The sequence below is a fragment of the Ziziphus jujuba genome, chromosome 4 (genome assembly GCF_031755915.1).
Source record: "Ziziphus jujuba cultivar Dongzao chromosome 4, ASM3175591v1".
Classification (NCBI taxonomy): Eukaryota; Viridiplantae; Streptophyta; class Magnoliopsida; order Rosales; family Rhamnaceae; genus Ziziphus; species Ziziphus jujuba.
Window position 1 is genome coordinate 23,400,296 of NC_083382.1, and position 144,179 is coordinate 23,544,474.

The 144,179-nt window shown below is 32.6% G+C and overlaps 5 protein-coding genes across 9 annotated transcripts; all 5 read right to left on the minus strand.

The window, feature by feature from the left end:
* Nucleotides 1–31,331: 31,331 nt before the first annotated feature.
* On the minus strand, nucleotides 31,332–35,914 carry LOC107417546 (cellulose synthase-like protein H1). Its single transcript, XM_060816129.1, has 9 exons — nucleotides 35,479–35,914; nucleotides 34,882–35,212; nucleotides 34,644–34,769; nucleotides 34,422–34,538; nucleotides 34,061–34,273; nucleotides 33,720–33,855; nucleotides 33,175–33,356; nucleotides 32,544–32,894; nucleotides 31,332–32,047 (listed from the first exon to the last, which is right to left on the minus strand). The coding sequence occupies exons 1-9, from the start codon at nucleotides 35,736–35,738 to the stop codon at nucleotides 31,484–31,486; spliced, it is 2,280 nt and encodes a 759-aa protein (XP_060672112.1). The 5' UTR covers nucleotides 35,739–35,914; the 3' UTR covers nucleotides 31,332–31,483.
* Nucleotides 35,915–42,417: 6,503 nt separating this feature from the next.
* LOC125421929 (carotenoid 9,10(9',10')-cleavage dioxygenase 1-like) lies at nucleotides 42,418–45,005 on the minus strand. Of its 4 annotated transcripts, none has more exons than XM_060816120.1 (5): nucleotides 44,699–45,000; nucleotides 44,506–44,576; nucleotides 44,277–44,291; nucleotides 43,986–44,097; nucleotides 42,418–43,749 (listed from the first exon to the last, which is right to left on the minus strand). In XM_060816120.1, the coding sequence occupies exons 1-5, from the start codon at nucleotides 44,930–44,932 to the stop codon at nucleotides 43,735–43,737; spliced, it is 447 nt and encodes a 148-aa protein (XP_060672103.1). In that variant the 5' UTR covers nucleotides 44,933–45,000; the 3' UTR covers nucleotides 42,418–43,734. The 4 variants fall into 4 exon arrangements, with proteins under 4 accessions (XP_060672103.1, XP_060672104.1, XP_060672101.1 ...); XM_060816118.1 differs by lacking the exon at nucleotides 42,418–43,749 and adding an exon at nucleotides 43,751–43,904 and having other exon boundaries at nucleotides 44,699–45,002; XM_060816121.1 differs by lacking the exon at nucleotides 44,277–44,291 and having other exon boundaries at nucleotides 44,699–45,004.
* A 13,827-nt stretch (nucleotides 45,006–58,832) lies between these two features.
* Nucleotides 58,833–60,051, minus strand: LOC125421911 (cellulose synthase-like protein B4). The gene is made up of 2 exons (XM_048472020.2): nucleotides 59,733–60,051; nucleotides 58,833–59,452 (listed from the first exon to the last, which is right to left on the minus strand). Exons 1-2 carry the CDS (start codon nucleotides 59,937–59,939, stop codon nucleotides 59,045–59,047), a joined length of 615 nt encoding a protein of 204 aa, XP_048327977.2. The 5' UTR covers nucleotides 59,940–60,051; the 3' UTR covers nucleotides 58,833–59,044.
* Nucleotides 60,052–63,942: 3,891 nt separating this feature from the next.
* Nucleotides 63,943–68,826, minus strand: LOC132803476 (uncharacterized). 2 transcript variants are annotated; one of them, XM_060816622.1, is made up of 2 exons: nucleotides 68,001–68,826; nucleotides 63,943–64,427 (listed from the first exon to the last, which is right to left on the minus strand). In XM_060816622.1, the coding sequence occupies exon 1, from the start codon at nucleotides 68,694–68,696 to the stop codon at nucleotides 68,004–68,006; it is 693 nt and encodes a 230-aa protein (XP_060672605.1). In that variant the 5' UTR covers nucleotides 68,697–68,826; the 3' UTR covers nucleotides 63,943–64,427; nucleotides 68,001–68,003. The 2 variants fall into 2 exon arrangements, with proteins under 2 accessions (XP_060672605.1, XP_060672604.1); XM_060816621.1 differs by lacking the exon at nucleotides 63,943–64,427 and adding an exon at nucleotides 66,772–67,578.
* A 35,690-nt stretch (nucleotides 68,827–104,516) lies between these two features.
* LOC112491832 (carotenoid 9,10(9',10')-cleavage dioxygenase 1) lies at nucleotides 104,517–105,045 on the minus strand. Its single transcript, XM_025074358.3, has 2 exons — nucleotides 104,777–105,045; nucleotides 104,517–104,666 (listed from the first exon to the last, which is right to left on the minus strand). The coding sequence occupies exons 1-2, from the start codon at nucleotides 104,990–104,992 to the stop codon at nucleotides 104,577–104,579; spliced, it is 306 nt and encodes a 101-aa protein (XP_024930126.1). The 5' UTR covers nucleotides 104,993–105,045; the 3' UTR covers nucleotides 104,517–104,576.
* Between the last annotated feature and the right edge of the window lie 39,134 nt (nucleotides 105,046–144,179).

A 144,179-nucleotide genomic window follows, 5' to 3' on the forward strand; every position in this document is an offset into this window, starting at 1 on the left:
ATCAATTAGACATAGAAACATGCTCCTCCGTCAAAGAGAGGAACCTCCAATCTTCATAATAAGCTGTAAATTGCTCAAAACATTTATCTATAATGGCTAAAACTTTAGAAGCATCCAAATGGTTATGATCAAACAAAATTAAATTCTGCACCTCCAAATTTGACCAATAACCAAAGCACCATAGAAAGATATAAAACTTGACGATAAACAAAAGAAACATACGAATTAGGGAGGATTGAGAATAAACCATAATAACTCTTTTACATGAGAGAAAGATGTAACTTTTTTGAGTTAATTGTGTGAATGATTTTCATTAATGGTTTTGGTAATTAAAGGGAATAAATGGGTTTGAATGATTTGTCTTTAATGTGTCATTATGTGATTTTATGGCATGATTTTTTGGTTTTTCTCCTTAACGTATGGCTTTTGAGGCAACAATATTTTTTTGACAAAAATAAGCCTTCGAAAGCAATGTTATTTGATATTTTGCAAGAGTCCCTTTTTGAAACAAAGAGAAAAATTAGATAATTAGTTTCGCATTGTGAGGATAGTAAAGCTTAGGTACTAAAAGTTTGCATAGAAAGATCTTGGTAGTGCCGTGTCCAAAATTTTACCATCCGTTGTATCCTAAGAGATGAAGTCACAAAACCATTTGCACCGCTCAGGCGAAATTCATTTTAAGGATACTGTGATATCACACAGGCCTCAGACAAATCAACAACCTATACGCATATAGGTTCTTAATTTATTTAAAAGTTGTTTTTTTATTTTTTCCCAATTTTTGTTGACAATCTTAAGACGATTTTGGCTAATTGTATATATATATGTTTATATTCATTTTTTATATATATCGGTTATATATTTGTTTCATTTTGGAAAAGAAGGAAAAAAAAAATTATTTTCCCCTACCCATGCCTTTATTTTGTTTTGGTAAAATGGGTGATAATTAGTGAAGCTTTTTAAGTAGCATCTATGATTGAGAAGCTACTGCCTAGTTGGAAAGACTTTAAGAATTATTGTAAGCATAAGAGGAAGGAAATGGATACAGAGACTCTTGTTGGCAAACTTTGTATCGAAGATAATAATAGAAAATATAATAAAAGATTTTTAAAGGCCAAGGTCAAAGTCAATATTATGGAGCATGGTTAAAGCTCCAAGAATAAGAAGAAAACTAGAAAAGATTCCAAGTTGGGGCCTAAAAGAAGGATCTTCAAGAAGGCCAAGTTTCAAGGCAAATGTTTCAACTATGATAAAACAGGTCATAGAGCGGCGAACTGTAGGTTGCCAAGAAAGAAAAAGAAGAATAAAGAGGCACAGATGATGGAGCAAATCACTTAAGAGGTTTACGATATAGATCTCAGTGCTGTTGTCTCTTAAGTGAACTTTGTGGAATCAAACCCTAAAGAGTGGTGGATTGATATTGGTGCGACCCACCACATATGTTCAGACAAGAACTTGTTCACTTCCTTTGAACCAAGTAAAAATAGGGAGAAGTTATTTATGGGAAATTCAACCACATTTGAAATCTAAGGGGAGGGCAATGTAGTCATGAAGATGACTTCTGAAAATAATCTAACTCTGAACAATGTACTGTATGTTTCGGACATTTGTAAAAATTTGGTATCTAGATCGCTTCTAGGCAGGCATGGTTTTCATATGGTGTTCGAGTTTGATAAGGTTACTTTGTCTAAGAATGGAATTTTTGTGGGGAAAGGCTATATAGTCAATAATTTGTTTAAACTGAATATAATGACTATAAAGCCTAATGAAATAAATAAAGCTAGTACTTTTTCTACTTACTTGCTTGAGTTTTCCAATTTGTGGCATAGTAAACAAGGTTATGTTAATTATAATTCTCTGTGGAGGTTAATTAACTTGAATCATATTTGCACATTTGAAATTGATTCCCAAAAACTATGAGGTTATCATATTAAACGATTGAAAGGAGTATCGAACCTTTGGATTTAATCCATATTGATATATGTGACTTGAAATTTGCACCAACTAGAGAAGGTAATAAGTATTTTATCACCTTTATTGATTATTATTATGTATACTTGCTTAAGAGCAAGAATGGGGCAATAAAGAAGTTTATTATCTATAAAACTAAAGTTGGGAATTAACTTAACAAAAAGATTAAAGTAATAAGAAGTGATCGTGGTGGCGAGTCTGCAACTCCATTTGGTGAATATTGTACTTAACATGGTATTAGACATGAAATTACTCATTCATATTCACCACAGTCAAATGATGTGGCCGAACGGAAAAACTGTACCTTAAAAGATATAATAAATGCAATGCTGATAAGTTTTGGATTATCTCAGAACTTGGAGGGGAAAACCATTTTATCGGTGAACTACCTTTTAAATAAGGTTGATGACAACATGACCAGAAGCATCCCAAGATGGAGTATAGAGCCACTTCAAATCTCTACAGGACCAATAACAGGGCAAGAGCAAAGATGTTTAAAGAAGCACTAAATGGTTTAATAGAGGAGGTGTTTACATCTCAAAGAAGGAAGGTTCATTACAGAAGATGAACTAAAATTGGTCCATATGATTGGAACGATGGATGCCAACATGAAAGAGAGCATAATGCAAGAAATCCTACAACATTATGATATGGAAAGTTTTGATGACATGGATGGTGATGTGGCATCCTATTGTGATATGGCACTTTTGCCATGTGGAGGTTGATATGCGCCTACATGGCTTCTAAATAAGCTTGGCTGAATTTTATAATTAGGAAAACATTAATTTTTATTTTTATCTTGATTGGATTTTTGGTATGTTGTCTTTTTACTTTCCTAATTTAGTTTTTATTAGATTTTTAAATTACTTTCCTAATTTTATTAGAGTTAAATTGGTCAAAGAATTAAAGGCCATTCAAATTAGGAAACTAGGAGCCAAATTAGGTTTCCTAAGCCTAACCACATTAGGTTTCCTAAACAAAATTAGGTTTTCTAAACCTAATCACATTATGTTCCCTAAACCTAACTACACTAGGTTTTCTAAACTTAACCAAATTAGGTTTCCTAAACCTAATTTTCATTCATTATTATTTTTAGCCAAGTTAGGAAAGCTTTGTAATTTATTTTGCCTGTTTAAAGGCACAATAGTCATGAATAAAAATCAGATTATAATTTTAATTCAAAGTGAAAGTGGTTCTCTTGGTTCTCTAAGAACTATATGGAACTTTTTAAGCTTTGCTTGTGAAGTTCAAATTTGACTTATCAATAGGTTATTCTGCACCCTATTGTAGCGTCTTCACCATACCAAGGTTCTTACCTCAAATATAGGTAAAAGGTCGAGATTGTCCATTGATAATTTGTAATTAGGCAGTCCAAATCAATCTTTATTACGGGTTTAGAGGCAAGTCGCTCTAGGTTCGTATCAACTTAGTATCAAAGCTAGTCTTTAATCACAAGTTTGATCTATCTATCATTGTTTTCATTGTTTTTCGTTGTTTTTCTTTGTTCTTGGCTTTCTACAATTTTAGCATTAGATTAGAAATTGCATCTTTGATTTCTTTGGTTGTCTTATCCATTTGATCACTTTGTTCTTCTTTGCATCTTTTCTTTTTTTTTTGTTCTTCTTCCTTCATCCGATCATATATTAAAAAAAAAAATTTATCTATTCTTCTTTGCATCCTAACCTTTGTGGTCGACGACTTGGTGTGTTTTCATTGAAGTTTGGTTCAATTGGTACTATTATAGTTTGATAAAGATTGTTATTGTTGCTTGAACGTCAAAAAAAAAAAAAAAAAGAAAAAAAAATTCTTGTTCTTGTAGTTTGTGGCATTGAATTATTAAGATTTCAAGATAATACAGGTAGTGAAATTTTTTTTTTGTTGATTTTAGGAGCACCAAAAACAAGCCAAAATCAATACCAAAAATAAGATTTGTTGAATATTCACTAATTCCATTTTGCAAATCTTATTCCAATTTGTTCTTAACATTCTAGTTTCTTGTGTTTGAGTCAAATTTCTTGTTGAAAATGAAATCTATCATCATTGCCTTTTTCTTGTTACTTTTCATTCTATTTGTCTTCTTAGCCTTATTTTCATAATTGTTTGGTAGGATTATTTGGATTGTTACTTGTTAGTTTGATTTAGTTTGAAATTAGTTTGCAAAGAATCAAATAGAATTACGAAAGTGGTAAAAGGCAAGAAAGGTGAGAATTATAGAGGGTAAAAGCTGAAATATAAATAGAGTACAAACACGAGAGAATTAAGAACTTGATTTTAAGAGAAATACATGAGGGAGTATTTTGAAGTCCTTTTTTTGTACTAACAAATTTTGCAGAAAAATCATATCATAAGGCAAAAGCAAAGGAAGCATAGACGAAACTCCAAGTGTGGCTGATTCGAAGTTATACATTCAAGCCATGGTGGGAGAACTCCAAAGAGCACTATGGTTGGAGATGGGGTAGATCCATGACAGGTTGGATAGGGTGGAATCATCAATTGAAATGCCGCAGCAATGACCACCATAAAAGTTCACTCATGGTCTTAGGAAGGAAGAAATTCTCCAAGAGGGAAAGATTTGGAGCGAGTGAGAGATGACTATTAGGAAGAAGAAGAAGACATTGATTCGGGTACCAATCAATTCCGTGGGAGAGAGAGATTAGATTGAGGCAATGACTATGGAGAAATTAAGATGAAAATACCATCATTCCAAGGTAAAAGTGATCCAGAAGCTTATCTTGAGTGGGAGAAGAGGATTGAGATAGTATTTGATTATCAAAACTATTTGGAGGCTAAAAAGGTAAAATTAACCATTGTTGAATTTACAGACTATGCTATTGGATGGTGGGACAAAGAGATACTTTCTAGGAGGCGAACGAGTCGAAAACCTATAGATACACGGGAAGAGATAAAGCCTTTGATGAAGAAGCATTTTGTACCTAGCCATTACTATAGGAGCATTTTTCAGAAGCTACAAAGCTTGTCTCAAGGAAATAGGAGTGTGAAGGACTATTATAAGGAGATGAAAATCCTTATGATGAGAATTAATGTTGAGGAGGATAGGGAGGCTACAATGGCACATTTCTTGGCTGGTTTGAATGGGAAAATAGCAAATCAAGTAGATTTGCATCATTATGCGGAGATTGAGGAGATGTTGCATATGGAAATCAAATTAGAACAACAACTCAAGAGGAGGGTACCATAAGACCTAATATTACTCAAAACACTTGGAAAGCAAGTCCATCCACATGGAAATCCAATTAGCCCAAGTTTGAAGATAAAGGCACCACATGGCCTAAATTCGAAGCTCAGGTCGAACCATCCTCATCCAAGCAAGTAAGTAAATCAAATTCACCTTCAACTAGAAATTGAGATATCATGTGCTTTAAATGTCAAGGAAGAGGTCATATTGCAAGTCAATGTCCAAATAAGAGGGTCATAGTTATTCGGGAAAGTGGAGAAATTGAATCTGAAGAGGAAGAGCCAGATAATGAATCCATGCCATCATTGGAGGATGTTGGTGATGAAGATGAAGATGATTACAAATATCCAGTTCATGGGGACTTATCATTCGTTGCTAGAAGAGCTCTTACTGTGTACAAAGATTATAAGAAAGTGCAATAGGAAAACATCTTTCATACTAGGTGCAAAGTTAAGGATAAGGTATGTAGTATGATTATTAATGGTGGAAATTGTACTAATGTTGCTAGTATTACTACGGTTGAAAAACTAGGTTTACCCATTATAAAGCATCTAGAACGATATAAGCTACAATGACTTAATGATTATGGAGAGTTAAAGTTGAACAAGCAAGTGAAGGTTGCATTCTTTATTGGTGATTATGAAGATGAGGTTATTTATGATGTGGTGCCAATGCAAGCTGGCCATTTGCTTTTGGGATGACCGTGACAATTTGATAGAGATACTAACCGTCATGGTCGCATTAACAAGATTGTCTTTAACTTCAAAGGTAAACGAGTGGTACTTATACCAATGACTCCTAAACAGGTTTTTTATGATCAGTTAGCTCTACAAAGGAGGAGAGAAGTTGAACAACAATAAAATCAAGCTGTGTCTAACCACAAAGAGAAGAAAAAGATTGGTGAGGTTGAAAGTGTGAAAGAAAAAGAAAAGAAAAATAGTGGAAAGAAAAAAGAGAGTTTTTATGCAAAACAGAGTGAAATAAAGAAGGTTTTTTATTATAAAAAGCCTATGATTGTAATGATGTACAAAGAAGCATATATGAATCATTTAACTAACCCTGATGAATCTATTTTGCCTAGTTCTATTGTTTTTCTTTCCCGAGGAGATTCCAAGTGGGTTACCACCAATTAGAGGGATCGAACATCAAATTGATTTTGTTCCAGGATCAACAATTCCAAATTGTCCGGCTTATAAGAGTAATCTAGAGGCGACAAAGGAACTTCAAAGGCAGGTAAGTGAATTGCTTAAAAAGGGATATGTTAAAGAAAGCATGAGTCCATGTGCTATACCTGTGTTATTAGTCCCTAAGAAAGATAGAACGTGGAGAATGTGTATAGATTGTAGGGCTATTAACAATATAACTGTCAAATATCGTTATCTTATTCCTAGGTTAGATGAGATACTTGATAATTGTATGGTGCATACATGTTTTCAAAAATTGATCTTAAGTGTGGTTATCATCAAATTCATATGAAGGAAGGTGATGAATTGAAAACAGCATTTAAAATAAAGCATGGTTCGTATGAGTGTTTGGTTATGCCATTTGGGTTAACTAATGCCCTTAGTACTTTTACGAGACATATGAATCATGTTTTGCATGCTTACATTGGAAACCTTGTGGTTGTGTACTTTGATGATATCCTTGTCTATAGTAGGAGTCTAGAAGAACATGTAGGGCATCTTAGGTTAGTATTAGATGCTCTTAGGAACGAAAGACTTTATGCCAATCTTAAAAAGTTTGACTTTTGTCAATCTGAGCTTGTTTTTCTAGGCTATATGATTAGTGCTGCAGGTATCAAAGTTGATCAAGAGAAGGTGAAAGCCATTCAAGAGTGGTCCACGCCTACTAGCATCACCCAAGTTAGAAGCTTCCATGGTTTGGCTAGTTTCTAATGAATGTTTGTTAAAGATTTTAGTATTATTGCTACACTTTTAATAGAGGTTATTAAGAAGAGTGTAAGATTTCAATGGGGAGAAGCTCAAGAAAGGTCTTTTAATTTATTAAAAGAAAAACTAACAAATGCTCCTTTATTGGTGTTACCTAATTTTTCCAAAACTTTTGAGATTGAATGTGATGCATTAGGAATAGGTATAGGTACTGTTTTGATGCAGGAGGGAAAACCAATTGCATATTTCAGTGAAAAGCTAAGTGGGGCAGTCGTAAACTATCTAACTTATGACAGAGAGCTATATGCATTGGTTAGAGCATTGGAGACATGGCAGCATTACTTATGGCCCAAAAAGTTTTTGATTCATACAGATCATAAGTCCTTGAAGCATATAAAGGGACAAGGAAAGCTAAATAGGCGCCATGACAAGTGGATGGAATTTCTTGAGATGTTTCCCTATGTTATTCGCTATAAGCAAGGTAAGGAAAATATTGTAGCTGATGTATTATCCCGTAGGTATATGCTAATTTCTACTTTGGATGCTAAATTACTTGGTTTTTATCAAATTAAAGAATTATATGCTTTAGATCATGACTTTGGTGAAATTTATAAACTTTGTGAAAAGCATGTTGAAGGAAAGTTTTATAGATTTGAGGGATTCTTGCTTAGGGACAATAAATTTTGTGTGCCAAGTTGTTCTTTGCATAATTTACTTGTTAGCGAATCTCATGGTGAGGTATTAATAGGATACTTTGGAATAGCTAAAACGTTAGCTGTTCTACAAGAACATTTTTATTGGCCACACATGAAAAGAGATGTAGAAAGAATTTGTGATAAATGCATTAAATGTAAGCAATCTAAATCATGGCTGCAACCACATGGGTTGTACATGCCACTTTCTATACCTAACCATCCTTGGATAGATATTCTATGAATTTTGTTTTAGGGTTTCCTAGAACAAGGAAATGTAGGGATTCAATTTTTGTGATTGTAGATAGGTTCTCTAAAATTGCACATTTTATTGCATGTCATAAAACTGATGGTGCATCTCATTTTGTTGATTTGTTCTTTAAAGAAATTATTAGGTTGCATGGAATACCTAGAACAATTGTTTCTGATAAAAATGTGAAATTCTTGAATTACTTTTGGAAAACAATTTGGGCTAAATTTGGTACTAAATTGTTGTTTTCTACTATTTGTCATTCACAAACTGATGGACAAATAGAGGTAGTAAATAGAACTTTGTCTACTTTGTTGCGTGCTTTGATAAGTAAGAATTTTAAAATTTTGGAAGAATATTTACCTCATGTTGAATTTGCTTATAATCGATCAGTACATTCAGCCACTAAATTTTCACCTTTTGAAATTGTGTATGGTTTTAATCTTTTTAACTCCATTGGATTTAACACCTTTACCTTTGAAAGAGCATGCTAATTTGGATGGGAAAAAGAAAGCTGATTTTGTTAGCCAATTACATGAGAAGGCTAAAGCTAACATTGAGAGGAGAACTGACCAATACATGAAGCAAGCAAACAAAGGGCGCCAACAAGTTGTTTTTGAGCTTGGAGATTGGGTTTGGTTGCATTTGAGAAAGAAAAAATTTTCAGCACAATGAAAGTCTAAACTCATGCCACATGGAGATGGTCCATTTCAAATATTGGAGAGAGTTAATGACAATGCTTATAAATTAGATCTTCTAGGTGAGTGTCATGTCAGTGCTACCTTTAATGTCACTAATTTATCTCATTTTTGTGCAGGTGACGATTTGAGGACAAATCCTTTTCAAGAGGAGGAGAATGATGACAACATGACCCGAAGCACCCCAAGATGGAGTACAGAACAACTTCAAATCTCTACAGGACCAATAACTCAGACAAGAGTAAAGAGGTTCAAAGAAGCACTAAATGTTTTAATCCAGGAATGTTCACATCTCAAAGAAGGAGGTTCATTACTAAAGATGAACCAAAATTGGTCCATATGATTGGAATGGTGGATGCCAACATGAAAGAGAGCATAATGCAAGGAATCCTACAACATGGTGATGTGGCAAGTTTTGATGACATGGATGGTGATGTGGCATCCTATTGTGATATGGCACTTTTGCCACATGGAGGGTGATATGTGCTTACATGGCTTCCAACTAAGCTTGGCTGAATTTTATAATTAGAAAAACATTAATTTTTATTTTGTCTTGATTGGAGTTTTAGCATGTTGCCTATTTACTTTCCTAATTTAGTTTTTTTTATTAGGTTTTTAAATTACGTTCCTAATTTTATTATAGTTGAATGGCTACGTCAATTTTTAGAGAACATTCCAAGGTGGCCTAAACCTATGCCAACGATAAGTATACATTGTAATAGTCAATTTGTGATTGTCAGGGCACAAAATATCATGTACAATGGAAAATCTAAACACATTCATTGTAGATACAATTCCATCAAACAGTTAATCTCAACTGGAGTTACCTCAATTGCCTATGTAAGGTCGAAAGATAACATTACAGATTTGCTAATCAAAGGATTAAATAAAGATTTAGTTGAAAAGTCATTAATGGGAATGGGATTGAAGCCCGTGAGTAAAGTCTATGCGATAGAAACCTAACCTAGTTGACTGGAGATCCCAAGATCTAGGTTCAATGGGAGAACACAATTATAAAGACAGGTAAGGATCACTATGGAGGTTAATCCTCTACCCATTTTTATGATGAAACAATGATAGAGGAAGGTTAAACATAAAGTATCAATGTAATGATTCTTATATGTGTGTGTTTGGTAATCTTTGTATAAACATGTTGATTACATTGGAAATAGGAATCACCTATGTGAGAGAGAAAAGTGGTTGCTTCAAGGAGAGTTGTTAAGGGTGCGATTCTCTATAAACCCTTGCAAAACCAGGAAGGTGTTCAAGGCCAAAATGAACACAACAATGAGAACTAAAATGTACCAGGAAGGAATCATGTGTAAACTATATTATCATTTATACAAACAACAAAATGGTTCAAAGAAATTGTAGCTACCATTAGTCAATAAAGTAAATATAGTCTCACAAGGGAAGGTTTAAAGAGTAACATCTACCTATTCTATACAGGTTCCAACCGTAGAACTTTACCACCAAAGTCCTATATTGTCCCTAGTTGTCAAATCATTCATGTAAGGGATTGTAACATTTTTGAGTTAATTGTGTGAATGATTTTCATTAATGGTTTTGGTCATTAAAGGGAATAAAAGGGTTTGAATGATTTGTTTTTAGTCGGCCATTATGTAATTTTATGGCATGATTTTTTTATTTTTCTCCTTAACGTATGGCTTTTCAGGCAACAAGATTTTTTTGACAAAAAGAAGCCCTTGAAAACAATGTTATTTAATATTCTACAAGAGCCCCTTTTTGAAATAGAGAGAAAAATTAGAGAATTAGTTTTGCATTGTAAGGGTGGTAAAGCTTAGGTACTGAAAGTTCACAGGGAAAGATCTTGGTAGTACTGTGTTCAAGATTTTATCATCCGTTGTATCTTGAGAGACGAATATCATAGAACCATTTTTATTGGTGGGGTAAAATTCATCTTATGGATATTATGGCATCACACAGGCCTCAGACAAATCAACCAACTATACACATACAGGTTCTTAATTTATTTGAAAGTTTTCTTTTATTTTTCCCAATTTTTGTGTACAAAGGAAAGTTGGTCTATTCTCAAAGGCCATATATTTCCAAACCACAAACATGTAGCAAAAGTACAATTAATAAAATGATAATTAATATCTTCTTTAACGTATCCATAAAAAGGACAAACAATAGACTGAATCTCCATAAATTGAGCCAACTTACTCTAGGTAGGAATGCCATCATTAGGCACCTTCCAAAGAAAAATCTTGAGACATTCATGGATCTTGGACTTTCAAAGGACTTTCCATAACTTATCTCTCCTTATAACTTCTTTAGACTCCACCAGCAACCTGAATAAAAGCTGTAGCAATAGAGAAACAATCATTCTTAGAACCCATCCTAGCAATATCATCGTCATGCAAAGAAACAACCCAATGCATTTTAAGAAGTTCACTAAGAGCAATTTCCTTAAATCACTCATAAAGGCGTTGAAAATTCCATTGAATCCCATCATGGGATTTTAAATACTCGAACCATTCTAGGAATAGAAGTGTCAATCCCATCGGGATAGGTTTATAATTAGGATTAGATGGAATCCATGGATCAAACCATATCTTCGTTGATTTTCCTTTCCCAATCCTAAAATAAAAATTCATTCTGACAAATAGAATGTTTGATGCTAAAGAGAGCCTGATTAATATCAAAAAACCTTCACAAACCCAAACCACCCAAAATTTTAGGTTGACAAATAAAATTCCAATTCATGAGATGTAATTTTTTATCCTTTGAATTAAAAGCACCCCACCAAAATCTTTGAACAATTTTATCCAATTCGTTATAAACATTAGCAAGGAACTTAACTGTAGCCATGGAATACAAAGGAATATTAGAAATAACAAATTTAATTAAAGTATTCCTACGTGCAAAGGAAAGCAACTTGGACTGCCAAGACTGAATTCTAGCACCACCTTCTTAATAATAGATTGAAACTCCTCAGCTCTTTGTCTAGGAATGAAGAAGGGATTACCAAGATAAGTAATATTATTTAATACATTTTCGATGCTCCAAAGGTGTTTAATATTAGCTCTTAGTACTTCCATGAACTTTGGCAAAAAAGAAAACTACCGATTTGTTCATATTAATTTTTTTGCTTTGACCAAACACAATACTTTTGAATACAAGAAAACAACGAAGCTGCTTCATCCTTATTGGCCCTATAGAAGATCAATAAATCATCAACAAGTTACAACTGAGAAATAGGAGGAGCTGATCTAGCAGCCTTAGCATGCTAATAGATATAATATATGAAATATATACGTTTCAGAAAGATAAAATATGAATTACTTTCAATAGCTTATTTTTTAATATATCTTTTAGTAAATGTGCAAACTGAGTAAGGAAAATATCCATCAGTTATCCATCAGTGGGACCACGTACCACCAATGGTTTATATGTTAGACTATCTTCAATGACATACTATTTTCCCATATGCCATTCTTGAAAAATAGCACATAATAATATTATTATTATTTTGCTAGTGTAACGGAGAATGAAAAATTTTGCAAATGACATTTTTAGTGTCACATTATGCATAAAAATTAGTTAACGAGTCCAGCTGTAAAAAAACACTATAAGAAAAACAATAACAGGTGATGCAACTAATGCATAGTAAATAAAAACTGACACTTAATAAAGCATCGCTTGATATGGTGTCACTAAAACTATTAAAAAAAATTGATACTTAACAAAGCGTTGCCTAATTTGGTATCTAGCAACACTTTTCTAAAAACCAAAAAAAAAAAAAAAAAAAACATTGCTAAATGTGTTAGAATACCTGACTTTTTTTGAAAAGCTTTGCTAAATGTATAGTAATAGCCGATGCTTTTTCAATAAAGTATTGCTAAAAGTTTAAGAATAGCCAACGTTTTTTTGGAAAAGTATCAGGTATACCTATACATTTAGCGAAACTTTTTGAAAAGCGTTGGCTATTATATATATGAATATAGTAACTCTTTTCAAAAAAGTGTTAGGCATTCTAACACATTTAGCGACGTTTTCTAAAAAGCATTAGTTTTTCCCACAAACATTTAACTACACTTTTTAAAAAAATGTCTGTTATTCTCTTTGCATATAGCGATGCTTTTAGTGGCACTTTTTAATAGGTGTTAGCTATTCTCATATAGCAATACTTTTCCAAAAAAAAGTCGGCTATTCTCTTATATATAGCGATGGTTTACATAAAAGCGTCTTCTTTCCTTTTTTCATTTTAATTTTGAATGGCACTTTTTAATTTTGTCAAATTAGAATTTTGTAATAGCTAACTTCATGTAAATTAATTAATAGATAATAAAATTTAAATAAAAATTTGCATAACAAAATAATATTTTAAATAAATTAAATATTAACTCATATAATAATTTTACTATTTGATCAACTATTTTATATAGTTATGTACAAACAAAAGCAATTAAACTACTATGCTCATTAAGATGAAAAGTTTGGGATCATAGTTGATGCCCGTTCAGTTCTAAATTGGTTGACATCCTTTTGTAACCAAGTGACACCCTCATATTGCACGTGGAAAATTATGTTAAAAAATTATTAAAACTTATACAAAATAAATAAATATTAATTAGTATACAGTAATTAGTTATATAAAAATGTTAAAATTACCTAGGTATATTTCTCCTAATGATATCCCTCATTATCATAATGATATAATAACCATATTCGATGTTCCCCGGCTTTTTAGTAGTCTAAATTTGCAAACATTAATTTAAATATAATATTAGATAAGAAATTCATGTGTAAGATAACAAGCATGTAGATTAACAACTAATAATGCTTACTTCAAATATAATAATTACCTTTGTGTTGATTTGCTAAATATACTATACAAATATAAATATTGTATAATAATTTTAATATTATAAAAAGTTATTATACAATTGATTAAATAAAATATTAGTTAATTAACTTCTCATCGAGTAAAGATCTAAAATTCTTATGAATACGACTCTTCAATGAATCATAAAACCATACTATTGCTTGGTAGAGATCAGCAACATCTAACATTATACCTGGCAATTCGGGTTGGTGGGTCGTGTTCGTGTCAACCCGTTTAATAATCGTGTCAAAAATGCCTAACCCGAACACGACCCATTTATTAATCGTGTCAGGTACCTAAAACACTAACCCGACCTGTTTATAAACAAGTCAACACGACACGACCCGTTTAACACGATTATTTTAACGGGTCGTGTTGACCTATTAACCCGTTAACCTGAAATTGACCTATTAACCCGAAAACTAACCTATTAACCCGTTAACCCGAAAATTAACTTATTAACCCGAAATTTTTTTTTATTTTTTTTTTTATTTTTATGTTTTTGTTTTATTAAAGATGTATTTTTTGTTTTTAAAAAATTAGTAATAGAAAATTATTTTTATAAAATTTTTAATTTATAATATTTTTTAGTTATTAAATATTATATTAGTGATAAAATATTAATTTAAAATTAAATTTAAATGGGTTGTAATAGGTATATAATCATGTCGGGTTGAAACTGACACGTTTAATAAATGGGTCGTAACGGGTCAATTTCGAGTTAAACAGGTCAACCCGAAAATGACACGATTAATAATCGTGTTAAACGGGTTGACTCGATTATGATCCGAACCCATTTATAATAAACCCAAACTCATTTATTCCGTGTCGTTTTCGAGTCGTGTCGCCGTGTCATGATCCAAATTGCCAGGTCTATCTAACATCCAATGATTGCTAAAAACACCTATAAATTATTAGTTAATATGTCATTTGATTAAATTAATTGTGTAACAAAATATATTATAACTCAACACAACATATCTTACACAATATGGAAAGAATCATAGACGATAGTATCTTACATGTTTCCATCTACTCAATATATTTATCATCTTTCATGAGGATTTACAAGACCAACTGGTGCAATGACAGCGAAATAAACAAAATAATAATTTCCTTCAACTTATGTGCCTATCAATCCATTATATAAGTGCCTGCATAATCAAATTACAAGTAAATATAAATTTTTATAATGAGATTTATAAGTAATTGAATTGAAAAGTTAATTATAGACACATTTAAATTTAAGTTATCTTATATAGAATAAGATACACTCGGAATATAATTCATGCATGTAACAAAGCTTAGTTATGTCATTTTTTGATATGCACAAATTAATCTTGTTCGTACCCCACGGTTACTTCAACCTTACAAAATATCCATCAATGATCGCTCTCGACAACCTCGATCCGATATAACAACATGTAGATTGGTGGGGTAATTATTAAGGCATCTGATGTGTAAAACCAACTCACAAGTACACGAATCATTTCAAGTAATAAAATGGAAAAATAGGATAAAGATAATTAGGTTTTGGTAATATTGAACTAACAATTTAGATGCAATTGAAAATTAAATAAACTAAATTAATAAAATCAATTAAAATTAGATCAATTTCAAGTAAGAGAGTGAATTTAATAATTATGAATATTAGAGCATTTGACTTCACCACTAAATATTCCAATTTAATTACTTAAATATGTGAATTTAATTAACTAATAATTTTGTTAACCACACTTAATCACAAGATTAATCAAAAGTAGTTTCTACTCACAATTGATAATATTCATATAACCTAATTTGTTCCCTCCGGCCTATAAATTAAATCATGCAAATTCATTAAGTATATATTAAGCAAATAATAAGGCATATACATAACTATTTTCCTATCAATTATGCATTCATGTAAATTATTGTACATCTTTAATATTATCCTTTTCCAAGCTCAAATATTATTAAATTCATTCATTCTTTCTGGCCTATGAAAACATTAAGCATACCAACGACTTATTAACAAAATATATTACTAATTAAATAAAACTTAACATATATTAAAGTAATTAAACCGTCATAATTAGGACTACATTATAACCCTAGCTATGAAAATTAGTTCATTACAAAAATATATTCAACATCCATAATTATTAAAAACAACAAGAACAAGGTTCACAGTTAAAGAGATAAGAGAAGAGAATAAAACTAGTGAAGAATTCCTCCAAAAGCTCTCCTAATCGTAGTCTTCTTCTCCAAACAAATCCACGTCTCTGTCTTCTCCAAGCTTCTTAAGAGAATTTAAGAAACTCCCAGAATTTTGTTTATTTCTATTCAAACCTCCTAAAAGTTTTTAAATAACTCTGTAAACTTATATATCTTTCTTCAATAAAGTGGAGGTTATATATATATATAACCTTGGAAACTTTTTTCTCTCTTTATTTTCAATGTGGGAGCCTTGTAAGATACATTTTTTAAGCCATCAAAAGGGTTGGACAAATTTAATGTGTAAAAAAAAAAAAAAAAAACTTGATATTACTTTCTCTCCACTACTTTCCTTTTCTGTAAATCCTTCTAGAAAATTTTTCAAATAGTCTAATTTATCCTTAATGAATCATGTGACATGACATGTGTCTCATTAATGATAAATTAACTAATTATCACCACTTATTCTAATCTTGGCACTCAGATTGCCTTGATTCTTTCTCTTAATCAATGGTGGAAATTTAATTAGAACTTTTCTTTTATAAATTCCAAACTTTAAATGATGATATCTTTTTGCTCACACCTCAAAATTCAAAAATAATGTAATATTTGAAATCATCAGATTGTGAGGATTCATATAACATCTACTTCCACTGTGAAATTCCCGACAGAATCTTTATAAAATCTTCAAAGAATTTTCTGGGAATTTTTTTAATGCTTGGTCCATTTAAGTTCAATTCTTGCTTCCCAGCATAATTCGACCCAAGGAATGCATTTTATGCTTATTTTCTTGAAATTCTTCCTCCTTCACCTAGATTAAGAAAAATATATAATTAAGTATGTTTCCATAACAAATTAACACAAACTAAGAAATATGAAGCTATAAATATGCATAAAATCATCAATACTTTAGGCCCAACAAATACCCCCAAACTTAAAAATTGCTAGTCCCTAGCAAGAAAGAAGAATAAGAAAATCAAACTTTTTTTTAAAAAAAATTAAGATATTTTAGTGGGTGCTCCATATATTGCATAAAATATCAATTTCTAAATAGTTTCAAAGTAATTATGTGGCTCAATACCTTATTTTCCATCCAACATATATAATACTTCCAATGTGTGTGTATGGAAACTAATTTATACACTCAATATCATGCATTTGAATAAATTTATAAGAATTAGAGATTGATAATAAAGTATGAACTACCATGAGATTGACTTAATTATCACTCTCCACTAATATAGGCTAATGCACCACCTCGAATCATTAAGACTTCATGGCTTCTATTTATTAAGGTTAAAGGGTATAGCTAAAAGAAAGAAATGATAGAATATAAAAATTCAAAGAAAGAAAGCTAAAATTAAATATCAATAAATAAATTACTTGTTAAAATTTGTTTCTTTCTTAGAGCTTCTTTTCTTCTTTCCGTCTTTTAACTTCATATATCTTTCAATACGCTCACCACTCTTCATTTCTCCTTTTCATTGTATGTTTTTTTCCTTCCAATCATGCATATTCTTTTTTTTTTTTTTTGCACACAATTGTTTTTCTTTTTCTTTTTCCCATTAAACCCCAATTTTTTTTATTTTTTTCTTACACAAAAATACATGCTAAAGCCAATTCACCAAATACTTAGCCTCCAAACTTCACTTTTCATTTTTTTTCCATTTTTTTTAACACTTCAACAAAAGAACAACCATATATTCATATCAATTCAATTAAAGCTCTCTATATAGTATATCCAAGTTAGGAAAAAGAAATTTAAGGCTTATAAAGAGTAAGTAAATGTGGTTTAATGAACAAAAGGCTCTAATATGCATCTTTATGCATTGTAAAGGCTCAAATAAGGTACTATTGGAAAATAATGTTTTAAGTAGGCTTGAAAAGCTCAAACTTAAACAATGTGGCCTAAATCATGTTCTTAGGAACTCATTTACCTAGGATTTCGCCTCAACCAATAATCAAGCAAGTTCTAAAGTTCAATTAATAATAAAGTACTCTAATTCACGCAAACCTTATTAAAAAACACAATCTAAATCATGCATTATTGATTATATGCTCAAAATTTATTGAAAGTAACAATATGTGAATATAACTTTAGGCATTTAAGCATTCACAAAAACAAATTCATTATCTAAAAATCAATTTATTTTCAATCATAGTCGTATCATCGGCACATTAAAGTACTTAAAAAAAACCACAAAAGCAATTTTTTTTTCAATAATAAAAACCAACCAAATAAAACAAACACACACTAAAAATAAAAATATTTTTGGATTTTTCAAAACTTTTATGAAGGAAAATAAAAACTAAAACTAACATGCATGAAAACTAATAAAAACACCTAAAAGACAAGATTTAAAAGATACAAAGCATGTTTTTCACCCCCAAACTTAAAATGAACAATGTCTTCATTGTGAAAAACATAAAATAATGCAAAAGTAAATAAAAGATAAAGAATACTCCCCTTTGAAGACATGGAATGCTCCTCACATTGTGAAAACTTGGGAAAACCCCACATGGTGCATTTTCCCTACACACCATGTGGCCAAAGAGAAGGGCATGTGCCCATGCAAGTTGATGCACTCCAATACATATTCAAGATGATTGTACTCCAAAAACCTAGCTTTAGACTTGAAATTCTCAATATTTATCTTTTGCTCTTTTGTACCTAAACATCTTAAAACCTTGCAAAAACTCAAATAAAACACATCAAAACATCCTAAAAATAAGAAAACCAACTAAAAAAAATTAAATTAAATTTCTAAATAAAAGGTAAAGAAAGAAACTTGGGTTGCCTTCCAATAGCGCTTTTTTAAAGTCATTAGCTTGACTTCCTCTTTTTGGATTCAACCTGAATTAAATATGTAAATAATGTCATCCTCATAATATTGTCCAAGCTTATGATATGGCAATTGTGCATAATAATAATCTTGTAGCCTTGTAAAGCTTTTAACTCCTTGTAGTATATAAGTCTCAATTTAAATTAAAAGTATGAATTGAACTTTCTTTTTGGCATGTTGGATTTCTTTAGGCCAAAAAAAACTTTGTTTGTCTTCTTTTGGGATGCATTCAGTCTCAATTGCATCTTTGGAGCATGTATATACATCTTGGGATCTTGAAAATTCGATATTTGACTTGATAAGTTGAAATTTAGCTGCCGTTGGTAAGCAATTTTCATGAAGTACGACCATAGCTATATCCTCATCAGATTTAGCCAAATTTTGACTTACTTGATTCCTGGACTTGTCATCTTGATGATCCTTAAGCCCTTTTTGCAATAAATTTGACGTAAAATTAGAAAATTCCCATGAACTAGTAATAGTGCATTGAGAAACTACTTCTGACGAGCAATCTTGGTCATATGTGTGTACCTCATTAAAATTCTCCAAAATTGACGATTCTTGTCGTATTTCACTCTTTATAGACTCTTTTTCATGTTCCCCTAACCCTTTGTCATCATTATGTGACTTTTGAAAGAATCCAATTTCATCAACATGCTTATTAAAACTAATCTTCATGTTGTTTTCCAAGTCTTCTTGAGTTCCTTGTGAAAAAGTTGACATTGGTTGCTCCAATTGAATTTGAAAATTTGTACTTGAGGAATATTGATCTGAAGATTGCAAATCACTCCAAGCATAAAATTTTGGAACTATTTCTTTAATCTCTTCAATATATTTGATTAAAGATGTGCTCACTTTATAATTTGAAAGATCCAAATTGTCATGCCATGAATAACTTTGTTGATAACTCCATTCATAATTATATGTATTGGAATAAGAGTTTTATTGCTTTGAAAAGTCTTTGAATGGCTCCTATGGAGCAAAAGGATTGCCCACTTGACAATTTCACTTAGATGATTGCCTCCACACCATTGACATGCTATAGCTTGAACCTTAAAATTTGCAACTCGTTTAAAATTTCCCCACTTGACATTCTACACTTAATTGATTTTATCCACACCATTCACAAGATATAGCTTGAACTCCAAAATTTGTAACTAGTTTAGACATGGTAGCAAGATTCTTTCGTACCTTGATAACATTGTAACTTGGAGAACTAGTTGGCACCCTATAATCCCAATAAGGTTGATGACCATAAGGTTGATATTCCATGATTTTCCTAAAAAAAAAAACACTCACAAAACAAAGGCTCAAATTAATTGCAAGTTGATCAAGCAAACAATTAAAATTAAACTCTAATATGCAAACTAAAATTGAAAATAAGAAAAACAATGTTCAAAGTACTACTAAACCCAATCCGAATTAATATTAATGCTTTAAACGGTGCCAAAAACTTGATATGTAAAATCAACGTGCAAGTGCATGAATCAATTCAATTAACAAAGTGGAAAAATAGGGTTGTCGTACCTAAGAGATTAAAAATTATGTACAAAAGATAATTAGGTTTTGGTAACATTTGAACTAACAATTAAGATGGCAATTGAAAATTAAATAAATTAAATTAAACAAAAGCAATCAATTAAAATTAAAGCAATTTCAAGTAAGAGAGTGAATTTAACAATTATGAATACCATGACATTTGACTTCACCACTAAATGTTCCAATTTATTTACTTAAATATGTAAATTTAATTAACTAATAATTTTGTTAACCACACCCCATCACAAAATTAATCAAAAGTATTTTCCACTCATAATTGATAATATTCAAATAACCTAATTTATTTCGTACGGCCTATAAATTAAATCACGTAATTCATTATGCATAGATTAAGTAAATAATAAAGCATGAGACATAAATATTTTCCAATCAATTATGCATTCATGTAAATCATTGTAGATCCATAATATTATCTTTTTCCAAGCTCAAATATTATTAAATTCATTCATTCCTTCTGATCTATGAAAGCATTAAGCATACTATAATATATTAACAAAATATATTACTAATTAAATAAAATTCAACATATATTAAAGTAATTAAACCTTCATAGTTAAGGCTACATCATAGCTCTAGCTATGAAAATTAGTTCATGACAAAAATATATTCAACATCCATAATTATTAAAAATAATAAGAATAACGTTCACAATTAAATAGATAAGAGAAGAATAAAAACTAGTTAAGAATTCCTCCAAAAGCTCTCAAAGTCGTGGCCTTCTTCTCCAAGTAAACCCACGTTTCTACCTTCTCCAAACTCCTTAAGAGAATTTAAGAAACTCCTAAAATTTGATTTGTTTCTATTCAAACCTTCTCAAAGCTCTTAAATAACTCTCTAAGCTCATATATCCTTTCAATGAAGTGGAGGCTATATATATAGAACCTTGGAAATCTTTCTCTCTCTTTATTTTCAATATGGGAGTATTGTAAGATATCTTTTTTTAACCCTTTAAGAAAGTTGGACGAACTTCATGTATAAAAAGAAAACTAGATATTACTTGCTCTCTGCTACATTCATTTTCTGTAATTCCTTATAGAAAAATTATTAATTAGTCTACTATACCCTTAATGAAGCATGTGACATGACATGTGCCTCATTAATGATCAATAATTAATTGTCACCACTTGTCCTAATCTTGGCCCTCTAATTGCCTTAATTTCCTCTTTTGATCAATGATGAAGATCTAATTAGAATTTTTCTTTTGTAAATTTCAAACTTCAAATGATGATATCTTTTTGCTCGCACCTCAAAATCCAAAAAAATGTGATATTTGAAATTATCAGATCGTGAGGATTCATATAACATCCACTTACTATGAAATTTCCAACAGAATCTTTATGGAATCTTCAAGGAACCTTCTTGGAATCTTTTTAATGCTTGGTCCATTTGAGCTTTATTCTTGTTTAGAACCATAATTCGACCCAAGAAATCCATTTTTATGGTTGTTTTTTTGAAATTCTTCCTCCTTTACCTAGGTTAAGAAAAATATATAATTAAGTATCTTTTCATAACAAATTAATACAAAGCTAACAAAGATTAAGCTATAAATATGGCATATCATTAATATTTTAGGCCTAATAGCATCACCATCACCACATTAATCATCTTTAGCATGTGTTTTCTTTGAACTTCCCTACAAATATCGATAAACAAAATGCTAGTATAACAAAAAATCTATGTATAAATTATTATATACAGTTGCATCAAATGGTACCTCATCTGATGGTGAAATAACAAGATGTCTAAGCCATGTAATAAGTCTTCTTCCGCATCACCATTACGTCTGATTTCAAAAGACAAAATAGGTAAAAGGGCAAATCTCTTAATCACCTCATTGACACTGACTTTCAAATTTTGATTACCTAGCATAACATCATGACACACATCCGTTATGATAGAAGAAACCAAAGTATCACGTGCTACTTTATTTTTCAACACTGCATTGTGTAAGATTGCATTTAATACCATGCATTGCAAATAAAGTTAGAATAACTAATTAATATGGGAAAATATATGAATATATAAATATATATATATATATATTATATACTTCTCATGGCAATAATGATAACAAAATTAAATATAAACATAACAAAATGAATAAAAATATTATTATTTAAACAAATATATTAATGCCAAATATAAATTTCAATTTTTTTTATTATAATATATACCTTTTAAGATGTCAAAGGTGACGAATAAATAGGATGAGCATCAAACCTAACAGTAGATGGTATCTCCAATAATTGAATAAATATAGAGAATTGTAAAAAGCAGGGATATGACTAATTATGTCTGATTTATACCACCTATAATTGCTACCTAACAAATCATAATTCAGCCCCCTACTATTGTAAATAATGCAGAAAAGATTATGAGACTATGAATGAACTTGGCGAATTACCCATCCCATCTTTCTTTTACTTTTTGATGTTGAAATTACATTATTTTACTTTTTATTATATTTTTTTTTATAGAAGGCATTATTTTACTTAAACTTAATTGTCTAGTTTAATAAGTTTGTTAATTCTCAATATAATATATATATATATATGTATAAAAGTAATGAGAAGTAACTTTTTTCTTTTTTTTTTGGTTATTGATATTACAGATACCTAGATTCATTTTAAAATTATTGTTTGGGTGTGTTTGGATAGGATGAGGATCCTCTATGTATGAATATGATCATGGGACAAACTTAGGAAGTGATTAATTATGATGTGATGAAGATATGTCTAATTTATACCACCTATAATTGCTGCCCAACAAATCATAATTAGGCCCTCTATTATTGTAAATAATGCAGGAAAGAACATGAGACTATGAATGAACTTAGCGAATTACTCATCCCATCCTTCTTTTACTTTTTGATGTTGAAATGGCATTTTTTTACTTTTTACTATATATTTTTTTTGTATAGAAGGCATTATTTTACTTAAATTTAATTGTCTAGTTTAATAAGTTCGTTAATTCTCAATATAATATATGTATATATATATATAAAGTAATGAGAAGTAACCTTTTTTTTTTTTTTTTTTGGTTATTGATATTGAAGATATCTAGATTCATTTTAAAATTATTGTTTGGGTGTGTTTGGATAGGATGAGGATCCTCTTTATACGAATATGAACCGGGACAAACTTAAGAAGTGATTGATTATGATGTGATGAAGATGCGATATCACTTTTCTTTTCCCTAAATGTTCTCGGAGTGTTTATCTATGTTGGTTGTATATTCAAGAGTGTGACATAAATGTATATTCATTTTTATAATGATTCTTCAATAGTAATGTACAGAAGAATATTTATAATTATTAATTAATTACATATATTTTATTACGTTTTTTCTTCTTAAAAAATGATTTTTTTTAGCAAAATTTTATTTTTAAAGAAATTTCATAACGTCTAACAAAGTCTATAAAACTAGAATGTCACATTGACTATATTAATTTTTTTGTTTTTGCCACATCTGTTTGACAGAGTGTTTAAACAAATCCATTGGAGACTTTTTTTAATAGTTGTATGCTTTCTAATATAGCAAAAATTATAACAATAGACAGAGTTATTAAAAAATCTCTTACAACCTCTCCAATAGCTCTATGGATTATCAATTTTGTTTGCTATAATAACAATAATTTCTACGACTGAAACATAAGAACAAAAAGAAATATTTGTTATTTTGTTTTTATCATTCATCCATATAAAAAAACAGAGAGAGAGTGAAACACAAAAATTATTCATTGATTTTGGGAATTTGGAGTGCTACTATTCTCAAAAAGTAGTCATTGTATCACATTCGCCATCTATTAAACTGTTGAGCATCTGTACGGGGCAAGAATTATCTTAAGGCCAAAGAATCAAATTCTTGCCTTAACTAAAATTTAACAGGTTTATCTATTATCTTTTTCTCATGTGTTTATATTTGATGTTAAAGTATTTAGCAGTAGAAACCATATTTGAATAACAATCTTAAGACAATTTCCTTAGTTTCTACTGTGATTAATTCGGGTGGACATTCTAGTGACTTTAAATTCCTTTGATCTGTTATTTAATTTCCTATGTTGTTATACTATTTTAGTGGAATATACAATTACGTTTAATCTTTTATTCATATTTAAAACTTTATGGGTCTTGTTTTTATAGCTGTTAGTGAATTGGGTTTTCGTTTTCACAAACAATACACTGAATCAATTCTTTATTTAATGTTTGCCTTTACAAATTGATTAATAAAGTGTGCTCTTTTTTCTTTTTTCTTTTTTTTTTTTTTTTTTTTTTTTTTTTACTTTGCCATTTGAAATGAGTTATGTACTTTGTTTCTTTCAATTGCCAATTGAAACGTATTATATATTTATATTTATCATAAATAGTTATATGGCAATTGGCAATTCGGCTCATTTATCCTAAATAATTATAGTGTTTATTAATCAATTGGCAAGTAGCAATCCGATTCATTTATCATAAACAATTATATATATATATATATATATATTTTTTTTTTTTTTTATTTCGGCTTATTACATAGATATATTTATATGAACTTGGATCTAGTATAAGTAGCATATATATTTTATATATATATTTTAGTATATATTAATATTGTTTGGCATCAGATAGTGTAGTGAATGTGATTATAGATATGCTCTGTTTACTATTCTATATGAATATATTTGGGTTATCTATCATGCACTCATCACTATTGCAATATATATACATTGATCTGTAATTGTAATTTCATTTAGATTTATTTGAAACCTCTACAGATTTTATTTTGGTTGTAGACAAAGGATAAGTATCATTCTATATATATATATATGTACAATATACTTTCTTCGTGTTATAATTAGTTTTATATAATTCATATTAATATATGTAGGTGATTTTGGTCAATTCTTATATTTATATATATATATATATATATATTGATTTGGTCTCTGTTTGGTGCTTATATATAATTATAGTTTCTGGTTACTTGATCCTTATTACATTCAGTTAAATCAATTGTATACGTGGAATGAATTATTTTTCTTGCCTGGCTTTCATATTATCAACGTGAAGATATATATTTAAATTGTTAGAATAATTTCTTTACTTACTCTGGTGTTAATATTTTTATACATGTGTATGATATTTATGCGATATTTTATATATGTCTATTTATGCAAAGAACAATATTAGTTTATATATATATCTACATAAAGTTGTGTAGTTTGTTCTATATATATACTTTGATTATAGGATTTTTACATTCCGCTTAATATATTTTGGATACTTTATTTTATGCAAAGTTTTGAAAGTATACTTTTGAAAGTAACTTAGTCTGTAACCTTTGTTAATAGACAAATGGCAAATACAAGCCAAAATTCTATCCCTGCTCATATACTTTTGAAAGTAACTTGGTCTGTAACCTTTGTTAACAGACAAATGGAAAATACAAGCCAAAATTCTATCCCTGCTCATGTGAATCATGAAGAGAAGCCCTAAAAGTTCAATGGTGCAGAGTTTAAAAGATAGCAATAAGAAATGCTCTTTTATCTCACAACTCTAAATTCGGTAAAATATTTGAATGAAAAGACTCCTATCCTTAATGAGAATGAAATAGATATGACAACTATAACAACCATGGATGCATGGAAACATGGAGATTTTCTATGCAAGAACTACATCCTCAATGGTTTGGACAACATACTATATAATGTGTATAGTCCAATTGAGACTTCCAAAGACTTTGGGAATGCTTGGATAAGAAGTATAGAACTGAGGATGCTGGCATGAAGAAATTTGTGGTTGGAAGGTTTCTAGATTTCAAAATGGTGGATTTTAAAACTGTTATGAACCAAGTACAAGAACTCCAATTGATTCTTCATGAAATACATGCTAAAATGATGACTTTGAGTGAATCTTTTCAAGTTGCTGCTGTTAAAGAAAAGTTAACACCTTGGAAAGATTTCAAGAACTATTTGAAGCATAAACATAAGGAAATGAGTCTTGAAGATCTAATTGTTCATCTTAGAATTGAAGATAATCAAAGCTCTGAAAAGAAGATTAAAACTCATTACCTGGAAGCCAAAGCAAATGTGATTGAGAATGGATAAAAAATGGGAAAAAGAGAAAGTATTCTGGGCAAAAAAATTCAAAGGAAAATGCCTTGTGTGCAATAAGTAAGGTCATCATGCAAATAAATTAGAAATCGGAAAGCACAAAGTAACTACAAAAAAAAAACAAATCTCAAGTACACATGACAGAGGAAGATAAATTGTTAATTGACATAGAATAAATAAACCTTGCTGCTGTGATTTCTGAAGTAAATTTGGTTTGTAATAACAAAGAGTGGTGGGTAGACACAGGTGCTACTAGACACCTATGTTCCAATACGAACATATTTACTACTTATCCTGGTGTGGACATAGGAGAACATCTCTATATGGGAAATTCCTCAACATCCAAGGTTAAAGGCCAAGGAAAAATAGTTCTGAAGATGACATCCGACAAGGAACTTACTTTTAACAATGTTCTTTATGTACCTGAAATAAGAAAGAATCTAATTTCTAAACATTTGCTTAGCAGAAATGGATTTAAGCTAGTCTTTGTGGCTGATATATTTGCACTCATTAAAAATGGGATGTATGTGGGAAAGGGGTATTTGGTTAATGGTCTATTTAAAATGAATGTAATGACTATTGTAACTCCTATTAATAATAATAAAGTTAACTCTTCTACTTATATTGTGGAGTCAGTTAATTTATGGCATGGTAGGTTGGGACATGTAAGTTATGATGCACTATGCAAATTAATGAACATGGGCTTATTACCTAAATTTGGGATTCACTCTAATCATAAATGTGAAACATGTGTAGAAGTTAAATTAACCAGAACTCCATTTCAAAATGTGCAAAAGAGTACAGAACCTCTAGAATTAATCCATACCGATACTTGTGATTTAAAATATATACAAACTAGAGGTGGAAAAAAGTATTTTATTACTTTTATTGATGATTGTACAAGATATCGCTATGTTTATTTATTGCAAAGCAAAGATGAAGCAATTGAAATGTTTAAACATTATAAAAATGAGGTAGAAAACCAACTAAGCAAGAAAATAAAAAATTTGAGGAATGATAGAGAAGGTGAGTATGAATCACCTTTTGAGAAATTCTGTTTAGAATATAGTATTATCCGCCATACGACCGCTCCTTATTTACCACAATAAAATGGTGTAGCTGAATGCAAAAATCGAACTTTAAAAGAAATGATAAATTCTTTATTGCTTATGTCTGGTTTACCAAAAAAATTATGGGGAGAAGCTTTATTGACTTCTAATACAATTCTAAATAAGTTACCTCATAAGAAATTAGATAAAACACCATATGAGTTATGGAAATGTCGAAAACCTACATATAAGTACATGAAAATGTGGGGATGTCTTGCTAAAGTTGTAGTACATTTTCCTAAAAATGTTAAAATAAGACCTAAAACTATTGACTGTATTTTCATTGGATATGCACAAAATAGAAGTGCATATCGATTTTTGGTGTATAAATCTGATACTCCTGACATACATGTCAACACCACTATAGAATCGAGATATGCATCTTTCTTTGAATTACAAAATAGGAAAAATAGATAGTTCAATTAAAAGGTCTCATGAGGATATGATTACTAGCAATCAAACTCAAAGAGACAAAAATGAAGGAAAAGAGGATGAACCAAGACGTAGTAAGAGAACTAAAACATTTAAGTCATTTTGTACTGATTTTATGACTTATTTGTTAGAAAATTAACCTTAAACCTTCAAAGAAGCAATGTCAACTCCTGAAGCTCGATTTTGGAAGGAAACAATTGATAATGAAATTGATTTTGTAATGCAAAATCATACATGGGAGTTGGTAGATCTTTCACCTGGTACTACATCATTGGGTTATAATTGGATTTTTAAAAGGAAATTAAAACCATATGGTACCATTGATAAATACAAAGCTAGACTAGTAGCTAAATGTTACAAGCAAAAGGAAGGCTTGGACTATTTTGATACTTATTCACCATTAGCTAGAATCACATCAATTCGAATTTTGATTGCAATAGCAGCTTTGTATAATCTTGAAATGCATCAAATGGATGTAAAAACTTCCTTTTCAAATGGACATATTGAAGAAGAGATCTATATGAAACAACTAGAAAGGTTTATAGTTCCAAGACAAGAGAAAAAAGTGTGCAAGCTAGTTAAGTCATTGTATGGATTAAAATAAGCACTAAAACAATGGCATGAGAAATTTGATAATGTAATGATGACTAATGGCTTCAAAATTAATAAGTGTGATAGATGTGTCTATTATAAAAGCACTCAAAAACGGTATGTCAGGATTTGCTTATATGTAGATGACATTGTAATAATGGGTAGTAATATGGAAATTATTAAAGCTACTAAAAAGATGTTGACTAATAAGTTTGATATGAAAGATCTAGGTGAAGCTGATGTGATTTTAGGTATTAAAATTACTAAAACATCATATGGAATAGTTCTGTCACAATCTCATTATATTAAAAATGTACTTGAGAAATTTGATAAGTATGGAGGTCCAGCAAAGACTCTTGTTGACATCACTTCACACCTAGCTAAAAATCATGGTCAAAATGTATATCAATTGGAATATTTCATAATTATAGGAAGCCTAATTTATATCTCAATTGCACATGACCAGATATAGCTTATGCTATTACTAAGTTAAGTGGATTTACTAGTAACCCAAATAAAGATCATTGGAAGCGTTAATTAGAGTTTTGAAATACTTAAGATATACAATGATATACGGTTTATACTATACAAGATATCCTACTGTGTTAGAAGGATATTGTGATGCTAATTGGATATCAGATACAAAAGACTCAAAGTCTACTAGTGGATATTTGGATGTGCTGCTGTGTCATGGAAGTCTTCAAAATAGACTTGTATTGCAAGATCAACTATGGAATCTGAACTTATAGCTTTAGATAAAGCTGGAAAGGAAGCCGAATGGCTTAGAAAGTTTTTAGAAGATATTCCAAATTGGTCAAAGCATGTGCCTGCTATATGTATTCATTGTGTTAATCAATCAGCAATTGGTAAGGCACAAAATAATATGTATAATGGTAAATCTCAACATATACGTCGAGGACATAATACCGTTCGACAACTTCTCTCTAATGGAATCATAAATATTGAATATGTAAAATCAAAAGACAACCTGGTCGATCCACTTACAAAAGGTTTGTCTAGAGAGCAAGTTTATAAGTTATTGACGGGAATGGGATTAAAGCCTAAATCAAATGAATCATCATAAACGGAAACCCAACCTAGTTGAATGGAGATCCCAGGGTCTTGGTTCAATGGGAGAATGTAAGTATGTATGATTCACAAGAAATACTATGAAGTATTAAAAGAGAGAAAATATTTGTTCCCATTTCTAAGGTGAAACAGTATTGCCTACAGCATGTTATTAGGATAAGCTATGCTTTTAATGATGTCTATATATTGGAAATCCAAGTGAAATATGGCAGGATATTTCTTATAGATAGTCACCTATATAAGTGTAGAAGTAGGGCTGCTTCTATGAGAATTATAAAAGGCGTAATTCTCTAAAGCACTTATGAAAACCAGATTGTTCAAGGCCAAAATGAATACAACAATGAGAACAAATTTTGTGCAAAAAAGGAATTGTGTGTCGGTTATTATCTCACTTTACATCAAAAGTTAACAATTCAAAGCATTATGCATACTGATCGACTAATAAACTCGATAACTATTACTATGGAAGATTCAATGCTGAAAGCTATCTATCCTGATGCAATTTCTTTTTGTTAAACTCTCTCTAGTGTCTGCGAAGTTATCATGCATTAATTTCTATTCATGTGGGGATTGTAGGAATTTTCTAAATAGAAATTATAAAAATATTATTTATTTATTTAGTTACCATAATATTTAAAATATTGGAATTTTATTTTAAAATAAATAAATAAATAAATAAAATAATAAGAAACAGCGTTTTAGTGAAAGAACATGTCTTCAGAGTGGAAAGTTGCCTATTATTGAAAATAAAGTAACTTTTAACATTTTGTATATTCTTAAGCATTGAGTTTCTTCATATCAGTGTAATCTTTCCTATAATAACAATAATTTCTATGACTGAAACATAAGAACAAAAAGAAATATTTATTATTTTGTTTTCATCATTCATTCATATAAAAAAACAGAGAGAGAGAGAGTGAAATACAAAATTGTTCATTGTTTTTGGGAGTTTGGGGTACTACTATTCTCATAAAGTAGTTGTTGTATCCTGAGAGATATTTGTCATCTATTAAACTGTTGAGCATCAGTGTGGGACGAAAATTGTCTTAAGGTCAAAAAATCAAATTTTTGCCTCGATTAAAATTTGACAGGTTTTTTTTATCATCTTTTTCTCATATGTTGGTATTTGATGTAAATGTATTTAGTAGAATAACAGATAGCTTATAATGTGACTCAACAAAACAATTTTTATTAAGAAAATAATCCTTTCTTTTGAAGAAAAAATAGATAAATAATATTAATTATTATTATTTTATTTAAGAATAAAATAAATATACATGTAATTAATTAATTAGAACTTTAAAAGAATCATTAGAGATCGATTTTACAATTAAATATCTATCAAGTAGACATATATACCATCTACGTTGGAAACGTTTTCAATCTTTGTATCATATATATTGCAATATATATATAACCATTAGAAATTGTCTAAATACAAAAATATGAAAATCTCCTAGCACCGATGACAATATATACAAAAAAGGAAAAAAGTTAAGAAATTTTATCGGTCTATAAGAAGCACGGACGAAGAAACAATATTTTTTTCAAATTCAATTTTATGTATTTATATATTTTCCATTATTCTATATATTTTTTGCTGAATTGCATTATTCTATATATATATATATATATATATATATGTATTTAAATCTCAACAGATTTTTGTTGCCCAAAAAAAAAAAAAAAAGGAACTCAAATCAATTTTCGGATTCATTAGTATAATATGCTTATTAATATTCTCTGAAGTATTTCCCCATACTAAGCAAGCTTTGAATTTTGTATTTACTATTTTGGAATATTATTTTGATTGTATGTATATATATATTCTTCTACATCAACATCCACCGGTGCAGATGCAAGATCTAATATTTCATTCACCAAAGTTCAAACACAAATATTCATTCAAAGTTGATAAGATCAATGATTAATTGGTGTATACAAAACCATATTAATTCCATGTAATTAATGTGAGAAAGCACGCGTACATCAATATATATTATTTCATGACCAATTTATCAACCCATTTGAGTCGACCTTCTACACAAGTATACAAAAGTCAATGCCAAAGCAGAAGACTTGCTCATGGTAGATAAAGGAATCCCATATTTTCCCTTCCCAATCATCCCTTTCAAAAATGGCCAAAGGCATAGCACTAACCACACACTACAAACGATCTCTAGTGGCCCTGACCCTTGCCCGCCATCAGCCGGTGGTCTCAACCCAAGCAATCCTATTGCCAGACTTGTCAACTGCACCAGCAAAATGGTTGTCACCGGCACAAAAATAGGAGACTTATCAAAGGTGAATCTTCCAGCTCTGGCATCGACACCATCATTGTCATCGTCGGTCGCAAATTGGTCCTTTTGTGTGACTTCAAAGACTGTCTCCGATATTCCTAAAAGTTTTAGTATCATCCTAATTACCCCAAAAAGCCATGCACTTGTTGATATTATCCGCCCCATTCTCTGGTTATTCCACCATGCTTTGATGGACTGGGAGGTTGCTATGTACTCTTGCAGATTGTATAGATTGAATATGACAAATAGAGCAATTGGTATGTAACAGGCTGTTTCTTCTAACTACATTAATAAACACAATAAAATAAAAACCCAATTGCATTTAACAAGGATTCAAAAAAAGAAAAAAAAAAAAAAAGAAAAAAACAAACAAACAAACAAACTTCTGTAATGTAATTAGGTGAATTTCATAACACAAAGTTCATACAATACTTTATTAGGATTTATGCTGATATGTCAATTATTAATTTGATTTGTTTAAATTATTGACTTTTCAAAAAAAAAAAAGTATAAAAAAAAAACCCTTAAATGCAGCTGATTAAGAAATGTCACATCAACATAGATTTCTATTAGTAATAAACTAAAAAATATTTTTTATTCAATAGTTGTAATAAATATGATGTTTAGGGTCAACCATATTTAAAAAAAATAGAAAAATAGAAAAAGAAAAAGCGCTTGAAGTAATAGGTAATTATATTGCTTCGAATAATGATTCTTCGAATTATTCATTCCTATAAAATATAATAATAAGTAAATAAACGTAAAGGACTATGCTCACCTTGGGCAGAAAATTAGAGTTTGTGATAAGACAATACGCGGGTAGAATAGCATAGCAGAGTTCAGGAATCGAGCAGAAGCCCCAGAATAGGAGATACAAGTAAGCCAAACACTGTCTGAATTGGAGATTGCCAAAAAGAGTATGAATTATCGGGCAGTTTTTGCTGATTAGGATTTCAAGTAGGCCTGTGGCCCACCTTTTCTGTTGGGTCAAAGAATCTGGCCCACTAGTAGGTGCACATCCTAGAAAGGCCGGTGGTTCCGGAAAATAAATTACTGATTTCCAACCTCTTGCATGGATGCTCAACCCAGTTTGGATATCTTCTGATGTGGATCCGTATATCCAACCCGCCTAATTCCATATCAAATTAACTTTATATTAAAATTTTAATATTTCGAATTTCCGTTGTGTTCGAAAATAAATAAAATTTACCAAACAAAAAATGAAATGAATCCAAGTGGCAAGCTAATAAAATAATACGAAATTATAAAATAATTAGGTCACAGCAATGTTTCTCGTAAGTTCTATATTATATAAAAACTTAATCATGTAACATAGAAATTAAATTGTGAGTTTTGCTAATTTTGGTTTTATAGTCTGTAAACAAACCCTCAATATTTGATAGGTTTACCTTGGAACCCCACCTAGAACCATACTCGTATCTACAGCCGGCAACTTGGTAGGCAGCTTCAATGGATTTCCTAATACCCTGCGCATGATCTGCAGGTTGTTCTTTCAAAGCATCAGCGGCTGTTTCCACGAACTCCTTTGAGCTTCCGAAAACTTGAACTAATTCCTCGCCAGTCATATTTTCTAGGAAAGAAATATTAGGAAACATCCAATGAGAAAATCCAAGTGAAAGTCCTTTGGGCCTTAAAATTAACAATAATAGGAATACCCATTATCAAAGTGCAGAAATCGGCAAGTATTTAATTAACTTGTCCATCCATGTCACAATAATTTTGGTGCGACATATAATTAATATAAACGATCATATCAATTTTGTTGTGATGTAGATTTGCAAGTTATTGTGCATGTCTGCTTCGCGGACTGATATTGATTATTTGTATTACTATTTAGGATATCCGCAATGGATAAAAAATAAATAAATAAATAAAAATAAAAGAGTGATTAGAATATGGAAAAGCAAATTAGGTGGTAAAATAGGTGTAGTACCATTTATAGCTGTAGATTTTGGTCTTCTAGTTTGTTTATCATATGGAGACGCACCATATATGACTTTTCGTCTATGAAAACATCCTGTTCCCGCATAAAATGCTCCTTGAAGTCCTGCTGCTCCCTTTCCCATATACTAACACCATAAATGAAAATCATGAAATTACTCAAAAAAAAAAATTAGTTAATTAAATTATGATCACTCAACAATCCACCAATATATATATATATATATATATGTAAATGTTATTACCACAAATAAGATTTTATTTCAGTTTATTTACTACTATTGTATATGTTTTTATAGTTGTAATTTCACATAGAAATTAAGGAAATTGAACCTCAAATAGAACGACCAACTGGTTGCCAAATGGGTCATCCTTTAGCCCATCGTAGAAGATCTGTGGAAATTGAACAAATGCAAGGTCGTTTTGGCCCTTGGAGTTAAGAAGGAAACACATTGCATGAAGAAAAAGTTTTGGATTGTTGGCATGCATGTCGCAGTCTACGTTCAGCATATATGGAGCATTCGTCATCAACCCAGAGACCCTCGTCTGCATTTTAAAATATATATATATATATATATATATTCCATTCCAAAAAAAATTAATAAAAAAAAGTTAAAAAGAAAGTAATTAAACACAATTAAGGAAATCTAGTACTAAACAAAAGCAATTAAAATTTTAAAAAAAAAAAGTTTACCAAAACATTCATGGCCCCGGCTTTATAGTGGTGTGGATGCTTTGGATGTTTCTCTCGGGAAATATAAATTAGATGTGGAAGCCCACCTGAGAGTCTTTCCTTGTTCTCCCATATTACCTTCAACAATATAATATAATTATAATTATAATATATATAAGTTATTGGCACTAGTTTCAAACACCAAGAAAAAAAATATCCCTTATGATAAATGGGCCAGCCCACCTTGATTATGGTTGGATGATTTCTTCTTTCAATGTCGGCAAAAGCTTCAAATTCACCGCTAAGTTCACATGGCGTTGGTTTTTGGGCAGCATTCTCTATCTTGTGGCGAAGCTTTTCGTACTCATCCTGTAACACATGAGGACCACAAATTTCTTTCGGATCGATTTTAATTATTATTAATTTTAAAAAGAAAAATAATGACAATGTCTTTTTTATGCCGTACTAGAGTACAAATTACCTTCACAAGTTTCCATTCTTGAAGGAACTCTTTTGAATTTTCACGGGATGAGGTGGAATAGTTTCTATTGGAGAAGTATCTAAAAGGAGCTCTAAGTTGAATATTATATTTCTTACAAAATGGAATCCATTGCTTGGCAAAGTTGGACGCTTGGATGAGAGAGTAGAGGATGAGAGGGGAACAACCATCGTCCGAAACGTAGCAAGCTAGCTTGTGAGCTGGATAATCAACTGCTAACAAAGACAGCACCGTGTTTATGGTGATGATCGGTGGTTCCAGAACTGGATCCGCTGTTGTCACAAACACATCCACAGGTGGAAGCTCGGCCACCCTGATATACAATAATTTTATTCAAAAATTTAAAATAGTTACTAAATATATCTCTTTTAATCTTACATGTACATATACAGATATATATATATATATATAAACACACATATATATAACTTTAGCATATTGTGGATAAAGTCGCAAAACGCACACCTTAATTACATTTTATGACCAGAATAATATGTTCTATAAATTATATGTAATTAAATATCGGATATCTATTATAAATTTAAATCAAATTAGCATGATTGATGATAGTGAATTTACCTTTGCAAGAGGCGGTCTTGGTAGGTTTTGTATCTAACACGGCTCCATTTGATGTTCATTATCATGAGCCAGCAGAAAGTAAACCAAAGCTCGCATAGGAAAGCCAGGACCCAAGAAAAACCATGGTTTGTCAGGGAGAGGAGACGATAAAGGAGGATAGAGAGGAGGAGGGTGAGGATTATGATGTCGAAAGCATTTTTTATGCTACTTTTGAGAGAAATTCTTTCATATAGAGGAAGAGAAATTTTTGCGCTTCCCATTTTAAAACTATATTTTGATATATACCACAGAATTGATCAAGGTAATGCTATGTGTGTGTGTATATATGTAGCAATTATGCTATGCTATGGAAGTGGAATTTGTGTTCTTCCTGCTCATTGCACCGTGGACCATTTGTTGTGTGTGGCATAGGATTATTCCAAATATAGTTGGTGACGTCAAATAAAAAACAGAATCATAGAAAGGTTATGGAAGATGAACCATTGTAACATGTATCATTAATTACTGACCCGTGGAAGCCAAAGACGACAAATAATAATAATAATAATAATAAAATTAAAAGAGTTTTTGAATAAATTTTAGTTGAAATATTTAGTTATATTATTTTTATATTAAAATTTTAAAAATAAATTTTTTTTATTAATAATTATTTATATTATTCACACACAAATTTTATAAATAATATTTAATTAATAATAATATAAATTAAATAGAATAAATTAAATTAAATAATATAAATAAATTTTATTTATTAAATATCGATATCTTATTACGTTATCAATGACTCAATTTTGATATGTACATGCAAAGTAGCGTACGGACAAAGCTAATGAGCTGTTTCTGAAGGGAATTTTCTCCACCTATTCTTCGCCTTCATACATCAGGATGAGACAATTTCTTTTCTTTTTTTTTTTCTTTTTTTTTTTTTTTGTGTGGTGGTATTCAATATGAGAAAATTACACACACAGAGAGAGAGAGAGAGAGAGAGAGAGAGAGAGAGAGAGAGAGAGAGAGAGAGAGAGAGAGAGAGATTATATATTTAAAAATTACACAAACAATTAGTTTCTATATCTAGTGGAAAAGACAAAACGTGTAGTCAAAGCTCAAATTATTGATAGATTGTATGGTAATGTATAGTCAAAGCTCATCTTGTTGGAGAAACAGGTTTTCAAACCTGGAAGATTCATAGACTCAACATCGATTTGTGTAAATTATTAATTATGGGCTATTGAATAATATTAAAGTTGTACATAAAAAATAATAATAATATTCAAAGATTCATAAAGATAGATTGAGGAAACCTATTAACATTAGCTGTGATGCTTGACTACATTGACTGCAGTGTTTTTAAACTTGCATTCCCCTAAACTTAAAATTCCTTAGTCAAATTAATTCATTCCAATTCAATATTTTAAAATAGCAACAAAATTAAATTTCTAATTTTACAAGTTGGATTTTTTTGCCCAGACCAATATTTTGGATTATATGTATGGACCTAACTAGTGATGAAAATATTGATATCGATAGTAATATCGAAAATATGATTTTATGAAAATATTGATGGAAATATCGATATCGACAGAAATATCGATAAATTATGGAAACTTTAAATATTTAATTTAGAATATAGATTTTGCATATAAGATAGTTAATATAGTAAAATAATATAAAAAATATAATAATTAAAATACAATGATCATAAAATAATTCATAAATATTAAAAATTATTGTAAATAAGGAAATTACAGTTGTTTATTAACACTAAAATATAGAAAATTTAACAAATAATACTAAGATATATTAAATTCTCAAATATACTTCATAACACGTCATCAACACCAAAAAGAACTTCTAGGTGTTTATAAAATAATTGCATATTTATTTCTAATTAAAATAAAAATATAAATTGTTAATAGATTTATGAACGAAATATAATTTAATAAAAAATATATTGCAGGAATGGAAAATAAGGGAAAATTTTAATAAAAAAAATTAAAGATTCTAACTTAAAAGGAAATAAAATACATAATTGAAATATTTAATTAACTAATAATACATATTTATTGATTTATCAAATTTTATTGATTATTTTAGTTTTTGAATAGTATTAATTTTGTAATTATATTATACAAATTTATTATAGTTTGAGTTCTAAAATAAACAAAAATGGCTTAGTTGAAAAAAAAAAGTGAAATAAAAGTTTTTATTATATTAAACATTTATTTTTGCTTTAGTTAAAGATAAAGAATAAATATCAGTTTTATAATTAAATTGAATGTGTTATATAACATTTAAAAAATACTTGTGAAACAAAAAAATAGAAAATGGAAAATAAAAAAGTGAAAGAAGCTTTTCGTACTGAGATTGATGGTAATATGGTAATAAGTTTCAAAATTAATGGATAGTCTTTTTGTGTGAAATTGATCTAATAGTAATGTGGTAATAATATGCAAAATTATTGGGCAATCCTTTTACGTACATTTGTTTTGGAAAAGTTAAAAAACACGTGTTAGATGAAGAAATGGGTGAGTGAATGGGCGAGTGCTGGTGGCGTTCTCTGGTTCAGGCCATCTTTTCTCCCTTGCTCACAGTCTGAAAAATGCTGATATTTTTTTGTCCTTCGAATCCTTAGAGCAAGAGTTTTAAGCTGAGTTTGGGAAAGAGAAACACCGAAAGAGTTGAGAAAGAGAGAAAGCCAAGATGAGTATGGGGAAGAGAAACTATGACAGAGATGAAAAGGAGAAAGCCGATTCTTCCATCATATTTTCACCTAGACAATCGAAATTTCCATTTGATTTCCATAATTTACCATCCAAAATTCGAAATTTTCACCGATTTTAGTCAACAATGTAGATATTTTGAGACAATGATGATATTTCAGGGACACCTCAGACAAATATTTTTTCTCTTCTCTGTCGGTGTCGCCGGTCACCGAAATCCGACATTGTCATCGAAATTTCAAAATTCTCGATGACTTTTTCTTCCTTGGACCTAACATTTGCAAGCCACTAATCTATACTATGAATAGTATACGCTGAATACATGGCGCTACTTATGCATTTGGCATTTTGTAATTATATGCAGTGAAGAAAATATCGATGTCGATGGAAATGTCGAGGGTATGATTTTACGGAAATATCGATAAAAATATCGATATCGATGGAAATATCGATAAAGTTACGGAAACTGTAAATTTTTAATTTAGAATACAATTTTTTATATATGAGATAATTAATATAATAAAATTATATAAAAATACAATAATTAGAATGCAAAGATATTATTAACATAGTTCATAAATATTAAAAATTATTGTAAGTAAAGAAAATACAATATTTGTTATCACCAAAATATAAAAAATTTAACAAATAATATGAAGATATATAAAATTTTCAAATATAATTTATAATACATCATCAATACCAAAAAGAATTCTTTGGTGTTTTAAATTGATTTGTTAATTCTATATAATCTACAATTTCATATTATAGTAGCAAAAAATTATTTATTAATATCTTTATCATAATCAACTGATTTTAAACTATTTTGAAAAACTAAATTTAAAAAAGATAAAAAAAAGAAGAATCCAATTTTTTTTTCAAAATCAGTTTATTTTTGACAAAAAAAAAATAGAATATAATATTATGATGGTTATTTTGTTAACCAAAGACATCAACAAATGGGAAAATAGAAGAAATATGTAAGCAAAGCACTTACCATTTACAATTCATTTGCCATTTACCATTTACCATTTTTACGTATTGTACAATTTATTATTAAAATATTATTTCTCTGGATAATTAAAATCTGTCAATCCATTAACTATTTATATATATATATATATTTTCTAAATTATTAATATTTTATTATTTTTAATTATTTTAATTTTTAATTTTTTTATTCCTTTTACTGGGGATATTTTTCATTCTTCCACTCTCCTCTTCAATCTTCTTCCCGATCACTCAAAAGAAAATAGAAAGAAACCAGCAACCTTACGACAGCAACTCCCATAAACAATATCTAGAAATTTTTTCATCTTTTTCTCAATTGAATCGGTGAGATTTTGGCTGAGATCGGTTTTTGGACCTTTTTGGTTTTGGGAAAGATCGAAAGAGATGAGAAACAAAGGTAGCCAAGATTTCGTCGATTTCCATTAGTTTTCCATTGGATTTCCACAAATTTTTCGAAATTTCAACCGATTTCTTCCGACAACAACGATATTACACGGAATCGGCGATGTTTCCACGACATCACTGACAGAAATTTCTTCCCCCCTTCTATCGGTGTCGATGCTTGGCGATACCCGAAACTTTCGACGACATTTCGATGATTTCGGCGATATTTTCTTCCTTGATTATATGTTTAAAAGAGTACAAACATTGTATTTACACTTTGAAGCATTCCTTTTTTTTTTTTGGGGGGGGGGGGGGGGGGGGGGAAGTGGGGAACACTCCAATAGCTCTATCTAAATACACTTTGAAGGTAATATGGAAAAAGAGAAAATAATACACTATCAAAGAGACTGTCAATTTTAGATAGTTTATTAGATAATGTGACTTAACAAAACAATATTTATTAAGAAAATAATCTTTTTATTTTCTTTTAAAGAAAAAATAGATAGATAATATTAATTATTATTATTTTATTAAAGAATAAAATAAATATATACATAATTAATTAATTAGAACTTTAAAAAAACCATTAGAGATCGATTTTAGAATTAGATATCTATCAAGTAGATATTTATATCATATACGTTGGAAACTCTTTCAATCTTTGTATCATATAGATTGCAATATATAAAACCATTAGAAATTGTCTAAATACAAAAATATGAAAATCTCCTAGCAATTATGACAATATGTAAAAAAAAAGGAAAATGTAAAAAAATTTGATCAGTCTATAAGAAGCACTGATGAAGAAACAATATTTTTTTTAATATTCAATTCTATATATTTATATATTTTCCATTATTCTATATTTTTTTGCTGAATTGCATTATTCCATATATATATATATATATATATTTAAAGCTCAACAGATTTTTATTGCCAAAAAAACAAAAAAAAAAGGGAACTCAAATCAATTTTCGGATTCATTAGTATAATATGCTTATTAATATTCTCTTATGTATTTCCCCATACTAAGCAAGCTTTGAAGTTTGTATTTAATATTTTGGAATATTCATTACACGAAAATAGAGATCTAGCAACAGTAATTACGCAACGCTATGAAAAAAAAAAGCGTTTGCAAAAACAAATCCGCGACGCTGAAGATAAAGCGTCGGCTAAAATTCAAAAATATACTACGTTTTCAGAAAACGTTGAAGAGAAACCATCAGTTAATAACAAAATAAGTGATGCCAAAGAAAAAATCATTGATAAATAACAAAAATAAGCAATGCTTTTCTTCGGTGTCGCTTCATAAAATATAATAAATATTAACCGACACTTTTGAAAGCAAGGTGTTTTGGTACATTAATTAGCAACTCCAAGTAAAAAATCACAACTTTTCTTTTTTTTTTTAACTGAGAAGGGAAAAATGGACGCTTTTAAGCCAAAAAGCATCGGTTTGCGCCCTCCTTTTTTTTCTTTTTTTTTTTTGGCTTACTACTTTGTTTAAACTTTGTCAAAATTTGATTGTTTAAAATTAAAGGATAATTTTTAAGAAAGACTAAGAAAAAATAAAAAATAATTAAATAAAGGTAAAGCTGACGCTTTTACGCCTAAAAGCGTCGACTTTAATTTTTTAATTTTTTTTATTTGTATGGTGTTTAATTTTTGTCAAAATGAATTGTTAAAAGGTTAAATATTGATTCAATGTATATTTAATGTTATAAGATATATTGATTCAATGTTGTATTTAAAAAGTTAAACATATTGCTTGAACATCTTGATATGCATTCAAATATACTAATTAGCAACTCGAAGTAAAAAATCACAAATTTCTTTTTTCTAAATTGAGAAGGGAAAAGCCAACATTTTTTACTTAAAAAGCATCGGCTTTGCCTCCCCTCCCCCCCCCCCCCGGGGGAAGCTCTTTTGTTTTTTTTTTTTTTTTTGTGGCTAACTGCGCTGTTGAAACTTTATCAAAACTAGACTAAAAGCTAGTTACATGCAAAAGAATTAAAAGATTTTTTTTTTAAGAAAAACTAAGAAAAAATAAAAAATAATTAAATATAGGTAAAACTGAAGCTTTTATGCCTAAAGACATCGACTTTAATATTTTTAATATATTTTACTTTTTTTATTTGTATGGTGTTTAATTTTTTGTTTTTTCTTTTTTTTATTTGAAGGAAAAGTTCACAGTTTTAATGCAAAATTGGATTGTTTAAAAGCCAGCTACATGTGAAAGAATATTAGCGATGCCTGTTCTAACTTTTAGCGACGATTTTGAATATTAAAATTGAATAAATTAATTAGTTTATTTTATATTACTAATTAATATATTTAATATTTATATACATATGAATAAAACATAAAATTAATTAAAATTCTAAAAATTAAGACAATAGGCGATGTTTTGGATATTAAAAGCGTCACCTAATGCTTCTAAGTTATAAAATAAATAATTTTATTATATTTTTATTAATTTACAAAATAATTAATTTTAAATTAAAACACAAATAAATTAAATGAATAGATTAATTATTTTACTTTATATTGGTAATTAATATATTTGATTCATATTTTTATTAACTATCAATTAAAATTTGCAAAATAATTAAATTTATTATATTTTTATTTACTATGTATTAATTTATTAATTTTAAAATAATAAAATTATTATAAGAGTTAATATTTAATTTACTTAAAATATTTGTTTGTTATGTAAATATTTATTTGAATTTTATTGTATATTAATTATTTTGCATGAATCTAGCTATTAAACAATTCTAATTTGACAACATTAAAAGCAACTTTCAAATTAAAAAATATAGAAACAAAAGGCATCTCTTTTTTTTTTATAAAAACATTGCTAAATATATATATAAATGATATTTTTTAAAAAAATTATTGCTAAATACTGGAATAGATGACGCTTTGAAATGTGTCACTAAATATAGATAAAAGGCAATGCCTTTTATTCACAAAGGTGTTGTGTAAAAACATCCTATTCTGTTTAATATCGACAAAGCATTTGGCCTACGGGTATTTGTCTTGGTCTAGTGGTATTTGTCTTCCTTTAGAGTTTGCATGGTCCTGAGTTCGATTCTATCTCTTGTCAATTTTTAAATTTTAAAATATATTTTCAAAAATATAAAAATAATTAAAAAAAAAAAAGGTGAAAATATATGGGATGTTGCGAAGTTTGGCACTCTGTACATACACGAGTGTGAGAGGTCCTGATTTCATTCTGTCCCTAGTCAATTTTTAAATTTTAAAATATTTTTTCAAAAATATAAAAATAAAAAAAAAGGTGAAAATTGATGGGATGTTGCAAAGTTTGGCACTTTGTATATATACACACGTGTTCAACCAAAAATTTAAAAAAAGGGTATTTCAAGTTTGGCTTTGCATATACACACTTGTACAACCAAAAATATAAAATTTAAAAAAGAGAAATACAGTTTTTATATTTTAAAATATTTTTTCAAAAATATAAAAATAGTTAAAAAACAAAAAAAGGTAAAAATTGATGGGATGTTGCAAAGTTTGGCACTTTGCATATACACACATGTACAACCAAGGATATTAAAAAAAAATAATAAAATAAAATAAAATTCAAGTTTGGCACTTTGCATATGCACACGTGTACAACCAAAAATATAAAATAAAAAAAAAAGAAAAATTCCGATTTCACCCATTTTTTGTTTTTCTTATTATTTTTATATTTTTGAAAAATTATTTTAAAATATAAAAACTGACAACCGGACCTCGTCTGCCCCAAAGGAAGATTTATAACACTAGAACCAGATGTTTTGTATCACTAGATGAAATGTTTTGTTTGCGTTCAAGTGAATAGTAAACATTTGATATCATTTTTAGTTAAAAAATTCTAGACGATGGTTTCACTCCAAAAGCATCGCCTTTTATCTCATATTTAGCAATACTAAAGCGTCGCTTATTCCAGCATAAAGCTACGTTTTTTTTAAAGCGTTGCCTAACCCAAATTTATGATAGAAATTATTTTGCATTTTACACTAATTTTAAACGTAAATAAGAGTTTACCAGTTCCAGTTCCATAAGAAACATCCAATACTTTCAATTTTGCTCTCAGCATTTGCATGTTAACCATAAGTAAACCGAAAAACCCCTAAAGGTCTCCAATCTGAAAATGAATATGAAGAAACATTAGATTAGCATCTCCAAACCGAACAATATCTATTATACAAGCATTCAAGATTTTCAATCTTGTTAAGGACTATATAAGATGGCTGGCAGTAACTTTTGTTTATCAGCAACTCCATACATATATGTACAAATCTGGAGAGAGAGAGACATTCATGAATGAATAAGAAGGAAATAGAGACACAAAGACCAAAAGGACATGGGAGCCTTGGTTACCTTCATAAATTTAGCACCTCCAAAATATTCTTCTTGTTTAATACGCGATGTTCGTACATAACGTGAGACATATGTTGCTTTCCCATTTTTAATGCGCAGACCATGAACCATGCTGCAAGATAGTTATTGCAGTAGTTAGGTCCACCACACACATTCATACTTCTCTACACTGAGCACAAATGGGTACCCAAAATGGTTACAATAGGAATTGTTTCTTTCTTCACACATAATCTTGAATAAAAAAATCATGTTGTGTGAAAAATTTGAATAAGGAAGCAGAGAATCACGCACCCATCTCCATCAAACCTGCGAAGAGAGCAAGAAAAATGAAATATAAGGCACAAACGCCATCTGAACCTTAATAGCTAAATTCTTTCACTACAAGAATCAAGTTAGATGGGCTAATACTTAATAGCATTGCATATCAAAATAATTAAAGATAAAGGGACACCAAAATAATTAAACAGAGCTAATATCTGTACAAAGCAGATAAAACAGAATTAAAAGAAGAAATACAAACCAGTGATATCCAGCAACAGGTGAAAATTTTGGGTTAGGACCCACACGGACAAATTCTCCATTTAAGCAATCCTGTAGCACAGAAGATTCCATGCACCAAAAAAAAAAAAAAAAAAGAATCAATCAGCCAAAACTCGTTTACAGGAAATGAAATTGAAATTTTCGAATTAGGAGAAAATTGAGAAAATACAGACGGGAAGGTAACCGATGACGGGAAGGTCCTTGGTAGGAGGAGTTTCGTTAGGAACCGGAGCAAAGTTACCGGAGAGATAATGAAGAGGCTGAGATGGATCATACATGAACTTCACTATCAGCTTCTCTACCCAATCTACCACCTTCGATGTCACTCCCTTATTCGGCTTCGGATTCACCACCACTATTCCTCCTCCATTTTCGTGCTTCTTCTCCTCCACCCCCACCGCTGCCATTGTTAATCCCTCAAGCTCTCTCTCTCTCTCTCTCTCTCTACTGTGGAAGAAGTTGCAGCAGTGGGTGGGTTTTTTCCGATATTTTGTACGTTGCGGATTTATCTGGGCTCTTGAATTGTCGCTTCCGTGGCCATGAATGGCCAGCCCAACCGCCACGTGTTTGCTGCTGAATTAAAAAATAAAGATTAAATTAAATTTTTGATGCTGTTCGTTTTTCATGAAATATCCTCTCCATTACGGTACAAACGTGTGTCGTCCACGTCAGCCACACATTTGGTGGCTGCAGTTTGATTGGCTCAAAATTAATTTTCCAACAGTAACGATTTTTCTGTTTTTTATTTTTATGTTTTTTGGGGCTAGTGTAGCCTCATAGTTTGTCAAAATTCTAATTGGTCCAAAATTTATACCAAAAACAAAGAAAAAAACAGGGGAGTTTGAAACCAACCCAAAAACTATTCAAACCACCCCATACAAAAGCACATTCAATTTCGTGTAAATAGGTGGTAAGAATACTATTCATTTTCAAATCAAGACTAAAAAGGGAAAGCAGCAATTGTTGAAGATATTATTATTATTATTAACCATCATCCACAATTATGTAAACATTGGCAAAAGGTGGTGAAAGTGGTAGCTTGGTGGTCCATTAATATAAGAATTAATTTTCAATCTGTATGACTTGTATTGGCTGATTAAAGATTGGCAAATGCGCATAAGCTTTGCATAATACATGTGGAATTGCAACCAACCACAATTTGACATTGTAAAACAATAAACATTTTGGTGGCTGCAGCTGTCGTCGCTCGATTGTTTGAAAATAAAATGGGGACTTTTTGCATGCTCACCCATATAGATATATATATATATATATATATGTAGACAAACATACAGGCTACCAATTATATATATATATTATAAAAATAAGCTATATCATAAGGCATAATTTTGGTAAAAAATAAAAAATAAAAAATAAAAAAGAATCGTAAAGCATTTTTATTATCTTATAATGTATATCACATGTATAATGATCAATTACATTAATGCTGAACTTAAGTTTCAAAAGAGAAAAAAATAAAAATAAAAATAAAAAATTCAAAGAAGTCCTTTCTCTGCCAGACCCAACGTGGAGATGGCACTCCCGTTCCAAGAAACGTACATTCACGTGGTTTGTCTTCCCGTACCAAGCGAGCAGCTTAAATGTTATGTGGTGGTTTTATGTTCTGTATTGTTGGGTTTCTTCTCCTTATATATAGCGTGTTGTATGTTTCCTTTGTTATGATCTTCCCCAGTTATATGTGTACGGACAATTTTAGTTTTATTTTTGTTTTGATCTTAATTTGTTGGGTTGGATCCAGCCACTTTATTTATATATATATATATATATTAAGGGCAAGAAGTTTAAAAAATATGTAATATTATATTGCACAGCATGCAGTATTAGAGTCCTCTTACGAAAATTTCATCAATAAATAAGCAAATAAATAATGCTCTGCCTTAGGAAAAATAAAAAATAATAAATCTATGCATAAAGCATATTTTCCAGAACTGTGAAACTATGAAATTTCATCTCAAACGAAATAACATTGGGCATCTCCTTTTTATCTTTCCAACCTATTGCCTCATTAGGTGAAGCATATCTTCTCTTTCTAGGTGATTTTCATGGCTTTTTTCCATTTTGTAATGGAAGCAAAATGATGGAAGATATGTGGGAATTTAGTACGAGTCCGTCGTGCGTATACATGTATTTATCATGTATGTATATATATATATATATATATTTATATTCGGGGTTAATTAATATATAATTATAACATACATTGATATTTTGATAAAAAAAATAAAAATGTAAATAAATAACATGCATTGAAACAAATTCTACTAAAATCCTGAATATTGTCAAAAGAAAATTTATAGCTCAATTGAATAAGTTTCCTTTCTTGTTTTGGTTGAAATTTTGGAAATCAAAGAGCATCATCAAATCATTGATGCAGAAAAAAATTCTTAAGTTTCTTATTATTTTTTTTTTCATTTTTTAAGATGAATGGTGAAAATCAATGAAAATTTTTATATAGATAAACCTCTTAATTTCTAAATATATTTCCTTTTTCTATAATTTATTTTCAAATTCTTGCATTCCCATGCCCTGTTTGGGCAAGCTAACTCATGGACTTTAAGTTTGGGCTTTGTTTTGGTTAGTTGGGTTTGGAGCTTAACGAACTTAAACAGGGCGTCAAAGCTCACTTTGCTTTCTTTTCTATTTTATCCTTCACAATTTTTAGTAAGTTTCCAAATTGCCCCTCTGAATCATCATCTATAAACTACTAGTTCAAAAAAAAAAAAAAAAAAAAAATCCATATTTGCAATTAAACTTATTATAATTATTATTGCAAATTGCCCCTCTGAACCATCAACTATAAACTCTTGGTGTGGATGCATCTTATAATTGATGTTTGACTATGCTTCTCCATTTCCTCAGTAGGTTTTCTAGTAAATTAGTGTAGGAAACAACAAATATAAAGCTATAGAATTTATGAGATAGACGAGTTGGCTTTTTAAAGCAAAGTGCATTTATTGATGTTGTCCAATGTAGTTATAATAGGCAAAAGTTTTGTTTATTCGAATCCCATGTAACGGTTCATGTTTATTGTCTGTGCTTATTTTGATGCGGAGTTCTTTCACCTGTGGAAATTGATGATTACTTGGCCGACGTCGAGTAAATCTTCTGCAATTACTAGAGAAAAACCGGGAAGATATTACTATATTTTGTAAGAATAGGATAAATTTGCAGACTGTTGAAGGCTATCTAGTTTGGCAGATCTATAGTAGTTTGCAGGGCTTTGAGACGTTTTACAATTTGATGTTAATCCTTACAAACTAGACACTTGTTTTTTTTTTTTTTTTGTTTTGTTTTGTTTTTTTTTTTTCCAACCAGTCTTGACTGTTGATGAATGACAATATATATATATATATATATATGATGTGTCATATTAAGCCTATAATTTCTCATATGAAGGTTGCAAAATAAATTATAATTTACAAGTTAACTAATATTGTTCCTTAATTCAAACTGAATAAGGTGTTGGAAAAATTTGGATAAAAACCAAATTTAATATTTGTAACAGCCATATCAAATGGCTTGCAGAAGGGAGCTGCTTTTAGAAGATCCTGGCCAGAAGGAAGTGGAACATTCAAGGATGGTAATAGTACCACTTCCAAATGCTCAACCTCACTTAATTCAGGAAAATATTCCCTGAAAAAATACGAATTGAGCAAAAAATACTTGATCATGATTAACCAAATTCAAAGAATTATTACCAATAATAATAATAATAATAATAATAAAAAGAAACTTAATGTACAAGTAGACGTAGAGGATAGTAATTAACCTCTCGCGTGGTATTTCTTGAAGCAAAGTCTCTTGAGTTTGCCAGATAGCTTCCTATAAGGATTAAAATTAGGGAAGCCTTTGTTGAAGCAATGAAATGGGTTTGGTTAAATTAGCTCCAGAGGATTATGATAATCCAAGAAGGAATGGTAGAAGCAAAATGATATCATCATATTAAGATTGGGATTGGAGATGTGGAGGCGCTCAAGATTTTCGCAAGAAGATATGGCCAAAGTATTTCAAATTTGGAGCAAAAGCAACTTTGAATTTCTTAAGGATGTCCTAATGTTCCACACCTAATACGTTCAAGATTGGGAGAGTTGGTGAATATATATATATATATATATACACATATGCATTCAATGTCCTTGTCTCCAACATCTAAGGATTTCATAGACAAATCTTTGATCCAAAACATGGATAAATTAGCAAGGGAAAATAGCAGTGTAAGAAAAATCCAATTTGAAATACTTATCTTAAAATATTCAAACTGTTCCTGATCCTCAAAATCAAATTAAGGTATTGCAGGGACACCGTAAAAGATATGACGAACATTCTGCGATGTGTCTGAATTAGGCCAAATATGCTTGTTCCTACCACTAAGCCTATTACGACTAGTCTCTTGTCTAATCACCAAAATCAAAAAGCTAGAACAGTTGACCCCTCTTGCAATGGAATACAGCCTCTCAATCTGAAAGAAACCAAAATAAATACGGGAAATTTAGTGAACGTATAAATATATATATGTTACAAATTTATCATTTTTATACTATACATTATATCTACATCATGTATATGTATATGTATATGATAGGATTCTTAATTAGACATTATTTTTCCTTCACACTCAATTATAAAATATAATTTGTTTTGGAATAATTGTTGTATTCCAACACAGAACATGCACTATGAATCTTGCTTAATGTGGCGCATTAATCTTTTGTTTAATTTTTTTCTAGCTTTTTAGAAACCCATATGCTCCTCTCTACATTTTTATCCCACTTAATATTATGGGTTGACTGTAAAACTAAATATTGAAACTTATATTTCTATTCTTTTACATTTAGGAGTTGATTGTAAAGCTAAATAGGAAAACAAAAAAAAAAGAAAAAAATAAAAAAAAAAGAGGAAGTTAAGTTGAGCGAGCTAGAATTATAAAAGTGCAGTGGAAAGGTAAAAATTGTGGGCATTATTTAGTAGACTGCATATATATATATATATATATTTAACTGAAAAGTTGATACTTTTTTTGCTTTTGTTTTTTCTTATCATGTGACAGTAATAAAAGCAATCTTCTTCCTCAGTACCAATTGTAAGAGTTACAAAGTTACTAAAAAAAAATTGTGAAAGTTTACAAAACCTCTTGCTTTTGGTTAAGGGAAGCTAAAAAAGCTAATATTATTATTAGGTCAGGTAGCAGTAATAGTAGTAAATATTAATCGAAAATTCAAATGCCTTTTAATTTTAGGACAAATCATGAGAAATACTTTATTGATTATGGAATAAACATTAGCTTAACCACGTTATTTATCTGTTTAAATTAATTTTAAAATGACATTTTTTTAAAGAAACAATCATTTAGAATGAGCATGATTTTTTTTTTTTTCAAAATTTTCAATAAATCGTCCTTTTTAAATTTTTCTATAGAATGGAAGCGGTGGGGGATATTCAATTTATTTCTTTATATGACACGTTAAGTGTAACACCCCGTCCCAAATCGCACCGGAATCCGTGCACGTTGACCGAGGTTGACCGTTGACCAAAGGGTCAAAAGTTGACTTTTTGACTCTGTGGGAATTTCGAGTTGACCAGGGTATCGTGGCGAAGTGCATGACGCCCTGAGTTCGTAGACTAGTAGCACGTCGAAAACGGAGCTACGGTTTGAAAGTTATGGGCAAAACAAGTTGAAGTGTAAACTGGCTAAAAGGTGCCGGGAGTTGACTTTTTCTTGTGATGTAATTGTGAGTTGACTCTTGTATGGTTGTAAAGTACTCGTCGATACGAGTTCATAGACTAGCGGCACGCTTAAATCGGACATCCGGTTAAAAAGTTATGGACGTTTGAAGTTTACCGGATACCGTATTATTTTAATGTTTTTGGGTCGTGAACAGTGAAATGCCACGTGTCAGCTTCTGAGTGGTCCACGTGGCATGAACAGTGTCATGCAGGGTTTTAATTTTGAAAAACTCTCGGGGAAGAGAGAGAAAGAGAGAGAAAGAGAGAGAGGAGAGAGAAAGAGAGAGAGAGCGCCACCGCCGGCCACCGGATTTTGCCACTGTTCCGGCCGAGTTACTGTACACGCGCCGGACAGAAAGCTTGCCCACCTCATTTCCGGCAAAACCTCCAAATTTCACGGCGAACGGCCGCCGGACGCGCCCGGATCGGACGTCCGAAGTTTGGCGGCGATTTTTCCCCCTCCACCGCCGGCCACCGCGAATCGGCACTATTCCGGCCGATATACAGTACACGCGCCATACACCCAGCATCCTCTCCTCAAGTCCGGCCTACCCACCAAAAATCACGGCCATCGGACCACCGACGCGCCGGGATCGGAGCGTTTTCCGGCGAGGGGTCGAAAATCTTCAAACGGTGATTTCTCCGCCGTCCGACCTCCGTTTTGCTCACCGTCGGTCCCGTTGGATTGCTCTCCTCACGATCTACAAATCTGCAAAATTTCACAGCAAACGGCCACCGTCGGAAAATACTGTTCCGGCGACGGTTGCCGGTGACGTGGCGGCCCGCCGGAAATTACTGTTCCGGCGAGTACCCCGAAAATTCCGGCCAGCTCCAGTCCGCAGTGTTCGACCTCCTGAACCCAATTCCGACTTCCGTTTCCACCAATTCGCGACGGTTTGGGAGAATTGCGGAGCCGAAACCCGAAAAGCTTCCCGATAAAATTCCGACCCCGTCGGGTACGATCATCGGAAATTAAGACCGGATCTGTGATTAGCATCACTCGAGCTTCGATTCGGTATATCATTCGACCATTTTGGTTAAAGTTTGTGTTTTGACCCCCCGGGTACCGGGTATTATTTGCCCGAATAAAATATTAATTTATTTGACTGTCTGTGAATTTTGTTCTAGGAGCACCGGTGAGTCGTAGAATTGATCCCGTAGTAGATCATGGGTTAATTGCGTGCTCCAGGTGAGTGACCCACCTTCAAATTAATTTTGGGGAATTTAATTGATGAATATATTATGTGTGAATTAAATATTTGGAATTTAATTTCTATGTGCCAAATATTTATTGGATTTATTGTAGAATTATTTATGAATTTATTGGATTTAAGAAAATGCGAATTCTACAAATTTATGCCATGTGGAATTATTTTATGGTTTTAAGGATTTTGAAATTGGTGTGGTTTTAATGGTAAATTGGGCACGATTTGATTTTCAAATATTTCAAGGAAAATATTTGGTTATATTGGTGATTTCAATTTTTATAAAATATGCCCATGGAATATTATGAGATTTGATTATGATATTTCGAGAAATTATTTATGCTATTGGGAAAATGTGGATATTTGAATTGATGGATTTGGAAGTTGGTGGATTTGAAAATCATGGAATTTATGGTATGGATTATAAGGAAATTGTGGGAAAATTCCCGGTTCAAGCGGATGGATTATGCCCGCTATGTTTATGAAAAATGTGAAATTTGTTTTATAATTTTAATTGTGGATTTTATGATTTTTAGATGCACCGTGCACGTACTGGTGTTCTGATTATGTGATATGGTATATGTGATATGGTTAGTGTGCACACGGTTGTGATTAGCGCACAGGTGGGTGTGATTAGCGCGCAGGTGATGTGATTAGCGCGCAGGTGGGTGTGAGTAGAGCGCGGTTGATATTATGAGGGTGTCCTGTGGATGCCATCGGAGAGGGCGGCCACCCCCCTTTGGCCGGGACACCAGGTTAGCAGCGGCGCTGTGGGACGTCACGCGACCGTATGCCGGTTTCTTTCTATAACCTCCTGTCTGGCGGTACCTTGGGACGCTGGGTACTGTTGGCGCCACTGGTATATAGTGGGTGCATCAAATGATTTTCAGAACTGTGTTTTAAAAATAAAATGTTTGGAAACTGAATTGGAATTAAAAATATAATTGTTACCGCTTCTGGTATTTAATTGATGTCTTGGTTTTCGGGGAATATGAATAAAGGGTTTTGTGAAAATGTTTTAAAAGGGGAACCTTTCCAACTGAGAGAATTGTAAGGGTTTTGAGAGAAAATATTATTTCCAAATAATTATTATTTATACTTATTACTGTGATATTATATGGTATAGTAGTAGGGTCGCTCACTGAGATGATTAGCATCTCACACTCTTAAATTCCGTTCCTCTAGGTACCAGGTTGTCGGCGTTCACTTGGAGCGGACTTGATCTTCCTCGCTGTTTTAGTTCGTACTGTACCCTGTTCTTCTTTATTGCAGTTGTACTATTTCTTTCACTCTTGTTGTATTTATCTTGCACTGGATTACTGTATTTTTGTTTTGAAGTGCTGAAATTTGTGGAACCAATTTGTAGTTTGTGGGAGGAATAAGGGGATATTTTTGAAGTGTGTTTTCAGTGCAGGTAAATTTGTGGTAAGTAAATCCCTTATGGGAGGTGCTGCCGGATTTTCCGTTGGAAGGTTCGGTGGTATTTCCCTGGGATCAGGGCTGTCTAGGGTTCCGGAGGAGGAATTCTGGACGGGTCCTGACAGTTGGTATCAGAGCTCTAGGTTCTAGTATTCCTAAGGGACTGTGCATTGTTGTGCATCCTATCCGTGTTTAAGCTCTCGTTTTACCCGTGTGAAAGCGTTCTTTCTGTTTGTCTCGAAGTAAATTCGTTGCCCGAGTTTGAATAACTCTAATCTTCGAGGGTGTCAATTAGGATCATCTAGCCTAACGGGAAATTCCTATGGCCTAGTCGATGGTCGAGGATGCCTTTTCTTTTTGAAGGTCAAGCTTATCATCGTGAATGGTATCCGTTTCGTTCATGGAAAAGAAGGATGATTGCCTAAGGATGTGTGTCGATCGATTTCAAGGCGTCAAAATATTTTCCCGATCGATTATCAAAATTTAAATACTTTTCAAGGTGTTTTATTCAAGTATTTTTAGTTTGTGTTCATACATGTATCTGTATGTTATATTGTTTGATATTATACTGCACCATATGGAGGCGGCGAACCAATGTGGTCCATGTAGAGCTAGCCCCATGATCATGTTGCCTACGAGCCCGGGGAATTGGACGGCCAATATAGGCAACCACCCTGGTTTGTATTGGTAGCAGAGTGTCGGCGACAGTTGGAATCATGGATTACGTACCATGTAGAAGGTGTTGTACGTACCTCCATTACAAGCGTGCATATTTTATTTTATGCTATGGATTTTAAGATATGATTTTCAATGTGGAGTTTTAACAATTGCCTATGCAAGTTAGGTATATTTGAAAAATATATTTTATTATTTGTTTTATGTTATGGTTTTTCCAAGAGCGACTTAAGGGTTAAGTATCGCCAGTCGAGAATCCAAAGCAGGGTATCGTTGAGTTCAAAAAGCAGATCTTAAAGGAAGCACGTGATTCAAAGTATGCGATACACCCCAAGGGTACCAAGACGTATGGAATGCTCACTGGATGACATGGTGGTTTGGCACGATAAAGGAAGTTGCAAGATCCGAATAAAGGTACTTAGGTCACCGATAAGTAAAAATAGGGAGATGTAAATATGGATTTCATGCTTAAACTATCATTCACAAAGAGAAGGTACGACAGCGTTTAGAGAATCAAGCAAGCTCCGGATAGCGACTAAAGTTCTACTTGGTGGTTGATGAGGTTAATGAGATGAGGATGATTCCTTAGGCATGGTTGGATGTTTAAGCATGGTTATTTTTCATTCTAGAAGCTAAGATCTTGATATCTTATTTCCTTGGAGATTTAAGGTTCGTATTGGTGGTGCTTTATCGATTCAAGGTGGTTGATATTATTGGTGATAATTTACAATGATAAGAAGTATGATTTTTGGGACGTAGTTAGAATTTAAGAAGTGTGGAATACTTTATTGGGTTAAGGATCTAGTGATTTGTTCATAGTATTGGTGGTGATGCTAGAATTAAGATTTAAATTTCTTATTGCTTGAGGTGTGGATTCATGGAATTTATTTGAAATGGGGGAAACTTAGGGTTTTCAAGAATGGTATTTGGATGTTGAGAAATTTTATTCATGACCTTGATGAATTTAGTTAAAAGAAAGATTGATGTTTGTCGAGGTTAAGACTATTGGTTAATCAATGAGGAGCAAGCGTTTTATAATTGTAAGTACTAGGAGGGTAATCGAAGATAAGTGAATTAATCTCAACCTTAACTTGGTGATACCAGTATTTGAGGAAATTAGACTTAAGTTCTAATCTAACCTTTTAAAGTGCTGATCGAGTCACGAGAGTTGGTTGTTGGTTTAAGGATGCATGCTTTAGAAGCACCTTATGGTTAGCGTTCGACTATGACCAAGACTTGTAGATCGTGTTCTCATGGACCAATTTGACTATCCTTAATTAGTGGGCATGAGAAGGAAAGTTGCACAAGAGGGAAGTTAAAGTCACTATTAGGCGAATGTAGTGGCAGATGCTTTGAGTAGGAAGGCTACTGGATCCCTTGCTCACATCCAAGTCATCCAACTACCTCTCATGGTGGAGTTGAAGAAGATGGGGGTGTTAATGCATATGCATCCTTCAGGAGTTCTCATGGCTAGCTTCCAGGTACGACCGGTGTTGGTGGATCGTATAGTAGAGACCCAAATGGAAGATCCTAAGTTGAGGACAATTAAGGGCAAGGTACAAGAAGGTCTTGATCCGGAATTTTCCATAAGGAGGGATGGAGCCCTCGTGTATAAAGGACGACTTTGCGTTCCGGATATCCCAGGACTCAAGAAGGAGATTTTGGAGGAGGCGCATAGCTCGATGTATGCGATGCATCCGGGAAGTACCAAGATGTACCGGACGCTTGTTAAGTATTATTGGTGGATTGGTATGAAGAGAGAAGTGGCAGACTTCGTATTAAAGTGTTTGATTTGTCAACAAGTGAAAGCAGAAAGACAGAAGCCTTCGGGACTACTCCAACCTTTACCGATTCCCGTGTGGAAGTGGGAAGAACTCAACATGGACTTCGTATTCAAGCTTCCTTCCACACCTAGAAGGTACGACGGCATTTGGGTAATCATTGATCATCTCACCAAGTCGGCACACTTCCTACCGGTACGAGAACGTTTATCACCCGAGAAGTTAGCCCAGTTGTTCGTGCAAGGCATACATGGGATCAGTTCAAGATGGCCTTCTCTACTGAGTTTTGTCCTCCTGCCTACCGTGAAGCAAGAAGGAGAGAGTTCGAAGAACTACGACAGGGGAACATGACAGTGACAGAGTACGAGAGGAGATTCCGAGAACTATCAGGATTCTGCATGCACCTGATTCCCGACGATCACACGAAGAAGGTGAGGTTCATAGACGGATTGAAAGAGAGCATCGGCTACACCCTTTCTGGATCAGTACATCCCACCTATCAGTCCGCCAGGGATGCAGCGCTCGAGCTAGAGAGACAGGAGGAGATACACAGACCCTCGAGGCACAGATCATTCGAAGGATCGTATAGCGGAGTACCTCGACAGGGGGCAGCTAAGAAGAGCCATAGCTCAGGCTCAGACAGTGATGGGTTAAGCCCACGAGGCAGATTCCAGAGGAGAGATAGTTATCGCATGCCCCAGCCAGCTCGCCATTCGATCATTGTGGATGCAAGCTCGTATCAGCAGTCACGCATTGGTTCTCCGCGGATTTGTCCACTTTGTAGGGGGAATCATTCTGGGCAGTGTCAGATGGATGGTTTATGCTTTCGGTGTGGGCAGCCAGGTCACATAAGGAGGGATTGCCCTTATGGTAGTGGCAGTGTGCTAGAAGCAGGTCGACGGACACAGCATACAAGGGTATTTCCAGGATAGAGTTCCCAGGGGAGTCAGCCAGTAGGAGTTTCTTCGGGATCAGTACGGCCGTCTGCAGGATCGAGTCGAGGTAGAGGAAGGAGAACCCAGCAGACAAGTCAAGGCCGGGTGTTTGCTATGACGCAGCAGGGAGCCAGGACTACGCCCGACGATTTCACAGATCAAGTGATGGCAGCAGACCTATGATTTCACATATATAAGTAAGCTATGATCATTCTTGTTTTTGGTAAAAACCTATGATTATTTATATATATATATATATATATAATTATCAGGGAGAATGATAATTTATGATATAGTTTTGTTATTGTTTAGGGCATTCAAAGATTATTACAATATTGATGTTTGTAGATCACAAATTCCAACAAGTCTAATTTTCCTATTTTGACTGCTAAATAATACTTTGAAAATATTGCCAACCCCACTTTCAAACGAAACAACCCACTTCATCCAAAAGCTTACCCAAAAAAAGAAAGAAAAAAAAAAAAATCATCCAAAAGGCAAAATTAAACAAACCCCACATTTTACTCTCATTCAAAAAGCCACCACAGCTGGTCTATTCTTACACTATCTCAGTCTGAAGTTTCACCAAAAACTTTTTTTTTCCTGTCATATGTGAAAATGACCTTATCTTTGACCCAAAAAATATAAAGTAAAAACAAAAATAAAAGCCCTTGTCGTATTAAATTAAGGAACTCGGGAAGGATCGAGGACAGTTGGTGCTGACATGTAAACAGACGGTTCTGGGAAAACATGCTCTGGTTAGCTGTAGCCTCTACTGCACTCTGCCCAAATCCGAAAAAGTTTATATGAATTTTTTATGCATGAAAGGTTTGTAAATTTTATGCCACTTTATTCCATGACCTAAAGCTGTAACTGTTCCAAAGAATATTAAATTATGATTCAAACAGAGGAAGACCAAAAAGGAGAACAATTTAATAAGGATATTATATAAATTGTTACAAAATATAAATGAAAATATAAATTTGTTATTACATATATATATATATATATATATATATATATATATATTGTATCTAAGAAAAGTCAGAGTCATTTTTTGCCCCAAAAAAAAAAAAAAATCACATTCAGTCTAGAAATATTGATAAGATGACTATTAGTGTCAAATTTTAGTTAGGATAGTATATTTTATTCATCATTTATTTTTTAAATTTTTATCGCATATATTCATTGAAATAATTATTTCAGTTGCCAATCTATTTTCCACTGTACAATGTAGTTGCTAATATTATGTAAAAATATTCCCGGAAAAAATAGGAATTAAGCAAAAAATACATGATCATGATTAGCCAAATTCAAAGGATTATTACCAAAAAAATAAATAAAATAATAATAATAAAAAGAAACTTAATGAACAAGTAGACGTAGAGGATAGCAATTAACCTCGCATGGTATTTTTGAACCAGTCTCTTGAGTTTGCAAAATAGCTCTCTATAAGGATTAAAATTGAGGAAGCATTTGTTGAAACAATGAAATGGGTTTGGTTGAATTAGCTCCAGAGGATTATGATAATCGAAGAAGGAATGGTAGAAGCAAAACGTTGGATTTAGTTGGGAGAGATGTGGGGATTTCATAGACAAATCTTTGAGCCAAAACATGGATAAATTAGCTAGAAAAGTCGCAGAGCAATTGAGGCTGTTTGGTTTTGGAAAAAAAAAAAAAAAAATTCCAATTTTAGCTTTTTCACTCTTCTTTTTGGCACCTAATTCACACCATCTATTTATATCATCAGAAAAGTCTGGGCCTGATTTTAGAGGAACATGAATTGTCAACTCTTGTGGGTCAGTTTGAAGCCTCTGTATCACAGCTTTATTCACACCCTTTACATACTCGTCCGAATTCGTTTCGTAAGTTTTCAATGACTTTCTGCGAGCAAATTCCAATCTAGGCGTAGAACGTTTCATAGAAATCCGATCACTTATCTCAATAATCAAAACAAATATAAACAAACAAATGTATATATATATATATTCAACACCAAATTAATTAATTAATTATGTATCAACAAGAAGGGACTTAAAAACTATAAAAAAATCCGATCACTCACTAATTAGATATGCTTTAATAATTACCTTGTGGACTTTTGTCTTCTTTTTGGATCGAAAACAATAATCACCGTTGTTAAGAACAGGATGCTCCATTGTTATTAATTAGAAAATACTGAATTTGAGTAGAGAATTGAAGGAAAAAATCTTGAGCAAGAAAACTCTGCTGGAAATTGATTGACTCTAATACATATAAGAAGGAAAGTATTAATTAATAAGAAAATTAAACTGAATAAGGAAAATAAATATATATATATATATATATAAACGGAATGCATACCTCTATCTGGTACTATTACATACCTAATTAGCTAGTCAAACTAGCATTTTAGGTTTAAAGGATAATTAAACAGGACATTGCAATAAAAATAAATAAAAATAAAAACACGTCTACCACTGGCAAATATTTAACATAAAAAAAAATTAAATATTTGTTTATTTTTCTCAAAAACTTTATTTAGAAAAAATATTTACTCTCAATGCAGCTAATTAAGAAATGTCACATCAACATAGATTTCTATTAGTAATAAACTAAATAATATTTTTTATTCAATAGTTGTAATAAATATGATGTTTAGGGTCAACCATATTTAAAAAAAATAGAAAAATAGAAAAAGAAAAAGCGCTTGAAGTAATAGGTTGCGCTAGTTACTCCGGAATAAGTAATTATATTGCTTCGAATAATGATTCTTCGAATTATTCATTCCTATAAAATATAATAATAAGTAAATAAAAGTAAAGGACTATGCTCACCTTGGGCAGAAAATTAGAGTTTGTGATAAGACAATACGCGGGTAGAATAGCATAGCAGAGTTCAGGAATCGAGCAGAAGCCCCAGCACAGGAGATACAAGTAAGCCAAACACTGTCTGAATTGGAGATTACCAAAAAGAGTATGAATTATCGGGCAGTTTTTGCTGATTAGGATTTCATGTAGGCCTGTGGCCCACCTTTTCTGTTGGGTCAAAGAATCTGGCCCACTAGTAGGAGCACATCCTAGAAAGGCCGGTGGATCCGGAAAATAAATTACTGATTTCCAACCTCTTGCATGGATGCTCAACCCAGTTTGGATATCTTCTGATGTGGATCCGTATATCCAACCCGCCTAATTCCATATCAAATTAACTTTATATTAAAATTTTAATATTTCGAATTTCCGTTGTGTTAGAAAATAAATAAAATTTACCAAACAAAAAATATAATGAATCCAAGTGGCATTCTAATAAAATAATACCAAATTATAAAATAATTAGGTCACAGCAATGTTTCTCGTAAGTTCTATATTATATAAAAACTTAATCATGTAACATAGAAATTAAATTGTGAGTTTTGCTAATTTTGGTTTTATAGTCTATAAACAAACCCTCAATATTTGATAGGTTTACCTTGGAACCCCAGCTAGAACCATACTCGTATCTACAGCCGGCAACTTGGTAAGCAGCTTCAATGGATTTCCTAATACCCTGTGCATGATCTGCAGGTTGTTCTTTCAAAGCATCAGCGGCTGTTTCCACGAACTCCTTTGAGCTTCCGAAAACTTGAACTAATTCCTCGCCAGTCATATTTTCTAGGAAAGAAATATTAGGAAACATCCAATGAGAAAATCCAAGTGAAAGTCCTTTGGGCCTTAAAATTAACAATAATAGGAATACCCATTGTCAAAGTGCAGAAATCGGCAGGTATTTAATTAACTTGTCCATCCATGTCACAATAATTTTGGTGCGATATATAATTAATATAAACGATCATATCAATTTTGTTGTGATGTAGATTTGCAAGTCATTGTGCATGTCTGCTTCGCGGACTGATATTGATTATTTGAATAAAATAAACAAATATTTAGATTTTGTTTTTTATTGTTGTTTATGTTAAATATTTGCCACAGTGGTAGACATGTTTTTGTTTTTATTTATTTTTATCACTATGTCCTATGTATGAGAGTTTAATTTCCTTAATCTGTCTCAGAGCTTTCTTGCCCAAAATTCTTCCCTTCAAATCTCTGTTCAAATTCAGTATTCTCTGATTAATGACAATGAAGCATTCTGTTGTTAATGATGGCGATTATTGTTTTCCACCGAAAAAGAAGGCAAAAGTCCACAAGGTAATTAATTACCAAATTATGCAGCTCTAATATTAGATTATTTTTTAAGTCGGAGTTATGTTATAACAATGATAATAACCCTTCTTTTTAGTACTTAATTAATTAATTTGGTGTTAAAATTTCAATATTTGCTTGTTTGTATTCGTTTTGATTATTGAGATTGAAAAAAGTAACTAAAAACCTAATTTGGTTAAAAAAACAATAACAATAATCAGGGGAAGGAGGAGAGCGGCAAGTGTAAATTACCGGAAGAAATAGTGGTGACAATTATGAGTTTCTTATCAGTGGAAAAAGCAGCCAGACTGAGAGTTGTTTGTCGGCGATGGAATGAACTTTGGGAGACTATGATAGGTTTTACGCCTAGGTTGAAATTTACTCGCAGAAAGGCATTGAAAATTTGGAAAACAAATTCACTTGAGTATGTAAAGGGTGTGGATAAAGCTATGAAATTGAATACAAATGCTTCACAAACTGATTTAGAAGAATTGACAATTGAAGTTCCTTTAGATAAATTCTTTTCCGATGATGTAAACAGATGGGTTGAATTTGGTGTCAAAAGAAGGGTGAAAAAGCTCAAACTGGATTTTTCTTACAATGACTGCCTCTGTTACCCTGCGACTTTTCTTGCTAATTTATCCATGTTTTGGCTGAAAGATTTGTCTATGAAATCCTTAGATGTGGGAGACAAGGATATTGAATGCATTTTCACCAACTCTCCCAATCTTGAACGTTTATGTGTGGATAATTCAGACATCCTTGAGAAATTTGAAGTTGCTTGTGCCCCAAATTTGAAATACTTGACCATATCGTTTTGCGAAAATCTTGAGCACCTCCACATCTCTAATCCTAATCATAATATAATGATATCATGTGGAGAATATTGTTGGCCCAAGAAGGTGAAGCTATCTTCCTCGAATCTGTCCCAACTAAATCCAACATTTTGCTTCAACCATTCCTTCTTCAATTATAATAATACTCTGGAGCTAATTCAGCCAAATCCATTTATTTGCTTCGACGAAGGCTTCCCTAATTTTGATCCTTATAGGGAGCTTTTTGGCCAACTCAAGAGACTTCGCTTCCAAATACCACGCGAGGTTAATTACTACTCTCTCCTTCTACTTGTTCATTAATTAATTTTTTTTTTTTTTTTTGGTAATAATTCTTTGAAGCTAATAATATCAGGTATTTTGGCGCAAATCATTTTTTTTCCGAGAATATTTTCCTGAATTGACTAAGGTTGAGCATTTGGAAGTGGAACTGTTACCATCTAAGAATGGTCCACTTCCCTCTGGCTGGGATCTCCTACAAGCAGCTCCTGTCGTGCATGATTTGTCACTTCAGGTATACGCACCTACTCATGTAATTATACAATCATACATATATATATATATATATATATATATATATATAGACATATTTTACATTTGAATTTGTTAGCTTTATAAAATGATGCTGAGTATGTATAAATTTTTTTTGTCTTGCAAATATATTGTAAATTTTAAGAGTAATTCCCTAGTTCAAGTGACCTTATATAAAGAGAACTATTTATAATATGACTTTCCTAATTTTATGGTTGTTGCAGCTACGCCCACATCATGGATATTATGAGATTTCCTTCAGCGACATGGACTTTAAGGTATATTTTTACTCATAATTTTTTATTCTTATTATTATTATATAGTTGACTAATGATTATTCATTTGGCTATCATTTTGGTGTTGCAGTGGGTTGACAAAGATGCCCCTATGAAAGCAAAGGCAAATACGAAGTATTGGGGTTCACATCAAGATCTTGAGGTGGTAACTTTGGTTGGTTTTAGTGGGTGTAAAAAAGAACTTGAGCTTGTTCTGAATTTAGTTAAGATTGCTGCGTCACTTAAGAAAATAATCATTCAGCTTCTTCCATCAGAGTATTGGCGAGATTTGAGCCTTGAACAAGTTAACCAATATTCAAAAATTTGCCAATATTCTGCCCAACTGCTGAAAACCCAAATACCCTCTCATATACTTGTAGTTATAATTTGATATATATGTTGCGGGGGTGCAAAGAATATAAACATATCATCAACTTTAAAATTTCAATTATTATTTTTTTAATTTATATATACAAGTTAATTAGATTATATGTCTAGATGTTCATTTTTGAATGCAAAAAATTCATTTAATTATTTCAATAGCATTGTTTATCTTTTTCATCATTTTCTATTTTGTCTAATTGCCCTAAAATACATAGTTTTTTCTTTTTTTGGGGTGAATAATATAATTTTCTTGGGTAAGAATGGAAAAAGACAGGCATGGTTAATAACTCGCATGTATATACCATGATAACTACTTTCTCAGTCACAGTGGTAGGGCGTTCCAACTTTGAAACAGCCTTTATTATTATTATTATTATTTATCCACATAAATACCATCAGCTGATATTATAATGTATGAGGAATCCTACTCTATCCAACCAAAGTTCACATTTATTAAACTTGATATGTAGTTGATGTTATCTTAGAGTTTGTAGTATCTTTCTTAAATGTCCTGCATGCTCTTCCCTACTTTTTTGGATAGATCAAGATGTCATCTATAAACATGACAACAAATTGATTTAAGTATGGGCTAAATACATGGTTCATCATGCCAATGAAAGTCATTGGAGCATTTGTAAGTTCAAACAACATCATTGAAACTCGTAATTGCCAGTACCAAGTTTCGAAAGTAGTTTTGGGAATATCGAATTCCTTAATTATCAACTGATGATATCTACACCTCGAATCAATCTTGGATAACACCTTTGCATTGTGGAGTCGATGAAATAAGCCATCAATTTGTGGCAATGGGTACTCGTTTAGGATAGTAGTTTTAGTAAGCTGCCTATAGTCAATGCACAACCTTAAGATATTATCCTTCTTCGTTACAAATAGGACTAGTGCTTTCCAATGTGATATACTAGGCCTGACAAAAATTTTATCCACCAATTCTTGCAACTGAGTCCTTAATTCCTTTAATTCTACTGTTGTGCTGATCCGAATGAATCACTTGCAGCTTGGCTTGCTTACTAACTCTAACTTCCGTAATCACTGGCCTGATGAGCTTGCGAGGCCAATCCCAATGCTCTGGTACCTCTATGAAAATAAAGGCAATCCTTCTTCATATATCCTAATTGCCCATACTGGAAACATATGTCATCCCCTTTGCATGACTCATTGTGCGGCTTGATACAAATCTTGCAAGCTATTCTAAAGCTTACTTCAAGATTAGACCTCTTGTAAGGATTGGTACCGTTGCTTATCGAATGTCGTGCTGTTTGTAAAAAACATGACCTCTCCTTATTCTTGGGGGACATGATTTTTTTTTTTATCATACTAATCTTAATCGTTATATGATTTGTTACAATTTCAGCAACACAAACATTCAAAAAATTAAATAATAAACTAGATCAAAACACCACAGAATTTACGAGTTCGATTCAAGATTGAATCTACGTCCTCGGAGCTCCACAAGGAGTTCAAATGCACTATAACTGAATGTGTTTTACAGCTTATCTAGTTCTCTTTCTTTGTTTTAGAAGCTCCACCTAACACCCATATACCAGACCCAAAATCCCCTTTTACAACCTTTCTCACCTCACAACTCTCACCCAAGAGAATACTAAAGAGAAAACCTTAAAGGGAAAGAGAAAGAGAACTTAAATTATATTAACACCAAAGAAAACGGTTGCTGCAGAATTGTTGCTGCTGTAGAACTATTGCTGCATATCTCTATTGCTGTTAGGACTCTTGGAAAGCCTTTACATGACTGCCAGCTTCTCTTTAAACCACCAAGCCAAAACTCACAGTTTTGTTTAATGATATAAGGTTGAAACGACATAGTTTTGATGACAGCAACTATGCAGAAAAAATAACTCAAGCTTTGACTTCTTTGAATCACATAACCAACATGATTATTGGATTCTCCACTCTATTGATGACTTTTGAATATCCAATACCTCCCTGCATTATTATCAAAAAGAAAAAAAATAAAAAATAAAAGAAATAAAAGGAGCCTCCCTGCTTTATCAATCAACATTTTGCTACGTAAATAGTTGGCCAAACATAACTGACTATGCGCTAGAACATTGAGTTCAGTTTTGGGCCAAAAAAAAAAAAAAAAAGTGACCAAAAACAGAGGAAAGTGAATTTAAACATTTCTTATTGGTGGAAATAAAGAAAGAAAAATATTGGTGTGTATAAAGTTGTTGGTTAATCCATGTTTAATAGGTCATGTATAGGTCAGCAGTGAGAAATAATATGTTGGTCAAATAAGTGGTTATGTAAATTTTGGGTCTAATTGATACAAAATATCCAAAGACCAATACATCTTCACCAAATTATTTGATACTTTTTTTTTGTCTCCTAAGATTTTGTTTTGTGGGGATCGAAGGACCACCTACATATGATGCAGCTAAAATAAGCTACATATGCCAAAAAGCCTAAGTATAACATATTATATTAATTAACTCATTGTGAATCATAGTTGGAGAGTTGTTTATGGTTCATTTGCCCAAAAAAAAAAAATGTATAATAATTACATGTCTTGTTTAGAAAAATCTAATTTGTATGTATAAATATACATATATATATATATAATATATATAAATATCTACATTAGCTAAAAAAATGTATATAAACATATATTTATATATATACATATAATATATTAGATCAAAACAAGTAAAATATAATCTCTATTGGTATCTTGGGAAAAGAAAAAATCTAGGCTTTCTCCTTTCGGGAACCAAACTAATATGTTGCTTTATCATCACAAAAACAAATATGTTGCGTAAGAGGCATAGAATTTTTACCTACATTTCTTGTTACCAAAATCCTGATACTTCGTAATTTGTATTTGTTCCAAAAGTTCATTTTGGACAAAGAAGAGGTCCTTAAGAAAAGATCACACAATCCGGACCTCAACAAATTGACAAACAACTTCAAATATTTTGTACAACTGCCCATAAACAAATTAGGACTCATGGAAACTGATCCCCATGAAAATTAAAAAGTCTGTGATTCAATAGTCAAACCAATTAAAACCATCAAATTACTTTATCAGGATTAACAAGTTTCTTGTAAAGGAACATATATATATATATATATTTTTTTTTTTCTTTTGGGTGAATTATATATATATATATATTGATTAAAGCAAGTTTATTGATATAAATATTACCAAAAAATAGTTTAATGATACGATTATTCAATCCAAAAAAAATGGTTTATTGAGAGATATTTTACCAAAAAAAAATGTTTATCTACTATCGAGACATAAGGTTGTTCAATCCATGAAAAATCTTGTGTGCCACCGGAACAAAAAATAATAATAAAAACAAACGCTGATAAGACAACCCAAGTAATTAATAAAATTAACGAGGTGAGGGACTAACCTATCAATTACTTTGGTTGTCTTATCGTTGTCTTCACTTTCGATGCACAGATAACTTGACGTCACGTGACCAAAAAGGATCAGCTTTTTTTATAAGGTAAGGTGTAGTTGGCAATTAACGTGTGCAGGGCAAGGTCTAGGTATTTTTTGATAGCCAAAATTTTCATGGGTATATAATTTTCCTGAATATATTTTTCCGAGAATATTTTCATGTGTATATTACCTAATCAATTACTTTGGTCGTCTTATTGATTTTTTTTTTTTCCGAGAATATTTTCCTGAATTGAGTGAGGTTGTGCATTTCGAAGTGGTGCTCTTGCCATCTAAGAATGATCTACTTCCTTCTGGTCGGGATCTCCTACAAGCGGTTCCTTTCGTGCATAATTTTTCAATTCAGTACATATCTGTGCCATTACCTAACCAATGCTATCTTCTCGAACTTACTTTCCCAAAATCATTCCCTCCTCTCTCTCCTTTGACATCATGCTCATTGAGTTTTCGGTTATCATAGGGTCTTGCAAACCATATTGTATAAAACGCACATGTTCTTGAAATGTAAATTTCAATGTGGCAAATTGCCAATCCGAAAGTTGACCCATATATATTGCATAGCTTTATGCAACATAGAAAACCAATCCACATTTTATTGTTGGAAAACAGAGAAAGGCTTATTCTATATCTATTTAGAGGAAAAGCTTTAATACCACTACACTTAACGAAATGCTTTTTTAAATGCGGACAATCAAGCATTTTATAGTATCAAGGCCAAACTAAAGATTAATCTAGTTGAATCCTGGTTAATTTCCATTAAAATGGGCTATTTCTATAAACATGTTATTCAGTCACAAACTAATGGTATGCTGGTTGAGGGAGCTACTTTCTAGCAAAGAAATGCATGCCATTATAGCTGTCTGATAGCTATCCCTTGAGTGGCTTTCTCTTATGATAAATTCCATGTAAAATTGCTGCTTTTACGCTTAGAATTGAAGATTTTAAAACACATCAAGAAATTAATACTCCTGCAGCCTAAGATATATAATCTTTAAAAGATAGAAATGTAATGGGATATGCCAGAAATTGCTTCGATGGTTACACACTACAAACAAAATCTTCAATTCTCTCAAGTGAATATCAACGATTATTATTTTTTTCTGACTCGTTAGTGTTTTCCTCCCATTAGAATATGGACTTAAATCTGCTCCTCACGGAAGTTTGGGGGGTAGGGTGTGAGGGAGGAGGTACATGTTCTCTATACCTCTTATCTGGTTGTAAAGAAAAGGCAAAATATCCTAAGCACCAGAATATTTGGTAGAAACAGGGAGAAGCAAGAGTGGTACATGACCGCTTTGTGACAAATTCCAAGATTTTTCAGGCTTCACAACAATGGTGGAAAAAGGTCATCCATTTGTGAAGACAATTTATAATCAATCATCCTAAGCACTGGGAAAACAAACCATTTTCTTTTTTTTTTCTTTTTTTTCTTGTTTTTTTAAAAAAAAGTGGAGATCGTATTTAAGCATTGTTGAAAATTCAAGGGAATATGTTGAAAATTTCCATTTCTCCTTGATGATCTGGGGTGATAATTCATTGTTGGTTAGAAAAACAAAATAAAAAATAAAAATAAAACAAACAGACAAACAGAAAGACAACCAACCCGTATCTATTAAATGGACCATCATAACCTCCTGCCTCTTCATTCCCATAACATCATATTTTTCCCTTTTTACCAGCAGCAGAAAAACAATGCATATTATTACCAAAAAAAAAAAATCACCAAAACAATAATAAGAAGAAGAAGAAGAAGAAGAAAAATAAGGCACATAAAAGATCTCCGTCCCAACATTTTTTTTATGTGAACTTTAACCTTTATCATTTTTGGTTTGGTCAGTTCTGAAAAACTTCTATGATATTAAAAGAACAATAGCAGATAAAGAGATAGATATTTATCATAACCAGTGGCATTTCCAAATTAAAGTTCTAATTAGCCGTTAAAAGTTAAAACAAAACACAACCGTTAAACATAATATCTCTGTCTCTACCATTACAGGGGAACAAAAAACAGGGGATAGAAAGCATATCAAAATCCACTGCAGCAATAACCAAAAACCATCAAACGTTTCAAGAAGGAGAGCAAAAACAACCTGCTATGGCTTAGAAGAGGTGTTGGAAGTGCTTGCCGACGCGTTCCAGTCTGGAGCATCTGTTGCTGCCGACGCCGATGCTGATGCCGATGCCGATGCGGACATCCTGGTGGAGAAGGCCGGAGCTGCAGTTGTGCAACCTTCTAACGTTGAAATGCAATTTGGAAGCTGGAGCAACTGCTGCATCACTTGTATGGGGCCTGGCTGGTCGTCATTGGGCCTCCGAACTTCCGAGATGGTCCATTTGGGTTTGAAGTTGACCCACTCTATGAGCTTTCGGAGGACCATTAGCATATCCACCGATGTTACTTTCATATCCACGGTCTCCCTGAATTTCATTTTGTAAGCTCTTAGAAGAAGAACCAGACCTTTTCTAACCTTCTTCTTCTGCTTTTTGATCTTTCCATATTTATCTTTCACAGCGGCAAGCTTAGCAGCATTTTCTTTGTACTCTCTGGTTTTCTTGCTTTCAAACTTCCTCTGGCGTTTTTTATATAAACGGAGCTTCTTTCCCTCTATTGTCTCCTCCAAGAACAGGGCGTCGTACTTGACTGATGGCGCTCGGAGATGCTTCATATGAACCTGTTTCTTCTCTGCCAACGAGGAGTCTTCCCGCAACCTCAAACGGTTTTTAGCGGTGGCTGCTGCCTTGTTAGCAGGAGAAGGCGCAGCTGCAGGTGACTTTCTTTTTGCCATTGAAAGAGGAAACTCAAATTTTCTTTTTGGTTTAGTGAATATGAGAGGGGCTTTCTTTGATTAGAGCAAGACCTTTGCTTTCTCTCTCGCTCTCTATTCTGTCCCATCCCTAGCACTCCGAAGTCTTATTTAAGAGCAGATGGTACTTTTTTCTTTTCTTTTTTGTTTTTTGCCTTTTTTTTTTTATGAGTATGTGTACGAAAATCACTTTTTTAAAATGGCCATTAAAGTGGGGTTGTGCTGGTAATTACCTTCCCAATAAATATATATTCCTTTTTAAGAAAACCAAATAAAAAATGATAGTAATAATTTGGAGGAGAGTTGCACCAAAAAAAGACCAGGGCTTTTATTTTTATTTGATTGCCCTAGACAATTACAAAACTATATCATATATTATCATTCTCCCTGATAATTATATATATATATATATATATAAATAAATATTTGTTCTCTGTTTATACTTATTAATTCAGAATAATTTGACCTTAAATTAGTTATAAGAACGAATTATCATTTTTAAGAACATAAATGAATTTTCTTATAATAAAATTAATAACACTTTAAATAAAAATGGTCTATTAAACTAGTTATAAGAATGCTTTATCATTATTTATACATATTATATATAAGTGATCTCTTTTTGGCGGTAACTTTTCAACTTCTTGTTTTGGTTGATAGGATAGGACACAGGAGTACATACACTACACATATAGGACAAAGTATATATGAATATATATATATATATATATTTTTTTTTTCTCTTTTTTTTTTTCTCTCTCTCTCTCTCTCTCTATATATATAGAGACCTAAATCGGTCTTTCTTCCTTTTTCTCTTTTGTTTTTTTCCTAGGGTTACGTTTAAAATTATTAAAAGAAAAGGGGGTTACGTTTGAAATAGACATTATATAAAAACTTTTAAATTATCCATGGGTTGAGTACGAGAGAATTCTCCTAAATATTTAACTGTTGTTTAGAAAAAAAAAAACCTAATTAGGTCTTTCTTTCTTTTTTCCCCTAAGGTTATGTTTGAAATTATTAAAAAAGGGGGGTTATGTTTGAAGTAGACAATATATAAGAACTTTAAATTTATTATTCATTTGAAAAATCATGAAGAAAAAAACTACTTAATATAAAAACATGTTTATTATTTATTAATGTAGAAATCCAATTTGCAATGTGGATTACTTGCGATGGCGTGGTATGTTTTTCCCGTGTGCACCGTAAATCTGTGAAAACAATTTAAACAGGGGTCGTTTGGCTTGAAAGCTATTAGCTTTATCATTACCTATTTTAAAATAGATAAAGTTCAACAAATAATATGCTTACACGTATAGGAAACTAGATGTAGCTTACATAGCACAGTTGCGGCTGTCCTATGCTAGCTATCTGGTATCACAAAGATAACTTTTTCTTAACTTTCTCTTCTCTCCTATCTGTAGAGTGGAGCATTCCAGGATAGTACTGAGGGATGTGGCATCCTTATTCCCCTGGATGCTGTGCGTTTTGTTGTCTTGTTTAACATGTACTCAGTGATTAGTTTGTAACGTTGTGTCTTATGTTTAAATGTTAGCTGCCTTGTATCAAAATACTCCATCAAGATTAACAAGTTTCATATGATTATATATATATATATATATATATATAAGAGAAAAACTAAGTTAAAAGCAAGTTTATTGACATGACTATTCAATCCCAAAACAAGTTTATTGAGACAATCCTTTCACCGAAAAAAAAAATGTTTATTGAGACAATCCAATAGAAAATATTGTGTGAAAAAGGAATAGGTATATATTTTACAAACTTGGATTTTTTGGAAGCTAAGCGTTCTTCCAAGCAATCTTGAATTTGGCGGCGTGTAATGTGTGGTCAGGAGGTAATTGAATTGTTGGCTCAATGGCATGTTGAGTCTGGAAATGAGATAATAATTTGGGAACATAAGTGGAGCTCATCTTCGATGATTTGCTAGATTATAGAAATAATCCCTTTGACAAGGTGAGTGATCTTGTTGATCCTGTTTCTGCTCAATGGATATTGGTTTGGTTAATTATTTATTCCCGCAAGAGATTGCAAGGAAGATATTGAAATTCCTCTATCCCAATTTGATAATTCAGATTGTTTTATGGAAAATATATGTAGAGAGAGAGAATTATATATTCCTCGCATGCTTTCTTCCATACCGATATATATGAAAAAAAAAAAAATTGTTAAACAATCCAAATTTGTAAAACTAACTTATAATAAACTTTGTCAGCTTGTACAAAATGGGTTTTAATAGTATTTCTGTGCTGAGAGTTTTTATTGTTTATTTTTTCTCGTAATAAATGAGATTTTAATTTTTAGTAAACCTAATGGATGATTTTTTTAATTTTGGGTACATATGTAATAGATGAGGTTGGGTTTATAAAGAATCTAACAAAGAATATTCATCAAACGAAGGAGAGCAATAGTAGTTGGGTATCTTTCAGCAGCTAAAACAAAATTTATTACTGTTGTATTATTTATTATTAAATCTTACTTCTTATTTTGTTTTATTTAAAAGATTGTTCGTGTGGGGACCCAACAAAATCCTTATTTGGATATTTTATATATAATATTGTTTTGAAATGGTGCACCTATATAGTTAACCTAAATCTCATTAATTTTTAGCCTTATAAATGTCCAGAGACATTAATTTCAAAAACCCACAATAAATGGAACACAAAAACTGTAATTAGTTAGTTTTATTCAGGAAAAAAAATATGTAATTGGCGTTTACATAAATTTCTGTCCTTATCTTAAAATATCAGACTCCAAGCAAGAAAGCGTGAGGAAGGTTGTCCTGTAAAAGATGTGACTGACATGCTGTGATATGCTTGAAGATATTCCTTTTTAAGAAAAACAAATAAAAAATGATAGTAATAATTTGCAGGAGAGTTTCACCAAAAACAGACCGGGCTTTTATTTTTATTTGAATGCCCTTGACAATCCTTGCCTTGCGGTAGACTCGAATCCCGATCTGTAGCCGTGGGTGGTGGACAATTACAAAATTATATCATATATTATCATTTTCTCTGATAATTATATATATAAATGATCATAGGTTTTTACCAAAAACAAAAATGATTAATTATATAACTTTGGGAAAAGGCTTAACATGTTATTTAAAGAAATAAATTGAATATCCACAACCACTTCCATTCTATAGAAAAATTAAAAAGAAGAACATTCAGTTTATTGAAAATTTTAAAAAAAAAAAATCATCCTCATTCTAAATGATTGTTTTATTGAAAAAAATTATCTTAAATTAATTTAAACAGATAAATATTGTGATTAAATTAATGTTTATCTCGTAATCAATAAAGTATTTCTTATGATGTGCCTTAAAATTAAGATGCATTTCAATTTCCGATTAATATTAAGATGCATTTCAATTTCCGATTAATATTTACTTCTATTACTGCTAGCTGACCTAAAAATAATATTAGGTTTTTTTAGCTTCCCTCGATCAAAAACAAGAGGTTTTGTAACTTCTATAATTTTTTTAGTAAATTCGGCAAGTCTACCAAATAATGCTTACACTTTTATATCTCCACTCCACTTTTATGGTACTGCCTCGCTAACTTCCTTATTTTTTTTTTCCCTATTGTTTTCCTAATTAGCTTTTCAATCAACTTATAAATGTAAAAAAATTGAAATCCAAGTTTCAATATTTAGTCTTACAGTCAACCCATAATATTAGGTGGGATAAAGATATAGAGAAAAGCATATGGGTTTTTAAAAAGCTAGAAAAAAAAAATGAAACAAAAGATTAATGCACCACATCAAGCAAGATTTATAGAGCATGTTCTGTGTTGGAATTCAAAAATTATTCTAAAGACATATTTAAACAAATTATATTTTATAATTGATTGTGAAGAAAAAATAATGCCTAATTAAGAATCCTATCATATGCATATTAACGATATATATATATATATATATATATATATATATATAATGTCAGGACCCGTCCAAAGTTCCCCACCGGAACCCTAGACAAGCCCTGATCCCAGGGAAACCCTACCGGACCCTTCTGTGGAAGATCCGGCAGAACCTCCCCTAAGGGATGGACTTACCACAAAATTTCCTGCACTGAAAACACACTTCTATAATTGTTCCCTTATTCCTCCCACAGTACGACGAACTGGTTCCACAAATTTCAGCACTCCAAAATAAAAATACAGTAATCCAGTGCAATACAAATACATAAGTGTCCCATACAGTATACAGAGCTTTATGAAGTACTACAAAATACAGAATACAGCAAAAGTGAACGAAATATTACAACTGCAGTAAAAGAAGAACAAGGTACTGCGCGAACAAATACAGCGAGGAAGATCAAGTCCGCTCCGAGTGAACACCGACAACCTGGTACCTAGAGGAACGGAATTTAAGAGTGTGAGATGCTAATCATCTCAGTGAGCGACCCTACTACTCTACACTATCATACCACGGTAATAGGTATATAAATAATAATTATTTGGAAATAATAATGTCTCTCAAAACCCTTACAATTCTCTCAGTTGGAAAGGTTCCCCTTTTAAAACATTTTCACAAAACCCTTTATTCATATTTCCCGAAAACCAAGACATCAATTAAATACCAGAAGCGGTAACAATTATATTTTTAATTCTAATTCAGTTTCCAAACATTTTATTTTTAAAACACAGTTCTGAAAATAATTTGATGCACCCACTATATACCAGTGGCGCCAACAGTACTCAGCGTCCCAAGGTACCGCCAGACAGGAGGTTATAGAAAGAAACCGGCATACGGTCGCGTGGCGTCCCACTGCGCCGCTGCTAACCTGGTGTCCCGGCCAATGGGGGGTGGCCGCCCTCTCCGATGGCATCCACAGGACACCCTCATAATATCAACCGCGCGCTACTCACACCCACCTGCGCGCTAATCACAACCGTGTGCACACTAACCATATCACATATACCATATCACATAATCAGAACACCAGTACGTGCACGGTGCATCTAAAAATCATAACATCCACAATTGAAATTATAAAACAAATTTCACATTTTTCATAAACATAGCGGGCATAATCCATCCGCTTGAACCGGGAAATTCTCCACAATTTCCTTATAATTAATACCATAAATCCCATGATTTTCAAATCCACCAACTCCCAAATCCATCAATTCAAATATCCACATTTTTTCCAAGCATAAATAATTCTCAAAATCTCATAATCAAATCTCATAATATTTCATGGGCATATTTTATAAAAATTGAAATCACCAACATAACCAAATATTTTCCTTGAAATATTTGAAATTCAAATCGTGCCCAATTTACCATTAAAACCACACCAATTTCAAAATCCTCAAAACCATAAAATAATTCCACACGGCATAAATTTGTAGAATTCGCATTTTCTTAAATCCAATAAATTCATAAATAATTCTACAATAAATCCAATAAATATTTGGCACATAGAAATTAAATTCCAAATATTTAATTCACACATAATATATTCATCAATTAAATTCCCCAAAATTAATTTGAAGGTGGGTCACTCACCTTGTGCACGTATCTCAATCAAGATCCTCCGCAGGATCGACTCCGCTACTTGCACGTGCACCTAAAACATCCACAGTACCAAAACCACAAATATTAATATTTTATTCGGGTAATCCCCAAATGGGTACCCGGGGAGCGAACACCAAACGATAACTAAAATTTACGAATTATATACCGAATCGAAGCTCGAGTGATGCTAATCACAGATCCGGTCTTAATTTCCGATGATCGTACCCGACGGGGTCGGAATTTTATCGGGAAGCTTTTCGGGTTTCGGCTCGGCAATTCTCCCAAACCGTCGTGAATTGGTGGAAACGGAAGTCGGATTTGGGTTCAGGAGGTCGAACACTGCGGACTGGAGCTGGCCGGAATTTTCAGGGTACTCGCCGGAACAGTACTTTCCGGCGGCCGCCACGTCACCGGCAACCGTCGCCGGAACAGTAATTTCCAACGGTGGCCGTTTGCTGTGAAATTTTTCAGATTTGTAGATCGTGAGGAGAGCAATCCAACGGGACCGACGGTGAGCAAAACGAAGGTCGGACGGCGGAGAAATCACCGTTTGAAGATTTTCGACCCCTCGCCGGAAAACGCTCCGATCCCGGCGCGTCGGTGGTCCGATGGTCGTGATTTTTGGTGGGTAGGCCGGACTTGAGGAGAGGATCAAGGCTGTCAGGCGCGTGTACTGTTTATCGGCCGGAATAGTGCCGATTCGCGGTGGCCGGCGGTGGAGGGGAAAAATCGCCGCCAAACTTCGGACGTCCGATCCGGGCGCGTCCGGCGGCCGTTCGCCGTGAAATTTGGAGGTTTTGCCGGAAATGAGGTGGGCAATCTGGCTGGCCGGCGCGTGTACAGTAACTAGGCCGGAAAAACGTGAAAATGGCCGGCGGCCGGCGGGTCCTCTTTCTCTCTTTCTCTCTCCTCTCTCTCTTTCTCTCTCTTCTCTCTCTTTCTCTCTCTTCCCCGAGAGTTTTTCAAAATTAAAACCCTGCGTGACACTGTTCATGCCACGTGGACCACTCAGAAGCTGACACGTGGCATTTCACTGTTCACGACCCAAAAACATTAAAATAATACGGTATCCGGTAAACTTCAAACGTCCATAACTTTTTAACCGGATGTCCGATTTAAGCGTGCCGCTAGTCTATGAACTCGTATCGACGAGTACTTTACAACCATACAAGAGTCAACTCACAATTACATCACAAGAAAAAGTCAACTCCCAGCACCTTTTAGATAGTTTACACTTCAACTTGTTTTGCCCATAACTTTCAAACCGTAGCTCCGTTTTCGACGTGCTACTAGTCTACGAACTCAGGGCGTCATGCACTTCGCCACGGTACCCTGGTCAACTCGAAATTCCCACCGAGTCAAAAAGTCAACTTTGACCCCTTCGGTCAACGGTCAACGATCAACCTCGGTCAACGTGCGCGGATTCCGGTGCGATTCGGGACGGGGTGTTACAGCCTTCCCCCCTTACAAAAATTTCGTCCTCGAAATTTCCGCACGTCACTGGAACAGATACGGGTACTGCTCACGCATCTGTGCTTCGGGTTCCCACGTTGCTTCCTCGACCAAGTGGTTCCGCCATAAGACCTTAACTAGAGGAATAGTCTTGTTGCGTAGCGTGCGTTCCTCGCGATCCAAAATCTGTACTGGCTGCTCCACATACGAAAGATCTTCCCTTATCTCTATATCCGGACTCTCGAGTACGTGCGAAGGGTCTGCAATATACTTCCGTAGCATCGACACATGAAACACGTTGTGTACTCGAGCTAGCTCTTCCGGTAACGCCAACCTATACGCCACCGGGCCAATCCTCTCCGTAACCTCGTAAGGCCCAATATAACGAGGACCCAACTTACCTCGTCGTCCAAAACGTACTACTCCTTTCCATGGAGATAGTTTTAGGAATACCCAATCTCCTACCTCGAATTCCAAATCCTTTCTACGCACATCGGCGTAACTCTTCTGTCTATCTTGGGCAACCTTCAATCGATCCCTAATGATCTTCACCTTGTCCAAGGTCATCCTTAAATACTCAGATCCGACCGCATTAGTTGTTGCAAGGAGCCTCTCTTCTCCTACCTCACTCCAACACAAAGGTGTCCGACACTGCCTCCCATATAAAGCTTCATACGGGGACATTCCAGTACTCGCTTGATAACTGTTGTTGTAGACAAACTCTATCAGTGGCAGTTGTTCATCCCAGCTACCGCTAAATTGCATAATGCAAGACCTTAGCATGTCTTCTAATGTCTGGATTGTGCGCTCTGCTTGTCCATCAGATTGTGGGTGAAAAGCGGTGCTGTAGTTAAGTCTTGCTCCTAGTGCATCAGCCAACTTCCGCCATAGTCGTGAAGTAAAGCGCGGATCTCGATCGGAGACGATGGCTAACGGTACTCCATGAAGACTTACAATGCGTTGCACGAACAACTGGGCTAACTTCTCGGGCGAAAAACGTTCTCGTACCGGTAGGAAGTGTGCCGACTTGGTGAGACGATCAATGATTACCCAAATGCCGTCGTACCTTCTAGGTGTGGAAGGAAGCTTGAATACGAAGTCCATGTTGAGTTCTTCCCACTTCCACACGGGAATCGGTAAAGGTTGGAGTAGTCCCGAAGGCTTCTGTCTTTCTGCTTTCACTTGTTGACAAATCAAACATTTTGATACAAAGTCTGCCACTTCTCTCTTCATACCAATCCACCAATAATACTTAACAAGCGTCCGATACATCTTGGTACTCCCAGGATGCATCGCATACATCGAGCTATGCGCCTCCTCCAAAATCTCCTTCTTGAGTCCTGGGATATCCGGAACGCAAAGTCGTCCTTTATACACGAGGGCTCCATCCCTCCTTATGGAAAATTCCGGATCAAGACCTTCTTGTACCTTGCCCTTAATTGTCCTCAACTTAGGATCTTCCATTTGGGTCTCTACTATACGATCCACCAACACCGGTCGTACCTGGAAGCTAGCCATGAGAACTCCTGAAGGATGCATATGCATTAACACCCCCATCTTCTTCAACTCCACCATGAGAGGTAGTTGGATGACTTGGATGTGAGCAAGGGATCCAGTAGCCTTCCTACTCAAAGCATCTGCCACTACATTCGCCTTACCCGGGTGATAGTCAATCACACAGTCATAATCCTTTAACAACTCCATCCATCGCCTTTGCCTCATATTTAACTCCTTCTGAGTGAAAATATACTTGAGGCTCTTGTGGTCGGTATAGATTTGGCACGTGGCCCCATACAAGTAGTGCCTCCACTTCTTTAGAGCAAAGACTACCGCCGCCAATTCTAAGTCGTGCGTAGGGTAATTCTGTTCGTGCTGCTTCAATTGCCGAGATGCATACGCTACCACCCTTTGATTCTGCATTAGCACGCAACCCAACCCTTGATGGGATGCATCACAATAAACTTCAAAACCTTCATTCCCATCAGGTAAAGTTAAAACAGGTGCGGATGTCAACTTTTGCTTCAACTCCTGAAAACTCTGTTCACACCTGTCCGTCCAACTAAATTCAACATTCTTTCGGGTCAATCTATGAAGCGGCCCGGCAATCCTTGAAAACCCTTCAATAAAACGACGGTAGTAACCCGCTAATCCAAGAAAACTTCGTACCTCCCTCACAGTGGTAGGGCGCTCCCAACTCAACACTGCCTTTACCTTATCAGGGTCCACATAGATACCTTCTGCCGACACGATATGTCCGAGAAAACCCACTTGATTCAACCAGAATTCACACTTGTCGAATTTAGCATATAGCTGATGCTGCCTTAGAGTTTGGAGCACTTTCTTCAAATGCCTCACGTGCTCTTCTTGGCTCCTTGAATAGATCAGAATGTCATCGATAAATACAATGACAAAATGATCCAAGTACGGACGAAACACCCTATTCATCAAGTCCATGAAAGCTGCTGGGGCATTGGTGAGTCCGAACGACATCACTAGGAATTCATAATGTCCGTACCTCGTCCTAAAGGCAGTCTTAGGAATGTCCGACTCTCGGATCCTTAACTGATGGTATCCCGACCTCAAGTCGATCTTGGAGAACACCTTGGCACCTTGGAGTTGGTCGAATAGATCATCTATCCTTGGCAACGGATAGCGATTAGGAATGGTGACCTTATTAAGTTGTCGGTAGTCTATACACAGCCTTAGACTACCATCCTTTTTCTTTACAAACAAAACTGGGGCTCCCCACGGCGATATACTTGGTCTAATAAACCCCTTATCTACCAAATCTTGCAACTGGACCTTTAGCTCCCTTAACTCCGCTGGAGCCATCCGATACGGTGGTAGAGAAATAGGCACGGTGCCTGGAATCAATTCAATGGGAAAGTCAACTTCCCTTTCCGGAGGCAATCCTGGTAACTCCTTAGGAAACACGTCCGGGAAATCCCTCACAACGGGCATGTCTTCCAACCTGACCCCACTTACTCGGGTATCTATCACATGAGCCAAATACCCCTGGCAACCTTTATTCAGTAGCTTCTTGGCGGTAAAGGTAGATATCAACCTCGGTAAGGGCCTTCCAACTCCTCCACGGAATACTACTTCTGGCAACCCTGGCCTCCTGAATGTAACTTCCTTGCTGAAACAGTCTACAGATGCATGGTTCCTTGCCAACCAATCCATGCCCAAAATTACATCAAGTCCGGACAGATCCAACAGGATCAAGTCCGCCTCCATCACTTGATCTTCGATGCAGAAGAAACATTCCTTGATTAACTGGCTAGGCCACAAGGATTCTCCTGCAGGAGTGGCTATCTCTACTAGACATTCTAAAGAAGTAGGGGTCATACCGACCCGAGTGACGAATTCCTTGGAGATAAATGAATGTGTTGCTCCCGGGTCTATAAGTACTAATGTGTAACACCCCGTCCCAAATCGCACCGGAATCCGTGCACGTTGACCGAGGTTGACTGTTGACCGTTGACCAAAGGGGTCAAAAGTTGACTTTTTGACTCGGTGGGAATTTCGAGATGACTAGGGCACCGTGGCGAAGTGCACGATGCCACGAGTTCGTAGACTGGTAGCACGTCGAAAACGGAGCTACGGTTTGAAAGTTATGGACGAAACAAGTTGCGGTCCAAACTGTCCAAGGGGTGCCGGAGTTGACTTTTTTTTTATGGGGAATTGAGCTTTGACTCATGCATGGTTGTGAAGTGCTCGTCGATACGAGTTCACAGACTAGCGGCACGCTCAAAACGGACATCCGGTTAAAAAGTTATGGACGTTTGAAGTTTACCGGATACCGTATTATTTTAATGTTTTTGGGTCGTGAACAGTGAAATGCCACGTGTCAGCTTCTGAGTGGTCCACGTGGCATGAACAGTGTCACCCAGGGTTTTAATTTTGAAAAACTCTCGGGGAAGAGAGAGAAAGAGAGAGAAGAGAGAGAAAGAGAGAGAGGAGAGAGAAAGAGGACCCGCCGGCCGCCGGTCATTTTCACGTTTTTCCGGCCTAGTTACTGTACACGCGCCGGCCAGCCAGATTGCCCACCTCATTTCCGGCAAAACCTCCAAATTTCACGGCGAACGGCCGCCGGACGCGCCCGGATCGGACGTCCGAAGTTTGGCGGCGATTTTTCTCCCTCCACCGCCGGCCACCGCGAATCGGCACTATTCCGGCCGATCTACAGTACACGCGCCATACACCCAGCATCCTCTCCTCAAGTCCGGCCTACCCACCAAAAATCACGGCCATCGGACCACCGACGCGCCGGGATCGGAGCGTTTTCCGGCGAGGGGTCGAAAATCTTCAAACGGTGATTTCTCCGCCGTCCGACCTCCGTTTTGCTCACCGTCGGTCCCGTTGGATTGCTCTCCTCACGATCTACAAATCTGCAAAATTTCACAGCAAACGGCCACCGTCGGAAATTACTGTTCCGGCGACGGTTGCCGGTGACGTGGCGGCCCGCCGGAAAGTACTGTTCCGGCGAGTACCCCGAAAATTCCGGCCAGCTCCAGTCCGCAGTGTTCGACCTCCTGAATCCAAATCCGACTTCCGTTTCCACCAATTCGCGACGGTTTGGGAGAATTGCGGAGCCGAAACCCGAAAAGCTTCCCGATAAAATTCCGACCCCGTCGGGTACGATCATCGGAAATTAAGACCGGATCTGTGATTAGCATCACTCGAGCTTCGATTCGGTATATCATTCGTAAATTTTAGTTATCGTTGTGTTTTGACCCCCCGGGTACCGGGTATTATTTACCCGAATAAAATATTAATTTATTTGACTGTCTGTGAATTTTGTTCTAGGAGCACCGGTGAGTCGTAGAATTGATCCCGTAGTGGATCATGAGTTAATTGCGTGCTCCAGGTGAGTGACCCACCTTCAAATTAATTTTGGGGAATTTAATTGATGAATATATTATGTGTGAATTAAATATTTGGAATTTAATTTCTATGTGCCAAATATTTATTGGATTTATTGTAGAATTATTTATGAATTTATTGGATTTAAGAAAATGCGAATTCTACAAATTTATGCCGTGTGGAATTATTTTATGGTTTTGAGGATTTTGAAATTGGTGTGGTTTTAATGGTAAATTGGGCACGATTTGATTTTCAAATATTTCAAGGAAAATATTTGGTTATGTTGGTGATTTCAATTTTTATGAAATATGCCCATAAAATATTATGGGATTTGATTATGATATTTCGAGAAATTATTTATGCTTGGAAAAAATGTGGATATTTGAATTGATGGATTTGGGAGTTGGTGGATTTGAAAATCATGGAATTTATGGTATGGATTATAAGGAAATTGTGGAGAATTTCCCGGTTCAAGCGGATGGATTATGCCCGCTATGTTTATGAAAAATGTGAAATTTGTTTTATAATTTAAATTGTGGATTTTATGATTTTTAGATGCACCGTGCACGTACTGGTGTTCTGATTATGTGATATGGTATATGTGATATGGATATTGTGCACACGGATATGATTAGCGCGCAGGTGGGTGTGAGTAGCGCGCAGGTGATATTATGAGGGTGTCCTGTGGATGCCATCGGAGAGGGTGGCCACCCCCCTTTGGCCGGGACACCAGGTTAGCAGCGGCGCAGTGGGACGCCACGCGACCGTATGCCGGTTTCTTTCTATAACCTCCTGTCTGGCGGTACCTTGGGACGCTGGGTACTGTTGGCGCCACTGGTATATAGTGGGTGCATCAAATGATTTTCAGAACTGTGTTTTAAAAATAAAATGTTTGGAAACTGAATTGGAATTAAAAATATAATTGTTACCGCTTCTGGTATTTAATTGATGTCTTGGTTTTCGGGGCATATGGATAAAGGGTTTTTGTGAAATTGTTTTAAAAGGGGAACCTTTCCAACTGAGAGAATTGTAAGGGTTTTGAGAGAAAATATTATTATTTCCAAATAATTATTATTTATACTTATTACTGTGATAATATATGGTATAGTAGTAGGGTCGCTCACTGAGATGATTAGCATCTCACACTCTTAAATTCCGTTCCTCTAGGTACCAGGTTGTCGGTGTTCACTCGGAGCGGACTTGATCTTCCTCGCTGTTTTAGTTCGGCAGTACCCTGTTATTCTTTTATTGCAGTTGTAATATTTCTTTCACTCTTGTTGTATTTATTTTGCACTGGATTACTGTATTTATTTTTTTTAAGTACTGCAATTTGTGGAACCAATTTGTAGTTTGTGGGAGGAATAAGGGGATATTTTTGAAGTGTGTTTTCAGTGCAGGTAAATTTGTGGTAAGTAAATCCCTTAGGGGAGGTGCTGCCGGATTTTCCGTTGGAAGGTTCGGTGGTATTTCCCTGGGATCAGGGCTGTCTAGGGTTCCGGGGAAGGAATTCTGGACGGGTCCTGACAGTTGGTATCAGAGCTCTAGGTTCTAGTATTCCGAAGGGACTGTGCATTGTTGTGTGTCCCATCCATGTCTAGTCTCTCGTTTTACCCGCGTGGAAGCGTTCTTTCTGTTTGTCTCGAAGTAAATTCGTTGCCCGAGTTTGAATAACTCTAATCTTCGAGGGTGTCAATTAGGATCATCTAGCCTAACGGGAAATTCCTATGGCCTAGTCGATGGTCGAGGATGCCTTTTCTTTTTGAAGGTCAAGCTTATCATCGTGAATGGTATCCGTTTCGTTCATGGAGAAGAAGGATGATTGCCTAAGGATGTGTGTCGATCGATTTCAAGGCGTCAAAATATTTTCCCGATCGATTATCAAAATTTAAATGCTTTTCAAGGTGTTTTATTCAAGTATTTTTGGTTTGTGTTCATACATGTATCTGTATGTTATATTGTTTGATATTATACTGCACCATATGGAGGCGGCGAACCAATGTGGTCCATGTAGAGCTAGCCCCATGATCATGTTGCCTACGAGCCCGGGAAATTGGACGGCCAATATAGGCAACCACCCTGGTTTGTATTGGTAGCAGAGTGTCGGCGACAGTTGGAATCATGGATTACGTAACATGTAGAAGGTGTCGTACGTACCTCCATTACAAGCGTGCATATTTTATTTTATGCTATGGATTTTAAGATATGAATTTCAATGTGGAGTTTTAACAATTGCCTATGCAAGTTAGGTATATTTGAAAAATATATTTTATTATTTGTTTATTGTTATGGTTTTTCCAAAAGCGACTTAAGGTTAAGTATCGCCAATTAAGAATCCAAAGCAGGGTATCGTTGAGTTCAAAAAGGAGATCTTAAAGGAAGCACGTGATTCAAAGTATGCGATACACCCCAAGGGTACCAAGACGTATGGAATGCTCACTGGATGACATGGTGGTTTGGCATGATAAAGGAAGTTGCAAGATCCGAATAAAGGTACTTAAGTCACCGACAAGTAAAGTAGGGAGATGTAAATATGGATTTCGCGTTGAGAGAATCAAGCAAGATCCGGATAGCGACTAAAGTTCTACTTGGTGGTTGATGAGGTTAATGAGATGAGGATGATTCCTTAGGCATGGTTGGATGTTTAAGCATGGTTATTTTTCATTCTAGAAGCTAAGATCTTGATATCTTATTTCCTTGGAGATTTAAGGTTCGTATTGGTGGTGCTTTATCAATTCAAGGTGGTTGATATTGTTGGTGATAATTTACAATGATAAGGAGTATGATTTTTGGGACGTAGTTAGAATTTAAGAAGTGTGGAATACTTTATTGGGTTAAGGATCTAGTGATTTGTTCATAGTATTGGTGGTGATGCTAGAATTAAGATTTAAATTTCTTATTGCTTGAGGTGTGGATTCATGGAATCTATTTGAAATGGGGGAAACTTAGGGTTTTCAAGAATGGTATTTGGATGTTGAGAATTTTATTCATGACCTTGATGAATTTAGTTAAAAGAAAGATTGATGTTTGTCGAGGTTAAGACTATTGGTTAATCAATGAGGAGCAGGGGCTTTATAATTGTAAGTACTAGGAGGGTAATCGAAGACAAGTGAATTAATCTCAACCTTAACTTGGTGATACCAGTAATTGAGGAAATTAGACTTAAGTTCTAATCTAACCTTTTAAAGTGCTGATCGAGTCACGAGAGTTGGTTGTTGGTTTAAGGATGCATGCTTTAGAAGCACCTTATGGTTAGCGTTCGACTATGACCAAGACTCTTAGATCGTGTTCTCGTGGACCAATTTGACTATCCTTAATTAGTGGGCATGAGAAGGAAAGTTGCACAAGAGGGAAGTTAAAGTCACTATTAGGCGAATGTAGTGGCAGATGCTTTGAGTAGGAAGGCTACTGGATCCCTTGCTCACATCCAAGTCATCCAACTACCTCTCATGGTGGAGTTGAAGAAGATGGGGGTGTTAATGCATATGCATCCTTCAGGAGTTCTCATGGCTAGCTTCCAGGTACGACCGGTGTTGGTGGATCGTATAGTAGAGACCCAAATGGAAGATCCTAAGTTGAGGACAATTAAGGGCAAGGTACAAGAAGGTCTTGATCCGGAATTTTCCATAAGGAGGGATGGAGCCCTCGTGTATAAAGGACGACTTTGCGTTCCGTATATCCCAGGACTCAAGAAGGAGATTTTAGAGGAGGCGCACAGCTCGATGTATGCGATGCATCCTGGGAGTACCAAGATGTATCGGACGCTTGTTAAGTATTATTGGTGGATTGGTATGAAGAGAGAAGTGGCAGACTTCGTATCAAAGTGTTTGATTTGTCAACAAGTGAAAGCAGAAAGACAGAAGCCTTCGGGACTACTCCAACCTTTACCGATTCCTGTGTGGAAGTGGGAAGAACTCAACATGGACTTCGTATTCAAGCTTCCTTCCACACCTAGAAGGTACGACGGCATTTGGGTAATCATTGATCGTCTCACCAAGTCGGCACACTTCCTACCGGTGCGAGAACGTTTTTCACCCGAGAAGTTAGCCCAGTTGTTCGTGCAAGGCATACGTGGGATCAGTTCAAGATGGCCTTCTCTACTGAGTTTTGTCCTCCTGCCTACCGTGAAGCAAGAAGGAGAGAGTTCGAAGAACTACGACAGGGGAACATGACAGTGACAGAGTACGAGAGGAGATTCCGAGAACTATCAGAATTCTACATGCACCTAATTCCCGACGATCACACGAAGAAGGTGAGGTTCATAGACGGATTGAAAGAGAGCATCAGCTACACCCTTTCTGGATCAGTACATCCCACCTATTAGTCCGCCAGGGATGCAGCGCTTGAGCTAGAGAGACAGGAGGAGATACACAGACCCGCGAGGCGCAGATCATTCGAAGGTTCGTATAGCGGAGTACCTCGACAGGGGGCAGCTAAGAAGAGCCATAGCTCAGGCTCAGACAGTGATGGGTTAAGCCCACGAGGCAGATTCCAGAGGAGAGATAGTTATCGCATGCCCCAGCCAGCTCGCCATTCGATCAGTGTGGATGCAAGCTCGTATCAGCAGTCACGCATTGGTTCTCCGCGGATTTGTCCACTTTGTAGGGGGAATCATTCTGGGCAGTGTCAAATGGATGGTTTATGCTTTCGGTGTGGGCAGCCAGGCCACATAAGGAGGGATTGCCCTTATGGTAGCGGCAGTGTGCTAGAAGCAGGTCGACGGACACAGCATACGGGGATATTTCCAGGACAGAATTCCCAGGGGAGTCAGCCAGTAGGAGTTTCTTCGGGATCAGTCCAGCCGTCTGCAGGATCGAGTCGAGGTAGAGGAAAGAGACCCCAGCAGACAAGTCAAGGCCGGGTGTTTGCTATGACGCAGCAGGGAGCCAGGACTACGCCCGACGATTTCACAGATCAAGTGATGGAAGCAGACCTGATCCTGTTGGATCTATCCGGACTTGAAGTAGTGTTGGGCATGGATTGGTTGGCAAGGAACTACTTAGTCGAGGAAGCGACATGGGAGCCCGAAGCGCAGGTGCGTGATCAGAACCCTTGTTTGTTCCAGTGACGTGCGGAAATTTCGAGGACGAAATTTTTGTAAGGGGGGAAGGCTGTAACACCCCGTCCCAAATCGCACCGGAATCCGTGCACGTTGACCGAGGTTGACTGTTGACCGTTGACCAAAGGGGTCAAAAGTTGACTTTTTGACTCGGTGGGAATTTCGAGATGACTAGGGCACCGTGGCGAAGTGCACGATGCCACGAGTTCGTAGACTGGTAGCACGTCGAAAACGGAGCTACGGTTTGAAAGTTATGGACGAAACAAGTTGCGGTCCAAACTGTCCAAGGGGTGCCGGAGTTGACTTTTTTTTTATGGGGAATTGAGCTTTGACTCATGCATGGTTGTGAAGTGCTCGTCGATACGAGTTCACAGACTAGCGGCACGCTCAAAACGGACATCCGGTTAAAAAGTTATGGACGTTTGAAGTTTACCGGATACCGTATTATTTTAATGTTTTTGGGTCGTGAACAGTGAAATGCCACGTGTCAGCTTCTGAGTGGTCCACGTGGCATGAACAGTGTCACCCAGGGTTTTAATTTTGAAAAACTCTCGGGGAAGAGAGAGAAAGAGAGAGAAGAGAGAGAAAGAGAGAGAGGAGAGAGAAAGAGGACCCGCCGGCCGCCGGTCATTTTCACGTTTTTCCGGCCTAGTTACTGTACACGCGCCGGCCAGCCAGATTGCCCACCTCATTTCCGGCAAAACCTCCAAATTTCACGGCGAACGGCCGCCGGACGCGCCCGGATCGGACGTCCGAAGTTTGGCGGCGATTTTTCTCCCTCCACCGCCGGCCACCGCGAATCGGCACTATTCCGGCCGATCTACAGTACACGCGCCATACACCCAGCATCCTCTCCTCAAGTCCGGCCTACCCACCAAAAATCACGGCCATCGGACCACCGACGCGCCGGGATCGGAGCGTTTTCCGGCGAGGGGTCGAAAATCTTCAAACGGTGATTTCTCCGCCGTCCGACCTCCGTTTTGCTCACCGTCGGTCCCGTTGGATTGCTCTCCTCACGATCTACAAATCTGCAAAATTTCACAGCAAACGGCCACCGTCGGAAATTACTGTTCCGGCGACGGTTGCCGGTGACGTGGCGGCCCGCCGGAAAGTACTGTTCCGGCGAGTACCCCGAAAATTCCGGCCAGCTCCAGTCCGCAGTGTTCGACCTCCTGAATCCAAATCCGACTTCCGTTTCCACCAATTCGCGACGGTTTGGGAGAATTGCGGAGCCGAAACCCGAAAAGCTTCCCGATAAAATTCCGACCCCGTCGGGTACGATCATCGGAAATTAAGACCGGATCTGTGATTAGCATCACTCGAGCTTCGATTCGGTATATCATTCGTAAATTTTAGTTATCGTTGTGTTTTGACCCCCCGGGTACCGGGTATTATTTACCCGAATAAAATATTAATTTATTTGACTGTCTGTGAATTTTGTTCTAGGAGCACCGGTGAGTCGTAGAATTGATCCCGTAGTGGATCATGAGTTAATTGCGTGCTCCAGGTGAGTGACCCACCTTCAAATTAATTTTGGGGAATTTAATTGATGAATATATTATGTGTGAATTAAATATTTGGAATTTAATTTCTATGTGCCAAATATTTATTGGATTTATTGTAGAATTATTTATGAATTTATTGGATTTAAGAAAATGCGAATTCTACAAATTTATGCCGTGTGGAATTATTTTATGGTTTTGAGGATTTTGAAATTGGTGTGGTTTTAATGGTAAATTGGGCACGATTTGATTTTCAAATATTTCAAGGAAAATATTTGGTTATGTTGGTGATTTCAATTTTTATGAAATATGCCCATAAAATATTATGGGATTTGATTATGATATTTCGAGAAATTATTTATGCTTGGAAAAAATGTGGATATTTGAATTGATGGATTTGGGAGTTGGTGGATTTGAAAATCATGGAATTTATGGTATGGATTATAAGGAAATTGTGGAGAATTTCCCGGTTCAAGCGGATGGATTATGCCCGCTATGTTTATGAAAAATGTGAAATTTGTTTTATAATTTAAATTGTGGATTTTATGATTTTTAGATGCACCGTGCACGTACTGGTGTTCTGATTATGTGATATGGTATATGTGATATGGATATTGTGCACACGGATATGATTAGCGCGCAGGTGGGTGTGAGTAGCGCGCAGGTGATATTATGAGGGTGTCCTGTGGATGCCATCGGAGAGGGTGGCCACCCCCCTTTGGCCGGGACACCAGGTTAGCAGCGGCGCAGTGGGACGCCACGCGACCGTATGCCGGTTTCTTTCTATAACCTCCTGTCTGGCGGTACCTTGGGACGCTGGGTACTGTTGGCGCCACTGGTATATAGTGGGTGCATCAAATGATTTTCAGAACTGTGTTTTAAAAATAAAATGTTTGGAAACTGAATTGGAATTAAAAATATAATTGTTACCGCTTCTGGTATTTAATTGATGTCTTGGTTTTCGGGGCATATGGATAAAGGGTTTTTGTGAAATTGTTTTAAAAGGGGAACCTTTCCAACTGAGAGAATTGTAAGGGTTTTGAGAGAAAATATTATTATTTCCAAATAATTATTATTTATACTTATTACTGTGATAATATATGGTATAGTAGTAGGGTCGCTCACTGAGATGATTAGCATCTCACACTCTTAAATTCCGTTCCTCTAGGTACCAGGTTGTCGGTGTTCACTCGGAGCGGACTTGATCTTCCTCGCTGTTTTAGTTCGGCAGTACCCTGTTATTCTTTTATTGCAGTTGTAATATTTCTTTCACTCTTGTTGTATTTATTTTGCACTGGATTACTGTATTTATTTTTTTTAAGTACTGCAATTTGTGGAACCAATTTGTAGTTTGTGGGAGGAATAAGGGGATATTTTTGAAGTGTGTTTTCAGTGCAGGTAAATTTGTGGTAAGTAAATCCCTTAGGGGAGGTGCTGCCGGATTTTCCGTTGGAAGGTTCGGTGGTATTTCCCTGGGATCAGGGCTGTCTAGGGTTCCGGGGAAGGAATTCTGGACGGGTCCTGACAAATGCATCATTACCAAGTATATTCAACGTACCTGCCACGACGTCCGGTGTAGCTAGGGCCTCCTGCTGCGTCATCGCAAACACTCGACCCTGCCCTGTCTGCTGGGGCCTCCATCCTCTACCCCTGCTCGGTCCAACAGGCTGTGGGACTGATCCCGATGAACCTCCTACTGCATAACTCCCTCGGGAACTCTGACCCCGCGATCCACTGGCTTGATGTGATGGTGGGCTCGCCCCTAACACTCCCGCCTCTCCATAAGGGCAATTTCTCTTAATATGTCCCGCCTGTCCACACTGAAAGCACACACCCTCAAACTGGCAAATCCCATGGTGTGCTCTATTGCAACGTCTGCAGAATGGCTTGGGGCTAAACCCAGAGTGCTGATATGAGCTCGTGCCGCCGCTGATGGAATGGCGCGCTGGTTGGGGCATACGATAGCCGCCTCTCCTCTGAAATCTGCCTCGAGGGCTGAACCCACCACTGTCTGAGCCTGAACTATGACTCTTCTTAGATGCCCCCTGTCGAGGTACCCCGCTGTACGAACCTTCGAACGGTCTGCGCCTCGAGGGTCTGTGTATCTCCGCCTGTCTCTCTAGCTCGAGCGCTGCATCCCTGGTGGACTGATAGGTGGGGTGTACTGACCCAGAAAGGGTGTAGCCGATGCTCTCGTTCAACCCGTCTATGAACCTCACCTTCTTCGCGTGATCGTCGGGAATCAAGTGCATGCAGAACTCTGACAACTCCCGGAACCTCCTCTCGTACTCTGTCACCGTCATGTTTCCCTGGCGCAGTCCCTCGAACTCTCTCCTTCTCGCCTCACGGTAGGCAGGAGGACAGAACTCAGTAGAGAAGGCAATCTTGAACTGGTCCCACGTATGCCTTCTGCGGGTCTTCTCCATTTGCCACCACTTCCGGGCGTCTCCCTCTAACATGAACCCAGAAATCCTCACCATATCCTCATCGGGGCACTGCATCCCCTCTTCCAAGATTTTCTCCATGCTGGATAGCCACTTCAAGGCTGCAGCTGGACCTTGGCTTCCGTCGAACTCCACGGCTCCTAAACGTCGAGCCTGATCCACGGATCGGTTACTAGAGCTTGAACCTCCTAAGGCTCTAGTTAGCTGAGAGACCAGATCTCTAAGGCTTGATCGACTCCCGGAACTCTCAGCCGAGCGTTCCCGAGTTCTACGTGTGTCCCGCCGACTCATCGTAGTCGATTACTGAAGAAACAAACAAGAGTTTAGAAACAGGGACACTTAAGCACGATTACAAAAGGAAGGAATTTACGGATGGGCTGTACAGCAATGCACAGTCCCTAAGGATTACAAGAACCTATTCTCTGATACCAACTGTCAGGACCCGTCCAAAGTTCCCCACCGGAACCCTAGACAAGCCCTGATCCCAGGGAAACCCTACCGGACCCTTCTGTGGAAGATCCGGCAGAACCTCCCCTAAGGGATGGACTTACCACAAAATTTCCTGCACTGAAAACACACTTCTATAATTGTTCCCTTATTCCTCCCACAGTACGACGAACTGGTTCCACAAATTTCAGCACTCCAAAATAAAAATACAGTAATCCAGTGCAATACAAATACATAAGTGTCCCATACAGTATACAGAGCTTTATGAAGTACTACAAAATACAGAATACAGCAAAAGTGAACGAAATATTACAACTGCAGTAAAAGAAGAACAAGGTACTGCGCGAACAAATACAGCGAGGAAGATCAAGTCCGCTCCGAGTGAACACCGACAACCTGGTACCTAGAGGAACGGAATTTAAGAGTGTGAGATGCTAATCATCTCAGTGAGCGACCCTACTACTCTACACTATCATACCACGGTAATAGGTATATAAATAATAATTATTTGGAAATAATAATGTCTCTCAAAACCCTTACAATTCTCTCAGTTGGAAAGGTTCCCCTTTTAAAACATTTTCACAAAACCCTTTATTCATATTTCCCGAAAACCAAGACATCAATTAAATACCAGAAGCGGTAACAATTATATTTTTAATTCTAATTCAGTTTCCAAACATTTTATTTTTAAAACACAGTTCTGAAAATAATTTGATGCACCCACTATATACCAGTGGCGCCAACAGTACTCAGCGTCCCAAGGTACCGCCAGACAGGAGGTTATAGAAAGAAACCGGCATACGGTCGCGTGGCGTCCCACTGCGCCGCTGCTAACCTGGTGTCCCGGCCAATGGGGGGTGGCCGCCCTCTCCGATGGCATCCACAGGACACCCTCATAATATCAACCGCGCGCTACTCACACCCACCTGCGCGCTAATCACAACCGTGTGCACACTAACCATATCACATATACCATATCACATAATCAGAACACCAGTACGTGCACGGTGCATCTAAAAATCATAAAATCCACAATTTAAATTATAAAACAAATTTCACATTTTTCATAAACATAGCGGGCATAATCCATCCGCTTGAACCGGGAAATTCTCCACAATTTCCTTATAATTAATACCATAAATCCCATGATTTTCAAATCCACCAACTCCCAAATCCATCAATTCAAATATCCACATTTTTTCCAAGCATAAATAATTCTCAAAATCTCATAATCAAATCTCATAATATTTCATGGGCATATTTTATAAAAATTGAAATCACCAACATAACCAAATATTTTCCTTGAAATATTTGAAATTCAAATCGTGCCCAATTTACCATTAAAACCACACCAATTTCAAAATCCTCAAAACCATAAAATAATTCCACACGGCATAAATTTGTAGAATTCGCATTTTCTTAAATCCAATAAATTCATAAATAATTCTACAATAAATCCAATAAATATTTGGCACATAGAAATTAAATTCCAAATATTTAATTCACACATAATATATTCATCAATTAAATTCCCCAAAATTAATTTGAAGGTGGGTCACTCACCTTGTGCACGTATCTCAATCAAGATCCTCCGCAGGATCGACTCCGCTACTTGCACGTGCACCTAAAACATCCACAGTACCAAAACCACAAATATTAATATTTTATTCGGGTAATCCCCAAATGGGTACCCGGGGAGCGAACACCAAACGATAACTAAAATTTACGAATTATATACCGAATCGAAGCTCGAGTGATGCTAATCACAGATCCGGTCTTAATTTCCGATGATCGTACCCGACGGGGTCGGAATTTTATCGGGAAGCTTTTCGGGTTTCGGCTCCGCAATTCTCCCAAACCGTCGCGAATTGGTGGAAACGGAAGTCGGATTTGGGTTCAGGAGGTCGAACACTGCGGACTGGAGCTGGCCGGAATTTTCAGGGTACTCGCCGGAACAGTACTTTCCGGCGGCCGCCACGTCACCGGCAACCGTCGCCGGAACAGTAATTTCCAACGGTGGCCGTTTGCTGTGAAATTTTTCAGATTTGTAGATCGTGAGGAGAGCAATCCAACGGGACCGACGGTGAGCAAAACGGAGGTCGGACGGCGGAGAAATCACCGTTTGAAGATTTTCGACCCCTCGCCGGAAAACGCTCCGATCCCGGCGCGTCGGTGGTCCGATGGTCGTGATTTTTGGTGGGTAGGCCGGACTTGAGGAGAGGATCAAGGCTGTCAGGCGCGTGTACTGTTTATCGGCCGGAATAGTGCCGATTCGCGGTGGCCGGCGGTGGAGGGGAAAAATCGCCGCCAAACTTCGGACGTCCGATCCGGGCGCGTCCGGCGGCCGTTCGCCGTGAAATTTGGAGGTTTTGCCGGAAATGAGGTGGGCAATCTGGCTGGCCGGCGCGTGTACAGTAACTAGGCCGGAAAAACGTGAAAATGGCCGGCGGCCGGCGGGTCCTCTTTCTCTCTTTCTCTCTCCTCTCTCTCTTTCTCTCTCTTCTCTCTCTTTCTCTCTCTTCCCCGAGAGTTTTTCAAAATTAAAACCCTGCGTGACACTGTTCATGCCACGTGGACCACTCAGAAGCTGACACGTGGCATTTCACTGTTCACGACCCAAAAACATTAAAATAATACGGTATCCGGTAAACTTCAAACGTCCATAACTTTTTAACCGGATGTCCGATTTAAGCGTGCCGCTAGTCTATGAACTCGTATCGACGAGTACTTTACAACCATACAAGAGTCAACTCACAATTACATCACAAGAAAAAGTCAACTCCCGGCACCTTTTAGACAGTTTACACTTCAACTTGTTTTGCCCATAACTTTCAAACCGTAGCTCCGTTTTCGACGTGCTACTAGTCTACGAACTCAGGGCGTCATGCACTTCGCCACGGTACCCTGGTCAACTCGAAATTCCCACCGAGTCAAAAAGTCAACTTTGACCCCTTCGGTCAACGGTCAACGATCAACCTCGGTCAACGTGCGCGGATTCCGGTGCGATTCGGGACGGGGTGTTACATATAATGTATAGTAGAAAAAATGATAAATTTTTGTGTATATATATAAACATGTTCACTAAATTTCCCTTATTTATTTATTTATTTATTTGTTTTGGTTTCTTTCAGATCGAGGGGCTGCATTCCATTGCAAGAGGGGTCAACTGTTCTAGCTTTTTGAGTTGGGTTATTAGACAAGAGGCTGACAGTAATAGGCTTAGTGGCAGCGACAAGCATATTTGGCCTCATTTTACAGTGTCCCTGCAGTACCTTAATTTGATTTTGATAGAGTTTCAGGACAAGGCCAAGCCTTTCTTCACTCTTTCTTACTTGTCTGCCCTTACAGTTTGAATATTTTAAGATAAGGACAGAAATTCATGTAAACGCTAATTACATTTTTGTGTTCCATTCGTTGTGCGTTTTTGAAATTAATGTCTATAGACAGACATTTAAAATTAAAAATTAATGAGATTTAGGTTAATTATATGGGTTCACCATTACAAAACAATATTATATATAAAATATCCAAATAAGGGTTTTGTTTTCTCCCAATAAGACAATCTTTCTAGTAAAACAAAATATGATATTAAGGAATAATAACAAATTAGGTCGATGCCTGTCACTGTTTTTTCTAGCATTTTTTTTTTCTCTTGCCTCTCTCTTGCGCCTCTCTTGTCTTTCTAGTCTTTTTTTTTTTTTTTTTTTTTGGGTGTTGTTACGGTTTTTCTCTTTCTGATTCAAAAGCAAAGAAGACAATTAATTAGTCTATGTTTTTTGGTAAAGTCTATGTAGACATCCTATAATGGACCAATTCCAGTAGAACTTATTCACCAAAAACAAATTCCAATCAAACTTTTGGTTTTTCAGTTTTATATAAGAAGAGAGAGTAAAGACCTGCTTAAAAGAAAAAAAAAAAAATTTGGCTCATGAAATTAATAGTTGTAGCGTGGAGGTAATCCAATACGTTGAAAACAATAGTTAAGATTGCTGCATCACTAAAGAAAATAATCATTCAGTTTCTTCCATCAGAGTATTGGTGAGATTTGAGCTTTGGACAAGTCAACCAATATTCAAAAATTTATCTATATTCTACCCTCACATGTACTTGTTGTTATAATTGATATATATTTATGTTCCTTTTTTTTTTTCCCCCTTTTTTTGCTAAGGATATATATGTTCATTCATATATATATATATTATATAAATGGATACAGAACATACAATCAACTTTAAAATTTCTATTATTATTCTTTAATTTACGTATGCTAGTTTGATTAATTGGACCATATATGTAGATGTACTTTATTTCAATAGCTTGTGGTGTTATATATAGCATTGTCTGTTTTGTATAATTGCCCTTTGACATATAGTGTTCTTGGCTTAGAGGGCAAAATATCAGGCAGGCTTAATAACCACACATGTATATATTATAATATATAAGTGATAACTAACAATTTTTCTTCCTTTTTGGGGCATGATAATTATATGACCCAAACAATGTATCCAAATACACCCAACGAATACCATATCCATATTTTAAACACAATCACATTATACAAGTCTGGAAATGATAAGCTATGAAGAAAATGGAGGTATAGAGTAATTTTTGGGGTATATTTAGATTAACCTCAAAGTATGCTGATTTTGGCAATCTACGTTTCATTATCTTTTTTGTATTTTTGTTAGCTGCAGAAGTTTCATTTGTAGCATTAAATTTACGTACTATATGAAAACTAAAAATAAAAATTTGTTCTCTTTTTTACTTGTCAATTCAAAATAATTTGACCTTAAATTAGTTATAAGAACAAGTTAACATTTTTAAAAACATAAATGAATTCTCTTGTAATAAAATTAAAAACATTTTAAATTAAAGTGACCTATTAAACTAGTTATAAGAATGCTTTATCATTATTTATATATATTATATATAAATGATCTCTTTTTTTCCGGTAACTTTTCAACTTCTTTTTTTGGTTCATATGATAGGACACAGGAGCACATACATCATACATATAGGACAAATTATACTTTTTAGGATATGCAAAGAAAATAAAAAGTAGTCTTGCTTTCTCGATTTCTCATAAGGCTTTTTAAAGTATTCTTTTTGGTTTCTCTATTTCCCATAAGACTTTTTTTTTTTTTTTCTTTGGACAGTTAACCAGATGGATGGAAATAATTGAAATTTTTATATGGTAAGGAATCAAAATTTGAAATTTTGGTACATTTGTGTAAGAGTTAAGCTATAGATATGATAAACTACAATGAGATTTTATTGTTTAATATAATATAAAAGAATTTAATGAGCCTTAATGATCAAATCAAATCAGGTGTCCACATTTTGTACCGATCTAAGATTTGCAATGCCAAAGTTCTAGCTAGACCTCAAACATCCATGGGCTGGGTACGAGAGAATTCTCCTAAATATTTAACTATTGTTTAGAAAGAGACCTAAATCAGTCTTTCTTCCTTTTTCTCTTTTTTGCCTAGGGTTATGTTTAAAATTATTAAAAGAAAAGGGGGTTACGTTGAAATAGACATTATATCAAACCTTTTAACTTATTATTTATTTAAAAAATCATGAAGAAAAAAATTGCTTGATATAAAAACATGTTTATTATTTATTAATGTAGAAATCCAATTTGCAATGTGGATTACTTGTGATGGCGGGTTATGTTTTTTGCGTGTGGACTGTTAAATCTGTGAAAGCAATTTGAACAAAGGTCGCTTGGCCTGAAAGCTACGAGCTCTATCATTATCTATTTTAAATAGATAAAGTGCAATAAATAATATGCTTACACGTATAGGAAGCTAAATGTAGCCCTAATGCAACTGACAAAGCACAGTTACAGCTGTCCAGTGCTAGCTATCTGGTATCACAAAGAGAACTTTTTCTTCTCTCCCATCTGTAGAGTGGAGCATTCCAGGATAGTACTGAGGGATGTGGCATCCTTATTCCCTTGGATGCTGTGCGTTTTGTTGTCATGTTTAACATGTACTCAGTGATTAGTTTGTAACGTTGTGTCCTATGTTTAAATGTTAGCTGCCTTGTATCAAAATACTTCATCAAGATTAACAAGTTTCATATGATTATATATATATATATATATAAAAGAGAAAAACTAAGTTAAAGGCAACTTTATTGACATGACTATTCAATCCCAGAACAAGTTTATTGAGACAAACCTTTCACCAAAAAAAATGTTTATTGAGACAATCCAATAGAAATATCGTGTGAAAAAGAAAAAGAAAAAAGGTATATATTTTCCAAACTTGGATTTTTTGGAAGCTAAGCGTTCTTCCAAGCAATCTTGGACTTGGAGGAGTGTAATGTGTGGTCAGGAGGTAATTAAATTGTTGGCTCAATGGCATGTTGGGTCTGGAAATGATATAAAAATTTGGGAACCAAAAATTTGGGAACGTAGGTGGTGCTCATTTTTGGTGATTTGCTAGATTATAGAAATAATTCCTTTGACAATGTGAGTGATCTTGTTGATCCTGTTTTTGCTCAATGGTATATTGGTTGGTTAATTATTTATTTCCGCAAGAGATTGCAAGGAAGACCCCTAAGAAAGAAAAAGTGAGAAAGGGCTTGTCCTTGTCCCGATCCTTTCTCAAAATCAAATTAAGGTTTTGCAAAAACACTGTAAAAGATGTGACTGACATGCTCTGCTATGCTTGAAGATATGACAGATATGCTGTGACATGCCTCAACATGGACAAACATGCTTCTTGCCACCACTAGTCTATTACTATTAGAGTCTTCTCTATCAGTCTATATGTTTTCTTTTTGGTGAATCTCTATCAGTCTATATGTTAGCAATGGAAAAGGTCGTACATTGCATAACAAACGCTACCGCCAAAAATTAATTCTGCCATCTCTCTCTACTTTCAGCTTTAGCAACATTTGGAGCTGTTCAATATAATCAGAAAATTAAAAAAACTGACTGAAAAATTAAAAACATTGACCACCACCGGTTAATTAATCGAACTGATCAATGCGTAGTCAAACAGTATTAGTATTGGTTTTGAAAACCAATGGCTAAGCAAACCATTAAGTTGATTTTCAGCGGATCAAAATTAGTTTGCTGTCGACTAACTGACCCATCAAAATTTTCAACCATTCAACATATGCTTTTTCGTATTATTATTATTTCTTGTTATCATTATTAATATTATTTTATTTTTTTTTAGTCGTGTTTCTTTTTGTTTATTATGATATATTGTTTGGATTTTTTTTTTAAAAATTTTTTAAAGATTAGAAAGTACGTTATGAAGTCCATTGGAGTTGGCAAGCATAATTAAAATATCTCTTTCTTTCTTTGTCCTTTATTATATGTTTGTTTGGGTATTGGTTTTATGTGTCTTGAACAAAAAAATAACACATTTTTTGTTTTTTTTTTTTACAATTAATAAACTTACACTGTTCATTTCCCCCCCCCTTTTTTTTTAATCAATAAGCAGTATTTATAAACTGTATATATAGAAATTTATTTTCAAAATGACGAAATATAAATTTGTATAAAAGTTCTTTTTTTTTTTTTTCACCAATTGCATTAATGTGAATAACTTCAGCTGGTCTGAGATTTTTATTTATTTTTGAATTCCTCTCTGCATCATTTTATTATATGATTGCTTTTTCTACTGCTACTGATACCTTAGCCAAGCCAAATAGTTTCCCAAGGTTCCAAAATACAAATTTAAAGCAAAAAAGTTGATTCAAGCAAATAAGTATGTTAGGAACTTATTAACTAACGCGAACTAATTTATTTTTTTTTCTATTAAAAAAGAAACTAATTAAAGAGAAGAGATGTGTATTAAGTTCAAAGAATTGGAAACTCAGCTTCTATGTTACTAAAACAATCTAGTAGATAATAAGTATTATGGTAAAAATGCTTTTGTGTTAATTACGTATCTATTTTGTTATTAACTAATTAAAATTTTAAATATAAATTAAAATACTAATGAAATGAGTATTATATTTCTTAAAAAATTATATAAATCTGATTGGGGCAGTGCATTCATATTTTGTTTAAATTAATTTTTACGAGCTTTTAGAAACCCATATGCATCCCAATCCCGTTAACTAATTTTTTTTTTTGGGTGAATAATCCAGTTAAAAAAAACAAAAAAAAAAATCTGTATTATGACCTTGAAAATGTCAAATCTGGTGTTCCATCCTCCTTGATAATTGTTTAGTAGTTAATCTCTTAATTAACCATCAAGCTAGAGAGGCCAATTTTATATGTGAAAGTAAAAAGAAAAAACAATTTGACCATAAGTTTATTTTCAATCAATTGGTCAAAATTATCAATAAGTAAACTGATAGATAGATAGTATAAGAAAATTTACCATGAATTTAAAAAAAAATAAAATAAAATAAAAGGGAGGTCTTTTTAAAAATCTAATGACAAGTTAGAAAAAAAATGTATTAAAAGAGTGCCGAGAGAGAGAGCAAAGGCTTTGTTCTCAGCAAAGAAAACCTGTCTCATTTTGCCTAAACCAAAAAAAAAGTTTACTCTCTAAATGGCCAAAACTCTTTCTCCGGCCGTTCCTGAGCGAAAAGCTGATCCAATAACGGGAACAGTGACTTTCTCAGATCTGAGAGCGTTTTCCTCTAAATACGATGCCCATTTGTTTCTTGAGGGCAAGAAGGGAAGGGACATCCGCCTCCTCAAGAATCGTTTGAAAATAAACAAATCTGACGCCGGGGGGTTGAAAAAGAAGAAGAAACTGGAGGGCAACATGCCTGAAGAAGAGAAAGGTGAGTTGGAAGCTAAACTCAGTCTTTTAGGAAACCAAAAAAAGGAAATAAGAAAAACATTGACACAGCTTCGAAAGGAATATAAACTTCTGAAAAAAGACAGAAAGAAGGTTAAAGAGGAGGTTTTGCCATGGTTTCTCGCTTTCTCGGCAAAACACAATAAGTTTAGGAAGCTTTCGGTAGGAACGGTAGATCAGTTCATGGCTTTGAAAAAACTGAATGAGTGGGCTGATTTTACTCCCATTTGGGATATCAGCCGAGATCGGTACCGGGTTGCGAGGACCCTGCAACGTAAATTTCAGCTTCCCAAGTGCATATCCGAGAAAAAAGGTTGTACGACTGCTTCACCAAAGGTAGTGGCCGAGGAGGCCGCGGAGGTGACGGACGCGATGGCAGAAGCATTGCAGTCGAAGGGTGGATCCGAAGCAGGGTCGGCATCGGGTCGGCATCGCCATCGGCATCCTCAGCTGCAGCTCAGGCGCGGCAAGTCTGACCGACTCCTTCTCTCAGGTCAAGGTGGTTTTGTCACAGTTTTTTCTAGCATTTTTTTTTTTTTTTCCCTACCTCTCTCTTGTCTTTCTAGTCTTTTTTTTTTTTTTTTTGGGTTGTTACGGTTTTTCTCTTTCTGATTCAAAAGCAAAGAAGGACCATTAATTAGTCTATGCTTTTTGGTAAAGTCTATGTAGACATCCTATAATGGACCAATTCCATTAGAACTTATTCACCAAAAACAAATTCCAATCGAACTTTGGTTTTTCAGTTTTGTATTCTGATCTAACTACAATTTTTATATAACCTGAATTCTTATTGAGCTTTTAAAATGCATATATATATATATATATATATATATTTGAGATAATATTGCTGAGCTTTCAGATTAAGCATGTAAAGAAATGTAGAACACAAGGGACCACAAAAAATAAACGCAGTCCATGAGAAAATATATCTATATATATGTGTATAGATATATTTATATGTATAAAATATTGAAAGGAAAATGTCAGCAATATAAGAAGAGAAAGTAGAGACCTGCTTAAAAAAAAATAATAATAAAATAAAATTGGGTCATGAAATTAATAGTTGTAGCGTGGAGGTAATCCAATACGATGAAGTTAATAGTTAAGATTGCTGCATCACTAAAGAAAATAATCATTCAGTTTCTTCCATCAGAGTATTGGCGAGATTTGAGCTTTGAACAAGTTAACCAATATTCAAAAATTTATCCATATTCTAGCCTAGCCTCACATGTACTTGTAGTTATAATTGATATATATTTATGTTCCCCTTTCTTCTTTTTTTTTTTTCCTTTTTTTTGCTAAGGATATATATGTTCATTCATATATATATATATATATATATATTATATAAATGGATACAGAACATATAATCAAATTTAAAATTTCTATTATTATTCTTTAATTTACGTATGCTAGTTTGAGTAATTGGACCATATATGTAGATGTACTTTATTTCAGTAGCTTGTGGTGTTATATACAGCATTGTCCGTTTTGTATAATTGCCCTTTGACATATAGTGTTCTTGGCTTAGAGTGCAAAATATCAGGCAGGCTTAATAACTACACATGTATATATTATAATATATAAATGATAACTAACAATTTTTGTTCCTTTTTGGGGCATGATAATTATATGACCCAAACAATGTATCCACATACCCCCAACGAATACCATATCCATATTTTAAACACAACCACATTAAAAATATCCCTAATAAAAATGTCCTTAAAAATAAATAAAAAATAATACTACACTCTTATAACCAATTTAAGAAGTCACCTTATTTTAAAGTATTGTAACGATGCTTTTATTATAAAAGATCACTTTTTTAATGAAATTTTTTTCATGCTAGAAATGAAATGAAAACGTCACTCTTTTAATTGACAAGGTCACACATTTAATGTTAGAAATGGAACTTTTCGATCTAACAAAAATATAAAAATATAATAAAAAGAAGAATCAGTTGACTGAACATCTTCATTTAAAGCGTGCTTTTTTGATGTCTCAGCAAAAAAAATAAATAAATAAATAAAAAGAAAAAATACATATAAAAAAAAATGCTTCTTTGGCAGATGCAAATTCATATAAGAGCGATGATAACGAGATAGAATCTACAATTTTAGAAGCTTAACAAAGCCACATCCACTAGGATTGTGCCCTTCAATACCTACAATCATCAATTTGCTTTCAGAATTTCACATATATGAAATTTCACCGTTTGATTATATGTTTATCTTTCATCCTTGCAAGGTTACAAAGATCCAATATTGGCTCAAATTTTGTAATTCTAGACAATACGTTGACCACCAAAATGTTCAACACCAACAGATATTAAAAAATACAAAACACATACATATGAAATTGTTAATACTCTGCACTGATATGTATCCATAATTTAAATTTTAAAGAAAATTTTAAAAGTCAAAAAGCAAATATCTTTTAACTCAAAAATATTAAGCCTTTAAACATCTATTAATGAGAAAACGTTAATACCTTCCCCCCCTTCCTCTCTTAAAGTTGCATAAAGAGTATCTTAGATAGTAAAAAAAATCATCATTGAGTACACAAGCAAAAAAGATAACCCGCCATCACTAGTAATCCACATTGCAAACTGTATTTCTACTTCTCTATTTAAAAAAAAAAAAAAATTAAAATACGATAATAAATTTAATATCTTTTTATATTAAGTATTTTTTTTTCATGATTTTTGAAATCAATAAAGTTTTATATATTGTTATTCAAACATTACCAAATAATAATAATAATTTTAGGGGTGGAAAAACCTAAAACAATTTTAATATTAAATATATAGGATAATTGCCTCGCCACCCATAGAAGTTCGAGGTGTAGCTGGAACTTTCGCATTGCATTGAAAAGAGTAATATATGTTATTTTGGATTGGGATAGAAGGTGTCACTTGATTTGATTTGATTTAATCCTCATTTAATTCTTTTATATTAAACAATTAAATCTCATTGTAGTTTACCATATCCGTAGTTGAACTTTTTTATAAATTAATGTCGGATTTTCAAATTTTTATTCCTTACTGAAGACGAATTTCAATTATTTTCCATGCAGTTGGTTAACTGTTCTTTGAAAAAAAGAAAAAGAAGTCTTATGGGAAATAGAGAAACCAAAATGACTACTGTAAAAAGCAAAGATTACTTTTAATTTTATGTGCATATTCTATAAAACAAAAAAAAAGAAAAAGAAAAAAAAAAAGAGAGTATAATTTGTCCCATTTGTATAATGTATGTGCTCCTATGTCAACCAAAAAAACAAGTGGAAAAGTTACCTTTAAAAAAAAAAAAAAAAAACAAACAAAAATGGAGGGTCGGAGATTTAAGAGCCCGTAACCAGAAAATTAATCAAACACTTTCCATGCCAGAAAACCCAAAACCAATAGCCATCTCTACTGATTCACCCAAAAAAAAAAAAAAAAAAAAAAAAAAAAAAAAAAAAAAAGAAAAAAAAGAAATACTCTGTGTCTACTTCACCAAAAACCAAAAGCCTCTCTAAATTTCTCTTCATCACCAAAAACCGAAAATTGGCATTGCCTTTTAAGTTTTCCAACGGATTTGTCTGTTGTGTTTTTTTCTTTTTTAAATAAAAAATATTTTTTTTTCCGGTATGGCCCAATTCACTTTTTTAATGCTAGAAATAAAATTTTTTGATCGAACAAAAATACAAAAAGATAATGAAAAGTAAATTACAATAATAAATTTAATTAAAATAGAATAACAAATTTAATATCTTTTATATTATGTATTTTTTTAATGATTTTTGAAATCAATAATAAACATTAATGTTTTTATATATTGTCTATTCAAATATTATCAAAAAATAATAATAATAACGTTAGGAGAGAAAAAAAAAAAACTTAAAACAATAATTTATTATTAAATACATAGGAGAATTTCCTCATACTCTACCCACAGAAGTTTGAGGTCTAACTGGAACATTCGCATTGCATTGAAAAGATTAATATATGTAATTTTGTATTGGAAGAGAATACACTTGATTTGTTTTGATCCTCATTTAAATTCTTTTATATTAAACAACTAAATCTCAGATTGGTTTATCATATCTATAACTGAACTTTTTCACAAATTAATGCCAGATTTTCAAATTTTAATTCCTTACTAAGGATAAATTTTCAATTATTTTCCATGCAGTTAGTTAACTGATCTTTAAAAAAAAAAAAAAAAAAAAACATTTGAGTATAATTTTTCCTATATGTATAATGTATGTAGTCCTGTGTCTTCCTATCCTATGTGTCAACCTAAAAAACAAGTTGAAAAGTTACCTTTAAAAAAAAAAATTTTAAAAAAAATGGAAGGTCGGAGATTTTTGCCTGTAACCAGCAATTAATCAAATATTTTCCACGTCAGAAAACTCAAAACCAATACCCTTCTATACTGATTCGCTCACAAAAAACACAATAATAATTAAAAAAAAAAAATCCATTGGCTACTTCACCAAAAACCAAAAGCTTCTCTAAATTTCTCTTCTGCGCCAAAAACCCAAAAATGGCATTCACCATTTTTTGTTCTTCCATGAAGCTCCCTTTTAGGTTTTCCAAGGAATTTGTCTGTTGTGTTTTTTTAATTTTTTATATTCTTTTTATTTTCTTCGGTAGGGCCCAGTAATGGAGAAGGACTGGTGAAGACCAACCTGACTGTTTGTGCTGACAATTATTCTAGGTTTCTTTTTATTCTAAAAGATTTTTGGTTAAAACAACACTTGAATAAGTTTTTATTTTATTTATATAATTTATTTATTTATTTTTTATAGAAGACCGAGAGAATTTTAATGTAGTTTTATTATTAAAATATTGATGCATCCTGCTCATTTAGATTGAAGGAAAAACACTCAAAATTAGAATTTACAAAACAGTTGAAGAAGTTGATTATCATGGCTATGTATTTATCGACTTTAAATGTATGGTTATGAAATTCTATTTGACCAAAAAAAAGCTTAATTGATTCTTATATATGAATTGGAGCTTAATTAGTAAATGGATCAAATGATGTTGTTTTTCTTGATTTACTTTCATAATTTGATCCATTTAATTTTTAACCTATCCATCTGAACACTTATATTGGTTTAATTTCTTTAGGTTGTTCAGGTTATTATTTATTTAAGGAAAAACTCCATGTCAACTTTATTTATGGGCTTGATAAACTCAATCCCCTCTAGACCTTTAAGAGGCCGGCCCAAACCTTCAAGTCTTGATAGGCCTTTCAAGGGTTCATGGGTATACCGACTAAAGGAGCAAAATCCAACTCTCTCTTACCTCCCTTATCTTTCTCTTCAGTCTCCATTGCCCGAATTACGGCTAAACTTCTCAAACTTTCCCAAAATCATTTCATTTTTTTTTTCTCCTTTGACATCATGCTCAATGACTTTTCAATTATAATAGGTCTTGAAACCCACAAGCACAAATATATATATATATATATATATAAATAAAAGTACAAATTAAATCTTTAATATTAATATTAAAATATTTTTTAATTTTTAAAATATATTAAATATTAAAATTTAAAATTATATTTATTAATCATGATATTATCACAATATTAACTTTTTTTAAATAAAATTTTAATACATCAATAAATTTATTTTTAATTATTTTTAAAATTTTAAATTTTGATATTTGGTATTTGATATAATTAAGCTACTAATAAAAAAAAAAATCGTATTTTTTTTATGTTAAAAACCGAAGAGAGCAAGAAAAATGAAACATAAGGCACAAACTCCTCTGAATCTTAATATCTAAATTGTTTCACTACAAGAATCAAATTAGCAGAGAAAATTTTGTTAGGACCCACACGAACAAATTCTCCATTTAAGCAATCCTGTAGCACAGAAGATTCCATGCACCAAAAAAGAATCAATCAGCTAAAACTCATATACAGGAAATGAAATTGAAACTTTCGAATTAGGAGAAATTGAGAAAAATACAGACGGGAAGGTCCTCGGTAGGAGGAGTTTGGTTAGGAACCGGAGCAAAGTTACCGGAGAGATAATGAAGAGGCTGAGATGGATCATACATGAACTTCACTATCAGCGTCTCTACCCAATCTACCAACTTCGATGTCACTCCCTTATTCGGCTTCGGATTTACAACCACTATTCCTCCTCCATTTTCGTGCGTCTTCTCCTCCACCCCCACAGCTGCCATTGTTAACCCCTCAAGCTCTCTCTCTCTCTCTCTCTCTCTCTATACTGTGGAAGTTGCAGCAGTGAGTGGGTTTTTTCGATATTTTGTACCATGCGGATTTATGTGGGTTCTTGAATTGTCGCTTCCGTGGCCATGAATGGCCAGCCCAACCGCCACGTGTTTGCTGCTGAATTAAAATTAAGATTGAATTAAATTTTTGATGCTGTTCTTTTTTTCCATGAAAGATCCTCTCCGTTACGGTATAACTTATTATTAACGCTTATCCACAACTATGTAGACAATTGGCAAATGATGGTGGTGAAAGTGGTAGCTTGGTGGTCCATTAATATAAGGATTAATATTCAATCTGTATGACTTGTATTGGCTGATAAGGAATGGCAAATGCGTAAAAGCTTTGTATAGTAAATGCGGAATTGCAACCAACCAGGAAATCCAATTTGACATTGTAAAACAATAAACGTTTTGGTGGCTGCAGCTATCATCGCTCGATTGTTTGACAATAAATAGGGACTTTTTACATGCTCACGCATATGTATATGTGTAGACAAACATTCAGGCTACCAATTATACATATTACCAAAATACAATGCTCACAAGGCATAATTTTTTTAAAGAAATAAAAAAAAAAAGAAAGAATCGTAAAGCATTATTCTTATCTTATAATGTATATCACATGTATAATGATCAAGTACATTAATGCTGAACTTAAAGTTTCAAAAGAAAAAATAAAAAAATAAAAAAAAAATCAGGAAGTCCTTTCTCTGCCTAACCCAACGTGGTAATGGCACTCCCGTTCCAAGAAACGTACATTCACGTGGTTTGTCTTCCTGTGCCAAATGAGCAGCTTAAATGTTATGTGGTGGTTTTATGTTTTGTGTTGTTGGGTTTCTTCTTCTTATATATAGTGTTGTATGTTTTCTTTGTTATGATCTTCCCCAGTTATATGTGTACGGACAATTTTAGTTTTAATGGTCCTTCTTTTGTGGTTTAGGTGGTTTTTATCGTATCATCCATTGGTTTTTTATTTTATTTTATTATTATTATTTTTTTAATGTTAACTTGTTGGGTTAGATCCAGCCACTATATATATATATATATATATATGCTTATTTAAGAGCAAGAAGCTTAAAAAACTCGAATATCATAGTGCACAGCATGCAGTATTAGAGTCCTCTTACGAAAATTTCATCAATCAATAAGTAAATAAATAATGCTTTGCCTTAGAAAAAAATAAAAAATAATAAAACTATGCATAAAGCATATTCTCCAGAACTGTGAAACTATGAAATTTCATCTCAAACGAAATAACATTGGGCATCTCCTTTTTATCTTTCCAATCTATTGCCTCATTAGGTGACGCATAGCTTCTCTTTCAAGATGATTTTCATGGCCTTTTCCATTTTGTAATGGAAGCAAAATGTTGGAAGATATGTGGGAATTTAATAAGAGGCCGTCCTAAAAATAAATAAGTAAATAAATAACATGTATTGAAACAAATTCTACTAAAATCCTGAATATTGTCAAAGGAAAAAATATAGTTTAATTGAATAAATATCCTTTTTTGTTTTGGTTGGAATTTTGGAAGTCAAAGAGCATCATCAAATCAATGACACGGAAAAAAATTCTTTAATTTTGTTTTTTTTTTTTTCTTTTTTGAGATAAATGGTAAAGATAAACCTCTTAATTTTTAAATATATTTCTTTTTTCCATACTTTATTTTTAAATTCTTGTATTCCAATGCACTATTTGGGCAAGGTAGCTCATGGACTTTAAGTTTGGGCTTTGTTTTGGTTAGTTGGGTTAGGAGCTTTATGAACTTGAACAAAACCTCAAAGCTCACTTTGCTTTATTTTCCATTTTATTTTTTAAAATTTAGGATTTGTTTAGTCATGTTTTCTGTTTTTTATTTTTAAAATATTATTTTTAAAATAAAAAATAGAAAATTATTTTCTACTGTTTAATAAGAACAAGAAGCATTTGGCCATTAATACTCGAAAACAATTTTCAAAACTAAACAATAGAAAATATATTTGGTTAAATAATTTTTAAATTTTTTTAAAAAAAAAATTCATTTTTTTCTATTTATTTATTTTACATATGAGGAACTTTATATATAATATATATAGCTATAATATATATATATATATATATATATTAATCATTCACATATTAACGAATTATATATATGAAATATATATCAAAATATAATATAATATTTATTTTCTGTTAAATATTTTTTTTAATTATTATTAATTAATTAATTATTATCAGAGAAGCAAATATTGTCGAGACGGTGGAAATGTCGGCGACAGTTTCCATTGTCGATGTCAGGATCCATCCAAGATCCCTCACCGGAACCCCAGACAAATCTTGATCCCAGGAAAATCCTACCGGACCCTCCAATGAAAAATCCGGCAGAATCTCCCCTAAGGGTTGGACTTACCACAATTTTCCTACACTAAAAATATATTCATATATGCATCACCTTATTCCTCCCACCTTACTACAATTTAATTCCACAAATTTGCAGCACTTCAAATGAATAACAGGGAATCAGTGCATAATCAATTAAATAATACATCAAACATAGTATACAGAGCGTTAATAAAGTTCTAAGTATGATAATTAATACAACAGAGTGTAGAAATAAAATTTTATAATAAGAAATGAAGAAAAGAAGACTTCTCGAAGTTCCAGGAATGATCAAACTGTCGAGCTCGCCCTGATCAAACAATGTCTACCACCTGAGCCTAAAGGAACGAAATTTGAAAACATGAGATGCTAATCATCTCAGTGAGCGACCTACTCTACTAACCACTAATAATTAAGTAATTTAGTAATAAGTAAATAGATAAATAATATTTAAATAAATAAATACATGAATGGTTTAGTAATAATGGTTGAAAATAAATTTTCTCTCAAAACCCTCATGATTACTCAGTTGGAAATGTTCCCTTTTTAAAATGTTTTCACAAAACCCGATGTTTTATGCCCCAAGATTCAGAAAATAATTAATTAAATAATTTACAAATAAAACACAATAAATTAAGAATCCAAAATTAGAATGAGAATAATAATAATAATAGAAATGAAAATAAACTTTTATAATAATTCTAAAAGATTAACAACAGATCATCAACAGATAATACAAAGATATCAATGAAACTCATATTAAAACAATTCAGAAAATAATCAAATAATCAGAATAACTCAATTAATTGAACAATTAAGTAAATGAATAATTTAATCAAAATAAAACACCCATTTAAAATAAATGATAAGAATAAAATAAAATGAAATAAAATATAATATATTAGAATTGATTTCAAAATACCAAAACAATTTGAATAATAAATTCGTAAAATCATTTTTATAAAAATTGCGTAACTTTTAAATTTAAATAATTAATAAAACACTGTTAAATACATTTTATTAAAAATCATGTCGTGAAAACCATTTGATGCACACACCATATACCAGTGACGCCAACGGTATCCAGCGTCCCGAGCACCGTCAGATAGGAGGTTAAAAAGAGAAACCGGCATACAGTCGGGTGGCGTTCCACCGTGCCGCTGCAAATAGGTGTCCTGGCCATTGCAGGGGGTGGCTACGGCCTATATCAACTTGCCGACCCTCGGTCTGATGGCAACTATAGGACAACCCATAAATCACCTGCGCGCTATTCACACCCACCTGCGCGCTAATCGTATCCATGTGCGCACTAATCACATCCACATATATAGAACACCGGTACTTGTGTGGTGCATCTAAAAACTCGTAAATTATAAAATCAATATTTGTATAAAATACTACCGGGTTTATTTTATCCATTTAAACCCATAAAATTTTCACATTTCTTTTTAAAATCATCATCATAAATCCATCGCATAAATTCCATAAATTTCAAATTCATCAACTCTCAATTCCATCAATTTAAATATACAAATTTTCCATTGGCATAAAGTCAAATATTTAATATTCCAATGTATAAATATTTTTAAACATAATAATTCAAACCCATATCTTTCTCAAATCCTCAAAAATTAATTTAAATCAACATATCCTTTAAACCCACATAAACTTCATAAATAATTAAATTCCACAATTCTTCAATATATAATAAATTTAAAATAAATAATTTCCTTCAAATCCATGCAATCAATCCACACCAAAGTAATATTAAATCACATAAATTCATAAAGTATTAAAATCATATAATTATGCACAATAAATCTAATAATAAACATAACAATAAATTAAAGGAATTAAAACCACAATTCCTTTAATTCACAAATATATTTTTTTGGCACCAAAACACACATTAAAATTATCATAAATTAACAATACAAAATTAAAGAGTAATTTTATTAAATCACTAACACATAAAACATAATTTCCAAATAATCAATTAACACAAAATATATAATTAATCATCCAAAATAATTTTGAAGGTGGGTAACTCACCTCGAGCATGCATATCAATCAAGATCCTCCACAGGATCAAATCCACTATCCACACGTGCACCTAAAATATCAACATTACATAAAATCAAATATATTAATATTTTAATTGGGTAATTCACAAACGGATACCAGGGAGAACAAACACAAACGAAAATCAAAATTTACGAATGATATGCCGAATCGAAGCTTGTGAAGCGAGGATTACGAATATGGTCTTACTTCCTGGAGATTGGACCCGTGGTGGCCGGAATCTCGCCGGAATGCTCTCGGATTTTAGGTCTTCGATTCTCACAATCCGTTAAGAATTGAGGAAAGTGGACACCGGATTTGGGTTCAGGGGGTCAGAATTGGTGGGAAAGGATGGGTGATGCAACTAGAAACTTGCCGGAAAGTCGATTTTCCGACGAGTCGCCGTGGTCACCGGAATCCGTCACTGCCGGCGGCGCATCCGGTGGCCACTGGTCGTGATTTTTTGTAGGATGGTAGATCGGAGGATGGGTGAAAGGATGGGATGGGGGGTGAGGTAAACGGAGGCCCGAATAGGGAGAAATCTGGATTTGAAGCAATCGGCGGCACCGCCGAAAAAAGTCTCCATCCGGGCGCATCAGTGGTCGATTGGCCGTGATTTTTGGCTGGTCGGCCGGTTTTCAGGTGGGCATCAAGGTGGGGTGGCGCGTGTACAGAAAGGGTGGCCGGAAAATGGCAAATCGGCGGTGGCCAGTGGTGGTCTATCCTCTCTCTCTTTCTCTCTTCCCCTCGACCCACATATGTTTTTGGCCAAAATAAAAACCACCAGTGGGTGACACTGTTCACTCATAGGATTGGTTAAAAAATGACACGTGGCACACACTATTCACTCAAGTCAAAATATATTAAAATATTATGGTATTCGAAAAATTTTGCATATCCATAACTTTCAAGCCACATGTCCAAATCGGACGTGCCGCTACTCTATGAACTCTTATCGATAAGTACTTCACAACCATGCATGAGTCAAAATTTAACTTTGCACGAACAAAAAGTCAACTCCGACACCCCTTGGACAGTTTGGACCTCAACTTGTCTTGCTCGTAACTTTCAAACGGTAGCTCCATTTTTTATATGCTACTAGTTTACGAACTTAGGACGATACGTACTTTGAAATGATGCCTCGGTCAATGTAAAATTCCATCCAGAACAAAAATTTAAAATTTTGACCGTCTCGGTAACGGTCAACCTTAGTCAACGTGCAAACATTCCGACGTACTTTGGGATGGGGTGTTATAGTCGACCCCGTCCGACACCCACAGGGGGGAGAAAGAAGTTTCTTCCACGCGTGTTGTCGACTTGTCATCGAAATCGATGGAAGTCGACGGAATCGTCCATTGGCGGTGACGATTTCGGGTTTTGGGTGGATAAGGTGGAAAGATCTGCCGGTTGTCGACGGGAGAAGGTGGAAATTTCTGGGATATATTGGCCAGACTAGTTGGGTGTGTTTGTGTTGATTTTTGTGTGTGTTTGGTTTGTGGTAATCGACCGGAAGGGAGAAGAATTGAAGGGGGGAAGAGATGGGGAGATACACAGAGAGAAGAGAAGAGAAAGAGGAGAAAGCCATTGGGAATTTTGTTGTTGTTGTTGTTTTTTTTTTTTTTTTTTTTGTGTTATTGGCTTGAAAAAAAAAAAAAGAAACTGTGATGTAAGGGTTGAGATCGGCCGAGAATGGAGAAGTTTGAAGAGATGGCCGGTCGAGAAGAGAGAAGAGGGGAACGAGAGGGCCGGCCGGAAGGGAGAACTAAAGGGGGGAAGAGATGGGGGGATACACAGAGAGAAGAGAAGAGAAGAGAATGGAGAGGGCCGAAATTGGGAATTTTGTTTTGTTTTGTTTTTTTTTTTTTGGTTGTTATTGGCTTAAAAAAAAAAAAAAAGTGAATGAGAGGGTGAGGGCCGAAATTGAGGAAATAAAATGTGAATGATAATGCATGAATGAATGTGCAGAAATGATTGATTGTTTGATTTTTTTTTCAAAATATTAATCAAGTAGGATATCAAAAGTATAGGAAAAAAATTTGAAATGAAAAAAATAATAAGTTTACAGCTGTGAATTCACATGTTCGACTGAAAAAGTAAAGTGATGAAAAGAAAAAATCACGAGAAAATTGCAGAAACAAATAATACAATGAGAGAATTGCGGGGAGAAATAATAAAATAAAATTATTATAGGCAAGTACGTGCTGTCTTTTTTGTTTTCTTTTTAACTTTAAAAGTACAAACATTCATGAGACAACTTATTTTTTAGTACTTTATAATTTTGAAGAGGTAAGAAAATGAGTGTAGTATAAGAATGCGTGTATAGCAGCTTAGCCATATTTTGATGTTTTGAATCCTTCTGTTTCAGTATAAATCATAGAGAGAGTAAACATAAAGTTTCAGAAAAATAAAATTGAGTGTACATGAAGTTTTCATTGAAGTAATTAGTTTTTATTCTTCTTTTATTTCTTTGTTCAATATTTATATTCATAAAAGGAAGAACTTTTGGAAGATCCATGTTAGAAAAAAAATCTCAATTCACTATTTCTAGATCCTCAAAAGTAAGCATTTTAATAACAAATATTGTTAAAATTGTGTTTATTATTTAACAATTTCTAATTATTATTTTTATTATTCTTATTAATGTTGTTATTATTTATATTATTATTAATATTGTTATTATTATTGTTATTATTATTATTATCAATATTGTTATTAATATTGTTATTATTGTTGATGTTATTATTATTATTATTAATGTAGTCATTATTATTTCTATTATTAATATTATTATTACTGTTGTTATTATTGTTATTTATTATTATTATTATTAATATTATTATTATTGTTATTTTTCTTCTAATTATTATTGTTATTATATTTATTATCGTTATTATTATTAATGTCATTATTATTATTAATATTGTTATTATGGTTATTATTCTTCTTCTTATTATTGTTATTATTATTATTATCATGTTGTTATTATTTATATTATTATTAATATTGTTATTATTGTTACTATTATCATAATTGTTATTAATATTGTTATTCTTGTTGATGTTATTATTATTATTAATGTAGTCATTATTATTTCTCTTATTAATATTATTATTAATGTTGTTATTATTGTTGTTTATTATTATTATTAATATTATTATTATTGTTATTCTTCTTCTAATTATTATTGTTATTATATTTATTATCGTTATTACTATTAATGTTGTTATTATTATTATTAATATTGTTATTATAGTTATTATTCTTCTTCTTATTATTTTTATTATTATTATTATCATGTTGTCATTATTTATATTATTATTAATATTGTTATTATTGTTATTATTGTTATTATTATCATGATTGTTATTAATATTGTTATTATTGTTGATGTTATTATTTTTATCAATGTAGTCATTATTATTTCTATTATTAATATTATTATTAATATTGTTATTATTGCTGTTTATTATTATTATTAATATTATTATTATTGTTATTCTTCTTCTAATTATTATTGTTATTATATTTATTATCGTTATTACTATTAATGTTATTATTATTATTATTATTATTATTATTGTTATTATGGTTATTATTCTTCTTTTTATTATCGTTATTATTATTATTATCAAGTTGTTATTATTTATATTATTATTAATATTGTTATTATTACCATTATTGTTATTAATATTGTTATTATTGTTGATGTTATTATTATTATTAATGTAGTCATTATTATTTCTATTATTAATATTATTATTAATGTTGTTATTATTGTTGTTTATTATTATTATTAATATTATTATTATTGTTATTCTTCTTCTAATTATTATTGTTATTATATTTATTATCGTTATTACTATTAATGTTGTTATTATTATTATTAATATTGTTATTATGGTTATTCTTCTTCTTCTTATTATTGTTATTATTATTATTATCAAGTTGTTATTATTTATATTGTTATTATTATCATTATTGTTATTAATATTGTTATTATTGTTGATGTTACTATTATTATTAATATAGTTATTATTATTTTTATTATCAATATTATTATTAATGTTGTTATTATTGTTGTTTATTATTATTATTAATATTATTATTATTGTAATTCTTCTTCTAATTATTATTCTTATTATATTTGTTATCGTTATTATTATTAATGTTGTTATTATTATTATTAATATTGTTATTATGGTTATTCTTCTTCTTCTTTTTATTGTTATTATTATTATTATTATTATCATGAATATTAATATCGTTATTATTTTTCTTATTAATGTTGTTGTTATTATTTTTACTATTATTAATGTTGTTATTATTGTTGTTTATTAATATTGTTATTAGTATTATTTTTATTAATATTGTTATTATTGTTATTCTTATTATTATTGAAATTATTATTACTTTTATTATTTTTTTACTTGTTATTATTATTATTATTATTTTTCTTATTCTTATTGTTGTTCTTAATATTATTATTAACTTAATAATTATATATGATTATTAAAAGGAAAAATGGAAAGTAGTAGCGGAAAAGCAGATCCAGTTTGGTCACATTGTATTCCAATTGAAGGTAACAAGTATGGTACAATTTACAAATATTGTAACCATAAAATGCAAAGTGGTGGAATAACAAGATTAAAGTATGATTTAACACATTCTGATCCAAAAAGTAATGTCAAAAAGTGCCCTAATGTACCTCCAGAAGTGAAGAAAGATATTTACCATTATTTGAGGAAAAAAGAACATGCAAAATTTAAAAAAAAGACAATGGAGGAAGATATTCGTAATGAATTATGGGGTAACTTAGCTCCATCTCGGAGTAATTATGATGATGGTGATGATGATGGTGATGGTAATGATGATATATGTATATATCCAGCAGATATGCATTCTGATGAAAGAAACTCATATAAAGCTGCAGTTCGTGCATCTAAACAAGACAGATGGGAAGAAGAACAAGGAAGGAACTTTGTTAACCCTAGAGGTCAAGGATCAGGATCTTCTCGAGAGGGTGGTAGTCAACCATGTGCTCAATTTCGTCGTGCAATAAGTGTAAGGGAGCCCATTCGTAAACAACAATCTCAATAATTTTCTCCAATTGCACTTGCACCTTCGTTATATAAGTCATCCGGTGCAAAATAAAAAAATATAAAAGATGTGTTGACAAAAGGTGGTATGAAAAATACATTGGGAAGACTAGTAGCAAAGTTCTTTATTTATGATAATATCCCACTTGCAAAGGCAAAATCACACCATTTCAAAAACATGATCGTTGGTGCTCAACAATCAGGTATGGGAGTTCAAATTCCATCTCCATATGAAATTAAGGAAAAATATCTAGACATGGAATATAAAGAGATGCAACAGTATATTGAAAAGTTTAAAGAAAGTTGGAAGATAGATGGTTGTACAATTATGTACGATGGATGGACAGGACCAACTAAGCTGTCAATATTGAATTTTATGGTCTATTGCAAAGCGTCATCAGTGTTTCTTAAGTCAGTTGATGCCTCAGATAAAATCAAAAACTATAAACATATATACAAACTTTTGGAGAATGTTATCAATGAAATGGGTAAGAACAATATTGTGCAAGTAGTCACAGATAACGGTTCTGCATTCGTAAAGGCTGGTAAGAAATTGATGACACAGTACAACTTGTATTGGACACCATGTACTGCGCACTGTATTGATCTTATATTTGAGGATATTGGAAGGCATGAAAGTATTGCAAGGATCATTCAGCGTGCAAGAATGATAACCAATTATATTTATAATCATAATTGGTTACTTTCTAATGTGAGATATATGTAAATGGGACATCGTTCAACCAGGAGTAACAAGGTTTGCAACAAACTATATTGCTTTAAATAGTCTCCTTAAAAAGAAAGCTTCTCTAAAACAAGTCTTTACTAAAATAGGTAAAGAAGTGGAGAAACTTATCCTTGATAATCATTTTTGGGATTCTGTTACTCACGTTATTAATTTATATGAGCCATTATATAATATTTTGCGAATTGTTGATGCTAAGTTCATACCTATGATGCCAATATTGTATGATTGTTTCCAAAAAATGAGATATGCAATCAATAATCAAAGAGGAACTCAGTGGGTTATGGACATCATGGATGCTCGATGGAAGAATACACTTTCTTATCCTTTCCATATGGCTGGTAATTTTATATCAATTACTTATTATTAATTAATATTTTGTCTTATAATTTATATATTAGATTTAATTTTTATTATTATTTTGTAGCATACTTTCTGAATCTACGATTCCAGTATAAAGAAGGAATTGGCACTGATTCAGATCTTATACAAGCTGTTTATGATGTCTTTGCAGCATTATATTCAAATTCGGATCGTATATCTCAATTTGGAAATGAAGTAAGATTTTACTTATTTTTTTTTAACTAACATAGTAATAACGTTTTTTTATAAATTTTTTTCATTTTTACATATAGATAATATGCTTTAGAGATGCACGAAAAGGGTTTAGTGATCGTGCAGCAATTGCCGCCTGAGCGGAAATGATACCTGGTATGTGCATTTCAATTACTTGTTATAAAAAAATGTGCTTAATATAAAATTTTTTATTAATATTTAAAAATTTTTTAAAATTTAATATATTTTGATTTATAATGTTAAAATATACAGCTGAATGGTGGACAATGTATGGTAATAGCACCCCAATGCTCAGAAAATTAGCAATGCGTATTTTGTCACAAACTATATCATCATCCGCATGCGAGCGTAATTGGAGCACCTTCGCTTTAATACACACAAAACAACGAAATAGGCTCGCATATGAAAAACTTTAGAAATTGGTTTTTGCTACTATAATATGAAATTGCGGATACGTGATATGGAATTAACAAATCAACCGCAATTAGATTCTGATTATTTGGATCTTCTTGAAATTGGTGCTGACTCTGGTGAAGATGAAGATAATCCTATTATCCAATGGGTTAAGAATTCACACTTAGATGATGATGAAAGCAATCTAGATCCTCGAGTCGCAATGCATGCTTCACAATTAGGGATAAATGTTAACAATATTATTGTTGAAGAAGTTATGAGTAGTGATAGTGGAGGAAATTATTCATTTGAAGTAGTGACAAGGCCTTCAACTAGACGATTTAGTCCTCGTGTAGAAACATTTGGTGGTGGTTATTCTCAACCAAATGATTATGAGGATGAAGATGATGGTGATGTTGTTGATCTTGATGATGATGATGATGGTGGTGGTGGTGGTGATGATGGTGGTGGTGGTGGCAATAGAGGAGGAGAATATAATATAAGTGGAGGTGGGAGTGGAACATACTATCGAGAACCAAGGCAACAACCATTAAGCCCATTTACTGGTGAAGATCAATATACACATGCAACACAAGATTTTGATCTGGAGCTCGAACAACAGGCACTGGTTCAAGAAGGCACTATAGCACTTCGATGATGAATCAACATGATGAAGATTATCTTTTTAACTCTTTGGATGCAATGAGTTTAAATACACAAGTTAATTCTCAATCTGGAAATTCTGAGATTCCAATTGTGTATCCAATTGGTCAAATGAGCTCACATAATCATCACAGAGATTACGATGTTGATATCTTCAATCATCCCATGTCTCAAAATGAATGTTATACTCTTCATTGGATAAATCCACACTATTCTCCACTTGGACAATTGGTTGGGATTGATAGAGAAAGATATATTTGGCACATCCACAATTACATGGAAAATTTCTCTAATATGATGAGTTGGAATGCCTATTGTTATACACGTGAAACATCAAGATATAATCATCAATTTGAAGAACCAAGGAATTCTTTTTGGTATTAACAATGTATTAGGGATTATATTTGAAAATTTCTTATATCTTACTATTATCTGTTAAATTTTCTATATTTTGGTGTGAATTAACTTTATATTTTATTCACTTATAAATAATTTATTATATTTATAGAATATTTTATGATTATTGTATTCTAATTATTGTATTTTTATATAATTTTATTATATTAATTATCTGTATTTTTATATAATTTTATTATATTAATTATCTCATATATAAAAAATTGTATTCTAAATTAAAAATTTACAGTTTCCGTAACTTTATCGATATTTCCATCGATATTTCCGTAAAATCATACTCTCGACATTTCCATCGATATCGATATTTTCTTCACTGATTATTATTAGTACATTTCTTCAAATGACTTGTTGATTTATCAAGGATATAAAAAGGATCATTATGATTAGCGTTAACATGTACACTTTTAGCCTCCAATTCCATCTTATCATTTATATTAGGTGGGTCATTTATAGATGCATGACAAAACGCTCCAGTGGTAGTCAACTTGTTAAATATAATTTCTAATAGCTTGTAATGCTCATATCCTTTCTTTCAAAATGAAGTTGCTTTAGGGTGTGCTTAAATGAATAAATAATATATTCATCAATAATAATAATAATAATAATAATAATAATAGCATATTGTATATCCTCAAATGATAGTACATATACCCGTATATAGTTTTGCCACATTTCCTCTGCAGCTTTTATATGTTACCAACATAGTCAAGCCATATATTTAGACCTTCTTGACATTGTTGCTGAGGAAAGGTAAAAATAAAAATAAACAATAAAAAGGAAAAAAATAAATACAATGGGAGATAAGGGGAAATAAAAAATTGAGATAAGGGAAAAAAAAAAAAAGAACAACTTATAGAAAAACAGAAAAACAATGAAAAAGAGAAAGTAAAAATTGAAAAATCTTAAAAAAAATCTAATAGAAATGGAAAATAAGAAAAAAAAATGGAATAAAGGAAAAATGAAAAATTAAGAAAAAGAATAAAATAGAAAGAGAGAGAGAGAGAGAGAGAGAGAGAGAGAGAGAGAGAGAGAGAGAGAGAGAGAGAGGGGGAATATTTGATAAGTAAAAAATAGAAAATAAGGAAAAGAGAACAAAATAGCAAAATAAATAATTGATATAAGAAATATTTGCCCAAAAAAAAAAACTGATAAAAGAAATAAGATAAAAAAATAAAAAATAAAAAAACAAGTAGGTATATAATGAAGGAAAGGAAAAAAAAAATAAAAAAAAATAATAATTGATGTAACTTATAAAGGATTAAAAAAAAAAAGAGAGAAATAACTATTTTTTTAAATTGTTCTATTAAAATAAATTTTAAAAAAGAGGAAGATAAAATAAAAGAATAAGAAAATTTAGTTGGATGCATTTATCAAGGCATAATATTCTATCTTTCTCTCTCTACAATTTTTTTCTCTAAGATATTCCAAAGAATTGAAGTAATGTTTTCTCTCTACAACTTTCTCTTTATTTTCTCTTTATAAGATAGAAAAATGCAGACTTAAAAAAAAAAACACGATGAACAAAACAAATTAAAGTAATATGTATTTTATTATTTTCAAAACAGGTGAAAACATCATTTTATTGTTTTCTAAATTTTTTTTTTCATTTGTTTTCTAGAACTGTTTTTGAAAATTGATAGCTAAACAAGAATCTTTTGTTTTGAAAATAATTTTCTATTTTACAGAACAAAAAACGGTTTTAAAAACAGATGGCCAAACAAGTGCTTAGTTTTCAAATCCCCCTCTAAACCATCAACTATGAACTATTAGTTCAAGAAAATTTCATATATGCAATTAAATTTATTATTATTATTATTATTTTTTCTTATATTATTGGTTCAAGAAATAATAATAGGACTTTTGTAGTTTGGATACATCTATGGCCTCAAACTTTTTTTTGGTGAAATACATGGCTTCACACTTGCAAAAAAGAAGGTTGTTTTGATACATATACATACATATATATATATATATATATATACAGTCCATCTATTGTGCGGACGGTCCTCATGCGGACCACAGTATTAGTGACGGTTTTTCATAGTATTGATGACGATTTTTTAAAAAACCGTCATTAATACTATGAAAAACCGTCACTAATACTGCGATCCTTATGCAGACCGTCCTCATCATAGAATTTCTATATATATATATATATCATCAATTTTAAAATTCTAATTTGTTATTTTTTATACACACAAGTCTGCTTAATTGGACTTTGTTTCATTTCCTTCTTTTCTTTTAGGTTAAAATAACGAAAGTGACTCCATTCTAAAAAAATCCCATTTGACTTCTACGTTGGCTACCTATAGCTTTTTTTTTCAACATAGACAATAGAACTTCTTGCTATTGAAAGTGATTCAAAAATAGTGGTGGAACTATCTACTAGAGCTCAAAATTGTCTTTTACCAAAGTATTTTTGGGTAGAAGATATCCGAAATTTGTTTGCTTCTATTGAACAATTTCATAGTAGCTTTCACCTAAGACCATAAATAGAGTGGCACATAAGTTAACTAGTTTTGCTTCTTCTTTAGATTTTGTAATCGTCTAAGCAAAAAAATATATATTACTCTAGAAAGTTAACTAGCAAGCAAAAGAAATATATATTACTACAGAAATCTGTTATTTTGCCTTTACAAATTTGGAGTGTGTATATATATATATATATATATATATGTAAAGTTGTATTATTCTAAATAAACCCGTATTTATTTGCTTTTCATTTCACCCACCAAATACAGGAATTTAATTTTTAAAATATATAGGACATTCATGTGAATACCTGTGGAACACTCATATGCAGCTTACAGACTACACTTATTGCTGTGTATAGTTTATTTGGCAAATGTTTGAAGTGAAAAAATCTTAACAATCTTCTCCTTTCCATGGTCTCTCTACAATGTAAAAGAATGCTTTAAGTACAGTCCATACGTTGAAAGACTTTTAAATGCATATAAAATGCTCCGTCTGCCATATCAAAAGAATATGTTATATTGTATTAGATTGGGTTAAAAATAGGTTGAAAATTGAACTTATTTATACATTTTTATAAGATTGGTAAATTGTGTATAAGAATTTTGTATTTGATATGCAATAATTTTATTTTATTTTAGTTTTATTGCATATCTTCATTGAAATAATTATTTCAGTTGTCAATTTATTTTCCACTGTAAAATGTAGTTGCTAATATTTTGTAAAAATAAATAGGAAATTTCTCAAATTATATTAGTGATGGCTAATTTCCTTGTCTAATTTGAATAATTCAGATTCCCGTGATCCCTTTACCTTCTATATATAGGCATCTATTACAATTAAATAACTTAATCCTAACACAAAAAAGAAAAACTACGTACTAAATATTTAATCTATTAAATTAACAGTAATATGATTACTGATTTGTTTGATGTGATTGTAATTGGACTAAGCAATTGTGATGTGATTTCTGACTAAGTAATACAAGCATTTAATTTTAAAAATATATACATTTATGTGAATACTTAGAACAATCATATCCAGCTGACTCTTTAAAAAACTCTTCTTTTTTCTGATCATCTCTATTTAATTTTTTCACAATTGGGAAAAAAGAATGTTTTTCTCTTGTTTTTAAATTCACTATCACAAATCCTTCATCATTCACGCCAAGTTTTTTTGAACACATATGGGATTTATCCTCTGCAAGGTAAAATCCCTCTTTTAGTTTTCCTTTGTCCCAACCTACCATCCTCTTTCTCTCTACTGCAACAGTGGTTCCCAATGCACCACAGCCTGAGCTAAACCAGATCTGCTCATTAATGTGTTGCTTTTTGAGCTTATAGAGAAAGGCAAACTCTGCCTTAATTTGTTATTGAATTCTTGTTTTTGTTCCCCAAAAGCATCCTCCTTTTCAAAATCCGTAAATGCTTTAGAGGTAACAAATACTCTTTGTTTCATAGTTTATAGAAACTTTCAATTTAATATCTCAACTTAATTTTTTATTCTTGGAAAGTTTTTTGAAGTTTTACACTAACACTGTTCAAAGTACTAAATGATTAATTAATTCAGGAAAAAGAAAAACTTCTTCTTCTTTTTTTTTTTTAAATGATTTTTTTTTATTTTTTTATTTTTTTATGATTGTTAAAATAACAAAAATAGCCTGGATCCATGTATGGCTTCATAGTTACAAAAAAGAAGTTGGTTGTTTTGACATATAATATATATATATATCATCATCAACTTTTAAAAATTCTACTTCTTTTGTTTTTTTTTTTTTTTGTATGCACAAGTTTGATTAATTGGCAACCATGATTTAAATTCTCTTTCTTTGGTTGTCCTTTACTATGTGTTTGTTTGGGTATTGGTTTCGTGTGTTTTGAACCAAAAAAAAAAAAAAACACAATTTTTTTCTTTTTTTACAATTAACAAACTTACACTGTTAATTTATTATGTGTTTGTTTGGGTATTGGTTTTATGTGTCTTGAACAAAAAATAATATAAAATAACACAATTTTTTTTTCTTTTTTTACAATTAATAAACTTACACTGTTAATTCCCCCTCCCCCTTTTTAATACATAAGCAGTATTTATAAACTGTATATATAGAAACTTATCTTCAAAACGAAGAAATATAAATTTGTATAAAAGTCTTTATTTTTTCACCAATTGCATTAATGTGAATTACTTCAGCTATAGTGTGGGGTTTTTATTTTTGCCTTCCTATCTGCATCATATTATTCTATAATTGCTTTTTCCACTGTTATTGGTACCTTAGCCAAGCCAAAGAAATCACTTATAGTTTCCTTAGATTTCAAAATACAAATTTAAAGCAAAGAATTTGATTCAAGCAAATAAGTATGTTAGGAACTTATTAACTAAAGTGAAATATTATTTTTTTCTATTAAGAAAAGAAACTAATTAAAGAGAAGAGATGTGTATTACGTTCAAAGAATTGGCAGCTCAGCTTCCATGTTACTAAAACAATATAGTAGATAATAATTATGATGGTAAAAATGTGTTTGTGTTTATTACATATCTATTTTGTTATTAACTAATTAAAATTGTAAATATAAATTAAAATAGTAACCATATATTTCTGAAAAATTATATAATCATAATTGAGGCAGTGCATTCATGTTTTGTTTAAATTATTTTTTGTGAGCTTTGAGAAACCCATATGCATCGCATTCCCGTTAAACTTCTTTTTGTTTTTTTTTGTTTTTTATTTTTTGGGTGAAAAATCCAGTAAAAAAGAAGAAGAAAAATCTGTATTTTATGACCTTGAAATTGTCAAATCTGATGTTCCATCCTCCTCGATAATTGTTTGAGTAGTTAACCTCTTAGTTAACCATCAACCCAGAGAAGCCCATTTTATATGCGAAAGTAAAAAGAAAATACAATTTGACTATAAGTTTATTTTCAATCAATTGGTCAAAATGATTAAGAATTAAGCTGATAGATAGATAGCATGAAGGCCAACCCGATTGTTTGTGCGGAAAAATTAGCCCAGGTTTCCTTTTTATTCTAAAAGATTTTTATTTATAACCATACTTGAAATAAGTTTTTATTTTATTTTTATATAATTTTTATTTATTTTTTATTTTTTTATAGAAGACCGAGAGAATTTTAATGTAGTTTTATTATTAAAATATTGATGCATCCTGCTCATTTAGATTGAAGGCAATCCTAAGCCACCAAGTCCGATACAAAAGTAGGTCCTGGAAAGAATTAAAATGTTTCCGTAACACTCAAAATTAGAATTTACAAAGCAGTTGAAGAAGTTGATTATCATGACCATGTGTTTATCAACTTTAAATGTATGTTTATGAAATTCTATTTGTCCCAAAAAAAAAAAAAGGCTTAATTGATTCTTAACATTCCAGAAATTATAATACATGAATTGGAGCTTAATTAGTCTGCCAGACACAGTAAATGGATCAAATGATGTTATTTTTTTTATTTACTTTATAATTTGATCCGTTTACTTTTCAACCTACCCATCTCAATACTTAAATTAGCTTAGTTTCTTTAGGTGTTTAGGTAATTATTTATTTATTTATTAAATATGGTAATTATTTGGTTATATGTTTATCTTTCATACTTGCAGGCCTGGAAAGATCGAATATTGGCTCAAATATTTTAATTCTAAACAACACGTTGACTACCAGAATGTTCAACACGGTCAGAAATTAGATAATATAAAATCCATACATGTGAAATTGTGAATGCTCCGCACTGATATGAATCTATAAGTTAAATTAAAAAGAAAATTTCAAAAGTAACAAGCAAATATCTTTTTTTTTTTTTTTTTAACCCGCCATCACAAGTAATCCATATTGCAAACTGTATTTCTACTTCTTCTCTATTTTAAAAAAAAAATAAAATTAAAATACGATAATAAATTAAATGTCTTTTTATATTATGTATTTTTTTTCCATGATTTTTGAAATCAATAATAAACAATAAAGTTTTTATATATTGTCTACTCAAACATTACCAAATAATAATAATAATAATTTTAGGGGTGGAAAAACCTAAAACAATAATTTAATATTAAATATATAGGAGAATTCCCTCGTACTCCACCCATAGAAGTTTGAGGTCTAGCTGGAACTTTCACATTGCATTGAAAAGAGTAATATATGTTATTTTGGATTGGGATAGAAGGTGTCACTTGATTTGATTTGATCCTCGTTAAATTCTTTTATATTAAACAATTATTATTATTATTATTTAGACTGGATATTGGTACCTCTAAGTATCAAGATTACCACACGGTGTTATCATTTTATATTAAACAATTGAATGTCATTGTAGTTTAGCATATTTATAACTGAATAATTTTACAAATTAATGCCAGATTTTCAAATTTTAATTCCTTACTAAAGATGAATTTTCAATTATTTTCCATGCAAATAGTTAACTGTTCTTTAAAAAAAAAAAAAAAATCTTATGGCAAATAGAGAAACCGAAATGCCTACTGTAAAAAGCAAGATTACTTTTAATTTTCTGTGCATATGCTATAAAACAAAAAAAAATTGAGTATAATTTGTCCTATATATGTATAGTGTATGTACTCCTATGTCAACCAGAAAAACAAGTTGAAAAGTTACCTTTAAAAAAAATAAATAAATAAATAAATGAAGGGTCGGAGATTTAAGAGCCCGTAACCAGAAAATTAATCAAACAATTTCCATGCCAGAAAACCCAAAACCAACAGCCTTCTTTACTGATTCACCCAGAAAAAAAAAAAAAAAAAAGGAAAAAGGAAAATAAGAAAAAAAAAAAAGAAATACTCTGTGTCTACGTCACCAAAAACCAAAAGGCTCTCTAAATTTCTCTTCATCTCTAAAAACCGAAAATTGGCATTCCCTTTTAAGTTTTCCAACGGATTTGTCTGTTGTGTTTTTTCTGTTTTTCTTTTTAATAAAAAAATATTTTTTTCGACAGGGCCAATACTGGAGAAGGAAGGGTGAACATGTCAACTTTATTTATGGGCTTATGTAGACCCGATCCCGTCTGGCTGCAGACTTTAAACTGGATAAACCTAAGAGGCCTGCCCAAACCCACAAGGCCTTTCAAGGGTTCATGGCCAGTAATGAAAATATTGCTATTGATTCAAATTGTGATATAAATTATAAAGCAATAATGCTTTATGATATAGCTTTTGCATTATTTATATATCTAATTTGTTAAAGCCGATCAATTTCTCTGATCCTTGAATATCTCTGAACAAATTATTACATTCAAGATGAGTTTATGCAAATCCAATCGAATTCGTTCATTATCATTGTTTTCCAAAGTATTTATTTCAAAACTATAATTTATTTATATAAATATATCAAAGGGACAAAAGTAGATAGTTTTTTTTTTTTTTTTTTGAAAATTGATCAGATTCTATATATTTGGCGATATAATAAACTATTATTTTTTGAATATAGATATAATACTTATTTGATTACTGTTTCCTAATTTATATATAATACTTATTTGTTTCCTAATAGGTACGGAATAGTACCCATACCTGCCTATATGTATTTAATTTCCTTATTCTGTCTCTTAGCATACTTATTAATTAATACTTTCTTTCTTCTATAAATTATTTTCAGTGTCTAATTTCGTTATTCTGTTTATGAGTATAGATTTCTATCTTTCTCAAAATTTCTTCCCTTCAATTCTCTGCTCAAATTCATTATTTTGGAGAATAACAATGGAGCCTCATGTTCTTAATGACGGCGATTACTCTTCTCCACCACTGAAGAAAAAGGCAAAAATCCACAAGGTAATTAATTATTAAACCATACATGTCTAATTGCAGATTTTTTATTTTTAATTTTATATTTTATCTTTTTAAGACGGATTTATAATAGTGAAAAATAACCCTTATTATTAAATCTTAATTATATAATTTGGTGTTGAAAATTCAATATTTGTTTGCATATATTTGTTTTGATTATTGAGATTGAAAAAACTAATTAAAAAACCAAATTTGGTTAAAAAAAAAAAACAAAAATAATAATAATCAGGGGAAGGAGGAGAGCGGCATGAGTAAATTACCAGAAGAAATAGTGGTGACGATTATGAGTTTCTTATCAGTGGAAGAAGCAGCCAGACTGAGAGTTGTTTGTCGGCAATGGAATGAGCTGTGGAAGACTATGATACGTTTTACGCCTACATTGAAATTTGCTCGCCGAAAGACATTGAAAAAAAATTCGCGTGGGTATGTAAAGGGTGTGAATAAAGCCATGAGATTGAATACAAAGGCTTCACAAACCGATTTAGAAGAATTGAAAATTAAAGTTCCTTTAAACAAATACTTTTCCGATGATGTAAACAGATGGGTTGAATTTGGTGCCAAAAGAAGAGCGAAAAAGCTCAAATTGGATTTTTCTTACACTCTCCGCCTCAAATACTCTGCTACTTTTCTTGCTAATTTATCCATGTTTTGGCTCAAAGGTTTGTCTATAAAATACTTACGTGTGGGAGACAAGGATATTGAAGGCATTTTCACCAACTCTCCCAATCTTGAACGATTAAATGTGCATGGTTCAGGTATCCTTAAGAAATTTAAAATTGCTTCTGGTCCAAATTTGAAGTACTTGACCATATCCTCTTGCAAAAAATTTAAGCACCTCCACATCTCTAATCCCAATCTTAATATAATGATATCATGTGGAGTATATTGTTGGCCGAAGCAGGTGAAGCTATCTTCCCCGAATCTCTCCCAACTACATCCAACATTTTGCTTCAACCATTCCTTCTTCCATTACCATGATACCCTGGAGCTAATCGATCCAAACCCATTTCATTACTTCAAGAAAGGCTTCCACAATTTTGATCCTTATAGGGAGCTATTTGGCCAACTCAAAAGACTTCGCTTCAAAATATCAAGCGAGGTTAATTGCTATTCTCTATTTCTGCTTACTTGTTCATTAAATTATTTTTTTATTGTTTTTATTTATGTTTTGGTAATAATTCTTTGAATTTGACTAATTATGATCAGGTATTTTGGCTCAATTCATATTTTTACCAGAAGTTTTTTCCTGAATTGAGTAAGGTTGAGCATTTGGAAGTGGTACTCTTACCATCTAAGAATGATCTAATTCCCTCTGGCCGGGATCTCCTACAAGCGGCTCCTTCCTTGCATAATTTGTCAATTCAGGTATACGTCTGTGCCATTATACGTACATTTTATTTATTTTATTTTTTTATGAAAGCAAACTTACATATATATACTTACTCATATAATCGATGTACAATTCTACTATAGTATACATACGTGCTCATGTTAATAGTGGGTGTGTGAGTTTGATTACATATAATTCATAAGTTATTTATTATAATTATATACAATTTAAAAAATATCTTTTTGAAATTATATGTATATTAGATGTTATACAATATGGTCATGAATGCTTCACATTATAAAGTGAGTGTTAATGCTTAATATAGCAAAATTATATATATTATGTAGTTTGCTTTTGAATACGTTACAAACGTCATAAAATGATGTCAAGTAATTACTTTTTGTCTTGCGAATATATTATAAATTTCAAGACTAATTCTCTTGTTCAAATCAAGTTTTAGATAAGAGAGAATTCTAATATGACTTTTTTAATTTTGTGGTTATTGCAGCTACGTCCACGTTACCGATATTGTAAGACTTCCTTAAGTGATATGGACTTTAAGGTATCTATATTTTACTCATCATTTAGAGAAATATTTCTTCTTCTACTTATTATTATTATTATTATTATTATTATTATTAATGATAATTTATTTTGCTATAATTTTATGTTGCAGTGGGTTGAGAATGATAGCCCTATGAAAGCGAAGGTAAAGAAGAAGTACCGGGGTTCACATCAAAACCTTGAGGTGGTAGAGTTGGTTGGTTTTAGCGGCTGTAAAAAAGATATTAAGCTTGTTTTGAATTTAGTTAAGATTGCTGCGTTACTTAAGAAAATAATCATTCAGTTTCTTCCATCAGAGTATTGGCGAGATTTGACCTTTGAACAAGTTAACCAATATTCAAAAATTTGTCAGCATTCTATCCAACTGCTGAAAACACAAATACCCTCTCATATACTTGTAGTTATTATTTGATATAGTTATATATTTTTTTTCCTTTTTTGGCTAAGGGATATATGTATTCATTCATATATACATACATATATATATATATATACATATACATATGTCAAGGAAGCTTGATAACCTCACTTGTATATATTATGATATCTATGATAAGTAACAACTTTTTCGGGGCATGGTATTATAACCCCAAGTAATGTATCCAAATACACCAACTTAAACTATGCATTTCAAACATAACCACACAATACAAGTCCTGAAAATGATAAGGTATGAAGAAAATGGGGTGTAGAGTAATTTTTGAGGTACATTTAGAATTACCCTCATCAAAATCTTGAGGCAAAACAACGTCCAAGAAGTAATTGCTTAAAGGCCGAAAGCAGGCCCATCCAGTTATCTACATCTAACATATAAAATTCAGCCCAACAGAGTGAGCTTTTAGTTCAGAGATTCGCTAAACCCTGAAAGCCAAGAAAACTATATTTCATTAGACAAAACAAAGCATAATGAAAAGATAAAAAATGTTATTACACTACAAGCTATTGAATTATCAATTTTTTTCTTGTTTGGTTATTAAGTATCATAAAATCTCTTTACTATTGAAATCTGCAACCAATTTAATTATAAAAATTCAATCATGTATAAAATTAATGACTAAAATGCTATAACTTATAGGCATCTAATAAGTATAAAGGGGGTGAAGTAAAAGTTTTAACAATATAATATCTTATTATATGTATGAATGATTATGTGAGGAAGAGAAAGAAGAGGCTTGTTAGAGTGGCAACAAATCCAAAGTGACAGAAAAATTGAGAAATTTCCATTTCACAAACCAATCTCTGCTCATCCCTTTTGCTAATTGTTTCCCAAACACAGCACGGCAAGTCATGGGTTTATGGGTATTACATTACCCCCTTCTTCACCCACTAAAAGCACACGCAAAATCCAACTCTTTCTAAACTCACTCTAACCCTTCTCTTCTCTACATTACCTAAAATATTGCTAACTTCTCTAACTTATTTTCCCAAAATCATTCTCTCCTCTCTCTCTCTCTCTCCTTTGACATCATGCTCATTGATTTTTTCAGTTATCATAGGGTCTTGAAAACCATATGGTATAAACAGCACATGTTCTTGAGATTTAAATTTCAATATGGCAAATTGCCAACCCAAAAGTTGACCCATATATATTGCGTAGCTTTTTGCAACATAGAAAACCAATCCACATTTAATTGTTGGAAAACAGAAAAAGGCTTATTCTATATCTCTTTAGAGGAAAAACTTTAGTACCACTACACTTAACGAATAACGAAATGCTTTTTTAAATGCGGACAATTAACCATTTTATAGTATTAGCTATGGCCTAACTAAAGATTAATCTAGTTGAATCCCGGTTAATTTCCATTAAATGGGCCATTTCTATAAACATGTTATTCAACTCTCTCATATGGTCAAATTGAAGAACGAAGTGAGATTTAGGTCAGGTTCAGGTTTACTTATAAGGTCTAAAATATCGGGTTCGCACATTTTCTCTTTTTTAATGAAGTGGGTTGTTTAATTTGAAGGTGGGTTCGTAATTATAGTTAGTTATAATATCTATCTGGGTTATGAAAAAGCACATTACAAAAGTTAGCAGTTTGAATATATTTTCAAAGCCATTTTGGTGGTCAAAATTGGAAAATTAGGCTTCTTGGAGGTTGAGAGTCTACCACCATTGATACTGTAATAACTAAAAAATGGTCGAATACCAAACTGGGCAATTTCCTAGTAACCATATATGAGTGGATATATGACTGCCAAATATCATTACCGAAATGGAAATAAACATGATTAACCGTGCCAAACATTAATACCTAACACATCCTGTAGTTGTGAAAAAGGAAAATGATAGCTCCTTCGGATTGATTTTGATTTCGTTAGAAATTTTTGAAGGCAAAAGGAAGACCATCAAGGTTGCATATATTATTAATGTCGTTTTGCATATACCGGCGTATATTTGATATTTTCCTTTCTTCTAGTTGAAATAAAAATTTTCCAATTTCCAAAGTCTCTTATTAGCCAACTTAGTTAAGAATAATTTTAAAGAATACCATGATTTTAAGTACTCTTTTACAGATCTGGTGTCTTAAAATTCAGGCAAAAACTTAAAATTTTTTGGGGCCAATACATTTTCAGAACTCTGAAAAACTCAAGAAATGCCTTGGCATGTAAGAAGCAATTATAAGATAAAGAATATATGTATCTAACTAGTAAGCTTGAACAATTTTTATCTTTTGTAGAAAATTGCTCAATCAGGAAACTAGTAAGAGACATTTTAGATTATGCTTCAATATTTTCAGAAGCTTTAATCTTTCTAGAATTCTTTATCAGTATGAGATACATGTAATATGTAGTCCTTAAATACGACACCGTATAGAATGGGGTGGCAGTATGATGCATGATCCTGTGGTTGGTAAACAAGCAATATATATTTTAGAGCCAATTAACCAACGATAAAATTCAATATTCAATGATCAATTCCTGAATATTGCCTCATTAGGTGAAGCATATCTTCTCTTTCAAGATGATTTTCATGGCCTTTTCCATTTTGTAATTGAAGCAAAATGTTGGAAGATATGTGGGAATTTAGTATGAGTCAGTTCCGAGTATACATGTATTTATCATGTATATATATATATATTCGGGATTAATTAATATATAATTATAACATGCATTGATACGTTGATCAAAAAAATAAATAAGTAAATAAATAACATGCATTGAAACAAATTCTACTAAAATCCTCAATATTGTCAAAAGAAAATTTATAGCTCAATTGAATAAGTTTCATTTTTTGTTTTGGTTGAAATTTTGAAAGTCAAAGAGCATCATCAAATCAATGATACGGAAAAAAATTCTTAAGTTTTTTTTCCTTTTCTTTTTTTAAGATAAATGGTAAAAATCAATGAAAATTTTATATAGAATAGATAAACCTCTTAATTTCGAAATGTATTTCCCTTTTTTATAATTTATTTTCAAATTCTTGCATTCCCATACCCTGTTTGGGCAAGCTAACTCATGGACTTTAAGTTTGGGCTTTGTTTGGGTTAGTTGGGTTTGGAGCTTTATGAATTTGAACAGGGCCTCAATGCTCACTTTGGTTTCTTTTCTATTTTATCCTTCAAAATTTACGAAGTTTCCAAATTGCCCCTCTGAGCCATCAACTATAAACCATTAGTTCAAAAAAATTTCATATATGCAATTAAACTTATTATTATAATTATTAGTTCAAATTAACCCTCTGAACCATCAACTATAAACTCTTGGTGTGGATGCATCTTACAGTTGATGTTTTTTTGACTATGCTTATATATTTCCTCAGTACGTTTTCAAGTAAATTAGTGCAGGGAACAGCAAATATAAAGCTATAGAAGTTTACGAGATACATGAATTGGCTTCTTAAAGCAAAAGTGCATTTATTGATGTTGTCCAATGTAGTTATAATAGGCAAGAGTTTTGTTTATTCAAATCCCATGTAACAGTTCCTGTTTATTATCCATGTTTATTTTGATGCAGAGTTCTTTCACCTGTGGAAATTGATGATTACTTGGACGATTATTACTAAAAAAAAACAGGCACTACTAGAATTGCATTGATAAATGACGCAATAAATACATCGCAAGAAATAAACAATGATATATCACACGGTGTCGCCTAACGTCTTATTGTTAAAGCTATAAGACAGCAAGAGACGCAATATGAGAGTTGTCTATTTTTGAGTTTTTAGCGACACATATTGACTTTTAGTGACTCTTCATCACAATGTTGCTAAAAATATATTAGCGATTGTTTCATATAGCGTCGTTAAATATATTCATTGCTAATGAGTCCCCTATTTAGTGATGCATTAATAGAGTCGCCTATTTAGTAACGCATCTACGCTTTTAGCGACCCTCTCAGCAATGTGTCAGATTTGATGGTCCACTTATAACGACATATTATTTAGCGATGCTGTTCGGAGAGTCACTAAAAAAGCTATTAGCGACTTATTTTAAAGCATCGCTAAATATATGAATTGCTAAAAATAGGCAATTAAAGGTCGCAAAATATGTTAGACGACGTTATTATGTGTTAATATGTCGCCCATTCTTTTTTTTTAATTTTGTGAAAAGTGATTAAAATAGTAAAAATATAAAAATAATTAAAAAACAAAAAAAACTAAAACTAGCCTCATCCAAAATAATTAGAATACAAAAATTTAAAATAAATATTTTTTTATAACAAATTAATTATCAAATAAATTAAATATTATCTTATTGACATATTTTTACATAATTTGTAAACTATTATATTTTTTAATAACAAATTTAATATTAATTAAACTTCCATGAATGTACACTCATTGAGATGAAAGTTGACGTCCTCTTGTTGACGATATTACACCCTCATACTGCATATGGAAAAATTAAAAAAGTTATTAACACTTATGCAAAATAAATAAAATATTAATCATTATTAAATTTCTAATTTAGTAAATAAAAATTTAAAAAATATTACCATCGTTCTTAAGATTTGGCAAGGCGTATTTCTCCTAATTAAAAGTCGAAAACAAATAATGAAACGGATCAAAAAAATAATTAAATGAATAATAATAAATGTTATAAATATTACTTAAAGCATAAATTAATAAATATACATACCAATTTATTTAGAAGATATTGTTTATCCATATTCCCTTACAATCATTACAAACATAGCCACTCTCATATTCATCCTCATTATCATTTTCATCGATACTTGGCAACTATATGACAAATGGATTGTGAGCTATCGTAGTATCTTCAAGAATATCTTCTTCAACAAAAATACGATGTTGTGGTGAAGTTAAAACAACAAACCATCTCGAATCAAGTTGATCTTCAACATAAAATACTTGTTGAACTTAGCAAAACAATGTCAAGCAAGATCACAAACAAAATTTCTACAATTGCAAGATTAATAAAACCCAACGAACCTAATCTGCGGTTAAAATGAAAAAAAAAAAAAAAACAAAAAACCCAACCCACCACATGTCTCCGCCAACCACAAAGAAAAAAAAAAACTCACCTAAACGATAGAGACGAAGAAAGAAGAAACCCAGAAAATCATGCAACACAGAGAAATCCAGCTTCCCAGCCGACGACAATATAGGCAAATGAAAAATGAAACCCAAAATATCCCACTTTTCAATTCTTTCTTAGATTGTTTCAAAATCTAATATCTATTAGATAGTGTACTTGATGTAGTTTTAAAAAAGAAAAAAAGATTCAAAGGCGCGCGTAAAAATTTTAAAATGCTCCAAAAATTTTCAAAAAATGGCAAAAACGCGCTTTTTCTCTCAATTTTATTTTTTTTTCTTTGATTAATTTTTTAGTTTTCATCTACAAATAAAAACTGAAAATATTTCTTAAAAATGCGAAGCAAAATATCGAAGATTGCTATTTATTTTTCTGTTTTTCAAGTATACCTTTATTCTTTATAAAATTTGCATGTCTTTTAAAATTTTTGTTTTTATTTAATTGAGAGAACAGGCGACGCACTCTCTTCAAGAAAGGTCGTCTGTTCTTGAATTGTGGGATCAAGTGACCCATTATGGTCGAAAAGCATCGCCAGTTCCAATTTTTATATTTTCTTTATAATTTTTAAATAGTTTTTTAATTGTTCATCTACAAATATATTCATGTAGCAATCCAATGAACATAAATTCTATTGATCTAAGAACAGAAAATAGTTTTGTCAATGCTCTTCTCAATTATTCACATATATGTGTATAGACAAGACATAAAATATTTCAAGACTTAATTTGAGATAGAATATCAAATAGAGAATTCTAATTCAACAAGTATTTATTGACCAATTTATCTATATAAATATGTTAAATGAGTTTAACTTTCATGTGTTTATAGTCAATGATAGCTTATTTGTTTTTAAAAATTAAAAGTCTATTAAATTGTTTTTTCTTAAAAAAAAAAAAAATTGAAGGAACAGCAATGCAATTCCATTACAACATGTCGCCTATTCCATGTTTTATTATTATTATTTTTTTTAATCTTTAATTAGTTTTGTTGATTGCTTATCTACAAATTAAAAAAAAAAAAAAAGCATATTTGCAATAAATTTTAATATATCAACAAATTTATTTTTAATTATTTTTTAAATTTTAAATTTTAATATTTGATATAATTAAGCTACTAATAAAAAGAAAATCGTATTTTTTTATGTTAAAAACCGAAGAGAGCAAGAAAAATGAAACATAAGGCACAAACTCCTCTGAATCTTGATATCTAAATTCTTTCACTACAAGAATCAAATTAGCCGAGAAAATTTTGTTAGGACCCACACGAACAAATTCTCCATTTAAGCAATCCTGTAGCACAGAAGATTCCATGCACCAAAAAAGAATCAATCAGCTAAAACTCATATACGGGAAATGAAATTGAAATTTTCGAATTAGGAGAAATTGAGAAAAATACAGACGGGAAGGTCCTTGGTAGGAGGAGTTTCGTTTGGAACCGGAGCAAAGTTACCGGAGAGATAATGAAGAGGCTGAGATGGATCATGCATGAACTTCACTATCAGCTTCTCTACCCAATCTACCACCTTCGATGTCACTCCCTTATTCGGCTTCGGATTTACAACCACTATTCCTCCTCCATTTTCGTGCTTCTTCTCCTCCACCCCCACCGCTGCCATTGTTAACCCCTCAAGCTCTCTCTCTCTCTCTCTCTCTCTCTCTACTGTGGAAGAAGTTGCAGCAGTGAGTGGGTTTTTTCGATATTTTGTACCATGCGGATTTATGTGGGTTCTTGAATTGTCGCTTCCGTGGCCATGAATGGCCAGCCCAACCGCCACGTGTTTGCTGCTGAATTAAAATTAAGATTGAATTAAATTTTTGATGCTGTTCTTTTTTTCCATGAAAGATCCTCTCCGTTACGGTATAACTTATTATTAACGCTTATCCACAACTATGTAGACAATTGGCAAATGATGGTGGTGAAAGTGGTAGCTTGGTGGTCCATTAATATAAGGATTAATATTCAATCTGTATGACTTGTATTGGCTGATAAGGAATGGCAAATGCGTAAAAGCTTTGTATAGTAAATGCGGAATTGCAACCAACCAGGAAATCCAATTTGACATTGTAAAACAATAAACGTTTTGGTGGCTGCAGCTGTCATCGCTCGATTGTTTGACAATAAATACGGACTTTTTACATGCTCACGCATATGTATATGTGTAGACAAACATTCAGGCTACCAATTATACATATTACCAAAATACAATGCTCACAAGGCATAATTTTTTTAAAGAAATAATAAAAAAAAAAAGAATCGTAAAGCATTATTCTTATCTTATAATGTATATCACATGTATAATGATCAAGTACATTAATGCTGAACTTAAAGTTTCAAAAGAAAAAATAAAAAAATAAAAAAAAATCAGGAAGTCCTTTCTCTGCCTAACCCAACGTGGTAATGGCACTCCCCTTCCAAGAAACGTACATTCACGTGGTTTGTCTTCCTGTGCCAAATGAGCAGCTTAAATGTTATGTGGTGGTTTTATGTTTTGTGTTGTTGGGTTTCTTCTTCTTATATATAGTGTTGTATGTTTTCTTTGTTATGATCTTCCCCAGTTATATGTATACGGACAATTTTAGTTTTAATGGTCCTTCTTTTGTGGTTTAGGTGGTTTTTATCGTATCATCCATTGGTTTTTTTATTTTATTTTATTATTATTATTTTTTTTATGTTAACTTGTTGGGTTAGATCCAGCCACTATATATATATATATGCTTATTTAAGAGCAAGAAGCTTAAAAAACTCGAATATCATAGTGCACAGCATGTAGTATTAGAGTCCTCTTACGAAAATTTCATCAATCAATAAGTAAATAAATAATGCTTTGCCTTAGAAAAAAATAAAAAATAATAAAACTATGCATAAAGCATATTCTCCAGAACTGTGAAACTATGAAATTTCATCTCAAACGAAATAACATTGGACATCTCCTTTTTATCTTTCCAATCTATTGCCTCATTAGGTGACGCATAGCTTCTCTTTCAAGATGATTTTCATGGCCTTTTCCATTTTGTAATGGAAGCAAAATGTTGGAAGATATGTGGGAATTTAATAAGAGGCCGTCCTAAAAATAAATAAGTAAATAAATAACATGTATTGAAACAAATTCTACTAAAATCCTGAATATTGTCAAAGGAAAAAATATAGTTTAATTGAATAAATATCCTTTTTTGTTTTGGTTGGAATTTTGGAAGTCAAAGAGCATCATCAAATCAATGATACGGAAAAAAAATTCTTTAATTTTTTTTTTCCTTTTTTGAGATAAATGGTAAAGATAAACCTTTTAATTTTTAAATATATTTCTTTTTTCCATACTTTATTTTTAAATTCTTGTATTCCAATGCACTATTTGGGCAAGGTAGCTCATGGACTTTAAGTTTGGGCTTTGTTTTGGTTAGTTGGGTTAGGAGCTTTATGAACTTGAACGAAACCTCAAAGCTCACTTTGCTTTATTTTCTATTTTATTTTTCAAAATTTAGGACTTGTTTGATTATGTTTTTTTTTTTTTTAAATATTATTTTTAAAATAAAGAATAGAAAATTATTTTCTGCTGTTTAATAAGAACAAGAAGCATTTGGCCATTAATACTCGAAAATAATTTTCAAAACTAAAAAATAGAAAATATATTTGGTTAAATAATTTTTAAATTTTTTAAAAAAAAATTTTCATTTTTTTCTGTTTATTTATTTATTTATTTTACATACGAGGAACTTTATATATAATATATATAGCTATAATATATATATATATATATATTAATCATTCACATATTAACGAATTATATATATGAAATATATATCAAAATATAATATAATATTTATTTTCTGTTAAATATTTTTTTAATTATTATTAATTAATTAATTATTATCAAGGAAGCAAATATCGTCGAGACGGTGGAAATGTCAGCGACAGTTTCCATTGTCGATGTCAGGACCCATCCAAGATCCCTCACCGGAACCCCATACAAATCTTGATCCCAGGAAAATCCTATCGGACCCTCCAATGGAAAATCCGGCAGAACCTCCCCTAAAGGTTGGACTTACCACAATTTCCCTGCACTGAAAATATATTCATATATGCATCACCTTATTCCTCCCACCTTACTACAATTTAATTCTACAAATTTGCAGCACTTCAAATGAATAACAGGGAATCAGTGCACAATCAATTAAATACTACATCCAACATAGTATATAGAGCGTTAATAAAGTTCTAAGTATGATAATTAATACAACAGAGTAGAAATAAAATTTCATAATAAGAAATGAAGAAAAGAAGACTTCTCGAAGTTTTAGGAACGATCAGACTGTCGAGCTCGCTCTGATCAAACAATGTCTACCACCTGAGCCTAAAGGAACGAAATTTGAAAACATTAGATGCTAATCATCTCAGTGAGCGACCTACTCTACTAACTACTATTAATTAAGTAATTTAGTAATAAGTAAATAGATAAATAATATTTAAATAAATAAATACATGAATGGTTTAGTAATAATGGTTGAAAATAAATTTTCTCTCAAAACCCTCATGATTACTCAGTTGGAAATGTTTTCTTTTTAAAATGTTTTCACAAAACCCGATGTTTTATGCCCCAAGATTCAGAAAATAATTAATTAAATAATATACAAATAAAGCACAACAAATTAAGAATCCAAAATTAGAATGAGAATAATAAGAATAATAGAAATGAAAATAAACTTTTATAATAATTCTAAAAGATTAACAACAGATCATCAACAGATAATACAAAGATATCAATGAAACTCATATTAAAACAATTCAGAAAATAATCAAATAATCAGAATAACTCAATTAATTGAACAATTAAGTAAATGAATAATTTAATCAAAATAAAACACCCATTTAAAATAAATGATAAGAATAAAATAAAATGAAATAAAATATAATATATTAGAATTGATTTCAAAATACCAAAACAATTTGAATAATAAATTCGTAAAATCATTTTTATAAAAATTGCATAACTTTTAAATTTAAATAATTAATAAAACACTGTTAAATACATTTTATTAAAAATCATGTTGTGAAAATCATTTGATGCACACACCATATACCAGTGACGCCAACGGTACCCAGCGTCCCGAGCACTGCCAGATAGGAGGTTAAAAAGAGAAACCGGCATATAGTCGCGTGACGTTCCACTGCACCGTTGCAAATAGGCGTCCTGGCCATTGCAGGGGGTGGCTACGGCCTATATCAACTTGCCGACCCTCTGTCTGATGGCAACTACAGGACAACCCATAAATCACCTGTGCGCTATTCACACCCACATGCGCGCTAATCGTAATCACCTGTGCGCTATTCACACCCACATGCGCGCTAATCGTATCCATGTGCGCACTAACCATATCCACATATATAGAACACCGGTACGTGTGTGGTGCATCTAAAAACTCGTAAATTATAAAATCAATATTTGTATAAAATACTACCGGGTTTATTTTATCCATTTAAACCCATAAATTTTTCACATTTCTTTTTAAAATCATCATCATAAATCCATCGCATAAATTCCATAAATTTCAAATTCATCAACTCTCAATTCCATCAATTTAAATATACAAATTTTCCATTGGCATAAAGTCAAATCTTTAATATTCCAATGTATAGATATTTTTAAACATAATAATTCAAACCCATATCTTTCTCAAATCCTCAAAAATTAATTTACATCAACATATCTTTTAAACCCACATAAACTTCATAAATAATTAAATTCCACAATTCCTCAATATATAATAAATTTAAAATAAATAATTTCCTTCAAATCCATGCAATCAATCCACACCAAAGTAATATTAAATCACATAAATTCATAAAGTATTAAAATCATATAATTATGCACAATAAATCTAATAATAAACATAACAATAAATTAAAGGAATTAAAACCACAATTCCTTTAATTCACAAATATATTTTTTTGGCACTAAAACACACATTAAAATGATCATAAATTAACAATACAAAATTAAAGAGTAATTTTATTAAATCACTAACACATAAAACATAATTTCCAAATAATCAATTAACACAAAATATACAATTAATCACCCAAAATAATTTTGAAGGTGGGTAACTCACCTCGAGCATGCGTATCAATCAAGTTCCTTCACAGGATCAAATCCACTATCCACACGTGCACCTAAAATATCAACGTTACATAAAATCAAATATATTAATATTTTAATTGGGTAATTCACAAACGGGTACCAGGGAGAACAAACACAAACGAAAACCAAAATTTACGAATAATATACCGAATCGAAGCTTGTGAAATGAGGATTACGAATATGGTCTTACTTCCTGGAGATTGGACCCGTGGTGGCCGGAATCTCGCCGGAATGCTCTCGGATTTTAGATCTTCGATTCTCATAATCCGTTAAGAATTGAGAAAAGTGGACACCGGATTTGGGTTCAGGGGGTCAGAATTAGTGGGAAAGGATGGGTGGTGCAACTGGAAACTCGCCGGAAAGTCGATTTTCCGACGAACCGCCGCGGTCATCGGAATCTGTCACTGCCGGCGGCGCATCCGGTGGCCACTGGTCGTGATTTTTTGTGGGATGGTAGATCGGAGGATGGGTGAACGGATGGGATGGGGGGTGAGGCAAACGGAGGCCCGAATAGGGAGAAATCTGGGTTTGAAGCAATCGGCGGCGCTGCCGAAAAAAGTCTCCATCCGGGCGAATCAGTGGTCGATTGGCCGTGATTTTTGGCTGGTCAGCCGGTTTTCAGGTGGGCATCAAGGTGGGGTGGCGCGTGTACGGAAAGGGTGGCCGGAAAATGGCAAATCGGCGGTGGGCAGTGGTGGTCTATCCTCTCTCTCTTTCTCTCTTCCCCTCGGCCCACATGTGTTTTTGGCCAAAATAAAAACCACCTGTGGGTGACACTGTTCACTCACAGGATTGGTTAAAAAATGACACGTGGCACACACTGTTCACTCAAGTCAAAATATGTTAAAATATTATGGTATTCGAAAAATTTTGCATGTCCAAACTTTCAAGCCACATGTCCAAATCGGACGTGCCTCTAGTCTATGAACTCTTATCGATAAGTACTTCACAACCATGCATGAGTCAAAGCTTAACTTTGCACGAACAAAAAGTCAACTTCAACACCCCTTGGACAGTTTGGACCTCAACTTGTCTTGCTCGTAACTTTCAAACGATAGTTCCATTTTTTATTAAATTATTGTACATCCATAATATTATCCTTTTCCAAGCTCAAATATTATTAAATTCATTCATTCCTTCTGGCCTATGAAAACATTAAGCATACTAACGACTTATTAACAAAATATATTACTAATTAAATAAAATTTAACATATATTAAAGTAATTAAACCTTCATAGTTAGGGCTACATTACAACCCTAGCTATGAAAATTAGTTTATTACAAAAATATATTCAACATCCATAATTATTAAAAACAACAAGAACAAGGTTAGCAGTTAAAGAGATAAAAGAAGAGAATAAAACTAGTGAAGAATTCCTCCAAAAGCTCTCCTAATCGTAGTCTTCTTCTGCAAACAAATCCACGTCTCTGTCTTCTCCAAGCTTCTTAAGAGAATTTAAGAAACTCCCAAAATTTGGTTTGTTTATATTCAAACCTCCTAAAAGCTTTTAAATAACTCTCTAAACTTGTATATCTTTCTTTAATAAAGTGGAAGTTATATATATATATATATATAACCTTAGAAACTTTTTTCTCTCTTTATTTTCAATGTGGGAGCCTTGTAAGATACATTTTTTAAGCCATCAAAAGGGTTGGACGAATATCATGTGTAAAAAAAAAAAAAAAAAAAAAAACTTGATATTACTTTCTCTCCACTACTTTCCTTTTCTGTAAATCCTTCTAGAAAATTTTTTAAATAGTCTAATTTATCCTTAATGAATCATGTGACATGACATGTGTCTCATTAATGATAAATTAACTAATTATCATCACTTATTCTAATCTTGGCACTCAGATTGTGTTGATTCTCTCTCTTAATCAATGGTGGAGATTTAATTAGAACTTTTCTTTTATAAATTCCAAACTTTAAATGATGATATCTTTTTGCTCACACCTCAAAATTCAAAAATAATGTAATATTTGAAATCATCAGATTGTGAGGATTCATATAACATCTACTTCCATTGTGAAATTCCCGACAGAATCTTTATGAAATCTTCATAGAATTTTCTGGGAATCTTTTTAATGCTTGGTCCATTTGAGTTCAATTCTTGCTTCCCAGCATAATTCGACCCAAGGAATGCATTTTATTGTTATTTTCTTGAAATTCTTCCTCCTTCACCTAGATTAAGAAAAATATATAATTAAATATCTTTCCATAACAAATTAACACAAACTAACAAACATTAAGCTATAAATATGCATAAAATCATCAATACTTTAGGCCCAACAAATACCCCAAACTTAAAAATTGCTAGTCCCTAGCAAGAAAGAAGAATAAGAAAATCAAACTTTTTTTTAAAAAATTAAGATATTTTAGTGGGGTGCTCCAAATATTGCATAAAATATCAATTTGCAAATAGTTTCAAAGTAATTATGTGGCTTAATACCTTATCTTCCATCCAACATATATAATACTTCCAATGTGTGTGTGTGTGGAAACTAATTTATACACTCAATATCATGCATTAGAATAAATTTATAAGAATTAGAGATTGATAATAAAGTATGAACTACCATAAGATTGACTTAATTATCACTCTCCATTAATATAGGCTAATGCACCACCTGAAATCATTAAGACTTCATAGCTTCTATTTGTTAAGGTTAAATGGTATAGCTAAAAGAAAGAAATGATAGAATATAAAAATTCAAAGAAAGAAAGCTAAAATTAAATATCAATGAATAAATTATGTGTTAAAATTTGTTTCTTTCTTAGAGCTTCTTTTCTTCTTTCCGTCTTTTAACTTCATATATCTTTCAATAAGCTCACAAATCTTCATTTCTCCTTTTCATTGTATTTTTTTTTTCTGTCCAATCATGCATATTCTTTTTTTTTTTTTTGCACACAATTGTTTTTCTTTTTCTTTTTCCCATTAAACCCCAATTTTTTTTATTTTTTTCTTACACAAAAATACATGCTAAAGCCAAATTCACCAAATACTTAGCCTCCAAACTTCACTTTTCATTTTTTTTTTCCTTTTTTTTAACACTTCAACAAAATAACAAGTATATATTCATATCAATTCAATTAAAGCTCTCTTTATAGTATATTCAAGTTAGGAAAAAGAAATTTAAGGCTCATAAAGAGTAACTAAATGTGGTTTAATGAACAAAAGGCTCTAGTATGCATCTTTATGCATTGTAAAGGCTCAAATAAGGTACTATTGGAAAATAATGTTTTAAGTAGGCTTGAAAAGCTCAAACTTAAACAATGTGGCCTAAATCATGTTCTTAGGAACGCATTTACCTAGGATTTCGCCTCAACCAATAATCAAGCAAGTTCTAAAGTTCAATTAATAATAAAGTACTCTAATTCATGCAAACCTTATTAAAAAACACAATCTAAATCATGCATTATTGATTATATGCTCAAAATTTATTGAAAGTAACAATATGTGAATATAACTTTACGCATTTAAGCATTCACAAAAACAGATTCATTATCTAAAAATCAATTTATTTTCAATCATAGTCGTATCATCGGCACATTAAAGTACTTAAAAAAAACCACAAAAGCAATTTTTTTTTTCAATAATAAAAATCAACCAAATAAAACAAACACACGCTAAAAATAAAAATATTTTTGGATTTTTCAAAACTTTTATGAAGGAAAATAAAAACTAAAACTAACATACTTGAAAACTAATAAAAACACCTAAAAGACAAGATTTAAAAGATACAAAGCATGTTTTTCACCCCCAAACTTAAAATGAACGATGTCTTCATTGTGAAAAACATAAAATAATGCAAAAGTAAATAAAAGATAAAGAATACTCCCCTTTAAAGACATGGAATGCTCCTCACATTGTGAAAACTTGGGAAAACCCTACATGGTGCATTTTCCCTACACACTATGTGGCCAAAGAGAAGGGCATGTGCCCATGCAAGTTGATGCACTCCAATACATATTGAAGATGATTGTACTCCAAAAACCTAGCTTTAGACTTGAAATTCTCAATATTTATCTTTTGCTCTTTTGTACCTAAACATCTTACAACCTTGCAAGAACTCAAATAAAACACATCAAAACATCCTAAAAATAAGAAAACCAACTAAAAAAAATAAATTAAATTTCTAAATAAAAGGTAAAGAAAGAAACTTGGGTTGCCTTCCAATAGCGTTTTTTTAAAGTCATTAGCTTGACTTCCTCTTTTTAGATTCAACCTGAATTAAACACATTAATAATGTCATCCTCATAATATTGTCCAAGCTTATGATATGGCAATTGTGCATAATAATAATCTTGTAGCCCTGGAAAGCTTTTAACTTCTTGTAGTATATAAGTCTCAATTTGAATTAAAAGTATGAACTGAACTTTCTTTTTGGCATGTTGGATTTCTTTAGGCCAAAAAATATTTTGTTTGTATTCTTTTGGGATGCATTCAGCCTCAATTGCATGTTTGGAGCATGTATATACATCTTGGGATCTTGAAAATTCGATATATGACTTGATAAGTTGAAATTTAGCCGCCGTTGGTAAGCAATATTCATGAAGTGCAGCCATAGCTATATCCTCATCAGATTTAGCCAAATTTTGACTTAATTGATTCCTTGACTTGTCATCTTGATGATCCTTAAGCCCTTTTTGCAATAAATTTGACGTAAAATTAGAAAATTCCCATGAACGAGTAATAGTGCATTGAGAAACTACTTCTGACGAGCAATCTTGGTCATATGTGTGTACCTCATTAAAATTCTCCAAAATTGATGATTCTTGTTGCATTTCACTCTTTATAGACTCTTTTTCATGTTGCCCTAACCCTTTGTCATCATTATATGACTTTTGAAAGAATCCAATTTCATCAACATGCTTATTAAAACTAATCTCCATGTTGTTTTCCAAGTCTTCTTGAGTTCCTTGTGAAAAAGTTAACATTGGTTGCTCCAATTGAATTTGAAAATTTGTACTTGAGGAATATTGATTTGAAGATTGCAAATCACTCCAAGCATAACATTTAGAAACTATTTC

Excerpts from the sequence above, each read along its gene's own strand:
- LOC107417546 (XM_060816129.1), bottom strand. The coding sequence starts at position 35,738 with ATGGGAAGCGCAAAAATTTCTCTTCCTCTATATGAAAGAATTTCTCTC. Across the intron at positions 33,856-34,060 it reads AGTTGGTCGTTCTATTTGAG|TATATGGGAAAGGGAGCAGC; the intron begins GTTCAATTTCCT and ends TTATGGTGTTAG. Across the intron at positions 32,895-33,174 it reads GTTCTAGGTGGGGTTCCAAG|GCGGGTTGGATATACGGATC; the intron begins GTAAACCTATCA and ends ATATGGAATTAG.
- LOC125421929 (XM_060816118.1), bottom strand. The coding sequence starts at position 44,932 with ATGGCAGCGGTGGGGGTGGAGGAGAAGAAGCACGAAAATGGAGGAGGA. Across the intron at positions 44,577-44,698 it reads CCGTCATCGGTTACCTTCCC|GATTGCTTAAATGGAGAATT; the intron begins GTCTGTATTTTC and ends TCTGTGCTACAG. Across the intron at positions 43,905-43,985 it reads GAGGTGCTAAATTTATGAAG|ATTTGTACATATATGTATGG; the intron begins GTAACCAAGGCT and ends CTCTCTCTCCAG.
- LOC125421911 (XM_048472020.2), bottom strand. The coding sequence starts at position 59,939 with ATGTTTCCTAATATTTCTTTCCTAGAAAATATGACTGGCGAGGAATTA. Across the intron at positions 59,453-59,732 it reads GTTCTAGCTGGGGTTCCAAG|GCGGGTTGGATATACGGATC; the intron begins GTAAACCTATCA and ends ATATGGAATTAG.
- LOC132803476 (XM_060816622.1), bottom strand. The coding sequence starts at position 68,696 with ATGGCAAAAAGAAAGTCACCTGCAGCTGCGCCTTCTCCTGCTAACAAG.
- LOC112491832 (XM_025074358.3), bottom strand. The coding sequence starts at position 104,992 with ATGGCAGCTGTGGGGGTGGAGGAGAAGACGCACGAAAATGGAGGAGGA. Across the intron at positions 104,667-104,776 it reads CTCCTACCGAGGACCTTCCC|GATTGCTTAAATGGAGAATT; the intron begins GTCTGTATTTTT and ends TCTGTGCTACAG.